Raw genomic sequence first — 144,179 nt, 5'->3', positions numbered from 1 at the left:
GTCCTCCTGTGCTACCAGAGACCTGAAGTTGACAGTGTCTTCCGACCTGTTAGATACATACTGTCATAATGGCATTGGCCTCACCTTTGAAACTTTTTTTAGAATTCATCTAAAATCAAAATAGGATGAACTGCAGTGGCAGTGACTGAAGCCAGCACAGCGGCAGCAGCCAGCCGCAGGACTCTTAACTCTGGCTGCAGCTTGCCAGGTGAGGGGGATGCTTCGGGAGTCATTTTGTATTGCAATGCAGTGTTGCTGTCTGTAAATTAGAACATTTCTGATACAATGTGAGTGGAATATTTTAGAAGCTTTTTCAAATTACTTGAATTTTTTAAAAAGTCAGCTTTATTCTGTTTACCCCTTCATTTTCGTATAGTAAGTTTTCTTTCTAATTAAATATGTATCTTGAAACTTTGTGAACTGACTCACTGTTATTTGCACTTTGAGCTATTGAAATAAATGGGATTTTTGTGCGACTTTTCTGGTTTCCGGTTTGGAATATTTGCCGTCACCTTTTCTTAGGAGGAATCCGAACTGGGTGTGGTGTCGTGCGCCTGTGATCCCAGCACTTGTTGAACTGCTGCTGCTGTCTGATGGCTTCCACTTGGTTTTTCTGTCGTGGGAAATCCCACTGGCTCAGTACAGTGGCTGATACGGAAGCAGTTTTTTGCTTTGAAATGTTTTCTCCACAGATGGAACAATATAGCTGAACTCTTTAGGGCTAATAGGATCTCCAATATCAAATCAAATACTGTAATTCTTACTAGTACTGGTATTTGTTGTTTTTAAAACTAACTGGGTGTGGCGGCACACACCTATAACCCCTGATACTTAGGAGGAAAGTTGAGGCAGAAAGATTGCAAGCTGGAGCCTAGCATGAGCAACATAGCAAGATCCTATTTCAATGGACTTTTTTTAAAAAGAAAAAATTCAAAACAGGTCAATACAATGCTCAATACATTGCATAATGTTATCTTCAAATCAGTGACTCGGAGTACAAGTTATCTGCCTTTAAATGTCTGAACAATACTAGCACAAAGCTTTCTCTTCAATGAATTCAGAGAAATCAGTAGTGTATGTTTAACTACCATATATATATACGCACACATGCATGTTATTTCAGCTTCTCATACTAGGGAGACAGACAATTTTAAACAGGGCTGGGGATGTAACTCAGTGCAAAGACCCTGGATTCGATTACCAGCTCTACCAAAAGTTTTTTTTTAAGTCATTAATTTCTGAGTACTTTGCTGTTTTTGAAAACTTATACAGTAAAAGCCCAAGTAAAGATTTGGGTACAACAAAATATTTTGGTACCCCATGTTTTGTAACTTACACATGGTTCATACCTGCTCCTCACAGTTCTGTGTGTGTGTGTATAAAAAATGTTAGCTGCCATTTCTCAAAACCACTTTGGTTGGGGTTGCTCTTTAAAAGGTGCTAATTATAAGATACTCTTAAGAGTGCTTTTCACCTTGCATGAGACTGAGGGCAGGATTGTGAGTGAGGCCACCATGGGCTGTGCAGTGAATTCATGGCATCCTGGACTACGCTGCAAGGCCCTCCAGGAAAAACATGTTTTCTTTTCCTAATGTGTATAAAACACACATATAATAAAATACGATTCCCCTTTCGGTATCTGGGGAGAGAGTGACCCCTTCTGATGCCTAACATTTTTAGACAATTTGGTATATTTCAATTTCACTCTTCCTTTCGTGCTAGAGATGGAATGCAGGATCTCGTGCATGCTAAGCACATGCCTAAACTGAGCTACATGTGCTGCTCACTCTTAGAGTACTGAGCGTACTCTATCAGCCCTGAGCTGGGTGGGCTTTTAATGCATGTTCATGCTGAGTCTCCGAGGTAGATGCCATTTCTCACAGTAGATGAGAGAACTGTCTGAGAGGTGGTGTCCCAGGACTGACTGCAGAAGCTGTGCTGTGATACTTCATTCCCTCTGCTGCAGAGCTGCATGGGAGAATTTCAGGGAATAGTTAGCAAGCTTCATCCCACCATCCCTGCCTCTCTTACTGAGGTCTTACTCCCCTTTCAGATGAGAGAAGTCCCACTGGTGCCCTCAGCTTGGGACAGTCACCACTCCCACATGCTCCGCTTTGGATGGCTGCCTATTTGGCCAGATATCTGTTCTGTACTTTGTACTTGCAGTCTTCTGTCTCTTTGCTCGTGTGTATCTTCCAGCAGTGACATTTGTTAACATGGTGAAAGGCACGGTGTGAGTGGCAAAGCTGACAGCAGAGCGCCCTATCCTGCATTTGTAAAAGTGATTGTGAAACCAGTTTAAGCGACCAGGCAGTGAGTCAGTCTTCTTGAGCTACATACGAGGTGTGGTAAACTGACTTCAAACGTTTTTATTAAAATAGAAGACACATTGCCGTTAATCCCCTTCAAAATACTCCCCCATGCTTCAAACATACAAACCATCAAAGCGGTTCTAGAGTTTCTCTGTGACCTTAGCTGTGCTGCCATGACTGCTTTGATATCGCAAAGCAATTCAAAGCATTTATCTCTCGTGGTCCTTTTGACTTTGAGGAAGAGCCGTGATAAGGGGGATGAGCCCACAGCATTGCTCACCAGGCTGCCAGGTGGGATGGCCTTTGCAAGCAGCATTCACTGTGTTTTTACACATCTCATAAAGGCATTTATGCAAGGACTTCAGGACTGCTTCCGAAGTGGCGAGAATGATGGGCTAAGTATTCAAATAAGGGGCAGCATTTGGAGGGGGATGAAGGGCCATGTGTCTTTTTTGGTAAATTTTCCAAATTGAAACATCATATATTTTGATCACATGTCATGTTTTCTCCCCCTCCTGTGGATTAGGTTCAGTTTTTTCAGAGAGGAATCTCCCAGTCTGGAACAGAAAATGCTCAGAAGCCATCATTGTGGGCATCAAACGTAAGAAGGAGGCCAAAGGCCGGTAACAGCCCCATGTGTGCCCGTCAGTATCTCTTGGGCCTCACGTGAGCTCTCCCTAGAGAGTCCAAAACTTCAGTTTCTCAAAGAATAAAGCTGTTTCCCTAAGGGTGGTGTCCACACAGAGTTGGAGATGTGATCTGTGGCCTAAATGCTTTGTGATGGGCGCATAGAATAGATGGAAAAGTTGGGTTTAGTACTTCATTGTACAGTGGTATTTACTTGTCAGTTGACATACACAGTGCTAACACCAGGAACACATAAGCCTGATGAGTGAGCACATGCATGCATCACTACTCTGATCAAGAGCTTGACTATATCTTGTATCAATTTTCTATGTTTGATCAGAAATATAATTAAGAGTCTTTACCTACCTGAAGAACTGAATCCTAATCATCTTAACCAACAAGAGTCACTATGTGATTTGAGGCTTTCCCTCAAATGAAAAAGCGTACCACGTTCATGGATCAGAAGACTTACCATTTCCCCACTACTTCCCCAGTCTAACCACAGGTTCCACACATTCCCTGTCAAAATCCCAGCTGCCTTTTTATAGAAATTGTCAAGCTGACATTAAAATGTTTACAGAAACTCAGGTGACCCAGAATAGCTATAATGATCTGGAAGATGGTTGAAGGATTCACATTTCTCAGTTTAAAAAAAATTTTTTTTAAATTTTAAAGAGGGTAAAATTAAACATAACAAAACAAATCATAAGAAAACAATTTAAGAAACACAGATTTCAAAGTAAGACCTCTGGAGATCTTCACTGTCTATCATTGTCTCTTGTTTTCTTCCAAATAGTTGTCCATATCTTCACACACAGTGAATACATACCAAACAATATAGTACTAAACTGATCAGAACAAGATGATGAAGGCATTTTAGGTCTTCAGGACCAGACAATAAGGGACAATAAGCCAACAATGGCTGCCATACTGCCTCTCGTTGTCTTCAAAACAGCTGTCCATATCTTTACGTATGTTGAAATTAAAAGAAAATAGACTAATATCACTCTGAACAGAGAATAATAGTATTGCTAGATTTTATATCATAACGCTACAGAATTAGCACTGGGTATCTTAGTGTCTCTTCTTCAGAGTATCTGTTCATCACATTGTGCATTATATAATCCATTCTTGTAAACTGTTTAGAAGTTCTACACATGCGTGAATCTCTACATGTATACCTATCCTTTCTGTATAATAGGGAAAAGCAGATCAAAACAAGACAACAAAACAAATTCCTAGAAAAACATGAAATGACGAAGATATATAAAACCACAATTCTAGGTGATCTACAGCAGTTTCTATGCTGTCTTGTTATTTTCAATAGAATTGTCTATATCAACAGGTATAATATAATTGAATATAGCACTACATAGCAATATTAATAAAAACGAAACATTGGAGACATTATGGGACTTCAAAAGCAGTTAATAATCAAACCAGAATGGGTATCCTATTACATCTTGTCATCTTCAGAGTAGTTGCCTCTGCTCTTAGACTTGATACTACCAAGCATACCAAATTTGAATAAAATCGGTCAAGACAAAACAGCAGTCTAACAAACCAGATTCAAATAAGATCAGTCATGGTAAGACAGTGTAAGTAATACAGGGCTTCACTTTAAGTTAATAGGAAATTAAGGATCATAGTATATCCTGCTATTTTTGGGATAGCTCTCTGTGCCCTCAAATCTAGTATGAGTAGACAGACTAGAACAGAATAAAATCAAACTAAACATCGATAAGACTAATGTGGCCTTTAAATCCTGATACACTATTAACAATGTCCTTTGCCTTCTTTTTAAAGACAATTCCTCCCTTTTCCCTTTCTTAGGGTGCTTTGTACATTTTAGGTCTCACTAACTCTTTTGGGTTTTAGATAAGGGGGCCACCCGTTATCTATCTAAGTGATGCTGAACCTTTTTACCCCTGAGATTGATCTTGAGCTGTATTCCTTTACCTACTAAAGCCTCAAGGTATTCCTTTCTAACAGCTGAGTAGTTCTCCACTGCACAAAAGTGTCGTGTCTTTCCAACATATCTGCAGCTGCTGGACGAGGTGTCCCTATTTCTCTCTGGTTTCTTGTCACATAAAAAATCGTTTTCTCATCTTTGACTTTTGGTTTATTAACCCTCTTTCAGGTTTAGTATATTTCCTATTCAGAATATCTCAGTGGACCCTATCTCGTGATCTACTCTGCCTGTGAGATGAGGCAGAGAAGGTTGGCTATAATCTCTAATATAGATGGCTTTTATACCCTAACAAAAAGAAACACAGTTGGTTTTTTTTTTTTTCCAGTACTGGGGATCAAGCGCACTTATGCAGCTGAGCTAAACCCCCAGCCCACATTTATCAGTTTTAAAACTTAACAAAATTAGTTTATCAAGACCATGTGCTACTGACATAAGGATCAATACATAAAGAAATGGAATAGGATTGAGATTCAAGCATAAATTGATGGTCAATTGATTTTGATAAGAGTATCAAAACAATTCAGTAGATACAGAATAGTCTTCTCAACAAATGATGTTAGGACACGCAAATATCCACATACATAAGGATAATATTATACCTCTTTTTATTCATATACAAAAATTAACTCAAGATAGGTTATAGCACTAAGTGTGAAAACAAAAATGACAAAACTGTTAGAAGAAAATTTAGGATTGAGCATTGGATTTGGCAATGATTCTTAGTAGTTACAGCTGTCAAACCCCCATGCAACAAAGTAAAATAATTGACAAATTAGGCCCCCTCAAAACTAAAAAGTTTCAAAATTTTTAAGGAAAATGAGATATTATAGTAGCCATTGTTTATTTTCTGATATTTGGTCTTAAATGCCCTGTAATACTTTCATTCTTTTGAATGGTTTTATACTATTTTTTATGTTTGATATTATTGTGTGTGAAGGTAAGCTCAAGTATTTCAAAGAAAACAGATGTTATGATAGCTACTGTACCGGTTGTCTTATGAAGTGCTGTGTTGCTTGCATTGTTCTGTTCTGTCCTCTTTTGTTTTATTCTCTTTAAAATAAAAAAAAAACTAAAAACTTTCATGTTGTAAATAATGGGGTATCAGGAAAATGAAGACTTGCAGGCATTTCTTGGCATCATTCCGGTTTCATTTTACACATGGTGGTGGTGGTGTGTGTGTGTTTATGTGTACGTGCATGTGTATGTGTTTCTTTGGTCTGTGTCCTGTTTATAAGAACATCAGTCAACAGGTATTGGATTGTGGTCCACCCTAATGACCTCATTTCCCTTAAAATATCTGCAAAGATACTCTCTCCACATAAGCTCATGTTCACAGGTAGAGAGGGTTAGGGCTCCAGCATCTTTTGGGGACGCACAATTCAACCTAAGGCAAACAATATGGTCGTTATTTCCTTAATGCTGAATACAAGATTACAGTTGTTAGAATAGTGCTCACGACAAACTCTGCACGTTCCCTCCTTAGACTGTAAAACAGAAGGGAGCTGTTTCTCTACCTCTTCTTTGTTTGAACACTTACCTGGAAGCAAGTGTGATTTTCTTAATGCTTTCCGACCCTCACTGATTTTAAATCACTTCCTTCAAATCTCTTTTCTAAAACAGAATGAGAAAAAGGCCAAAGGTTGAGACTACCACCTGGCATGGGGTTGCCTGAAGGTAAGGTGCAGGGCCCAAGGAATGGCACTGGAGCCTTGGTTTGGGGTCAGACTCTGCTCTACGGGGTTGACTGACTGTGTGGCCTTAGACAGGTTTTTTGATTGAGTCTCTGTTTCTTTATGTCTGATGGAAATAATGCTGCTTGTTCATGACTTAAAGGATTAAACACAGTCAACAATTTAAAAAATCTCCACAGAATTCTCAAGTCAAAATAGAAACAATAAAAGCAAAACAGCAAATTAAAGAAAGCAACTGAGGTTTAGGTTTACGAGTTACTTAACTAATATTTTTCACATGAGCCGCCACGCAAATTAGTTCCAAGGAATGGAAAATTTGAGAACCATGGGAGATCGTTTTCATCTGTGCTGTTATAGACATGTCACTGGATATGCAAACCTTTGCAGTCTGTCCATAACTGTAATGGGAAGATGTAGCCAATACATTCATTGTCAATGACTACCAAGTATACATTTCAGCAGTATTCACAGCACACAACTTAGTTTTATCAAGAACAAAAATGTGTTCATTCTATTTTCAACTTGATTGGAGAATTTACAATAAGGCAATACTCACGATCGTATTAGTCTTTCTTAGCCCAGTGAACCATGTCTTATAAGACTGCTCTCTTTTCTCTCCTATCACCACTGTCCTCTCCTTCTCTCCTTCCTTCCCTCCCTCTGTCTCTCTCTCCAGCTCCAAACTGGAAGTGATTTTGCTGCTGGGATGAGTGATACGCTGCAGTAAAATAACTGTAGCATTATATTAGTGCAGGTGGCTATTCCCCAGTAAATCTGTTTATCCACATGAATAACTGAAAACGTCTATTTCAGTTTATTTTTATACTTTAGTCAAGGGTTTTCTGGAGCCATCCCTTGATTACTGCTCAGAGTGCACAAGTAGAAAGAGTTATTTGGACAGGACAGTGAGGAGTGGGAGCGTTGCTCTCACAAGCCTGACCCCAGAGCAGAGGTAGAAAGACTTATTTGGACAGGACAGTGAGGAGTGGGAGCGTTGCTCTCACAAGCCTGACCCCAGAGCAGAGGACACACGCAGTGAAAATGTGGAGGTGCTGTAAGACCTCTCTTAAGCTGTGTCCCCTTACTGTGGCAGGATCAGCATCTCCTCCGGGCCAAGGATGTTAGGAGAAAGGAAAGGGCTTCTCTTCCAGAAGTGAGAAGTGAGCTAGAACTGAGTGGACAGCACTTCTTGGTCTTTGCTGAGTCACTGATTCTCTCCCCCTCCCTCCTTCCCTTCCTCTCCTTTCCCATCTCTTCTCTCCCTCCCTTCCTTCCTCCCCTCCTCTTTCCTTGCTTTCTCTTTTCCTTTCCTCTGTCCCCCCTCCCTTCCCCCCTCCTTTTTCCTTAACCCATATGAATTCAGTTTATTTTGGTGCCGCAAAGCCGGTCCCCACGCCGTCCCCCGCTGCCCGCCGTCCCCGGGGCGTGGCCGCCCGGCTCCCCCTGCCGGCCGGGCGGTGGCCGAGGCCGGGTTTGCGCGCGTCCCGAGCCCGGGGCTCGGGCGCAGGTGCCGCCGCACGCACGCGCTCTCCCTCTCCGGCGAGCTCGCTGGAACGGTGGAAGCTCAGCCTGAGGTTAGTGCTCCGGCTTCAGCGCGACCCCTGCGGGAGCGGAGGCCTCCTCTTGGTCCGCAAGCCGTGGCGGGCTTCCTGGTCCCTGCCCTAGTCCTTGCCGTCCTGCGTGCGGGAGACCTTGGTTCACAGCAGAGGCAGCGACCACAGATGCGCCCAGGCGTGTGAGCGGTGCTGGGAGGAGCCTGGGCGAGAGCCAAGACCAGGGAACCAAAGGGCTGATTCCAACAGTGGAGCTTTTGGAAACTGCCAGAACAAGAGACAGGTGAAAAACTAGTTCCTAGGAAGAGGCGGAACTACATTAAAGAAAGCTGGGTGCAAAGGTGCACACCTGTAATTCCAGCATTTGGTAGGCCGAGGCAGGAGGATTGCAGCAAGTTTGATGCCAGAAGGGGCTACATGGTTAGTTCAAGGCTGGCTTGGACTGTGCACTGAGATCCTGGCTCAGAAAACTAAAACCAAAACAGACAGAACAAAACAAAAATGATACTAAGGAAGGGTCAAGGATTGTTAGGGTTTCTACAAGTGTTAAGTAAAATAGACACAAAATCAAGGAGGCAAATATTCATTTATTGAGGCAAAGAACTAAAAATAAAAGAATAAGGCTTGAAAAGATTTTTATGCAATATTTATTTGTAATTCACACATGGTAATTATATATACATATATTCATGAGGTTTAAGGTGACATTTAATTTGTAATTCTTACACACACACACACACACACACACACACACACACATATTTGTCTTTTTTGAGACAGGGTCTCGCTATGCAGTTCAGGCTGGCCTTGAGCTTACTTTGTAGCCCAGGCTGGTCTCGAACTTGCAACGATCCTCCCACCTCAGCCTCCCGAGTGCTGGGATTACAGGCATGAGCCACCACGCCCGGCTCTATATTTGTATAGGTGACATTTTAATACATGCATATATTGTGTAATTGGGGTTGTCATATTTACCCTCTCAGATACATGTCCTTGTCTTGGGAATATTCAAAACCCTCTTGCTAGCTCTATTGAAATGCTCAATTCTTTGAGGTCAACCCTAATAATGCCACAGTGCTCCAGGCATTATGAGCAATTCTTCCTTACACACCCCTGCACCTATTTGTTACCCACTGTGCCTCTGTCCTTCAAGATCAACATTTTAGCTTCCCCATAGAAAAGAGAACATACAGTATCTGGATTTCTCTGTCTCACTTACTGTGCTTACGATAATGCCCTGCAGTTCCACCCGCGTTGCTGGAAATGATAGAATTTCATTACTTTATACAGGAATATGCACAACGGTGTACATGTACCACATTTCCTTTATCTAGCTGCCTTTCTGTGCTCACCTAGTTTGACTGCATCTCTTAACTCTTGTGAATGATGCTACAATAAACATACGAGTGCAAATATCTCTTCCACATATTGATTTTAATTCCTTTGGCTATATATCCAGTAGTGGGATTGGGTCTATTTTTTCATTTTATGGAAAAAATAAAAGTTTCATAACAAAATAATAGGAGAATAACAATAGTTATTACATTACATGTTGTCGTATTTAAAGTAGTTGCTCAGAGTACAAGATAGGGCATAAAAATTTCTGCAATCGATATCAGCACAAGCCTTCCTTTTTAATGCACTAAGAGACACTAATAGTATAATTGATTTGTGTTTTTTCCTTTTTCCCTATTGTCCCTCCCCCTCTTTTTTTGAGGCAAGGTCTCCATGTGTAGTTCAGGCTGACCTTGAACTTGTGTTGATCTTCTGTCTCATCCTGTGAGTGCTGGGATAATAGGTATGCACCATCACTCCCAGATCTCCTTCTAACTTTTTAAAGGACTTCCACAGTCTTTTCCATAATGGCTGTACTAATTTATATTCCCATTGAGGGTGTATAAAGACTCCCTTTTTGCCATATCCTCAGAATTACTTTGGTCTTTTTGACAACATCCATTCTAACTGGGTTGAAATCATATCTCTTGGTGGTTTTAGATTTCTGTCTTCCTCATGATAGTGAGGTTCAGCATTTTTCATACATTTATTGGACATTTGTGTTTTTTTGAGTCATATTTATTTGTTAATTTTAAATTGGATTATTTAGCTTTTGAGTTTCTTCCGGATATTAATCTGGAGTGATTCTGAATTACAATTCTGGATGTTAATCCCCTGTCAGAGAAGTACTCCGCAAATATTCTCTCTCATCCTTTAATGGACTCTTTGTGATATTTCCTTTGTTGTACAGAAACCTTTCAGTTTGATATAGTCTCACCTGTCTAATTTTTCTTTTGCCATTTGTAGTTTTGCTGTTATGCCCAATGAGTCAATGCCCAGTCTGATGCCGTGAATTTTTTTGTTTTCTTTTAGACAGTTTAGAGTTTTAGGTGTTACACATAAATCTTTAATCCATTTTGAAGTGATTTTCATATATGGTATGAATTGAGGGTCCAATTTCATTCTTCCACATGTAGATACCCAGTTTTGCGAACGTTGCTTGTTGAAGCATCTTCCTTTCTATGTTATATCTTTTTGACACCTTTGTTGTAGATGAGCCGATCATAGATACCTGGGTTTATTTCTGGGCTCCTTAGTCTGGTGCATTGTGTTAGTGCTTGTTTTTGTGCCAGTTCCATACTGCTTTACCTACTATAGTTTTGTAACATACTTTGAAATCAAGAGGAGGTGTGTTTCTGGCATTGTTGTTCTTAAGATTGTTTTGACTACTCAAAGTCTTTCATACTTCCTTATAAATCACAGGGTTTTTTCTATTTCTACAAAAATACTGTTGGGATTTCCATAGATACTACATTGAATCCTTTGGTTGTGTTGGGCAGTAAGGACATTTTAATAATATTAAGTCTCCTGACCCATGAACATGGATGTCTTTCCATTCATGTAGGTCATCTTTAATTCCTTTCATCAATGATTTATAATTACCACTGGACACATCTTTCTCCTCATGCATTGTTTACTCTTAAGTCTCTTACTCTTTTTAATGCTATTGTAAATGGAATTCTTTCATCATATCTCTTTGGAATAACTGGTTGTTAAGTGCACAGAAATACAATTGATTTTGCATCATACAACTTTACCATATTGATTTATTCTAATACTTTTCGTGTTGAATCTTTAATGTTGTATCATAGGCAGAGGTCCTTTTACTTCTTCCTTTCCTATTTTGGTGCCTTTTTTTTGAAGGTAGTAAAATACAATAAAACAAGGCAGAACGAAGCCAACTGAGACAATGCAGTGAAACTGGTCCAGAACTTCAGAGCAGGAAAGCGGAATTACTGTGATAGGTACTGTAGTATATCTTGTAATCTTCACAATAGTTGTCCATTCAATCAGATATAGTAAAATCAAACCAAAACCAGAACATTATAAAACCTTTCAAAACAGAATATTGAATAGAGCAAAATGATTAATCAGAACAAAGCAAAACAGTGAAAACAATATTTGTCTTCAAAGAGAAGATAGAAGGAAATCCCTCATATTTGCTATATTGCATACGGTCATTCTCCCTGTACATGCTCAGATCTCTGGCCCTAGGCCAGCATAATCAACCCAGCAATACAATGCTTTATGTGCTTTAGTTGCTAGCCATTCTGGCTGTCCTGGACACCATCCAGCTGCTCATGGCGGGGCGGTGGTTTAGACTCAGGATGCTGACTGGTTCTCTTCCTGGCTCACCCGTCCCTGGCTTTCTTGCTCATATCCCTAAGTTCCACCATGGATCTATTTTGACTCCTTTTATTTCTTTCTTTTGCCTAATTGTACTGGTTGGGTCTTCCAGTACTGTGTTGGCTAACAGTGCTAAGAGTGGACATTTTAGTGTTATTTCAGATCTTAGAGGAAAGACCTTATTTATAATGTCAACTATATTCTTTTCATTTCTTTTGCTTGTGTTGAGATATACCTAGTCTGTTATGAGTTTTCTTTTTAAATCATGAAAGTGTGTTTTGTCAAAACCTTTTTCTGCGTCTATTGAATTGATGCAATTTTTATCTTTCTGTTTATTTCCCCTTTGATTTGTTCTTTGATTCCGTGACTAAGAGTGCTATATAATTTCTACATGTGTGTGAAATTTTTGGTTTTCCTTTTGTTATTAGTTTCATTCTGCTGTACTTGGAAAAGATACTTAGCATGATTCCAGTCTTCTTAAATTTTTGAAATGATTTTTGTGACTCAACATGCGAGCTGTCCTTGGATATGTTTTATGTGTAATCAGCTACCGTTAGTGCTATTGAAGCTGGAAACTGAGCATATGTGCAGGGCTGGGGCATGGCTGTCTCAGGAACAGAGAGTGCCCTGGGGCAGCCTCGCGGGAAAGCTGCTTCAGTGCAGAGAACACCGAGCCCCAAGACAATCCGAATGGAGGGTTGCTAGGACGGTGGGTGTCAGGTGACATCAATGCTAAGAGGTGCTGTAAACATGCTGCAGCGGTTGAGCAGTGCTTTCCCCCCACCAGGAGGGTGAGGGCCCGGCCTGACCCCAGCTTTGCCTCTTCTTTATTTTCTCACCCTCTCAGGGTCCTTCTCCCCAGGAACCTCAAGAGCCTCATGGGTCGTGGCGTGTTAGGTCCGTTTAGACTTCAGCTCCTGCCTCTTTCTCCTTCTGGATACTCACAGGGCTTGTATTGGTCTATGTGGGGGTGTCATGTACTTTTCTTAGAGTTTCTCCAACTTTATCATTCTATTTTTCCCTTTGACTGGATAATTTCACATAATCTCTGTTGAGTTCATCAATTCTTTCTTCTGACTGATCAAGTCTACAGTATTATGCAAGGATGGTATTTTTATATTAATTTTATGCCTGTTTTACACATTCTTAGAAGTGAGATATTCAAATCTTTTACTATTAGTGTACCACTATTTATTTCTCTTTCAAATATGACAATGTTTGTTTTATTTATTTTGTTGCTCTGGATATATACATATATGTATATATATAATTTTTGATGAATTGCTCCTTATATTATTATTATTAATACTCTATCTCTTGTGACCGTTTCTAACTTAAAGCCTATTTTGTCTGATGTGATTACAGTCACCTTTTTTCCCTTGTAATTATTTACATAGGATTTTTTCTGTCCCTTCATTTCAGCCAGTGTGTGTCTTTAATTCTGAAGTGCTCCTTGAGGCCAGATACGGTGATGCACACATACAATCCCAGCTACTTGGGAGGCTGAGGAAGAAAGGTCCTGGGTTTGAGGCTAGCTTGGATCATAGTGAAAGTCCATTTCAAAAGAAAAAGCATGTCTCCGAGACAGCATGTAGTTAGTTGAATGTTTTTTAAATTTCATTTGGCCACTCTTCGTGATTTTATTGGCAAGTCTGATAAAAGCATAGCTTTAACTGTGTATAAAAACGCTACTCTTTACCACCACCTCTCTCATGTTATTTGCTTTCTTATACTTCAGCGTCACCCTTTGGCTTCTGTTAATGTCAACCTGAACAACTCCTTTGTTTATTCTTTATGGAAGATATAGTGGTGGTACATTTCCTTAATTTTAATTTGCAAAAGTCTTTTGCATTTCCTCCTATATTTATGAAGGAAAAGTTTGCCATGAATGTATTCTTGGTAGCTGTTTTTTCTTTTCAATATTTTGTGTCATTCACTTCCGTTTTGCCTGTCACATTTCTGCTGATAAATGCATTGACAGTGTTACAGAGGGTCTCTGGTATGTAACAAGTCACTTTTCTTTTGTTGCTTTAAAAAATTTCTTTATCATTGATTTTCAGATAATTTTATTATAATGTGTCTCAGTGAGGACTTTATAGGGTTTATCCTAGTTGGGATTCTTTCACATTCATGAATCCCTAAACTGCATTTGCACCCCAGATTTGGGAAGTTTTAAACCATTATTTCTTTTAAAAAGCACCTCTCCCTGAGGAATGGATGAAAAAGATGTATTTTTTTATACAATCGAGTACTATTCATCCATAAGGATAAACTTGAGACTTTTTTTTTTTGGTACCAAGGATCAAACTCATGAACTTATTCTTACCAGGCAAGTGCTTGAGCCACTGAGCTAAATCTCTAACCCCAAACTTGGGACTTTTATAGGTAAATGGATGCAGCTTGAGACCATACTCATTAGTGAAATAAATAAGACGCACATGTGTAAACATCGTATTGTCTCACTAGTGTGAGAAGCTGAAAAAGACAAGGTATTATATATATATATATATATATATATATATATATATATATATGTGTGTGTGTGTGTGTGTGTGTGTGTGTATAGGTATGTGTATATAAAAATAGTTAAGATAGTTATAATACAGATTGCTGTGAATTCGCTGAACAGAAGGATTTGTGCTGGTATTGTCTGTATAACTGCACACGGATGTCTTGTGGTCTGGGTGAATGATACAGGTATGACGATGAACAATGTGTATACCATTGTTGTCCCTTGATTGATGTGTTTTGAAATTTTTTTTTAGTATTTTTCTTTTTCTTCCTTGAAATAAAATGGCTTTGGACAATAAAAATAAAAACAGAAGCACCTCTCCCTTTCTACCTCTCTTCTCCTCCTGATACATGCACGCCTTCTATTGGTTTGCATTATGAGATCTCATCCACACTTTCCTTGCTTTTTCTTTCACTCCCACTGGATAATTTCAAATGATCTGTCTTTGAATTCAATAATTCATTCATTCTTTTTTTATTTTTTTGGTACCAATAATCAAACTCACGGCCTTGCCAGCTCAGAAGCCCTACTGCTGAGCTATATGCCTTCTCTGAATTCAGTAATTTTTTCTTCTGATTAAGTCATTGTTGAACTCCTATGGTAATTTTCTTGGTCAAGTTATTATATCTTTAACTTTAGAATTTGTTTGGTTTTTCTTTATTGTTTTTTTGGTTGCCACACATTTTCCTGATTTTGTTGTCTATCCATGTTTTCTTCCAACTTACTAAGCTTTATTTTAGATGATCACTTTAAATTCTTTGTGAGATATCTCCTGGATCTTCATTTATTTAGGGTCAGTTACTAGAGATTTATTTTACTCTTGATCATTGTTCTCCTCATTTTTCATGTAGTTCTTGCATCTTTGCATGGGTGTCTGCATGTTTAAACCAGCAGTCCCCTCTGCAGTCCGTAAGGACTGGTTTTGATGGGGAAAACCTTCACTAGTCAGTTAAGGTAAATTGTCTGAGCCTTAGTTCCCAAATACTGAGGCATTCCATCCTTGTTCTGTTTTTCCTTCAAATCCAGTAATCTCTTACTCCCTCTGGTGTCTGATTGTATAAATTTTGGCTATTGAGCAAGCAACTGCTTTTCTTTTTTTCTATTTCTCCTTCTCATCTTTCTTCTTTTTCTTCTCCTCCTTCTTCCCCTTATTCCTCTCCTTCTTCTCCTTTTTGTTTGCTTTTGCTTTTGTTTTGTTATGTTGAGACAAGGTGTCACTATGTAGTTCAGGCTGGTAATGAACTCACTATGCACCCCAGGCTAGCCTCAAGCTCACAGCAATCCTCCTGCCTCAATCTCTCAAGTGCTAAGATTATATGCGTGCACCACTGTGACCGTCTCTAGGAACTAGATTCTTAGAGAGTCAGCTGAAAGGCATTACAGCCTTGATCTGTTATTTCTCTTACTGGCGAGGAAAAGCCTCTGTTCATGCCTTCTCAGAGTCTCACAGCGCCTTGTCACCACTCCAAGTGAGATAAGACAGAATTATACCTCTTCAGGTATAATGGAATTAAGTTTGGTTGTCAACTTGACTGGATTAAGAAACCCCTAGACTTCTGGTTTGATTATAAGGGCACTGTGCTCACCAATGGATTAACCCATTAATAAGTTCATAGCTGAATGGACTTGTAGAAGGTGAGACCTAGTTGGAGGAAGTGGGTCATGGGAATGTAACCTTGGAGACGACAGTGGCACCTGGCTCCTTCCCCTGGGGCTCTTCTGCTTGCTGTCTGTTTCCTGGATGCTATAAGGTGAGCAGCTTTCCTATACCATGCTTTTCCCTATGATATTTCTGCCTCAGAGATGGATGACCATAGGCTTTAAACTTTTGAAACCATGAGCCCAAATAAAACAAATCCCTCTTTTTAAAATAGTATGTGCCAGGTGATTTGCCCTAGCAATAGGAAAGCTGACTAATATAGAAGTTTTGTACTAGAGAAGTGAATCATTAATGTGAACATGCCTGACCATATGATTCACGTTTAGAACTGAGATTTAGAAACTTAGAAAGGTTTGGGGAGGAATTTGGAAATGTTGGAGATATGAGCTAGAGCCAGCTTAGAGTACTGAGGGCAGTTCTAGTCAGAGCTCTGAAGACTGGTATGTAATAGGAATGTGAACAGTTAAAGCCAGGGTCATGAGGCATTTAGTGGGATTGGGGCTTTGTTGGGACTTGGACTAGAGATCATGTGTGATTCATTCTGGAAAGTAATTGTGTTTTGTACATAAGACATGTGAAGCTGAGTTTAAAGATGATGACCTAACTGATCCACAGAGAAAATTTCAAGACAGCCCAACATTTAGGCTGTGATATGAGTACTACTGGCCACTTTTAGCCAGATATATATTGCAAATCAGGCAGCAAAGAGCAGAATAGAAAGAGCCACATGTAAATCTGGGGCTAAAGGAGAGGTGGTTGCTGATGAGATAAGTGCCACTAAAGAGAAGCCAAGTACACTACTTTGAACTGGGACGAGAAGAAAAACTCAGGGCTGGAGATATATCTCAGCAGCACAACACCTGCCTGTCAGGCATCATTTGCTTCATGGTACAAGAAGAAGAAAAAGAAGGAGGAGGAGGAGGAGGAGAAGAATGAGGAGGATGAGAAGGATGAGGAAGAGGACAAGGAGGATGAGGAGGATGAGGATGAGGAGGATGAGGAGGATGAGGATGAGGAGGAGGAAAAGAAAGGGGAAGAAAAAGGGGAAGAGGAAGAAGGGGAAGAAGAGCAAAGATGCCTTGAGAGTATCACAGAAATATGCAAGACTCCAGTAAGTACAGGCTTAAAGGTGCAGAAAATGTAAATCTTTCATTTGAAGAGTCCTCTGCTCAAAAAGGGGATCTTAAAGAATTGATTCCCCCGAAAGAGCAAGAAAAAAATGGCGGCTTGCTAGGGGGCTGGATAGAGAGTCTCTGCAGAGAAATCAGATCAGATGGTAGACTATGATAACATGGAGAGGGCCAGATGAATGGATAATGATTCTTATTTACCAAGGTAGTAACTGAAGGGAAAAATAAAACTAGGAAGAGGAAGAAAAAGCACAGGTGGAGAGCTGAAACCCAATATGCTCACTGAGACCTGTTCTATGCTGTACTAGGTGCACCCAGATAATCCAAAGTCACACTGAGACTGCAGCTGCCAATAACAGGAGTCAGTGAATCCTGGCCCCTTAACGGGAGGACGCGGCTCAGTGAGCAGTGGATCCAAGGGAAAGACCTATATTGGCTCTTGGTGAGTGCTGGAAACTGGGACCCAGAGCCCCATGAAACAGCCAGAGCCACCTGGCTGTGCCAAAGGAGACTGCGAGAAGGTACTGAAGCTGGGCACCACACAGTCTTCTGACTGATCCACACTGTGCTGGGAGCACAGTGAAGATACTCAGTGCAGTGTGCAGTGGACCCAAGAGGAAGAACTGCATTGATTCCTGGTGAGTGCTAGGGATTGGGTCCTGTGGCTGCTGTCACTGACTGGAGGACATCTTGGAATTGGGCAAAGCCTGGCACCATGGTGACATCAGTCAGCTGCCCCTGGCATAGAGAGAACTGGTGGGGTCTGCTGTGGCTGAGCTACACCTCTGGTTGGGATCCAATAAGCAGTTACAAAATTGTCACGACTCTGTGACATCCACAAGGTACAGCCTAACCTCCAGATTGACTGGCTCAGGGGCTTGAGGCTAGCCTGCACCCTCCATCCTTATGTGTACCTCAGATAACAGCAAATTGGGAAGGGCAGCAAAACTCTAGCCAGCACGCTTCAGAAAGACCCTAAGCAATACAGAGAGGGCCAGAGACCTCCAGGACACACCAGTCTGAAAGAAACCAGAAACCTGACAAGAGATAGAAATAAAAAAAGATCTCCAGCTGCCAAACCTGGGAAAATAAGCCCAGGAGAAGGAAATACAGAAGAGAACCAGCACAGTAACCATCCAATACTAGACACAGCATCAGCAGACATAAAGAAATACCTTCATGACCTCATAGATGAATTTAAAACTGTACTTCTGATCCAAATGAGGCAAGATATAAAAAGATTGATTAAAGAAATGATAAGCCCCTCCCAAGGGAAAACAGTTGGAAGAATGGAGGAAATCAGAAAAGAAAGAGAAACCTCTGATGAAGAATTTAAACATAACCTAGAATACATAAAACAGATTCAAAGATCCAGGAAACTAAAAACTCCATTGAAAACTGGCAAAATGCCTTGGCAGAAACTAAAGTTAGCCTTTTGAAACTTGAAGAGAGATTTATGATATATGATCATGAAAGAAAAATCTTTTAAAAATAACGAGGAGCAAGAGAGAAACAATTCAAAGGCTAGAAGATGACAAAAGGATTCAAAATTTAAGAATAAAGCACGTGAGTGAAGAAGCAAGCGTAACCAAAAATGAACTACAAAGACTATTCACAGATATAATAAAGGAAAACTTCCCAAGCATAGGAAAAAGAAATGATATCCAGATAAATGAGGCATACAGAACTTCAGCCACCTACAACCAAAACAGATCTACACCCAGACATATAATAATCAAGATTTCAGAAATCCACCACAAGAACAGAATACTAAAAGCAGTCAGGGAAAAGAAGCAGATTACCTACAATGGAAAAATTATCAAAATAACAACAGACTTATCAACACAAACTCTCAAATTGAGAAGAGCCTGGGGGGAAGTAGTCCAAGTCCTGAAAGAAAACAATCTGCAACCAAGACTAATGTACCCAGAAAAACTCTCTCTCAAAATTAATGGAGAAATAAGATGTTTCCAAGACAAGGAGGAACTGTGGGAGTTCATGGCCACCAACCCAACCCTACAAAAAATACTGAAGGACATTCCAGAAAGAGAGGGAAAAATACCAAAATTCCAGCAACAGTGGCAGAGAGGCCTCAATGAATGGGGCAGACAGTGGAATGAAGGAGTAAAGTGGACAAATTATAGCAGTAAGAATAGCAGAATGAGGCAGAGATGGTAAGCTATAATCTTTAATATAGATAGCCTTGATACACTAAAATAAAAAAAAACAGGCAGAGTAGATTAGGAGGCAGGCTCCATCAAGATGCTCTGAATAGAAGATAAACTCAACCTGAAAGAGGGCTAATAAACTGAGAGTCAAAGATGAGAAAACAATACTATATGTGACAGGAAACCAGAGAGAAATAGCAACAACTCGTCCAGCAGCTGTAGATAGACTGGAAAGCTATGACACTTTTTGGCAGTGTAGAACTACACAGCTGGAAGGAAGGAAAACCCTATGACTTTAGAAAGTAAAGGAGTATAGCACAAGATCAAGCTCAGGGGTAAAAAGGTTCAGCAACACTCAGATACACAACAGGCTGGCCCCCTAATCTAAAAACTAAAGGGGCTAGTGAGACCCCAAACATACAAAGCATCCTGAGAAGGAAAAAGGTGAAAAATAGCCTAAAAAGGGAAGGCAGAGGTCATTGTTAATAGTGTATCAGGATTTAAAAGTCATATAGTCTTATTGCTCTGTTTAGTTTGATTTTATTTTGTTCCAGTCTGTCCACTCATATCAGATTTGAGGGCACAGACATCTAACCCCAAAATAGCAGGTTATACCATGGTAACTATCCTTAATTTCCTATTAACTTAAACTGAAACCATGTATTACTTACATTGTTTTGTTCCAGTCTGTCCACTCATATCAGATTTGAGGGCACAGACATCTAACCCCAAAATAGCAGGTCATACCATGGTAACTATCCTTAATTTCCTATTAACTTAAACTGAAACCATGTATTACTTACATTGTCTTACTATTACTGATCTTATTTGAATCTGGTTTGTTAGACCGCAGTTTTACCTTGACTGATTTTATTCGAATTTGGTATGCTTAATAGTATCAAGTCTAAGAGTAGAGGCAACTACTCTGAAGATGACAAGATGTAAAAGATATCCACACCAGTTTTGATTATTAACTGCTTTCAAGTCCTACAATATCTTCAAAGTTGTGTTTTTATAAAAATATCTATGTAATACTATGCTTAACTATATTAATCCTGATGTGGACAAGTCTATTGAAAATAACAAGAGAAAGAATAGTAACTATGGTAGATCACCTAATATTGTGGTCTTATGTGTCTTTTTCATTGCATGTTTTTCTAGGAATTTGTTTTGTTGTCTTGTTATGATCTGTTTTTCCCTATAATACAGAGAGGATAGATATACATATAGAAATTCACACATGGGAAGAATTTTTTAAACTGTTTACAGGAACAGATTATATAATGCAAGATGTAATGAACAGATACTCTGAAGAAGAAACACTAAGAAACCCAATGCTACTTCTGTAACATTATGATATAAAATCTAGCAATTATTCACTGTTCAGAGTGATATTAGTCTAGTCTTAAGTTCAATTTCAGCATATGTAAAGATAAGGACAGCTACTCCAAAGAGAATGAGAGACATTATGGTAGTCATTATTGAGTTTCCCAATGTCAGGTCTTAAAGACCTAAAAAGCCTTCATCATTCTGTAATGATTTGATTAGCTCTATAATATGCAGTATGTGTTCAATGTGTGTAAACATGGGAACAAGTATTTGGAAGAAAACTAGAGACAATAAGATGGACAGTGAAGATCTCCAGTGGACTTGCTTTGAAATCTGTATTTCAGAGAGCATGGCAGACAAATAACAGCAGCCATGGAGGCTCTCTGAGATTACCAGTTTAGAATCCAGGAGCGGTGCCGTGTGAGGAGTCCTACGTGAGGGGAGATGTACCCTGCCGACCCAGAAATGAACTAAGCTGAGAGAAACCAACTTGAAATGCAATCCTGAAGCTATAATAGGAACAGATAAAATCTCAGTGTGGAAGCTGGATCCCACGCCATTGGAAGCCCGATTTGAATTTCCTGCTGCCAATACTGCGTCCCAATCCACATGGCAGCGAGAGAGACGCGCGAAAGCTCTGAGAGCTGGAATCGGCAAACCAAACAGTGTTGACAGTGGGACTGGCAGGGATCCCTGCATCGACCTGCGGTGAATGAGAGAAATGAGGACCCTTTAATAGACTAGAAGGCTCCAACAGAGGACATTCTGGGAACGAGCAGACTAGCCGGAACAGGGCCCTGCAGTGACTTTAGTCGCATATTCCCTTCTCAAGTGGGAGTGGTGAGGAGTGCTTGGCCTGGTGACACCACGGACTAAGATACAGTAGGCTAGCCCAAATCAGGTCCCTGTGCCTGGCAGTGCACCCTAGCAGTGAAGCATTCAGTAGGTTGACCTGGAGGGGTGGGCCCAGCAGAGGCTGCCCAGGTCTGTGTCTCCCTAGTACATTGCAGTGGGCGGGAACACCTAGCTGGTGGATTCAAATAAACTGTAACAGACAAAGAGAAAAAAACCAAAAAAACAAAAACAAAAAACCAAAAAAACAACAAACTGGGCCTCCTACATATGCTTGTATGGAAGGAACAAAAAGTATGGGAAAAGGGAGCAACAAGAAAGGGTCCTCAGTCCCCAATCCTGAGAACACTGATCCAGGAAAGGTAAATGCAAAAGAGAATGAAGACAGAAAACATGCAATATCAAATACGGCACCTATAGACATAAAGCGGTATCTCCAGAGCCTCATAGACAAGCTCAAAAATGAAGTATTTAATGAAATAAAGCAAGAAATAAGTAGAATAGTTAGAGAAATGCTAAGCACTGCCCAAGAAAAAACAGATGGTGGAATGGAAGAACAGAAAAAAAGGGGAGAATTGTTTGACAAAGAAAATAGAGAAAACATAGAATACGTGAAGCAGGTTCAAAGAGATTACCAGGAAACTAAAAACTCTATTGAAAGCTGGCATAACAACTTGAAAGAAACTAAGGATAGATTATCAGAACTGGAGGGCAGATTTTTAGGTGGGAGCATGAAATGAAAAACTTCTTAAAAATAACAAGAAAACAAACATCAATAATACAAAGACTAGAAGATGATAAGAGGATCTATAACTTAAGAATTAAGAACATAAAAGAAGCAGCAGGGACTCAAACAAATGAATTACAAAAGCTATTCACAGAAATAATCCAGAATTTCCCTAATTTAGCAAAAGGTAAAGATACTCAGATGTATGAGGCATACAGGAACCCAGCCACCCACAACCCAAACAGAGCTACACCCAGGCATATAATAATCAAAATTCCAGAAATCCAACATAAGAACAGAATATTAAAAGCCATCAAAGACAAGAAACAGATCACTTACAAGGGAACACCCATCAGAATTACAGCAGACTTCTCAGCACAAACCATCAAATCACGAAGAGCATGGGGGGAAATAATTCAAGCTTTGAAAGATAATAACCTCCAGCCAAGATTGATATATCCTGCACAACTGTCCCTAGAAATTGATGGAAAAACAAGGTGCTTCCAGGATAAAGAGGAACTAGGGAAATTTGCAACCACCAATTCAACTCTACAGAGATTACTGCAGGATATTCTAAAAATGAAAAATACCAAGATTCCAGAAACAGTGGCAGAGCAGCCACAATGAATGGAGCAGAAAGCGAAATGAAGAGGACAAATTGACAACTAATGACAGAAAAAGAGCTCAACAGAAATGAGGCAGAGAAGGTTGGATGGTAGGAACAGCCATTTTGGAGAAAACAAGACATCATAATAGGTAGTGCTGATTTAATATCCTCTTGTTTTGAAGTCCCATCAAGCTTGTGTTCTTCTGTCTCCATCGGTTTTAACGTGTTGGATCTTATTGGATTTTATTATATGTGATAATATAAACAAAAACTTTTATAGACAAGGAGATTATACAGAAACCATTGTTCATTTTCTGTTAGTTGATTCTAAATACCCTGTAATACTGTCATTCTCTTGAATGGTTTTACATTGTCTTGATACGTTTGATGCTACAGTATATGAAGTTATACCCAAAGATTTTAAGGGAAGAGACACTATGGTAACTACTATTATGTTGAGATTATCTTGTGGTGAAACACTATTTTGCTTAAATGGCTATGTTTTGACCTGTGCTGATTTGTTGTTATGCCCTCTTTTTTTTTATCTCAATCTCCTTTTTGTTATTTACTTTTTCATTTTTATCCTTTTAATTAAGAGAAAAATAAAAAATAGCAGGATATATTATAGTAACTCACTTTGATTTCCTATTAACTTGATTTGAAACTCTATATTGCTCTCACCATCTTTTTTTGACTGATTTTCCTCTATGTTGTTATGCTTGATAGTACCAAGTTTGAAAGTATAGGCAACAACTATGAAGACAATAAGATTCATTGTGATGCCCATTCTGGTTGACTATTTTCTTCTTTTGAAGTCCTCTAATGTCTCCAATGTTTTGGTTTTATTGGTCTTATTCTTTACTGTTTTGTTCAATTTTATTATAACTGATGATTTAGGCAATTCTTCTTAAGACAGCAAGAGGCAGTATGGTAACCATTGTTGAACACCTTGTATTTTGTTTTTACATTATGTATTATGTCCATCCTTTTGATTTGACTGACTCTGTCCTGGTATGTCACATTTGGTTTTACTTTCTTAAAAAAAAAAGTAATAAGAACTGTGGGAGTAATAAAACCCAAAATGTGTAATTGTCATTGTACAAAAGAAAGGAAAAGAAAGTTCTCTAAAAGATATAACTGCATATATATTTAAGTGTATAAGATAGATAACCATATTACTGAGTTTTGTTGGATCATTGAGCAAAACTGTTTGCAGTCTCACTGTTTGAAAGTCCCCTCTATGTGATTTAATTTTGTAACTTCAACAACTATTTCTAAGATGACAATATGTAATTAACTAGTGATTTCCTAGTGTTTATTTTTTCTTAAAGTCTGTATAACTTGTACCCTTTTTCTGTTTTTCTCCTTAAATAAAATTAAAAAAAAGAAATCTGTATTTCATGATATTGTTTCTTTATGAACTGTTTTGTTCTGTTTTGATATGTTTAATCTAACCCTTTTTAAGATGAAAAACAAGTGTGTAGGACTGATAACCATATTACTAAGTTTTTGTTGGATCATTGAGCAGAACTGTTGGCAGTGTCACTATTTGAATGTCACTTTGTATGCTTTAATTTTGTAACCTGAATGACATATGACATATGACAATATGTAACTTATCAACTAGTGATTTCTTAGTGTTTATTTTTTTGTAATTCTGTATTATTTCTACCCTTTTTTGTTTCTTTCTCTTTAAATAATAAAAAAAGAATTGATTCCCCAGTATTTATTTCACTGTGCTCATCTATTCAGGCATTCAGAAGCTTCTGCAGTCATAGTCCAAAAGACCTTGGCTATTGCTCAAGCTAGCAGCAGAACTTGGCATCATCTAAATGTGATACTGTTTTTACAGGCATGCAAAATGCTAGAGTTATGGGGTCATGGAGGCTTCTACCCAGACTCCAAAGGAAGGTCTCGGAGGTCAGGCAAAAATGTGTGAGAGGGACAGAGTCTGTGCCAGAACAGTCTGTGAGGGTGATGTATGAAGCTGTAGCAATGCAGTTGAAGGTGCAATGGAGATCTGTGAAAGTTGGAGATGTCATAAATGTGCAAATCTGCTGAGAAAATCTGCAGAGTGCAAGTAGAACCAGCCCAAGGGAGAGGCCCTAAAAGTTGAAACCAGAAAGGTCACAGGGGCAAGACCACCCAACCCCTTTGGCGCTCCCATCTATGCCACTATATGCTTCAGTTGCTGGACACAGAGTTATGGGATTTAACGTTTGCCCTGCTGGGTATTGGCCTTACTTTTGTCTTATCCCTTTCTATTCCTCTACTTTTGTAGTGGAGATATTTATCTTGTGCCATTGTATGTTGGAAGTGTTTAACTTTTCCTCTCAATTTTTATAGGGTCTCACAGCTGAGGAGACTTTGAACTTAGACTCCTGGACCTGTTGAGACTTTGGGGGAGGATTTGTGAGATTTTGGTTGTATGCAGGATAGTTACATGTTAGATGATGTCATGATCTTGGGTATTAGTCAGTTTTCTCTTGCTGGGTAACAATACCTGATACACACAACTTAAGGGGAAGGGATTTAAGTTAGCTCACAATTTTGGAGGATTCTGTCTATGATTAGCTGGCTCCAAAACAGGAATGTTATGACAGAAGGACACATTCAAAAGATTGCTTTATTGGCCTGCTGGACAGCTCCCAGGTAAGTCAAGATGACAGCCCAGCCTAGCTGTTAGGGCTTGTTATTGTTTTTATTTGGACATTAAGTGGTGGTTTGAGGAGGTAGGATTAGATGTCAAATGAACAAGTGGTGGTCTCATGGTGGTTAATCTTTTTTTCTGGGGGTATACTGGGGATCTGTAAAGAGCAGTTGAAGCTAGAGATCAATCACACATGTGGGGTTAAGCAAGACTAGCCCTGAGAACACAGAGAGCCCAAAGCAAGTCATGTAAATAAGCTGCTCCATCTTGGAAAAGGCAAGGTGCCCAAGCCAGTCAAGCAATCAAGTAGCTAGGCAGAGGGGTTGAAACTGACCTCATCCTCTTGAGTGTATAAATAAACAGGCTATGTTGTTGAACATTTCCTTTATTCCCATCAGGAGATAAGGCTCCTCCTGACCTCAGATTTCCTCTGTTTATTTTCCCATCTTCCTGCCGCATTTCCTGGAGAACATCTAGAGATGCACTGGTACATGGCAGGGATTGAACTGAGGCACACTATACCAGTCAACTACATCACTAGTCTCTCCTTTTTAAAAATTTTGAGATAGGATCTCACTAAGTTGCCTAGGTGGAACAAGAACTTGCAGTCTTCTCACTTCAGCCTCCCTTGGTGTTGAAATTACAGGTGTGTCTTTCTGGGCCCAGCTCCAGTTAATCTTGATTGTTAACTTGACTAGATCAAGAGTCTCCTGGGAGGCTGATTGGATTGTGGGTTAAACATTGGTAAGTTCATAGCTGAATGGGAGGTCTCACCTACATGGATGTGGGGCCCATGGAGAGAATGGGTGATAGGGACACAACAAGATGATATTTGGTTCCTGCTCCTTCTTCCAAGTCTCTCTGATCTCTTCTTCCTAGATGCCATGCCATGAGCAGCTTTGGTCCATGCTTTCTTCCATTTTTGTGGCTTGGAGCTAGGCAACCATGGGCTGAAACCTGTGAAACCACTGGTGGTAGTGGGCTTTGCACTGAGCTGCATCCCCAAGCCTTTTAATTTTTTAATACTCTTGATGTTACTAAATTGCCTAGGCTGGACTCAAGCTTATGACCCTCCTGCCTTGTGTTCCAAGAGTGCCCGGATTACAGGCTTGAGCTACCACTCTGGCAAAACTTCTGAAACAGTGAGTCAAAACAAAGCTCTCTTCTTTTAAGGTATCAGGTAGTTCATCCTAACAATGAGAAAGCTCATGATACACAGGGTGTATTGAAAGTCTCTATCCTCCACCTTCCATTCTAGGGAGGAGATGCCAAGTGTGTGGTGCTGAGCTGTGCCAGACTGGGTAGGACCTGATGTGGGAAAGTGACATATTTCTTACCCTTTTCAGGGTGGTTGACTTTGGGTTTGAGTTTGCCTGTAGTACCTGCAACCTGCTAACTTGATTTGATCCTTCTTACAAAAGTGCTTAGTTACACTATCATTAGAGCTGTTTTTCCGTGGAAGGATCAGAGCTGAGACTTCCTCTTCTGCCCTCACACTGACAATACTCTGTCCTCTCTATGCTTTTGAGGTTCTTTATGTCTTTTGGACCTGAATGGGATAGACGCTTTATGTTTGAGTTATCTATTGCTACACAAAAGGTTACCCCAAACTCACAGCTTACACCGAATATATATTATCTTACATTTTGTGCATGTTAGAAAATTGGGAGCCGCATTGCTGAGTAGTTCTGCTTCAGAGTCTCTAAGGAGGTTGCATTAATGTTAGAGATGTTGATGTAGGAGACAGAGTCCTCTCCAGGCTCAGCTGAGGCTGAAGATCTACTTCCAAATCTGTTCACGTGGCTTTTTGTTGTCAGGGCTCAGCTCTGCACTACTGGGCTGAGGGTGACAGTTTCTCTTGGTTATCTTTCAGAGACTTTGGTTCCATGCTATGTGCGTCTCTCCACAGTGTGGAAGCCATGCCACCTTCCAAAGACAAGTGATGGCAGAGATAGGGGACAGGGATAAGAGGAAACATGAGAGAGCAATTAGCTGCAGTCTTTGTGTAACATGATTCTGGAAGCTACACCAACCCATCATTTCTGCTGCATTATGTTTATTAGAGTAATAAACTCACTCATATAGAAGTGAGTTAATCTCCACTGAGTGAGAGAATAAAGAATTGTGTCCATCACTACACCATACAATGGTATGCTACCACATGGCTCTTCCTAATGTGCACAGTGGTATTGTGCAATACTGCAAATCAAATTTTTTGCCAGCAGAGAGGTGAGTGGTAAACATTTACTGACACATGACTGGATGGATGTAGAGCTATGTGTTCCTTGAACTTTTGTGGAATAGACAAATTTCAAACGGGCTTAGAAAAACAGCATAAAAGGTTATAGATACAGGAAAAAATAGCCTCTAGATTTGTTAATAATAGAAGTGAAATAGAAAGTGGAGATTTGGGAGCTTAAATATGCTTATACTGTCCATAAATGGCATAAAAAAGAAGCGGTTTCTCTTCCTTTCTCATATATGTGGGCACATAATTTTGAATGGAGGCTGCATAATAGATCTAACTATGGGTACAGAAATACATTAAAGACTTATCATGCAAGAATTTTAAACCAACAATCAAGATGGATAACCATATAATTGTCCATGAAGCTAATTATACCTACTATAGCCCAGAAAGTCAAAGACCAAGTTTAGTTCATTTGAATGGGTGTATGTGGTATGTCCAGATTCCTTTGAACTTGGTATTTGTGGTATGCACAAAAACATCTAAGAAGTACTACTGTCCATTAGGTTTGCAGAGAATTATTTCAAAAAGAAACTTCCAGAATCACAGCATATTAGATTGGGAAGAGACCTCAGAAAACATATCAATCATTATTTCTCAAAATATACTAATTTTTTTTGTTGTTGTTGTTAAAATCTAGACTCTTATTAGTATTTGAAATTCACACCTTAGGGATTTGAGAATCTGTAGTTTCAGATTCCTTCAAGCGGGGCCACGTAGCCCGTACAATCCCACCTGTTAAAACAAAGTTAAAAAAAAACAAACCTAAACAACTACAACTACAACTACAGTTGCAAAGCAACCCCATGGACTAGAAAGCTGACATGGAGAAAATAGAAGTTCTTTCTTTCTTTCTTTCTTTCTTTCTTTCTTTCTTTCTTTCTTTCTTTCCTTCCTTCCTTCCTTCCTTCCTTCCTTCCTTCCTTCCTTCCTTCCTTCCTTCCTTCTTTCTGTAACAGCTGAGGAGCAGCACAGACGGCAGTGAAAACACACTGTTTATGTAGTTGCTGGTCAATAGGCCTCACCTAGCCACACACTAGTGTGGTCACTATAAATTGCTAACATGAAAATCTTAATCATCTACTTCTGAGGTTGCTGGTTTTAGCTATTTCAGTTTCTTTTTTCTAGATTCCAAGGTTGTTCTTTTGGGGATGATTTTAGAAATATAATTATAACTCTGGTTTTCAATTTTTAGACCGTGTAATCCAACACAGGCTGGTTGTAGTGGAAAATATAGTTTTTATTCTGCTTATACTGGTGAAGAAAATGACTGGATCCAAATCACTTCAACTAAGTGGCGTGTTTGTAGTACTCTGTGAACTGACAGCCCCTATTCCATCCACCAAAAAACACCAAAAACAAAAACAAAAACAAAAACAAAAAAATAAGGAAACCTTGTGTTGTCATGGAAATGAGGACAGTTAGGCAGGTTGAAGCACCCACGTCTGTGCTTTTATGTCTTTGATCCAATAAAATAATTTAAACACCTGGATCCTTTTTTGGGTATTTGTTTTTCAGTTCAATACATCAGTAGACAAGTGGAGAAGGAGGAAGTTCAAGAACAATGTCTAACATGGAAAAATATTCACCTGGTGCCCTGCTTTTCTTCTTGGTTGCCAAGTCCAGTGAATTATCGATGTATTTACACTTGTGCTATTCTCCAATCTAAGTGACAGCCTCTTTAATATCTGCTCCAAATGTGGTTTCAGGACTGTAAATGCTGGCTGATAGTTAAAGCTGTAAATTTTTATAATTTTACAACATTGGGAAAGGAATGGAGACACCATTTATCATAATGTTTCCTTTCTGCAGCACGATTTAATCTTAATGCCAAACTAAATCCTTTGTCTAAAACGCTGATCTGGTTGTATTTTTAAAACATTTTACAAGGTGTTACAGAAGAGGGTTGGGGCGCACTGCCAAATGACATTGGCTTATCTGCCCCACCCAATCCAGGGATGCTCCAAAATAAAATGAAAGACAGCATCTGCAAACCGGTAGAAAGCATTTTTTTCCCCTCCCAAATATCTGAAAGCACACAATGTCCTGATTTCTGGCCAGACCTAGCTATAAATGAAACCTCAACCCCTGGGTTTGTGTTCGGACTATTGGTCCAGGGATGCATGAAGGAGGGAGGTCAAGTGGCTGCTATTTCTTCCTTTTTTTTTCTTCCTGCAATGTTCTCTAACTCTTCAGGCATCAAGATGGAAAGCCTGGCCGCCTTGGAATAGATGTCACTTTTGGCTCCACTAGCAATCCAAGCATTTTTATTTTATGTATTTATTTATTTGCACACACGTTGTCGTGGGTCTCGGTCCTCACCGTGACAGCACCTTTCCGGAGCCCAGACCCTGGCTGTCGCCTCACCTGCGTCGTCGCCCCGGGCGCCATCTGGCTTCGGCGCGGCCTGAGCTCCCGCGCGGACCCGCCCGCTCCCCCCCCCCCCCCCGCGCGGGCCGGCCCCCGGCCCCCGGCGCAGTGGTTTCTCCCGCAGCTCCCCTGAGCGCGCCGGCCGGTAGTGCAGCCCGCAGCCCGCGGCGTCGCCGAGCTCCTCTGGGGGGCCCCCGCGCGCGGGCGCCGCGCTTTCGCTGCGATTCGCCGGGAAGGTGAGGGGAGTCGAGCGCGCTGCGGTCCTCGCCGCCCCTAGCGCAGCGCCCGCCGGCGGAACCCGGCCGGGAGACAAAAGCGGCGGCGGCGGCGAGAGCGGAGCGCGCGATGGCCGGGCGCGGAGGCCAGGCGCTGCTGGCGCTGTGCGCGGCGCTGGCCGCTAGCGGGTGGCTGCTGGGCGTCGGAGCACAGGAGCCCGGGGAGCCCGCGGCGGGCGTGCGGAGGCGCCGGCGGCTGCAGCAGGAGGACGGCATCTCCTTCGAGTACCACCGCTACCCCGAGCTGCGTGAGGCGCTGGTGTCCGTGTGGCTGCAGTGCACCGCCGTCAGCCGCATCTACACGGTGGGGCGCAGCTTCGAGGGCCGGGAGCTGCTGGTCATCGAGCTGTCCGACAACCCCGGCGTCCACGAACCCGGTAAGGGCACAGCCCCTGGCGGCTCTGGGGCATCCCTCAGGACGGCAGCGGAGGGCACTTCGGGGGCAGGAGGGAAGGATGACCCCGGGACCTAGTGGGGGAAGGTCTCCAGGATAGAAGGTGGCTGCTGCTAGGAGGACGGGAAATGGGGACGATCCGACCACATCGCTGCAGATTGCGGGGACCCAAGTCTCTGCCCCCCACCTTTACTCTGAGCCTTGTCCTCAACCTTCAAGCCACCACTGGGTGAGGTGAGTTGGGCAAGAGGGCTGGAGGAGAAGCGAGCACGCAAATCTCTGGGCGCTGAAGCCCCAGAAGCACCCTCACTGCGGTATGAGCCCCCAAGGAGGGGCTGACGGCCCGCAGCCCCTAGTGGAAAGATTAGGTGCAGAAGTGGGATGCTAGAGGAAAGCGGGCGGAGTGGTGTATCATTTGTTTCCTGATTTCCAAAAGATGAGCGTATCAGGCGCTGCAGGCTCTGCGCACCCATCACTGCCTGGGTGTGCCGATTCCGTACGCTGGCGGCTGGCGGCTGTCTGCTGGTTGCTGGCTGCTGCGCTTGCTTGGGGAATGTCCAGCCCGTTGCCCTTTGTGGGTACGGGGTGCAGGCGAGGTGCGGGTACGGGGTGCAGGGAGGTGGATCCTCCTCCCAAGGTGGACGCTCAGTCCCCGATGAGGATTCCCATTTGAAAACTGCATAGGGCCTTTCCAAGGAGAAAGGAATATTCCATTTTCTCTGCTTTGAGATGAATAGTTTGTGACCAGATTTTATGCCAAATAAAAAATACTCGTCTTATGCATCTTGCTTCTGAGCATGTGAAGGGATGTTTTAATTCATGTGCAATGTGGTACGTTTAGTATTAATAAAGAAGTGTTTAAAAAATGAGTTTGGGGCTTTTTTATTGTTAATGTTTCTGCTGTTTGGCAACTGTAGAGGCCTAATCTTTCTGACAGTACAGGTACTGCGGGACTAATCTGGACTAATAATGTCAGCATGGAATATTAAATTTTAAAAGCAAGAAATACAGGCAAACTCGCAGGGCTAGGATTTTATAAACATGTATGAGAACTAAGTAGAAGCATCTTTAAATGTAGACTGTATGGATTGATCAGTAATCTTCAGGAAATGTTTCTTTCCTTCAAATAATGTAAGCAAAATATTTGAATAAGTTTACTGTCAGAATCCTAAAAATCAATGCTAGAATGCATTTAATACGATATACACCAATTTCATACCTCTATCTAAAAAAGAGAAACAATTAAATAGGAAGACTTATTTTCAGCTAAGAAAAATAACCATAGCCAAGACATCCTAGGCAGTTAGAGCTAATCTAAATATTTGTGATTCTTCTGCAGCCTGCTTAATTAGAACTCTGTTATTCTACTTTTTGTAGATTGTACTCCAGAGTTTGTTTCACTGTTATTTCAAGGATATGAAAGCTGTGTTTAACTTTCTGTGGTCTTGTTTCAAGTTTAGAAATAAAATTATAAAGTAAACTTACTGTAAGAATGTGATATGCTTTTGGAAATGAAAACTAGGATTCTTTTGCTTGAGTTATCTGGGCATCTAGTAAATATCAAGATTTGCATATCCCTCTTGTAGAATGCAAACTCTATGAGGCCAAGACTGCCTCTAGCAAGTATGGCACACAGAAGGCCTGAAGGTCTGCAATGAAATAGTATACACTGTGGAAAAATACCCAGCAACACTATGAAAAAAAGGAATCACGTGTGTGTATACATACATTTAATATACCTTAAAAACTCAGAGTCCAGGGCTGGGGATTTAGCTCAGCAGCATAAGTGCCTGCCTGGCAAATGTGACGTTGTGAGTTCGACCCCCCCCCAATACCAAAAACAAAAAACCAAATCAAACAAACAAACAAACAACCCCTGGGAGTCCTTGTGTAGTATGTTCTGTACAGTTCTTTGCTGCATAGAAGAACTTTTAAGTCTTGGTATTACTAACAGAGTACAAAATATCTATTCCCCCACTTTTTCTTTCTTTTTGGCACTACTGGAGGCCAAACCCAGAGCCTTGAGTTAATAGTGATCTGCTACTGAGCTACATTCCAACCCTTTTGAATTTGTTTTGACATAGTGTCTCACTAAATCGCCTCCACTGGCTTTAAACTTTGGGTCCTTGGCTTGGAGTTGCTGTGCTTACAGATATCTATCATTACTTTTTTTTTCTTTTGAAGATAGGGTCTTGCTATGCAGTTCAGCCTGGCCTTGAGCTCACTTTGTAGCCCACGCTGGTCTTGAATTTGCAGTGGTCCTCTTGCCTCAGCCTCCTGAGTGCTGGGATTACAGGAATGTGCCACTGCGTATCATTACTTTCTAAAAGTCTGTTACCTTTTAAGAAGTAAAAATAAACTGTTCATGAACCAACTCTAGGAAAACCTCTTCACTACCTCTTATAAGGAGTAAATAAATTAGAAATCTTCTGCTAGTAAATGTCTGAGCAGTATATAAATTTCATAGTACTTGCATGACTTAGTAGGAAGTTTTGGATAAAACGAAACAATCATCATTTTAGTGGCCTTAAAATGCCTTCTAATTTTTTTTAAAGAGATGATAAAGGAACCTGCATGGCTCCTCTGAGACAGAAATGGCCTCGTTCAGTGTGTCTCTGTGTGTTAACGCCTGAACATTCCAGGTGAGCAGGTCACACGGATTGAGTTTGAGCTACTCCTTGCTCTCAAGGCATGGAGAAGTGGGAGTTAAGGAAGGCACCGAGTTGTGGGTGGCAGTGGAACGGTTGTGAGAGGCAGGGAGAAAGAATCAAGGGGCATTAGCGCCATGGGAATGGGTTAGGGAAGAATGTGTGACAAGAAGGCATAAAATGCATAGATTATTAAAAGTTATAAATTTCCATGCTGCTTCTGAAAGAGCACAAGGGCTCTAAAATTTTTTAGTATGTGTCACAGTACATCATGATGCATTCATTGTATGGAGTTGGTACATGTATATAACACATCATAATATTCTCATCTGTTACTCCTCCCTTTCCTACCTTCTCCCTCCTCTCTGGGTCCCTTTCCTTTTTGCAAAAATGCATCTTCCTGTTTCCTGTTACCTGCCTTTTATTTTGCTCTTTATTTATATTTTGAGAAGTCATGTGCTTTTTAAGCCTGTGTCTGATTTATTTCACTTAACGTTGTGGTCTCAAGGTGCACCCATTCTCCTATAAGTGACCCAAGTCTATCTTTCTGTATGGCACAGTAGTACTTCATTGTGTGTAAATACATTTTGTTCATTCATCTTGTTTTTGGACATATAGGCTGCCTCCAAAAAAGATGCCTTCTTGAGTTTGTTAGCGGTAGCATTTTTTTTTTCAGTATTGAGGACTGAGCACTGAGTCATATCCCCAGCCTTTTAAAATTTTTATTTTTGAAGCAGGGTCTGGCTAAGTTTTTAACGTTGGACTTGCACTTGTGATCCTTCTGCTTCAGCTTCCCAAAGTTCTGGGATTACAGGCGTATACCACTATGCTCAGCATGAAATAACATTTTTAATTCAACTTGAAAAACATTTAATAAATTCATTTACTTGACTAAAACTTTTGTGTGCATTTTATTTTCTAGCTGAAGAGAGGCATCAAATTTATAAGTTTTAAAATCTAGATTATTATTATTACTATTTTTTTTTTTTTTTTTGAGACAAGGTTTCACTATGCAGTGTAGGCTGGCCTTGAACTCACTTTGTAGCCCAGGTTGGCCTTGAACTCACAACGATCCTTCTGCCCCAGCCTCCCAAGTACTGGGATGATAGGTGTTTGCCACTACACCTTGCTAATTGGATTATTTTCTAAACTTTAAAACAAGTATACTTGTCTGGGTAGAGCGCTTGCCTAGTTAGTACATGCAGGACCTTGAGTTTTGTCCTCAGGATGTGTTCAGGTGGGCATGTGCCTGGGCACACACTCACACAAGCCAGAAAGCTAATTTCTAAGGACTTAGTATTCATAAGAGAAGAGCCCTAGCAAAACAAAACAAACACAACAGCACCCCTTCCTGCAGGAGAACTGGCAAGTGAGGATTTATTGGTTAGGTTAGCAGTTTATAGACAGATGTTTGTTGACACCACCAGTTCTTTTCCTGAGCAGAGAGAGTGATGTTTTTGCTTATTTAGTGCAGGCTGGAGGCTGAACTTGAACTTATGTCTTGAAAGTGATTCTCTTAGATACATAACATTTGCGTTCATAAAAAGAGAAAGGAAATTGCATTCCAAATTGGTGACTGAAGAATACTTATACCTATTCCGTCATGATACCATGGGAATCAGCTTGATTCTTGACTGGCTGAAATACTCATTAAAGCAGACTTGATTAATTTATGTATAAATAATGGGATCCATAGCCTCAGGCCATTTTTCCAAGAGTTAAATAGGAATTAAGAGTCATTTATACAAAGCTCTAATTCTTCTCCACGTAGTAGACTGCTTTTGGAAAGTAAATCTGATTTACTGCGCAAATGTTATCTTAAACATTTGCTTAAGAACTTTGCTTTTTCTTTCTGAAAGGCTGGGATGGTTATTTTGGACCCATTTCCCCCCGCACCCCCAAACTGTTAAAATTTAAAGTGTGTGAATGCCAATCTGCACTTGCCAATTTCTGCGATGAAACATTTAATGTTGGCGAAATTCCTACAACACTTGAAAAAGCAAGCAAGGATTTTTATTATTTGCATGGCTTCTTTTCATGACCGATTAGTGCGTCTTAATATGAAACCATGACAACTAAGTAACACCTACCAGTTGAGGAAGACAGATGCTAGATGGTGGAGAAGAATCGAGATCATACCACATACGGTCAAGAGTTATTCTTAGACCTGAGTAAGTCAGCAGAGTTTTTGGCAGATACCATATTCTTGGTGGATTTGTGATTTCCTAATGAAGAGGAGAAATTGGGTTGGCCTTTAGCATTCTGTTCTGTGCTTGGACAAAAAAGGTAGCTTTCTATGAAAACTGATTTGAGAGCCGATAAGTGAATCATCTGCCAGCAGCCGCCTTTATTTTATTGGCTTAGCATAAAGGATGAATCCACGCCTGTACATCTATTTCCTTCAGGAGAGAGATCGGGAAACCAAAAGAGAGCCCTGTAATGGGCGATGCATTAACCGACTCTTTCCAGAGTGTTTTCAGTGGAACATGGGTTGACCGGTGTTAGGTAAATAAGCATAAACAGGCTGGAATATTGCAAAACTTACTGATATGCTAATGTACATCTCAACTCTCCGTGTTAGATGTATATAATACAGATATTCCAGGCTTTCACAGTGGAATTCCTTTTTAAAAAAACTTAGAATTAGTGCTACCTTACCATCAGAAATAGGGCATTCGCTCATTGTCAGTGATTACCACATTATTACTGAGGATTCACTAGGCAGTTCTCTAGCAGACAGCCTTGTATAGGAAGCTCTTCAGGAGGGTGAAGCATGCTTTGCTTTGCTTTTCTGTCTCCCCCCACCCCTTTTTTTGGGCTATAAGCTGCTAGCACAGTGGTTTGTGTACGTGAAGATGTGCTTATTGATTTCAGATGATGCTAGGCATAGGACAAGTGATTTTGAATGGCAAGGTTCAAGTGAGACCGCTGTGTTCTGATTCTTTTTTATTTTTTTAAAGGAGCGTCGTGTTTTTACCTTCTGTTTACCTTTTTCCCTGTCTATAACATGGGAATACTCCATTTAAAAAACGATAGTGTCTGTGTTAGCAGTGGGCCCAGCCCGCGCTCCTCGCGGGGGTTGGGACCCCGTCCTCCCACCGCTCGGGTCTTTGAGCCTCCCCTCCCCCTCCCTTGGCTCCAACTCCTGTGCTGCCTCCAAACGGAAAACGTAGGAGCTCCTGCCTCCGGGACTGCTGCAAGGCCACAGCCGAGCACCGTGTGGACGACCGTGCCATGAGACGGCTTGCACCTAATTACTAAGAAGCCGAGCTGTTGTTAACAGCGTGCACAGGCTTCAGTTGCCTGGGAAAAGCTCCGTCGGGTGGGTTCCCATCGTTTTGAGTGGGGACCCTTGGCCTGCTGGGGAGGTGGGGTCCTCCTGGGAGAGGGGAGAGGGCTGCTGCCCTGAGACTCCCCTACTGCCCTGGCGGCTGTTTTGATTTTTACAGTGTGGGCCATCCCTGCTTTTCTTCAGTTTGACATCCTCCTTCACTCCCCACAGTAGAATAAAGTGCGCATCATCTGAGAATGTCTTTATGCTGGTTTCTTCAGGTGGCTGAATGAAGCTCGGATGTGTGCAGTGTTTTCATGGCCGAGTACCTGATTTTCCTAAAGAATTTATGATGAAACCCAGTAGGGTCTCACTTTTCCTTGCCTCTTAGACGTGAAAAGTTTTTGGAGCCTCCTTTCTCACCCTCTTTTAACTTTATGTCCTCGAGGATTCGCTCTCTGTGTTTCTAGTGTTTTGGAGAACTCTGAGGTAACAGTTTACAGTATAGACTGATGTTAGAGGGCTGGAGTACAAATTCAGGTTATCGTCCACTGAATGTTCCTGGGTATGTCAGTGAACTTTTCTGTAAGTCCTAAATATATCATCTAGAAAATGATAGTGATAATTAAGTGGGAAATAAATTATAAAATTCTTAATTCAACAATTGTGGTGACATTTGTTATCGCTTCTATTATAGCACTGTCCATTTTTTGTTTGTTTTTGGTATGGAGGATTGAACTCATGACCTTGAGTTCAACCAGGCAGGTGCTTATGCCTGTGAGCCAAATCCCCAGCCTGTAACTGTCTGTTGTTATTCTGTGTGTTCCTTCACAGATTACTCAGAGATTGTATTTTGCTAATTTCTTTTGCTTTAAACAGGATAAAACCAAGAAAAATAAAACAATAAAATCAATCAAAATAAACCAGAATAAGTGATACAGGACTTCTAAACCTTATGAAGTCAACAATAGTTACCACAAAGCCTTTGTTGTTTACAAAATAGCTGCAGATATCACCTTCAGACATTAAAATCGAACAGAACAGGATAGAATAGAAACAATAAAAACAAAACAATGAATGCAATAAAGGACATCAAAGCAAGCTAGTTGTAATTCCATAATGCTTCTATGACATATCTTGCTATCTTTCAAATATCTGCTCATTTTGCTAATTTCTTTATCCCAAATATCTAGTACTTTGCTTACGATGTAGTGGCCACTCAATGAACATTTTTTCAATAAGTACAATTTCTGAAACAGGCAAAAATGCACATCACAGAAAGCCATGGTTAAGGTCAATGTTGACATTGTTCACGTGTTAGCATGCCAGAAGTATAATAACAAAAGAGGGGGAAATGGGACTTTTTTCCCCATGTGTACACTTACACTTCACGGTGTTGAATCCAGTTTTGCATAATGGAAAACCCTAATACCTTCTGTCTTTTCCAGTTTCAGTGATGTGGTTGCTGTGTTTGTTGTGTTACAAGCAAACCAGTGTGAAGCCCTTTTCCCCTTGGCCTCCTTTATTCTTCTGACACTGTAGAAAGTTAAGCTGCTTTTAAAATGCAAAATAAAAGTTTTAAAGATAATTAGAAAAATTTAGTAAAAGTTTGATCTTTAAAAAACCTGCTCATGCCCTTAGTGCTGAATACTAACAATTACATGCTTGTTTTTCACACTTAAGTCATTCATGCCCAGGTTTTAATTTTCCCTTCCCTCGTGCAATGGTACACTTGAAAATTGCCGGAGGAGAATGTTTATATGCTAGTCGATGGGCCAGATGATCTTAAATTCAAAACATGTCAAGATGTGATCTTTCTTTCCTATTAAATACGGGAATTATTGTGAGTCCATGACTCTGTAAATGATATTTAATAAGAGATCTAACAGCTGGCTGTTTTTAATCAAATGTAGCCCCAAAAGAAGAATCTATTTGTGTTGTCAGTACTGTTTGGTGCCACAAATTTCCATTGGCTAATTTTGCATACTTCCCTAAGGGATAAATGGAGGCTTGGGAATTATCAGCATCATTCTTTGGAGATTTCCCATGAACTGTTTAGGCCATCCTCTCGCATCCACTAAGACTAAGATTTAAAAACCCTCAAGAGCAAGATCCTTCTTTGTATAAGATCATCTCTGCCCACTTGAGTCATTCTAAGATTTGCTGGCTAGGTCATCACCTGGAGTCTTCTGCTAATCCCTCCTGTCCTTGTGTACACTCAATAGATGGTGGCTGGCTTGGAGAGTCTTTGTCTCTGCCCATCCTGAGGCATTGACCTCCCAGCCCCCTTTCATTCATTACTAAATTTGTCTTTGTTTCTTATTTCATCCTTTCACCTACCTCTCTTATAGGCAGTTGAGGATCTTGGCCAGGTCCCCCATAAGTACTTCAATGTTTTCAAATGTTCTACCTACATCTGAAACTGTCCCTAATGAGCAATCTTTGAAGGATAGGCTGGCACATGTAGAGTATTACGGGGTTGACTCTTAAACAAATGAATTAATTATTATAATGTAACCTCAAAACTTTCCACTGCTGGAAAATATTTTGCTTTTTATAGAAGCATGTTTACTATAAAATCACCACTAAGTATCCTAATTCTTTAGCAGCGACAAGTAACCCTTTATTTTAATACAGTTCAAACATAGGCTGGTTGTTTGAAAATGAATGTAGATCATTTATTTTTTAAATGAAACTAAATAAAACTTTAATTTAAATTTAGGTTGCTAAAGAAAGCCCTCGCTGTGGTTGTGCATGCCAAGGTTATTGGAAGGAATAATAATTATCTCATTTATTTGCTCACTGCAGAGCCTCGTATTTTCAGGTCATGAAGTGGTGCTGTGCAATTGGACCTACCTAACTTCTCTTCCTACATTGCTTAGAGTACTTCAATCTGGAAAAGCCTGTCTTTCACTATGTAGCCGCTGTTCATTGCCATTCATATAATGTCTTCTATTGAGAGCCAAGTTCAACAACTCGCTCAAATCATAACCTTTGACCATGAGTTTTGGGGAGAAAAATTTCAGTAATCAAGATTAGATTGTCACGTTTGACCAATATTTTAATAATTGCTTCTTGGGGCTGGGGATTTAGCTCAGCGGCATAAGCGCCTGCCTTGCAAGCAGGCAGTCATCCGTTCGATCCCTGGTACCAATAAAAAGAAAAAAGACAAAAAAAAAATTGCTTCTTGTTTTCTGGCCAACAAATAATTATTTAAGCCACATTTTTAGCCAGGTGGTGGTGATGCGTGCCTGTAATCCCAACATTCTGGGAGGCTGAGGCCCCAGGGCTGCAGGTACAAGCCCAGCCCAGGCAATTTAGTGACTTAGTGAGACCTAGTCTCAAAATAAAAAGTTATAAAAAGAAATACTGGGAGAGTAACTGCATGTGAAGGCCTGAGGTTCAGCTGCTGGTACTGCAAGACAAAAAACCAGCTTTTATCATAACCATTATAAAATACTGCTACGTGGCATTCCACACTGAAGTCAACTTTGAAAGATGGGAAGAAAATGTAGGCTTTGTTAATATAAAAATATTTCCAAATTTAGAGGCTATTCAACGAATACCCGCTATATAGGTATCTTTTTATATCTATATTTGTATATATATTTGTCTATATTCCATTTCTTGCTCCACAGGGGGTAAAATTAATTTTTGGCACTGTGTAACTGGAGGGCACATTACTTAATTCTACAAAACATGTGATGAAGCCTCTCCTGTCCTATCCTTGATGGAGCAAACTTAAAGGCAGTGTATATGAGGGGATGCCTGGAGATGCTGAAGATATTTGTAAAATAAAAACTTTTTGTCTTTTTTTTTGTTTGTTTTACATGTAGTCTTGGATATCTGATTGTAAAATACAAAGGTCTTGAAGCCGTTTTGTTTATCTCAAATCCTGACATATTCTAGCACAGAATTTAAGTTTGCTAAAGGAAGGCAGCCTTACTTGTCGTGGGAACTTAGTACTTGTTAAGCCAAATTCTTAACATAATCAGCATCATGGGAATTAAGTTCATACATTTTTGGACATTGCATTAACTCAGAAAAATCAACAGAACCTTCAGAGCTTGCACCAAGAGAAATCAGCTTGTTAAGAATATTTTCTCAGGAGTCAGATAAACTTCTTGGGAAATGCCAAAAAGAAAAAAGACAGCTAACTAATCTCATGTGAATACTATACGGTTGTATGGTAAATGATATTATGTAGGTGTGTCTACTAAAATACTATTTAAACATGTGGATTTTTTCTCGGTTTGGATGATAGTAAAATAATTATGAAGGCATAAGTTGCCTTGAATTGTTCTAAATTTCAAATGGTTTATGTATTTATATTCATAGATTTCACTAGAATCCATAAGATGACCTTTATTTTTCTTGTTTTCATTATTCATAGCTATGATCAGGAATTGAAAGCTTTCTCTTTTATCCAAGATGTTTATTCCTTTTAATAAACTGTTTCTTTCAGAATTTTTCTTGGATCCTTATTGGCCTCTCCAGTGATCTACCAGGAGTTTTAAACAGTTGGGCTTAACTGCCTTTGCTCTTGTGAAGATGGTGTGTACTCTCTGTGATAGGGTTAGAGAGTCTACTGGATATTAATGTGGCCTCTCTCTTTTCTTCTTTTCCTCACCTTTAGCTTTCTTTCTCTTCTGTAGATATGAAAATAAGGACAAAAGTGATCTACTATTAATTTGGAGGCTTTCAATGGATATCATGGGTCATAAAACCCATGGATGTGTAGAGACCAGTGTGCCGTCCACCATTTCATCCCTATAAACATCCTTCAGTTTGGTTCTAACCTTAACCTCATCACTCTATCTGACACATAAAAGGAGTGAGATAATATTTATCTTTTGAAGAACTTAATGCATAGAAGTTTTTCTTCGGTTGAAGTGTTTAAAAGAAATGTGAGAGTCTGAGGTCGTAGCTTAGTGGTGGAGCGCTTACCTGGCATACGCAGGGCCCCAGGTTTAACACTCTGTGGTGGAGAAAAATCAAATGCATGTGTGGGGATAATTGGGTCAGTTTGGTTGGCTTGGGAGTCGTGTAGGGGAATTGGTAAACCACACTTCTGGGTGTTTGGGTGAGTTGTGGAGGTGTGACCTTGGATGATATATGTGGCCCCTTTCCCTTTTCTCTTTGGTGTTGTTATTTTGCTCTGGTTCCTGTCTGCCAAGAACAAAACAGCTTTTCTCTACCACATCCTTCCACCGCCATGAAGCCTTCTGACCATGAACTGAATAGTCTGGAGCCGCAAGCCAAATCAAACCTCTCTTCCTTTAAAATTGTGGGTGTTGGGTATTATGTCCCAACAATGTGAAAGCTAATTAATACAAATACCTTTCTTTTTAAAGATCTTTCTCTACAAAAGAGCATGTAAATTATTGCTGTTTGAGATGTATACTAGGAGTAGTTACATTCTAAGAATGACAGCTTGTGGAGCTTACTTTTTAAAGGGATTATTTTTATGTTGTTTTAGGGAGCTTTGGAAGGAACCCTCTGAATTCCTTCCAAAATAGACACGTTTAACCAGGCATGGTGGTGCATTCCTGTAATCCCAGCACTTGGGAGGCCAGGCAGGACGATTGTTGCGAATTCCAGACCAGCCTGGGTTACAGAGTGAGCTCAAGACTAGCCCAAACTGCATATTGAGATCCTGCCTATTTCAAAATGCTGAAAGAGACACATTTTGGTTAAGTTTGTATGCCTTTGTTTATCAAAGAGGGTCTCTCTAGTATCATCTACAAAAAAGCCTAATTTGTTCCCTTTGATGTCCTTAATATCCTCAATCATTTCTGACAGTAATCAGATTTACAAGATGAGCTCTGAAAAATATGACTGCAGAAAAGAGGGGACAACAGTATTCTGAAAAGTTGCTGCGGATTCCTTTGGCCACTGAATTTGTTAATTTCTTGCAATTTGAAAGTGTAAAGTGGGGTTTAAAGGAAAAAATTGGTTTTCATTCTTAAAAACGAATTTTAGTTGTAAACATCCTGTTAAGCCTTTAAAGTGCCTATGATTCTATGTAACTTGTCACAGACTGGTGTTGAGTATATTTAATAGTTAAAAAAAGTTGATATTTTATAAGCACAGCGAATTCTAACGGTAACTTTTGTAGTCTTATGAATAGATATAAATTATACTTTGGGAACATTAAAAACTGCTGAATAAATCATGTAGCCTAATTAAAAAAGTATGACTGTAAATTCAGGTACAAGTTCATGGCTTAAGTGTTGCTTATGTGGAATTTCTTCTCTTTCTAGAGGATCATGCTTCCCACTAATTTAATTCCAAACACAATAAAACTATTAGAAGATTTTGGTGACTTATAAGTATAAATAGAAATTTAAAAATTATAAGGTGAATGATCTTTATTAAAATGTCACTAAAATGATACATAAGCAAGTCCAAACTTCTCATGAAAATCTTTCTTTTGTTTAAGTTTAAGACACAATTTTATGCCAGTGCTTAATTTTCATAATTGCCAAATTTTAAAATGAAATATTTTCTCATTTCCTTTTTTTTTTGTACCAGGATTGAACTCACAACCTCATTCCTGCTAGGCAGGTGCTTGTGCCGCTGAGCTAAATCCCCAGCCCAAAGTACTTGGCGCTTATGCCACTGAATTTAATCCCCTGCCCGTTTTCCCATTTCTTAAAGGAGTTTTTTAATCTCGTGTGCTTTTCTGGGTCTGGGATAGTGAGTCTGTGCTCTGGTGTGGGCTGTCCAGTGTATCAGCTGAGTGTATGCTGGGTCTTCAGTGCACTAATGAATGAGTGAACCCTAGGAAATGGATGACACACATATTAGATGTATACATTTTGCAAAACCATTAGCTGTGGGCAGGAAAGTAACCTTTTATTTGCAGAGTAAGAAGTTGTATTACCATGGAGCTGTGCCTTCCATTTCCAGGAGCTTGAGGAGAGGCGAGCCATTTCCACTAGCTTTATTGCTGTGTCCATAGTACCTGGTGCATATATTTGATTACCAATATATGCTTGGTCCTGTCTTATGCTGTACCCTAGGCTACTCCTGCTTCTTATTCTGTTCTTTTCTACTAAAGCCCTTCAGATCTGCTCTTTGTTAAGATGTGGGTTTTCATTTAGTGCTCAGGAAGTGGCTAGGATTGCTTTTTTGTGTCAGAACCAAGATACTAAAGGGGTTTCATAATTAGAAAGATAACCCTGATGTTATGAACCATGCTCAGACAAAGCTGCAAGTGACAGTTAGCATTTGACCAAATATCATTTCAAATTTTGCAAGAATTGTGTGGTCCTATAAAACAAGATGGTGAGGAAAAGAAAGCAACTCTTTGGAACAAGATGGAAAATACTTATTTCAAGAGCCAAGAAAGTGCTAAGTGCAATTAGTGCTATAGTCACCTAAGAGGGACTTGCTAATTTTAATTCATTTTGAAAATTAGTGAGAGGACATAACCCTGAGGATGTAGACTGGGTCATCGCCATGTTCCTCTGTTGACTTTGGAGTGTATGATACAGAAACTATAAAGAAAGGATCAACATGGCAGTCAGATGGTAAGGGAAATAATCCTGAATTTCTTTAGCTTTGGATGTCATATTTGGAAGAATTTAAGCTACTTGAGAAAGTACCCTCCTTTCTTCCCCCTCTTGCCTTTCACATTCCACGGGGCAGTGGGCTCTGAAAGTGTGTGGCTCACCATATGGGTTTCTTTTTGTTAACTTAAAAATTTTTATTAGTACATGTTGACAGTACATAATGATTACATTCATCGTGAGGAGTTGGTACATGCAGTTAACACTTTTCTTCTTTCTTTCCTTTCCTTTCGTCTCTCCTCCCTCCCTCCACCACTTGGTCTCCTCTTTTGCGAAAAATCTCACTCATAGTTTCCTGTTATTTATCTTTTATTTTAATTTTTATTTTTTCTTTGGGTATCTCCATGTATGATACTACCTAAGATACTTAAGTTTGTGTGTCTGATTTATTTCACGTACCATTATGGTTTCAAGTGTGTCCATTTTCCTACAGACGACTCAAGTTTATCTTTCTCTATATAGCATTGTGTATAAACACCACATTTCCTTTGTCCATGCATCTGCTGATGGGCATATGGGTCACTTCCAAGATTTAGCAATTATGAGTTATGCTACTATAAATGTGGATATGTATGTGTTACTGTAACATGATGTCTTTCACTCTTGTGGGAAGATTAATAGAAGGGAGTAGCTGGGTCAAATGGAATTTCTAGCCTTAGTTTTTTGAGGATTCTCCGTACTGATTTCTGTAGTGATGGTACTAGCTTACAGGTCCACCAACAGTCTAGAAGGGTTTCTTCTCCCCATAGCCTTGGCAGTATTTGTTATGAATTCATTTCTTGATGGAATCCCAGTGTTGTTTGAATTTTCATTTCTGTAGTAGACAGAGATGTTGAAAATTTTAAAAAATATATTTATTGTTATTTGTACTTTAGAGAAATGTCTGTTTACTTCAGTTGGTTGTTTTTTGATTGGGTCTTTTAGTTTTTTGGGGAGTCTAGATAATAGTCCTTTTTGTGTATGAATCTTTAACTTGAAAACTTAGAGGGATAACCAGGAGAAGGCCTGCCTGTGCTTGCTGGGAGCTGCTGCTGGAAGGCCCTTTCCTCTGTGCGCCCAGTGCCGGCTGATGCAGACAGATCCACCTCTGCCTGCTGTGTGCTGCCACCAAAAGGCCACATCCTACAGGCAGCCAATGTGGGCAGAGAGAACCAGCAGATCTGCTTCACCTTCAGGGAGCTGCCAGCAGAAGGCTTCTTCCTGCAGGCAGCCAGCAGGAGCAGGGACACACGGCCAGGTAAGCCCTGTGCATCCGTAGGCCATCATTTGAGGCCCTTGATTCCCTCAGACAGCCATCACCCACTAGCAAAATCAGACAAACACAGCCCTGTGTGTCTGTTACCATCATAGGAGTCCCAGTGTAGATACACAGGCTGAGAGAAGCAGCCCCACCTCCATGTACCCTGATCATCAGCGAAGCCCCAGTGTAGCTGCATAGCTCTAGAGAAGCCCACTCTACAACCTGCTACGTCCCTGTAAATCTGGAATTAGAGGAACCCAGGTACCTGTCCCATCCACCTACACTGCCTGGGGGCAGCCAACGTGGGAAGTGCCTGGGACCCCACAACTGGTTTGTTGGGAGGAACCTAGGAGAATGTCAAGACGAGGGAGCAAAAGGCAAACTCAGACCTCTAGCCCCCACACAATAAGTGTGGGAGATATGGTTATGGAAGAGAATGGAAGTCACACACCTGAAATCTCTGAGAGAATAGCAACTGAAGTAAGAAAACAACTTCATGAGATTGTAAAAGCAGTCAAATCAGAAATAATGTCTCAGGTAAAAGAAGAAATCACAAACATACCGAAAGAATTGCTCAGCAGGTCTAAAGAAGACAGAGAATAAAGAGGAACATAGGAAAACTATGGAAACCTTGAATGAATGTAGAAAGGAATTACAATGCATGAAACATTCAAAGAGAGATGTAGGAAATTCAATCAAAAGCTGGCAAAATCACTTGAAAGAGACTGAAGATAGACTTTCAGATCTTGAAGACAGGATTGCAGCTAGTGATTGTGAAAGGAAAGATCTCTTAAAAATAACATGGAACTAGGGAATAACCACCCAACAGCTGCAAGATGATGCAAAGAAGCATAATTTAAGGGTGATAGGTATCAATGAAGAAGCAGAGGTCAACACAAATGAAATTAGAAGGATTTCACAGAAGTAATAAAACTTTTCAAACATGGGAAATGGATTTGGCATGCAGAGGTGAGGCATATAGAACTCCAACTAGCCATAACCAAAGTAAATCTATACCCAGACATATAATAATCAAGGTCCCAGAAATTCAGCACAAGAACAGAATATTAAAAGCTGTTAGAGAAAAGAGACAGATCACCTACAAAGAAAAACCAATCAGAATCACAGCAGACTTATTAACACAAACCATCAAGTCAAAAAGAGTTTGGAGTGAAGTGTTTCAAACCCTGTAAAAAAAAACACTTCCAACCCAGATTGATCTACCCAGCAAAACTATCTTTCAAAATTGATGGAAAAATAAGATACTTCCATGATAAAGAACAACTGAAGGAATCCATGACAACCAAACCAACCCTACAAAGAGTGCTAAAGAATATTATATATAGAGACATAAAGATGACCATGGTTCCAGGAACAGCAGCAAAAGAAGGTTGCCAAATAGGACAGGCAACTGAATGAAGGGGAAAAGTGGAGGGCCAGCAACAGGAGGATAGCATGGCAGAGACAAACCAATGTATGCTGGTTGTAGCCATTGATGTAGATGGCCTCAGGTCAGCAATAAAAAGAAACACAGCGAGGGTGGATCAAGAAACAAGATCCATCGATACACTATGTACAAGAAACACATCTAACTGGAAAGGAAATTCATAGATTAAAAATCAAAGGAGATAAAACAATTGTTCCATGTGACAGGAGACCAAAAAAAAGCAAGAGTAACTTGCCCATCACCTGCTGCATGGATATTATAGTAGCCATTTTCATTTCCTGTTGTTTTTGAAGTTCTGTAATGCTTTCATTATTTTGAATAGTTTTATAGTATTTTATTATGTTTGATATTATTGTGTGTGAAGGTATGCTCAACTACGTCGAAGAAAAGAGACTTTACAGTAGCTACTATTGATATCTGGTTGTCTTGTTGTGAAGTGCTGTGTTGATTGCATTGTTCTGTTCTGACTTGCTTTGTTCTGTTCTCTTTTGTTTTATTCTCTTTAAAATAAAAAAATTAAAAAAAGAAAATTTAGAAATAATACATATAAATTTTTTTTTGTTTTGTTTTTGGTACTGGGGATCAAAATCACAACCTTGCGCTTGCAAGGCAGGCGCTTACCGCTGAGCTTAAATCCTCAGCCCTAAAATTTTAAGTACTTTGGGCTGGGGATTTAGCTCAGTGGCACAAGTGCCTGCCTGGTGGGTGTGAGGTTGTGAGTTTGATCCCTGGTTCAAAAAAGAAAAAGAACTTTAAGTACTTTAAAACTTTAAAATGTTTAGTATAATTTGAAGGATTGCAGTATCTAAAGGTTAATTTTGTAATTTCAATAGAAAAATGTGTAATTGAATTACTATTTCTGTTTTGTGACTTTTTTTAAAGTTGAGATTTTAGTAAGATTTTTTAATAATATTGGAACATCTAAGAAAACACAAATATTAATACATTAGATTTATCGTATTATTTAAGAAGTTGAGAATATGTCAATCAGCCAAAAGAAAATTTAATGTATTAAGATTTATAGACATAATTTGAAACATTTAAGATAATTTGATTACATGGCAAATTCTTTTAATGTTGGCATAGAACCTGCTAGAATTTGAAATAGATTATTAAGATTTGAAAATGGAATCTAACTGCTTATAGAATAACTAGGATTTTGAATTTACATTTTGTAACCCCACATTTAATGTTGATGTAAAAAAATCCCTAATTTACAATTCTCTCCTAGTTGTATAAGTCACCATTCAGGGTTTCAAAAACTTGTTTTAAACATTAGTTTTTTTAGATTCAGTGGCTCAGGGCTCAATTCTTAAAGACTTTTTGCTGTTATTTTTTGATTCCAAATGCACGAGTTGCAGTAATAATAAAAGTCCTTCCTTCTTTCTGTTAATAAGCTTTCCTCAAATTTGTTTTCTTCTTGTTAGAATCGTGTCTGGGTCTTGTGTTGCTTGCTAGGGTCTTCCGAGAGCACGTAACAGGTCTTCGGTTGCTTCCAGTGTTCTGCGTCTGGTAGCATCTGTAATTAATAGAGTTACATTTTCATGAGTTATACTCAGTTTTACTGCACTTTTTAAACTTACTGCAGCTACCAGTTTGCTTTGCACTGATAACTACGGACTGAATTGTGAACCCTTCATTAAAAGAATATTAAATGTACTTGTGTGTAAATTGGTGATATGTATGTTAAGGACAGTTTTAGACTTTGCTTTAGCAGTGAAAACTGTAAGCTATGTACTAGTTATTTGTAACAGTTTTGAGGCTCCTATTCCATTATATCTAGACTTCTGGGTGTGCGTATTTATTTTTTTATTGTTTTTTTGAGACAGGATCTCACTGTGTAGTCCAAACTGGCCTTGAACTCATTGTGTAGCTCAGACTGGCCTGCAATTCATAAACCATCATCCTTCCTCAGCCTCCCAGGTGCTGGGATTACAGGTGTGCACCACCATGCCCGGCTGGGTATGCTTTTTATGGATAGGTGGGCGTGGGGGGCACCTTCATGTGCACTTAGAATATCTTTAAAAAAATTACATGTAGCCTTCAAGAGCATTCATTTTGAGTTTGGAGATATTTCCTGTAAGTATTTAAAAACTTTTCTTTTGTTAATATTACTACTTTAATGTTGGAAGCTCACCTTACTAGTTGTTATAATTCTGTGTCTACAGGAATAGGGAATGAATAAGAATGTGTTTCTTAAATGAGTGTACAGAAGAGATGTACTGCTAGTACTTTTCTTAGAAATCATTGGATTAAGCTGGTGTTTTTATGAATTCTGTAAAGATAGTAGCATAAGAAAAACATTTGTACTTCTGCCAACATTTCCAAAAGGCCAGGAAGGCTCTCATTTGTGCACTGTGTCACATTTTCTGTGATGTTCTCAGTTCTTCCTCTGATAGGTATAAATCACCCTAATTGGATAAATCATCAAGAAAAAAATTCATTCATTCATTCACTGGGCACTTGGAAATACTAGATAGAAATGCTTTTAAACCGATTGGAAATCAAACTGAGTCGTACAGGCCTGTAAATGAAGCACTGCATGAATATTTGTAGTTCTGCACTTACTGAACAAAATAACTAAATGCCTGTCACATGAGTGATGTCCTGAAAATTGAAGATGTGTTTAAAAAAGGAGAAACTTGCAGTCGTGTTTTTATTAAGTACTTGGTGTGAGTTTTTATTAAGTACACAGGGAGTTGAGAGGAGACACACATGGATCATTAAAGAGGGCAAGAAGATGTGAGGATTTAAGTTGAATCTAAAAGATGAATAAATGCCATGCCAGCACTTGGGAAGCTGGGGCAGGAGGCTTGCCGCAAGTTCCAGGCCAGCCTGAGCTACATAATGAGTTCACGACCATCCTAGACTACAGTGAGATCTTGTCTAAAAAAAAAAACAAAAAAAAGAAGAATAATAAAATGTATATTATATCAGAGTTCCCTAGGGGAACAGAATCAATAGGGAATATAGGTGCAGTTATACAAAAGGACTTAATAGGTAGCTTGCAGGGTTCCAGGCAGGAGAGGCCTGTGTGCTAGGTAACCACTCTGCCCAGGAAGAGAGAAGCTGCTGCCGCCTAACAGGCATCAAGGATGCTCCGAGGTGGGGTGGGAGCCCTGCAAGCTCCCTGTCCAGTTAGCCCTGAGTCTGCATCAGAAGGCTGAGGACACTGCAGATCAGCCTCCAAAGGTGATGCGAAGGCTGGAGTGCTTCCCAAATGGGAACGCTTCTTTCTTTTGTCTTCTTTATCCCATCCTGGCTACAAGCCTATCAGTTGGTGCCACCCCCATCAGAGTTGGGTCTTCCTCAGTGTGCTCGCCTACACATCAGTCAACTACCCAGACCTGTGCTTGACTGCTCTGCTAAGATTTCTCCATCGTGAAGTTGACATATGGTTCACGGTCGCAGGAAGACTTTGTTCTAAGCCAGTAAACGATCAGGCTTCTCCTGTGTTTTTCCTCATCATTCCCAAAAGTGTCGTCAATACATATTGTGTCCGGTAATTGCATTCCACTGACATGATTTTGACCTAGTTTGAAAATACAGGTTTTGGTCTGGTCATGCCACTCAGGTCCAGGGAGAGAAAAGTCAGCATCTCTGTGCCGCCCCCCCCCCCCAGCCCCCCAACAAGCAGCCTGCTGGTTCAGAGGACAGGATGACTTGATAGCAACTGAGGTACAACAAGCAACTGAATGCTCGTATTGTTTGGTTTGCAGGCCTGGGGCAGCGGTCTGAGCATCTAGGATAACAGCACAAAGTATAGGAAATATGGGGGATTTTCCTCTAACTCGTTTTGACATCCAATATAGTTCTCACTGTTTTGTTTTGTTCTGCTTTAGTTTATTCAATATTCTGTTTTGATTAGTTCTATTCTGTTTGGGTTTGATTTTGCTATATCTGATGGAATTGACAACTATTGTGAAGATAACAAAACGAATTATAGTAGCCATTGTTGTTTTCCTATTGTCCTGCTTTGAAGTTCTGTACCAGTTTCACTGCTTTGTTTTGATTGGATTTATTCTATATCGTTTTGTTGAATTTTATTATCTTTAAAATAAAATTTAAAAAAATTTTAAAAATACAGTTTTTGGGTTCCCATCCTTTGGGGTTGATTGCCCTTATCAATATAGTAAAACTACTTGGGGGGAGAGAGTATACTAATGTTTTATTTATATATGTATTAATTATGCATAATATAACATGGTTATATTATATATTATGTATATTAGATAATCATAAGCATATTAAGCATATAATAAGTAGAAATTGATTATCAATATTATTTCCTAGGTAACTATATTGAATACTCTCTAGTAAGTCATGCAGCAAAAAGCTGTTGGATAGTTTTGATTTTATTAGGTCAATTTCTGGCAGTTAAACATAGCTCAATTAGTGTTCTGTTTTGTCTTTATCATTAAAAATCTTCTTTATGAAATGCCAAACAAAATGGCCTGCACTGTAGTCCCAGGTAATTGGGAAGCTGAGGCAGGAGAATCCCTTGAGCCTGAACATTCAAGACCAGCCAGAGTAACGTAATGATACCACATTTCAAAACTCAAACTAAACCAAACCAAATCAAAAACTGTTTGAAATAAAATAGCAAAAACCAGAACAACAACAAAAGTGAAGGAGAATTCAGCCCATAGCTTGCTTTTCTTCTGGAATTGGCAGCTGTTTTCAAATATTTATCCAGCTTCATTTGTCTAATAGTTGAATAGTGATCATGTAGTTTGTCAGATTCTCGTGGGAGAAGAATTCCCTATGCAGAAATATTTAGTATTTAACTGATTTTTCCAATTTCAGGTTTTTGATTAAGGTAAATTTTATTTTGAATTACTCCTACTGTTGAACCCAGTCTTCGTTAGTGTTTGATAGAATTGCAAAACATTAGAATTACAGATTTTTTTCCTCTAGCAGGAAGACACAGTTTTTTTTAAACAATCTTATTTTATAGATGATTAAGGAGCTTCAGTGGAAAATTAACCTGTGTGAGATTATGAAGTCCAGGCTATCTGGGACTCTGATTCTGACATACAATTGGATTTTTTTTTAATATGATCTATAATACTCTTCTGGGGAATGAACATAGTTCTTATGTAGCTGTGAACTGTCCTTGTGGACTTGTCTGAGAGAGAGTTTACTGGAATAATGTATCATTGTGTTCTCAGTTCCACAGAGCAGAGTTTCCTGACCTGTACGCTGCAGAGGATTATGGGGGGCTGGAGGTGGGTGGATAAGGCCTGGGGTAGCAAAAACCCGGAAAGGAATGGAATAAATCACACCAGCATACTATGAGCACATACAGAAAAGGTTATTTTTCTTGGCAGTAAAATCCACTCTCTAGGAAGAAACAAGCTTTTGTTGGAAGACTGCTCTGATGAACTAACTCTTTGGAGGGCTGGGTCTCCAGGGCTAAGGAATGAGCAAAGTTGAATAAAAAGGAGAGGGACGTATTCAGAGGCCGTGTAGAGAGCCAGAGAAGGAGAGAAAGACCTAGGAGTCATGGTTTAAGAGACACTTTGGGGGTAACTGGAGCGTGGGATGGGAACACCAGCGGAATTACTGTGCTCCATTATGTGCTTTGCAGTAGACTGCTTTGGGAGATGAGGTTAAGTACTTAATCTTGCTTCAGGAGAGGTGCTGGCAGAGGCTGAGGTGTAGTTCAGTGGTAGAATGTGTATCTTTAACATGCATGAGGCCCTGGGTTCAATGCTGGGAATCCAAAGCCAAAATGAAACTGAAACAGATTGGCCCTGGCAAAATCAAAGCTTGTCCAAAGAAGGACAGTTACAATATAAGTTATAGTACAGTTATGAGAACTTATTAACAAACGTCTGAGACTGTCCTTTCTAGAATGAGTACAAAAATCTGTCGGGGTTGAGAAGTCCAGGAGTTCAGGCAGGCAGCTCCCGGATGGAATTTTTAGCGAAGGTTCCGGACTTCTGTATTCCAGACTGCAGTCCTGATACCAAGGGAGCGTAGCACTGGAGAGGGCCTGGGGGCGGCTGTCGTGGTTGGAGAGGGCAGCTTTGGGCTTGTTAGCGTGCGTAAGGAGTAGTGAATCGTGTATTGTATGTGAGAGGTTAGGATGGAGAACATAACCAAAATTGGGTGAGGTTTCCTTTTAAAAAACAGCCCCTGTGTTAACTTGTTCATATGTCTACATTAAATATTAATGTGCAAAAGTTATTCATGCTAAAAGGAATCCTATATTTGTTGGCAATATTTTCCAAACCAAGAAGCAGGAAAAAGTCTATGCACATGTTTCCCTGTTTATGATTGTTTTATGAAACATATTGAGATGCTTTAAGGATTATTGATATATTAATAAATAGATTTTATTCAAAAGAAATATGGGTAGGAAATATATCTAGAAACGATTCATTTAATTATTGTACAGAAAATATTAGTATGCATTATTGTAAAATTTAAGAACACATATGACACACATACGAGTGAGAATCTTTGTTTTGATTTTTGGCCAAGGAGAAGCTATCAAGATGATCATCAGATGGTCGTCCTGTTGGAATTTAAGGTCAGGCTATGAGTAAGCAAAATATTGCAGTATCTTCAGGCTGGTGTTTGTGTGAGACAGTGTGAGCTCACATGAGGAAAGGGCTAATGCAATGAAGGGTGTGAGCTAATTTTGCAGCTACTTTGGGGTAAAATAACTTTCCTTTTAATTGTCATGTTGTTTTGGTGAAACGCGTTTGGTCAGAATCACTCAGACAACTGCTTTAAATCTCCATTTGATCCATGTTGTTGCCCTCGGGTGTCAGTATGAATGAGATACTAGGGCCTGATCCTGTGGGTCAGAGTTCTGTGTGTGTCCAGGGTTAGTGAATACTGCTGGGAATGATTTCATTGGGCTGTTTTTTTCAGTAGGCATTTTTTTGTATAGACCAATATAAATGACTTTTTAGAGACTATTTCCAAATTCTCTTATATAAATTGAGGAGGATGTGAATTAAACTTTTCCTTGTTTCTTGTTTTTGTTAAATATATATTCAGTTTGGAAACTAAATATTCAGCACAGGATGAAACTTGTAATCATAAACCCTGGGCATTATGTGTACTTTGAAGTTATTATATGATAACTCACATATAGAGAAACATTTTTACCCCCTCAGAAAGCTCATCGAGGACATATGCAAGACCCATAGGTGCTCCAAATCCTTTGGAAGTAGAATTATTTAAAAATAAACATACAATGAAAGGTTTGTACCAATTCTAATTAGTAGAAGATCTTCCTCCCTTCTCTTAAGTAAATAGAAACTAGATTGACTTTTATCCTGATGGTTAAGATCTCTATGAATTTTTTTCTAACAAAAAGATGTGTTAGAACACGATGAAGGTGTTCCATTTGCTTTGTTTTCTTTTTTCTCCCCTATGGCGGGGAGGGGGGATTTTGACTATAATAGAGTTTTCATGAAAAAAATACAGGTTAGGCCTTCACATCGTTCTTTCCCTGGTGAAGCTTTTGGTCCCTGGCAAACATATTACATCACATCCCTGCATGAATCCTGAAAGCCACTGTCAGCTGGGCTGGAGGACCCAGTAGATGGAGAAGAGCTGCCGCTATCTCAACCACCGTGTTTCGTGGCCTGGGGTTGCTCTTTGTAACTCTTACAGTGCAGGTTTAAGATAACTCTTCAAAAGTGCACCATCAAATATGGTAGATATGTGATAAAAAGTTAAGATGATGATGATGATTGAAAGGCTAAGCCAGGTAGAAATATAACATTTGAAATTAAAAAAAAAACAATACATGGGCAACTGAAAACAAAGATAATTAAAACAGTTTAAGGCAGGAAATAAAGAAATTTAAAGACAAGAATGTTATGAATTTACATTTTTGCGTACACTTATAGAATGCTTAGTACTATTTAACAGGTTAACATCCTCATAATCACTGTTACTTTCTTTATCCTACTAGTTAAGAAACGGAGGCTCAGAGAAGTTAAGGATTTGTTTAAGCTTACAGGCTTGCAAGTGGCAACACCAAGACTGGACTCTGTCAGTGGTAGCAAATCCATGGCCCTGCTGTATGAAACATCTTTAGTTTTGTCTTCCTTCCTTTGGAGACTCGGTCACCTTACTCTTTTTTCTTCGCCTTTTAAGGAGGTTTCCCTTCTTTCTTTGTCCCTTGAGTGGGAGTCTGAGTTCTTGGACTCCTTCTTCCCACACTTTCCAATCCAGCTTGCTTTTATCCTTGTCTTCTCATTTTTTAAGTTAAAAATTGTTATCCGTACAAAAAACATAAAAATCATACATATTTGGATAAATGCATAAATTGTGAAGTGTTTAAGTCATATTAAACATAGCTGTCTGCTTAGATATTTATCACTTCATTATGGTAAAAACATTCAAAATCCTTTATTCTCGATGTTTGCGATGTATGATGTCTTCTGCAGCCATCTGGCTGTGGAATAGCGAACCTGAACTTAACCCCAACCGTAGCATGGCTCCCTTGATCAACTTTTCCCCGCTTTATCTTAGTACACTTGTGTACTTCCAAATCGTTTCTTAGGTTCTCTATGTATCCATCAGAGTCAAATGGTATCATCTCCCTTTCACAGGAAAAATTATCATTTCAATTTTGTATTAAAATAAGATTTGATTGTCATTTTGAATGTTCATATTAGCTGACTTACAGGATGGTTGCTGCAAAAGTATGATTTTGATTTTTTCCACATTATTTTATTGATTATTCATTAAAACCATATACAGTATTAGTAAATTGATAAGAGCATGTACCAGTGAAAATTTCTCAGATGGTAACATTTGGCTTTATACTTTGGATGATTAGCCTACAAATGTACGCACATATATATACATGCACACTTTAAAATAGAGTATGTGTATCTAGGAAATTAAGGAAGTTAAAAACTGAGTGTACATACTTAAGAATTGACATGGCAAGTGGCTTTTCAAGATAACCTCATATGGAAAAAAATCTCGGCAGCATCTGATCATCATAGCTTGAGTGACCTACATCTTACTATGTGTGGCTCACTTGTCTTGAAAAGCCAGTATTTTTCCTGAAGTAGATATTGCCATGGTGACAGAAAAGCTTAGCAACTGAAGACTGATTTTATTGGTTGAGTGCCTGCATATTTGCTTGTTGCATTAATATGTTGCCTCCTGTTTTTTTAAAATTGAGACCATCTGGTATTTACTCTATTTAAAGGTACAGTTAACTGAGTACCAGGTGATATTCACCATAAATTTTGCAGGTATTAGTTATTTAAGCACCCAGACTGTAAGAATTTCCATTTAAAAATCACTATTATAGCTAATTATTTCATGATTCTAGGCACTCACCCCAGGGTTAAAGGATTTTATTGTTGAACTTATTTATGATATAAAAATTTAATTTCCTAGACATATTCCACTATGCAATCACATTAATCTTGATGTGCCTAAAAATTAATCCACTTGATTAATTTTTCTTTTACATTATTATTCATAAACCAAATAATTATAAATATATTAAGTTAAATACATTTTAACTGATAAAGCAACACTTGTATTAATCGTGTAACATGACCTATTTTATGAATTGTGTAATGTTTAAATAGATATATATTTTAAAAGTAATGATTACTAAAATTATTTAATGTATCAGGGAGAATAGACTGGATTTTGTTTTTTGTATTTGAGAATTAGAAAAATTATGGATTTCAAGTAAAATGTGTAAATAATGTGAAATACATCTATTATAACTATTGATTTTAAACAATAAATAGCGTCTGTACGTCTAGTGACAGACATCATTTTTTAAATATAGTAGGGGATGTAAGACACATGCACCAGAATGATGTAAAGACAGAAAATGGCAAGTACCTTAAAAGTAATACAAAGTGAAGGCTGAGATTAAAGAACAAAGAAGGACACATTTAATAAGGACAGGAAGACATTGCTGTGGAAGAGATGGCACCTGATTGGCCTGAGTCTTGACCAGTGCAGGGACGCTGAAGGGTTTGTACCTCTAAAAGCAGCAGCACTGGTCGCCTCTAAGCATGGCTCCAAGGCAGTATTCAGAGAATAACCGCAGAGTGCTTTGTGTACAGAACTTGCTATGCAGGTAGAGGAGGCAAAATCTAAAAACATAACTTTGTCCACATCATGAATGTCCTAGAATGCTAACCTGAGGGTTTGGACTAGCTGCTGATTTGTGAAAAAGGTGACACAGGCTTTTGACAGGTTTAGGAAGCTGTTGTGCACTGGTCACCTGGAAGAAAATACATGGTCATTAGTTTGAGGTGAAAATTAGCCTTCCAGGCAGAGTTTGAGAATGGAGAGAAATATTTAGGGGTCATGTGCATGACTGGTGAAGGTGCAAATGAAGGCGCTTCTGAGCGGGGGAGACACACAGAGGAGAGGGTCTGTCTCTGGGCAGAACCACTGGCATACTTGAGAGTATGTGTTTAGTAGTGCCTATTAATTTTACAGAGTATTAGATGTCAGTGTGGTGTTTTCATCCATGCAGAAAACACATCCATCCCACTGTTCCTGTCCCTTACTCCTCCCTGTCTTCTGCCTTTCTTCCCTTCTTCTTGTGTAGTGATAGTGTCCCTGTTACTTTCATGTCATTTTAGTGTAGATGCCACACATTAGGGAAACACATCCAGCTCCATCCATTTTTCACCAAATAACATGACTTTCTCCTTCTTTATGGCTGAATTATACTCCATTGCACAAAATTCCAAGTTTGCTTTATGCACTTATCTGTTGAGGGGCACCAAGGCTGGTTCCATTGCTTGACTACTGTGAATTGTGCTGCAGTAAACATGGCTGTGCAGGTGTCCCTATAGAAGGCGACTTTTAATTCCTCAGGTATATGCCAGGGGATGCTGGGTTAGATTGTAGTTCTATTTTCATTTTCTTTGAAGTGCCTCCATACTGACTTCCACAGGAGCTAATTTACAATCCCGCCAGCAATTACACCAGCATTTTTAGGATTAGAGCTGAAGAAGTAATCAGAAGCAGTGGATTCAAGTCCATGCTGTAGAAATCATGGAAAGAGTCTCAAGACAGCCCTGGGGGTTAGTGACAGTGCCGAGTATTGAGGAGAAGCAGCACAGGAGTACAGTTCACTCCCAGGACTGGCTGGAAATTACTGGGGAGGCAGGTTCCGTGGAGCTGAGAGGAACGTGTCACAGAGGGATGAGGAGTTAGGTGGATGAGAGATGTCTCGGTCTGTCTGTCTCTCTCCCTCATCCAGGTTGGCCCATACTCACGATTCTCCCATGCACGCCTCTTGACCAGCTGGGACTAAGGTTGTGCACCTCCACGCCCTCCTCAGATTTCTTCAGAACTTAATGTCTGTGCTCGTCTCCCTCCTCACTGCACACCCGTGCCTGAGCTCACACCACTGTGGCTTTTCCTGCTGCGTTCATGAAGCCAGCCTCACAGTGCGCTCGAGACTTCCTCCTAGGGCAACCCTGCGTCTGGTCAGCGTGGCGGCCGGGTTCAGTGGTCTGAGGGTTTTGTTGATAGACGACTCTTTCCTGTCCTAGTGTGTGTAATAAGTTATAAGTCACCCTTGCCCCTAATTCCAGTGCTAATGAGCATTCTTTACTCCCTCTCTTCCTTCTCTTCCTCTTCCCCACTTCTGTCTCTATCTCCTTCTTGTTTTTATAGAGTTGGACACTGTTCTTTCCTGAGATTTGAAATTCCGCTTTGATTTGTGCTGGCTGACTCTGTTGATTCTCTTCAGACTTTTTTTTTCTTTTGAGACAGTGTCTCATGACACAGTTTAGCTGGCCTTGAACTCGTGAGGATCTTCCTGCCTCAGCCTCCTGAGTGCTGGTATTACAGGTGTGCACCACCGCACCTGGCCTTTGTCTTCTTCAAGATTTCCTTTCCACCTTATTTTTTACACAGGACTAGGCTTTTATATACTTTTAAATTCATTACTTTTATTAGTACATGTTTACAGTATGTAGTGATTACGTTCACTATGCAGAATTTGTACATGTACACAAGGGATCTCGATTCTTTTTCTCCCCTTTCACTCACGTTTTTGTCAACATCAGATTCATTTATTTATATGTCCATAGAAAATTATCATATATGTAAAACATATAAAACATGTAACACAAGCATACTAAATCAAAGCACATTTTTAGATACGTTGTCCATGTTGGATCACAACATGTTTTCTTTTCTCCCTCTTATCTGTCTTTTATTTTGCATTTTATTTATAAATGGTTGGAGCTCAGAGTTTGGTTCTTGGTTACTTCTCTTGTGATTCTCTTTGGATGAGCTCACTTGTATGAGCCTGTGGTGGAAAAACAGAGTCTGTTTCCTTTTCCTTGAGTTTCAGATTTATATATTCATCTGCCAGGCATTTTGCCTTTTCCAAGTCTGAGCCCCTGCAGGTTGTCAGTTCTGGTGTTTAGTAGCTTATTGACCTTGAAGATTTTTCACCTCTGTGTGGCTTAGTTTCGGTCCTATGAAATCATAAAACTTGTCAAATAAGGCTGATGTGTGGACAAAATGCAGTAGCACAGGTAGTACGCTTTGCCCTGTCATGGCACATAATGTGTACGTCATAGGTAACAGGGATTACTGTTATTATCCTTTATCATTATCTCCTGTTTTGATGAGATGTGGGGTGCCACCTGAGTGCAGGGACATCCTTGTTTAGGGGAATATAAAATATTTTTGAAAAGGCTTGGTGGAGCCATGATGGGACCTCGAAGGCTTGGCAGAGGAGTTCATATGCGGTGGGACTCAGTGGGCTGGAAGCACGGGTTGGCTCTAAGGCAAGTGTCATTATAGTAAAATTGTGCATTTTAATACTAAGCCAAACACTGAAGGTGGGGACAGGGAGTCTGGCAACTGGCTATGTAGTAACGGCGGAATAATAGGATGTGACTTGGTGGTGACAGAATGGAGAAGATAGAGAGACAAAGCCAATAAATGAATAGATTATTTTATTTTTCATATCTGTTACCTTTAGAAGGTTATACTGAATGCTTTATGGTATAGTTATAGGTAATAAAGACTTCAAGTGTCTTTACAGACTGAGGCACCACAACTGGTTTCAGTGAGTCTGTTTGTGGTAGAAAAAGGGAACGTGCCACTAATCACAGGTGCAAACACTTTCAGCCTGAGCTGCTCACTGTTTAGTTAGCTGTTCTGTTACCTCTTTGGATCTTCTGATGAATTTTGTTACTGATGGGCCCCATTTGTAATGCAGGATTTTCTTAGAGAATTCTTGAGATGCGTAATTCACTCTCAGAGAATGCTCATACTTCAGATGACACCAGCCTATTACATGATACCCTGTAAATTAAAATACACACTTAGTCGGGAACAGTGTTATACACCTTCGTTCCTGCTACTTGGGAGGCTAATGTAGGAGGCTCACAAGTTTAAAGTTAGCCTGGGCCATTTGTGAGATCTCATTCAAGACACACCCACATGCACCCACACACCTTCAAATATATCATTTATTTTCCCATAAAGTGTAGTCAATATAGAAACCTAAGATATTTGGCAAGTTAAAAAATGGAAAGAAAGAATTATTTTAGTTCTTAAAAATACTTTTAAGATGTTTTTCTTTGGAATAAAATTATTGTTTTGAAATCTGGACTGTGAAATACCAGATTCTTTTTTTCCCCCTGCAAATTCAACAAACAAACACTGGGAAATATTTAGTCCTGGACTACATGTGGGTACAGCAAATTTGAGCTCAGATTTGAAATGTCAACAGTGAGAATCAGTTGAAAGTTAATAATGAAGAATATTTTGATTGGTACTTGTTTTCTTGCATAGGTTTGTGTAGCAATCTAAGCAGGCTGTTAGTAAAAGCTGAGGGGTGGCTGGCTTATGATGTGTGTACAGCACAGATGTGTGTGCATTACAGCTCTCATTAAAATGAAGAAAGGTCCATGCTAAGTGTAAAAAGAAGGCAGTGTAAGAAATGTACCTTAAAAAGTCAAATTTTTGAGATTATGAAACATATTCAAGAAGATAGATCGTTAAAATTGTGTTAAATAAAAGTTGCTATCTATATACTCCTGAAGAAACAGTGCAGTGTGATATGAAAAATGTTAGAGAAATCTATTTTTGTAAAACCTTAAAGTCTGGATAATTATTACGGTTCAGCTAAAAATCCTGCTAATGCTATTAATGTGACAGTGATTTAATTGTTCAGCAAAATTTAAATTGCAACATTTAAATTGCCATGGGGAATGTGTTTTCTGGCCTGCTAGCAACATAAAAAGAGGAAGTTGGAAGCCTCTTGTTTTTCATGTTTTTAATTTCATTCTCATCTTTTGCTCAGTCTGTTTTAATTAATTGTAATCCAGGAGAATATAATTGAGCTGACATCAGAGTTTTTTTTTCCTGAGATCTCAGAGTTGTACTGTTTTCTTCATCCATCCTAAAACTTGTGGAGAAAATTTCGCTGTTATTTTTATATTTAACAGCTTTGGTGATGTAGAATTCTTCTACCAAACAGCTCACACAGTCAAAAGCCACAATTCAGTGGCTTTCGTGATTCACAGACTTGTGTGGCCATCACAATTTTCGAACATTTTTATCTTCACAGTGGGAAGCCCCACACCCATTAGCAGTTGTTTCTCATTTCTCCATTTCCTCCCTTCCCTCCTCCACCAGCTTGTGGAAAAACAACTAATGTAATTTAGGTTTTTATAGATTTTTAAATTCCAGGCATTTAAAAAATTGAATCTCATAATATATGGTCTTAAGTACAGTGGTACCTCAGTTCACAAACTTAGTCTGTTCCACGATTCTGGAAAAGGTGACCACCTTTGTGTTCATATGGGAAGGATGACCACAGTTGTGTTTGTCACTGAATGCAGAGCTCACAAACAAAAATAAAGTTTTGTCAAATTTTTCTGTTTGCAAGTCAAATTGTTTGTAAAGAAAAGCATTTATGAACTAGGGTTCTTCTCTGTCTTCTTTAATTTAGAACAGTGTTTTCAAGGTTCATCTATGTTGTAGCATGCACTAGCACTTTTTTATTGCTAAATAATATCCCATTATACAAGATACTATTTCTTTTATTCATTCTTCAATTGATAGGTGTCTGGTTGGTTTTTACTTTCTACTATTATGAACAATGGTGCTATAAGCATTTATATGCAAGTTTTTATGTGGCTATATATTTTTATTTCTTCTAGATATTGTTTTAATCATTTCCCTTCTCACTGAGACAAAACACTTGACATACACAATTTAAAGGAGGAGAGATTATTTGAGTCACAGTCTCGAAGATTTATTCTATGGTTGGCAGACTCAAGGGCAAAGACAGCATGACAGAAAGCTGTTCGTCATAGTATCTGGGAACAGAGAGTAAAGAAACCAGGAAGGAAGATGTACCCTTCCAGGTCACACTCCCCTATGACCCACCTCCAACCAGAACCCACCTCCTAATAGCAAGCAAAGTATAACACTGTCATGTTCCAATTAGTTTCCAAAGCCTAACTTCTGAATACATAAGGGTCTTGGGGGAACATTCTGGATTAAAACCACAATATTCTACTCCTGGCCTCCAAAAGATTCTTGTCTATCTCATTGCGCAAAATGTATTTAGTCCATGTCTAAGAGTTGCCAAAACTTTCAACAATTCTAGTATTGCTGAGATGTCCAAGTCCAAAATCTCCTCTGAGACTCAAGGCAAACTCCTAGGTGTAAGCCCATGGAAAAATTAAAAAGAGGGGCTGGGGATGTAGCTCAACAACATAAGGGCCTGCCTGGCAAGTGTAAGGTTGTGAGTTCGATCCCCAGTACAAAAAAAATTAAAAAGAAAGTTAAACACTTCCAACCTAGGCAAAAGATAAGCATTGCCATTCCAAAAGGGAGGAATAGGGTGATGGAAAGGAATGGGACTAAATCAAGACCAAAACCCATCATGGAAAATGTTAATTCTCATAGTTCCATGTCCAGCACTCTAATAGATTGTGGTAAGATGTGAGCTCTAGTAGGCTTGGATGACCCCAGCCCCAGAGCACTGCCAGTTGCAGCCCTTAGGCCCTCTGTCTTGGGATGGGTTTCATGACTACCTATAGCCTTCTTTAGCAGATGTTCCACATTGCTGGCTTCTCTGACTTCCTGGACTCTGCACTGAACTTTCAGCTTCATTTTCATGGCTTCATACCCTGCTTCATGCACTCTCAGGGACACATAGCTGGCTTCCCAAGTCTTCCTTTGAAATCTGGATGGGAGCCTCCGTGACCCCACAACACTTGCATTTAGCATACTTGTGAACCAGCACCACGTAAATGATGCCAATGTTTGCCACTAGCTAAAGCCGTAGCCAAGCTCCCTGGAGGATGGCTGCAGAGACCTGTAAATGCTTGGATGACTGCCTACTATGAACTGAATTCCAGGAAACCAGTTACCTATGTGACTTTTCTCAAGCAGGGTGATTTTTGAGAATCCTGAATTCCAGGAAACCAGTTACCTATGTGACCTTTCTCAAGCAGGGTGATTTTTGAGAATCACCCTGCTAAAAAAGGTCACATAGGTAACTGGTTTTTCTCAAAATTTTCAAAGGAGTTTACCTTTACTCTTTTATACCCTTGAGCTACTGAAGAGTGAGGTCTTGCTGATTCCTGAGATGCCCTCAAAGCATTTTTGCTATTGTTCTGATGCAAAGTCCTTGACTTCTTTTTAATTCTAATATTTTCATCAACCATTGTCTCTTGCTCTAGTTTTGCAGGTGCTTCCTTTCTGCACAACTGAAAACTTTCAAAATGGGCTTTTTGCTGTTCATTCTTATGGCAGGTTTAGCCAAAAACTGTCTCAACCTAAATGTTGGGGGGTGCCTTGACATTTCCTTTCTCAGATTAATTAGTCTGACACTCTTAATCTCAGAGTTCTGAGACTTATAAGGTCTCAGAACATTGACAAAGTGTAGATTAAAAATTTTTTCTTTTGCTGGAGTGTAATATACATGGTCTCAAGTCCAACTGCCAATAGAGTCCTTATTCCCAGCTGAACCTGATCTTTACTGTGCACATTCGATTCTTCTTCTGAGCTCTGACCAGTCTCCCATCAAACTTAGCTCACAGCATTCTATAGTTTCTCTAGCTGGCATCATTAGACTTTCCAGGCTCCTCCCACAAGCTAGTTCCAAAAACTTCTTAATCACATGATCAGGTTTGCTCATGGCATGTTTTCCTAACTGGTACCAAAATCTGTTGTAGGATTCTTTAGAAGGACAGACTCAATGTAAAATATATATATCATTATACAAGAGATTTATTAGGTAAGCTGATGGCATCAGAATCATAAAGAGTCCCAGTGGCCACTTGTGGGGTCAGACACAGAAGAATACAGATGGCTTTTTGTGCCCTGAACAACTGGAGGATCCAGTAGCAGTCAGGAGTTCAGAGTCCGAAAGCTCACTGTGGAGTCACTGAAGTTGTTGGAAGTGGAATGTGTTGGAAGGTAAAAGATTTTGTTTTGGAAGGCTAAAGCCTGCACTGGAAGGCTGAACAAAGTGGAGACCTATGTCTGCAGGCAGTGGCAAAGACTGGAGCTCCTCCAAAGAAGAAAAACACTTTCTTCTTCTTTCCTTTTTTCTTCTGTCAAACTGCAAGCCTATTGGTTGATGCCACCCACATCCCCTCAGTTTGCTGGCTCACATGTCAGTCATCTACCAAAACACCTAGAATTTAGTAATCTGCTAGATAGTTCTTACTCAGTCTAACTGGCCCATAATATTTAATAACTACAAGAATATTAAAGAGAATGTGGGAGAGGATGGTAAAATCTTCAAGTCACCCTTGTACCCTTGAGTCAGGTTAGGTGAATGATGCCATTTATATGTGAGATTGAACTTAAATAATGTGATGATTTTTTTTACTCTTGAGTATTTCAGTTTACAAGTGAAATCTTGATAAAGTACCAATAGCTGTAGTATATCAATACTTTTCTTAAAAAGATAGAAGTACCCCGATCTTACCCTGCAGCAAACGTGGATGGGTTGGTCTTTATTAAACTTTCTTGTACTATAGCTTATTGGTACTTTGTGTTCACCTAGGATTTCATATTGTTGAATTTCTATACAGTTTCACTGCAGGCTTCATATTAATGGGATTTCCTCAATCTCAGGGTTGTTTACCAATTGCCTCTCTTTTTGAAGACGTTTTATCTGTCAGCCACATTATGCTTTTGTTTTTTTCTTCCAATCAGAGATTTTTTTAAAATTTGATTTTAAAGAGGGTAAAACAAAACAGAACCAAACAGAACAAAGCAGATCAGAAGAAAACAATGTAAGTGATACAGGATTTCAAACAAAGACAACAGGAGATCAACAGTGGCTACCATGTCTCTTGTTTTCTTCTAAATAGTTGTCTCCAATCAGAGATCTTAATGGGTCAGTCTTGAACTTCATGAGCAGCTCACTCAAAAGAACAACTTCAGTTTATGAAGGTCAAAAAAATCATTGAACCCCAGAGCTGTCCTCTGGCTGCTTTTTGTGCAGTCTGATTGGTAATGGTCTTATTTACAGCTGTGCCCAAAGGAGGAAATCACACTGCTCTGGGTGAGTAAGCCAAAGAGACCAGAGCTGTCTCAGCCACCAAAGCCTCAGCTATTAGTGTCAATTTATTTTTATTACACATTTGGAACCTTGTCATCCCAGAAGCTACTGAAATAGAAACTTATTAATAGTTGACTTAAGAGGCTGATGTCTTAAGTTTGAAGTTATTAAAAGAAAAGAATAAAAGTGAGGGAATCATTTTTGTCTTTGCATTTGTTCCTTTCTCAAAGTGGAAGATAGTTGAAAGACATAATGGCAAGTCTGAGTTTGGCTTAGAGAATGATATTGTCTAGTTTAAAATTTATTTTCTTTTCATCTATGATGCTAATAAACTCTAAGGTTTAAGAAAGTAGGAGTACAGTTGAGTGTGTGTGTGTTTTGGGGTTTTCTTTCTGTGGATATTTCAGGTTCTGAATCTAAAACAGTAAGCCACAGAAAGCCGCGTTTCAGAGAATGTAAAGACAATTTCCTGGTTGCACTGGTAGACAAAGTCAGGGCCAGAGGAAGTGGCCAGTGAAGGATGCTGCATAGTCTTTCCAACCTTCAAGGAAATAGAGAAGTGATTATTTCAAATATTACCTGGGGGAACTTGACTATGACATTATTTAAGATAAAAACCTGGCTCACTCTTTCTGAAAGTTGGCCTCTCCTCTCCTCTCCTCTCCTCTCCTCTCCTCTCCTCTCCTCTCCTCTCCTCTCCTCTCCTCTCCTCTCCTCTCCTCTCTTCTTTTTCCCTTTCTTCTTCATTCTCTTCTCTTCTCTTCTCCTCTTCTATTTCTGCTGTTGAAAGAAATCATTAAAACAAGGCATTGTTGGAAAAGGGGTTTTAGTGGCATGAGAGGTGCTGTCGTCCTTATCAACTTTTCCCCCTTCATCTTTACTTGTCCACCTTGCCTTCTCCCTCCCTCCCCACTCTCTACCTGCTCTTTCCTCTCCCTCCTTCCCTGGTCCCTTGCTATATTTAGTTTATCTCATTCTTCAGAGCTCACACTCCACCATCTGGCAGGTACACTTGACACTGTATAGAGTTGGTAAATCGGTACCATATAAAGGATTGAGTGGTGACCAAGAGCAACTTGGACCAATGAATACTTCTTCCTCTTCTCAGTGCCCCTTGAATGAGGATGGAAACCAGCTTCCACCTCTCTGTTGGGTATGGCCACTTCAATTCTAATTCTTTAGAGAAATGGAAAGCTTGTACTGTGCTTGAGGGGTTTTCTCATGGGTCTCTAGATACCTGTAAGGGTGTAGGGTCCATGGAAAACAGATTTTATGTATCTAATCAAATAATTAAAGCTTATAAGATACAACATGAAAAGTGTGCCTTACTACTTTTAGGGTAAATGGTTCGATGGATTCTGATTCTGCTCAATATACTGTATTGGTGAGTGATTTGGAGAATACTTTTCTATATTGGAAAGAGCTGATAGAAGAGTAGCTTTGGGAAGAGAGTGGGGGCTGCAGTCTCGTTCCTCAGAAGAATGAAGCTGTCTCTTCGCCGTGAAAGCACCTGTCTACAAGGACACGTTTTTTTTCAATCATGGGTAACGTTTTGGCCACAGTAAATGTCCACCGGGCAGCTGCATTGGCTGACCTTGTGTGTCTTTCAGAAGTGTCTGGCTTACACCCCAGATATAAGTTTGATAGTAGAGCAGCCTTTGTCTGCAAGGAGAGCAGGATTAGGTATTTTAGAGGGTATTTAGACCCTAACTATCCTGAAATTTAGGGCTTACAGTTGCATGAACAGAGGCTTTGTTAGAAACAAGGAAAGACATGGGAAAGATGTGGAAACCCCCACCCCCAGAAATATGCAAGCTTGTCTTCAGGTTTTTAAGAACAGATACTTGATACAATTAGGAAGTATAGATTTTTTAAAAAACTATGGTCTGGGGCCAGAGATATAGCTCAGTGGTACAATGCCTGCCTGGCAAGCCTGAGGTCCTGAGTTCAATTCCTCGACCCCCACCCCCATACATTCTGTTTGGAGGTACAAAACTGGTAGGAATTAAATACCTTTATAGTTATATCAAATTATATAGTCCTTTATATATAAATTATATAGTTATTTGTACTTTCCAAATAACTACTAACATAAATGAGTATTTACATACAAGGCACTGTGCTAGACACTGGGCAGAATAAAAAATACAACAGACATTATGCCACTGAACCTTCTCTATAAGCCCTATGAATTGGGTATTGGCATCATCTAGTATTTCTTTTACAGATTAGGAAACTGAATCACAGAAAAGCTATATAACTTGCCTGTAGATTCATATAAATTCTGGTGATGGGGAGTCAGAATTGAAACTCTGATGTCTTCTTTCTGTCACCACTTGAACCTAGGACCTTCACTCTTTATTTTTTACTTTGACATAGAGTCTTGCTAAGTTTCTGAATTGCCCAGGCTGAGCTTGAACTTGCAGTTCTCCTTCCTTAGTCTCCCTGAATGCTGGGATTACAGACATGCACCACCACATTAGTGCACTCACGTGTAGTAACTCACCAGACAGCTTTTGAACACCAGCTATTTCAGGAGTGATGCTGGGCAGAAGTACAGTACAGGTGGTCTCCTCCGTCTGCAGGTTCCACAGCCTTAGGGTCAACTAACTGCAAATTGAAAATAGGCACAAAATTTGTTTCTATACAGAATACAGACATTTTTCTTGTCATTATTCCCTAAACACTTAGCATAACAAAGATTTACTAGCATTTACTTTGTATTACTATCATAAGTAATCTACAGATGATTTAAAGCACATGGGAATTGTCCAGATTCTGTGCAAATATGTCATTTTGTTAAAGGGATTTGTGTCCCAGTGGGGAGGAGGTCCTGGAACAGCTCCCACGGGATGCTGTGTCATGGAGAATCCAAAGGACTTGGGGATAAGACAGCTCTTCTTTGAATTCTAGCTTTCTCATTTCCTAACTTTGAGCCTTATTACTTAATTTTACTGAACTTTTTTTTTCAAACAAAAAGCAAGATCACTAAAATGTATTGGAGTTGGGCATGGTGGTGCATGCCTCTAATCCCAATACTTGGGATGCTGAGGCAGGAGAGCTGTTGCAAATTTGACACCAGCCTAGGCTACAAAGTGAGCTCAAGGCCATCCTGAACTTAACAGTAAGAATCTGTTTCAAAAAGACAAAAAAATGCAGTGGAAGCTTGTGTAGGAGATGGGTGGTGAACAGTAATTAAGGTACATGTTAAATGTGATGCCCTTGGCAGGGTCAGAGGGCTGTGGGCACAGAGAATGCAGCTGACACAGCTCAGGGAGTGCAGAAGATGCCATGAACATCCTTCTTCTCACTGTCTACATAGACATTCCTGGAGATAAGAGAATTGGGTTGCTGTCTGTCTTTCGGAAAATGCTTAGTCTAAAGTCTTTCCAAACATAGGAGTAGTGCAAGTGATCTTCCATTCATGCACATTTATGATACTTATAAATCAGATTATTAGTAGTTCTTGAGAAGTCTTCTATTGTAATATGGCAAGAGAAATGCTCACTGTGAAGCATTCTCCAAGGTTTTGTATACCACAATGGGAAAAATGCCTTGGTTTTGCTATTTTCTCAAAAGATTTGTTTTGCTCTGCAATATAATAGCACAAATAAAATCCATGACTGATGTAGAACTTTTAAAGCTATGCTATTCACATTTTTAAGGTTTTGCTGTTTCATAAATTACTAAAATAACATGAGGAATTTGAAGTAATGTCTCAAGTTAATCAAGTTAAATTTATCTCAAAAATAGTTCTGCATCTTTAGATAAGCTCCATTTTATTCCAGGAAAAGCGTTTCTATACTTTTTCATCATAACCTATTTTATTTCTTTTAAAAATCCTTTAAAATGTATTTGTATTAGACATGTTTTTAGCCCATAGTCATTACATTCATCCTGGGGAGTTGCTCAATGGACTTAACACATCTTAGGCCTTTTTAGTCCCTTTCCTTTTTTCTCCTTCCCCCTTGAAAGTTTTTTAAAATGGCAAATAAAAACAAAGGAGTAAAAATTTTAAGCATCTAATAATGCATAGGATGACCTTATGTGAAAAAGCTGAGTTTAAATAATCTGAGTGTATTTGTACCTCTGTTAAATTCATTCATTTTTATTTGAAATACAAAATTGTCATACTTCTAAGGTTAGTTTTTTAGGTAAGAAAAAAATAAAACCTGACATAATCAAGAAGCTGAAAATATTTTCTTGTGTCAATTGTATGTGTGTCTATGTGTGCATGCATGGATGAACAATATTCCTGTGGACTACTTCATTCCATTGTTAAGGTAGTTTGGTGCAGTTAACTGTTAACTAGTTTATACAATTTGAGCAAATATAACCTAAATGATCTTGTAAAATATGCACACATACTCACATGGGTCCTGTGTTATTTTTTCAGTATCTGTTTGCATTTTGAAGTGAGAATCACAGTGACTTTGCGAAGTGCCAGATCAGAAGGAGCAAGACATCACATTTAAAAAAAATCCATAATTAACACTAGAGGAATGAATTTTCTCATAATTACCTCTTTTTTTTTTTTTTTTTTTTTTTGTGCCGGGGATTGAACTCATGACCTTGTGCTTGCCAGGTGCTTATACTGCTGAGCTAAATCTCTGGCCCCAATTAGCTCATTGTTGTACATTAATTCCAAATGAGTGTGTTTGGACAAGACAGTACTTTTGAATCTTTATTTTATCCTTAGGCTTGCTGCTCATAAATCATAAATAGGAAAAATTAGTGAAAATGCTGAGTGTCAGTTCTGAAAATATCTCCATCATTGACTTTTGGATTGGTGCAGAAAAGTTCAGAGCAGCAGTGAGATTATGTGTTTCTTTTCTCTGAGGACAGTAAATTGGTGCGTTCCTGCCTGTTGCTTTGTAGGTCTATTGTTTTTCTCAAGGGAGCCATCTTGTAAGAACCGACTTGGATTATCTTCTAAGCCTACTGCTGCAATGAGATAATTTTAATAAATTCTTTTTTCATTTGGATTGATTGCAGCAAAATGAAAGCAGATCTGTCAGCACAATCTTTATTACCGAGTGTGATTTTCCCTTAAACATAGTGATGTTCTGGGACAACTAATAATAGCTAATGTTTTTGTAACCAGGAGTAGAAACTTTTTGGTAAACGTCTATATTCCACATCTTTCTGTTATTCCCTATCACTGCCTAATTATTTCATAAGTCAAATGCATATAATTTATGTAGAAATGTGTAGATCAAAAGTAATACAAACGTGTTGAGATGGTGACATTACCTGTTATGTTTGTCACTATTGTCCTTTATCTTTTTTTGAGTAATATGGGGTAATGAACTAAACCTCATTTTATTGTTGCAGCCAGTCCTTAAATGAGACTGATATTTTTGTGCATTTGTGTAGGTTAGCTTATTTTAGGCTGCAGATTTACCAGTGGTAAACACTAAGTGTACAGCAGGGAATTAGAATCTGCCTTTGACAGGTTCTAATGCAGCAGACAGCTTAGGCTCCCCAGCACAACTTGCTTGGTCTCTAGAACCGCCCAAACTTGCTTCGTTCCAGGCTTTGCACAGGCAACATTTTCTGTCTTTTGCACTATTTTCTCGCTAGATTTTAGTGTAGGTTTTTATGACATCCTGATTCTCCAGGCCTGGATGAAGTTTGTCCCCACATTACCAGTAGTCTCTGATATGGCTGCTCACCACTCCCTTTCACAGTGGTTTATCCTGCTAGGCTTTGCTCACTGCTGGTGGAGCTTTTTCTCTTGCAGTGCTCACGGTGTTCTCAGTACCTTGGACAGTGCCCAGTACACAGTAGGCACTTAGCAAGTGTTTTCCGATGACCAAATGAGTCTGGAATCCCAGAACAGTCAGAATTCTGACGTTCACCAAATGGGATGCTTCCTTCACTGTCATCTGGTGGGGCTGGTTTTTGTTGTTGCTGTTTTTTTGGCCCTAGCATTGAGGATTGAACTCAACCTCAAACATGTAAGACAACACTCTAGTACCAAGCCAGAGCCCAGCCCATCTCTCCCTCGTCTCCCTTTCCCTCCTCGCCCCTGCCCTCCCCCCATCTCCTTTCCCCTCCTCTTCCTTCTCCTTCTCTCCTTCCTCTTTCCCTTTTTCTTCCTTTTGCTATGTTGTCCATGCTGGTCTGAAACTCTTGTGCTCAAGTGATTCTCCTGCTTCAGCTTCCCAAAGTAGCTTGTGTCACTATTTCTGCCTTCAGGTTGAGTTCTGTGTTGAAATCTGGGGGGTTTAGTCACAAAAGGTGCAGATCAACCACTGGGCTCAGGAAGCAGAGAGAAAGGGCCATTTTCTTGGTTTAGAAAATACTATAGAATTGATTAGAGTATGCAGGGGAACTGAATGAGGGGCCGGGGCATCCACAGGTAGGTATGTGGTGTTGATGGTATCAAAACTGGGAAATGGTCCAATTTTCCTTTGCATGAGTTTTTTTTAATGAGCATTTTCTGGAAGTCAGATGTAGCCATATAGTCCAAAAATTTTTGTTCTTTTTCTTGTTTTGTACCAGGGATCAAACTCACGTCTTTGAGCTTCCCAGGCAGGGGCTGTACCACTGAGTTACATCCCTTGCACCAATCCAAAAATTTTGAACCAAGTTATTTTGTAGCCCAAAACATTTAGACTAAATTAAATATGTCTCCTTTAATATTTTTGAATGATACTTGCTTTAGAGACAGAGCTACTTGTCAAGCAATTTCTGTGGGCCAGACCTTCATAGAAATTCTTTTTTTTAATGCACCTGTATAGTGGAAGAGAAATTATACATCTGTTACGAATAAGGAAACTTTCAGAGGGTCTGATTATCTTTAGTGTTGTAAAACTAACCACCAGCTGAGCTGAGAGATAGGCATTCATTTACGCCTTCTCTCTGTATTTATTGGCCATAGATAGTTTTCATGGTTGACTTTGCCTTTTTTTGTATAACAATGGTTGCTTTTCACTCTATGATTTTAACTCAGACAATACATGAAGAAAAGGGCACTAACCTAGGTAGATCATATCAGTATATGTACATTTGAAGCCTCTCCATTTTACTCATCCAAAAGTTTCTGGAACCTTGTGTTCAGTTCTTTAATATCTTGTCTTTGTTTTAAACCACTGAACTTCCAACCTTGAACATTTCAGGTACTTAATAAATCATTTATAATAGATGAGAGAATTGAAGACCATAAATCAATTTCTGTTCACTGTTAACACAAGCAGGCTTTGTTCTTCTGCAGAAGGTGCTATTCACTAGATATAAACTATATAGGACTTCCAGGGTCAAACTCACACGCTGCCTCTCCACTCGCTGTTGGAATGGAATTCGAGAGATCTGGAAGATTCTCGTCCTCTGTACCTTTACCCTAGCATAGCTGACACCACTGCAGGTAGTAGTAATTTAGAATCTTGGATTCAGAAATTTAGCAAGTATATTGTTTTAGAATACACGCCAATCAACCAGCAGTGAGGCAAACACATTTTATGTGAATGAGAACTTAGCTCATTGATTGACATTCAGGACCCATTGGAAAAATCAGGATACGTATGAGTAGGAAAGGCTCAGAATCAGTCAGCTCGGAGCAGCTCTCCAAAATTACAGAAGGCCAGAAGGTGGTGAGAAAAATGTCAGGCAACATACTGGGGAGAAAAATAAGCCAAGAAAAGTTGGCCTTAAAAGAGGCAGATGGTGACAGGAAGTGTTTAGTATGGGGTGATTGTGCTAAAAATCACAAAGACTGTGAAATTATCCATTTGTACTTGGAAGCACTGGGGAAAAATTAAAACTCTTTGCTAGGATGCAAGGAAGGGTGCTCGCACAGCAGCAGAATATTAAGTAAGTGTGTGTTTGTTTGAGAAAATAGAAATGTGAGGTGCATCAATCCGTTAGAATGGAAAGTTTGCTCAGAAATTGTGACCAGAGTTATAAGAAGAGTTTTGTTTTGCCTAAGGCAGTTGAGTTTATAAGAAATCTGATTCTTTCACAGTTTTGGTGTAGGAACGCGTTCTCCTGGAATGTTAATAAATGCTAAGGTAGCAATGATCGTTTTCTAACTGAAAAAGATGGACTAGATATTCCCTCTTCTCTCTCTCTTCAGAAAAGATTGCTGGATTAGGATATAGAAAATGTGAAATAACATTGCTGAACTTTAAGGTGAAGAATTTGAAAGTTGAGAAAAAAATTATAGCAGAGAAAACTAATAATTTCCAATGATCTGATGAAAATTTGAAAAAATATCAATTTTAAGGTAGATTTGGTTGAATATTTAGAATTGTAAATAGTCTGTAAATGAAAACACCTAGTTTTCAGTGCTGAGATTTTGGTCCAGAACTATGTATTATTCCATTTACAAGCAGCAGTGTCCAACTTGAGGAATCAAATAAGCTTGGGATTTTATAACTCTCGTAGGGCACTAAAGCCTTCCTGCTTTGTATGTGCAGAAAAAATACTCAGCAATTAATATAAATATGATTTTGTGCAATATTATTATCACAATATTATTAAAAATACAATGATCCAAAATCTATAAGAAAAAATGTAAAAACTAAAATACAGAATCTAAAGCTGGCACATTGATACATGCCTGTAATTCCATGCTTGAATATATTTTTGACTTCATGCATCAGAAATATTAAATACACCATTCTTTGGTAGAAATAGTAATTTGTTATGTTCTTATTTTTTGTTGCTTTTCTTTTATTTTTAACTACACTTGAAGCGTACATTTTGCATTTTAAGCATAGATGAATAATGTAAGGGGTTTTGAGGTGGCTTTTGTGGTTTCTTTGAGAAAACCTTTAAAATATTATAAAACATTTTGTTTTCAAAGACCTAGTTATCCGATGGAGAAACAATATGTGTCAATATATTTTTGAATGAAATAGCAGTCATGACATTGAGGTACTTTACATGTTTTAATTCTGAACACAACTGTTTGAAATAGTTATTATCATCATTCTTGAAATGGAAAATTGCATAATCAAGCTGATTTCCTAACGTCGCACATACAGTAAATAAGAGTCAGGATTTGAACTCAGTTCCGCATGTCTTCCAGTTCTAGCACTGTTTCCCTACTGGCCAAAGGGGTTTTTCTACCATCCATTTCAGCTATTTTAAAAACTAATCCAGGACTTGGTACACAGGCATAAGTATATTGAAAAACTTCCAGGGGAGATTCTAATTTGAATCTCTTGCTGTGAAATGCTTTTCAAAAACCAACCAAGCAACCAGTCAGCTAAATAATTTTTGTTACATGGTGTAGGTGAAGATCTAAACACTATTTTTGTGGGCTGCTAACCAATGAAACCAACCAACTTCACTGAGTAAGGTTTTTTTTTATACCCACAGGTTTGGGATATCTTTGCATTAGTTTTTAAAAAATAGAATTACTCAGATTTACCTAACTGAAACCATCTCCACCACACACACACACACACACACAGACACACAGACACACAGACATACAGACACACACTCACACACACACAGACACACACACACACACACACACACACACACACACACACGCACGTTGTTTCTCTTTGCTTCTTTTCTATCTCATCCCTTTGCTTTTCACTTCTGGGGCATTGTATGTGTGTCTGTGGCTTAGTTACTTTTCTGTCATCGGAACAAAATACCTGACACCACCAAGTTAAAGGAGGAGAGGTTTATTTCAACTCACAGTTTCAGTCTACAATTGGCTGGCTCTGAGGGGGTAGTGGCATGGTGAAGGGGCACAGAGGAGGAAAGCTGTTTAACTCATGGCTGGCAGGAATCAGGGGAAGCAGGGAGGAGGGGACAGGAATGCACCCTGGCAGGTCATACCCACTCCACTGATGAGTCTGGTGCTCTAGTGATTCAGTCACCTCCCCAAAGCCCCACCTCTGGACACATGAGATGTTGGGGGATATTTTAGACTAAACAACCTTTAAAATTCACATCTCACTTCATGATCTGCATTGGAGCTACAGGGTTTGTTTACCCTGCTGGGCTTTGGTCTTGCTTTGGTCCTATTCTTTTCTGTCCCCCTAATCCTTCCTTTTGAAACAAGAGTCTTTACCTTCTTCCATTGTATATTGGGAATACATAACTTACTTTTTACATTTTTGCACTTTTATAGCTAAAAACTTGCCTTGAGTCTCCGAGAAGGATTTGGACTTGGGCTTTTGAACAATGCTGAAACTTTGAGGGTTTGTGGAGGACATTAGTGTGTTTTTGCTTGTATCCAGGAAAGTTTCATCACATTAGGCAGAATTATGACCTTGTGTTTATTTGGTGATTAAATATGGTTTAAGGAGATGTGTTTGGCTGTCAGGTTGACAAGGGATGGAATGTGGCATTAAGCTGGATCACCAACTTGACTGACTTCATAGTTACTTAGAGATGAGTAAAGTTTACTTTTGGGTGTGTCTGGGGGGTCATGGAGGCATGACCTTGGGTACTGTGTATGGTTTTGGTCCTTTCCTGTCTGTGTTGTTTCCCTTCTCAGCTTCCTGGCTGCTGTGAGTGGACAGTTTTGCTCTGCTTTGCCTTTCCATCATGATGCTCCTGCCTTGGAGTCTGCTGACCATGGACTGAGTCCTTGGAAACCATGAGCCAAATAAATGTTTCCTCTTTTTTCTTTTTTGAGTACTGGTATTGCCAGGCAGATGCTTATGCCTCTGAGCTAACTCCCCAGCAATGTCTCCTCTTTCAAATTGTTGATGTCAGATAGTTTTTCCAACATCAGGAAAGCTGACTGATAGAGTTACTGAACAAGTAACTTCTGTCTCTCAGACTTCTGTTCTCAGAAGATGACAGAGATGGTGCTGAATTCCTTGTTCTTCTCCAAGTTTGCCCAGGGAATCCCTTATACCTATTAATAAATCTGTATATTTTCCTGCTTTGTATATCTGTATATTTCATCTGCAAGTTTCTTTGCTGTCCTTTTCTTGGTATGCGTTTTTGCCAGAAGAATACAGTTTTAAGTGTCAGAATGCTTACTTGTAACTTGACTTAGGCTAAGTATTTTATGCTTTCCTTTTTATTCATCTTGTACTTCTGCTTTAGCACCGTATCCTGAGGTAGGATGCAAACTGCATCAACAGGAAGGCATATGCAGGGAGTGCTTTCTCAAATTCGCATTCTGTTTTAAACAGTGTATGATTGTGCATGGATTCCACTTTAATATATTTTCCTCTATCACTATTTGCATTTTATTGTTTCTAACCCAATTAATTATTTGTGTTTTTCTTTAATAGTTTTGCAAGAGGTTTTTCTAGTCTATTAGCATTTTGCAAGCTGTATTCCTCAGAATAGTGAAAGAAAAAGAAGGGCAAATAAGCTTGGGAAATTGTACAAAGTACCTTTTTTGAGGATCCAAAGTACATATTAACATAAGAAAAGACTTGAGAAGTTTTCAAGTAAAAGGAGGAAGTTGTGAAGTCTGTTTAATGATTAAAAGAACTTGCTTGTGTGAGACTTTTTCTTGGCACACTTATTAATATCCCCTGGGATGGGTTTTTATTTTTTCCTTCACACCAGTTGGAGAAGTGAATGTCTGTTTCATTATCTTATCGTAACTTTATGGTGATTTAGGACTTATTTACACAAATCATTGTTTTATTTTTGTCTGACTTATGATTTTAAAATTATGATTTATTTTTAAAGGAATGCTTCTACCTTTTACAATTTGAAAGTCGTTTAACTTATGATTTTTTTCAAACAAAAAAAATGAAGCTATGACAGTCACCTTAATATATTGTTGACCACTGAGTTACATCCTAGCCCTTTTTAAATTTTTGATTTTGAGCCATGGCCTGACTGAGTCACTGAGTTGTCCATGCTGGTCTTGAATTTGCGGTCTGCCTGTCTCAGCTTTCTAGAATGCTAAGAGTACAACCATGCCTGGCTGAATGTTTTAGTTTTAATTTATTTTTTAAATTCCATTTTTAAAATAAAAATTTCAATTCTGTGCCTCCTTTCAAATTTTATACTTTCCCAATTTCAGGATATGGTTATAAAAGATTGTGATTTATGTTTTATCTTGTTAAATTTTATCTTTTAAAATTTATCATAATGTGTCACAACCTGTATAACGAGCTGGTGACATTTCATGTGTATGTTATAAGGTAAATTTCCTGTATGTAGATCATTAAGATGGGTCGGTTTTCATTAATTATTTTCTTTTTAAAATGTTCCTTATCCTTATTTTTGCCTGTTTGACCTACGGTAAACAGGTGGAAGTGAGTTGCTGTCTTATGGAAATGTGTGTTTGTTTTCTACTTACGGTTAGGAAGGTTTCTGCTGTGTATAGTTTCTTGCTGCTTATTCAGAGTTATTGACTTACAGCATATTGCGTTTTTCCAAAATATGAAATGATCCCTTTAGCCATCTCACCCCTTTATGTGCAGGTGGGCGGGAGGGCGGGACTGGGGATTGAAGTGAGGACCTTGCTTGTGCTAGGCAAGCGCTGTACCACTGAGTTACACTCGTGCTTATTTACTTTATATTTACTTATTTATTTTTACTTTCATGTTAAGACAGGGAGTGTTTCTTAAGTAGCCCCCGAAGAGCCTCCAGGTTGCAATCATCCTGCTTCACTTTACCTTTCTTATTTTTGCATTTTCTTAATATGCATATACATATTATATGTGTGTTTCTATTGATATTTTTATACTATTTTATTTTAGGTACATTTATTAGAAATGGCAGAATTACTTTCTTTTTGGGCTTGAGGCTTTTTTTTTCTTTTGACAAGAGAATATAAATATAGATGATATATATTGATTTATGTTTGGTGTTATTATTATTATTTTTTGTCTTTTTCTTTCTTATTGGTACTGGGGATTGAACTCACGACTGCCTGCTTTCAAGGCAGGCGCTTATGCCACTGAGCTAAATCCCCAGCCCCGGTCTTATTATTTTTGTGGTTTTAGTTTTTATAACTTTTCTATTGTACATCTTATAATAAAGATCATGTTTCTTACTTTTGGTTTCTGTAACTATTTGAAAGAAATCTCTTTTCAGTTCTGCTGTTGCTTAAAGATAATATAGATTTATAACCTCTTTATTATGAAAATATAAATACTTTTTCAATATTTGAAATTTTTTTTGTATTTCCTTAGTTTTTAATTTGGTTTTTAGGCTTCTGTTATCTTTATTGTTTTAAAAAAAAAACCTACTCATCAGTCTTTCTTTAGTGAATCTTCTAGTTCTTGAACTAATTTTTAAATTTTCTTTTAGTTTTAGTTTTGGAGGCAGGGTCTCGCGGGCAGGTCAGGCTGCCCTTGAATGCACACGGAATCCAGGCAGGCCTCAAACTGGTAGAGAGCTTCCTGCCTCAGCCTTCCACATACTAGAATTACAGGCGTGCTCCACCATGCCTGCAGTAATCTTTTGTGGCTAAGGAATTTATATAGCTTCGAGCAAACAGTATTTGTAGTCAGTGTGCTCCCTACATGTATGGATCAAGAAAGAGTGTCACCAGCTCTGCCTGTGTCCTGTTTGGAAAACACAGAATTTGAACTGCCTACTTCTTGGATGGATAAATGGGACTAAGAAGTAAAAGTCTGTCAGAATATTAGATACTGGCAAAACAAACAAACAAGCCAAACACAATTCATCCAAAAACTGATTAAAGTCAGATCTATTTAAAAACAAATTATTTCTTGGAAAAAAAAACCCAATTTCCAGACCAAGAAGAAGTTTTATATTAATGGTTCTGGGTGATGGGAGTTTCTCAATGGAGGGGACACTTGGCAATGTCTGGAGAGGATTGTGGGTGTCCCAGGAATGGCGGGGTGCAGGGAACCATAAATGGAGCTGACGCCCCTGGCCTCTCATAGGGAGAGGCTGTACGGAGAGGCCCTCAGCCGTCCCAGGCAGCAATGAACCATCTTGCTCCCAAAGTCCACAGCGCCCTGTTGCACCTGCTTCAGCCCAGCGGGTGCCTAGTGGTGGCTGAACAGGCCTTGTGAGGGCTCTGGCTTTTCTGTGTTGTTCTCTGCAGCTTGGAGCTCAGCGCTTCACAAGCTATGACCCAGAGTCTGAGCCAAAGGACAAGAACCGATCATTTTCCCACACTGAAAATTCTCTGGGGGAATTGCTTTTAACCCTAGAACTTCATGGTTGTATTCTTAGTAGCTCAGCCAAACCTTACATAAATCTATAAAAACTGTTCTTCGGGAAGGATTTGAGCAAACTTCATTTGTGTATTTCTAAAGAGTAAAATCGAAGGTTGGGTACAGAGGCAGTTCTTTTCACTGAGTTACAGTTTAAGGTTAGCCTTTCTCATGTGTAGTGATTTATTCTGTTTAAATAGGAAAACACTGAACCCAGGGGCTGGTTGGGGGTAATTAAGCCATTGCAAGGGCTCCATTACACCTGTTTCCTGTTTCTCCTCAGTGTGATGCCAACCCACTCACCTGCAGCACCCCAAGAGACACCTCAACCTGTTAGAAATCCAGGCTCTTGGACCCCACCATTTTCTTACCAAGTCTAGGTGTTAAACGAGTCCCAGGTGATTCCTGCATATTTAATATACCTAGAATATACCTTTTTTTGTTTTATTTTCAGTTTCAGTGCTCCATTTTTACGTTATTTTATTTTATTTTTGGTGCCAGGGATTGAACTCAGGACATTGCACTTGCCAGGCAGGTGCTGTACACTGAGCTATATCCCCTGCCCCATGTAATGTAACATTATATAAGCTGCTGCACATTCTTTTAGAAGAGGGATGAGGTAAAGATCTTTTGTGTCTGTCTAAAGTCCATTCCTAACTTATAAAAGAAATACACAGGCACACACATTTCAGAAAGTTCAGAAAATATATGTAATTTAAACACAGTTAACATCTGGTGACTAGGTTTTTTCCCTTTTTCTATGCATATGTGTGTGCATATATTATAGTTTTGTGTTTTTAGAAAAGTTTTATACCATAAACATTTTCTCAGCTCTGTTTTATAGTTGTTTGAAAGGCTTATCAGCAGTTCTACAATGTTCCATTTTACAGATGTAGCATAGTTAATCACTTAGTGAAGTTCTGTTTTTAAATTAAGAAGAAATAATGAATTTCAGCATTAGATAAGAACCTTCAAAAATTTTAATGTTTTCCTCTTTAAAGGGATATCCAGTCTTCCCCAGTATGAACAGATTCCCTGACTAAGATGCTTTATTCTGTCCTGACCCATGAGAAGTATTTCATTGTAGCAGTCAAACAAAATAGAATTAACCACCATACTTACTGTTTTCTGCAAGATTTCACAAGTAATAGGAGACAGTGACTAAAAATCTCCATCAGTCTGAGTACAGTCCAGCTGAGGTACCACAACTGGCACATTTGATTCTGACTTTAGGTACAATTTTCTTCTTTAAAGATGCCATGTAAATTTGCATTTCATTCTATAATATAAAATTAATATTACTCATCACTTGCTATTCAAATGGATAGTTTTCTTAAGTTTCCTTTATTATGCCATATTGTCAGAAACTCTGTCAAAGTTTGCCCAAAGAATTGACCTGATGCTCAAAGAACAGATAGTCTTAACATAAAAACCACCTTGGCTCACAGATATATGTATTACCAAATGTATTAGTACAGACAGAAAACCTGGTCTCCCATAAACATGCATTTCCATGTTTCCTGTGGATTCTCTAACAAATTATCACAAAGCAGGAAAGTGGAGGGCACATGTGAGGCAGAAGGCATGTGAAGATGAGCAAGGCCTTGAGAAGTTAGAACAAAGACATTGTAGGCTGTAAATCTTGCTAATGGAGACAACTGTCTTGTCTCTAAAGTTGGCAGTGAGGCCCTTTGGATTCTGAGTTAGTAGTGTCTTCAGCTGTGATCTTGCCTTGCTGTACAATGTGAGCTTTCCCAACATGAGCACAGAGCACTGAGCACAGCACCATGGTCAGCAACTCAACTCTCACACAGCTTGGTCCCCAACACCGGCTTAGAGTACATTTACCATTTTTTAAAAACCATTCTTGTCAGACGCCTGACCTGCTTGAAAACAATGCTCCTAATTCGATCAGCAGCTTAGCCTGGGCTCTGCAAGATGGTTCTTTTGCTAGTCTCATTTGTGTTTGCTTGAACCTGGAATGGTTTAAAGACTTGCTTTAGTCTGATGGTTGGTGCCAGTTCTCAGCCAGGCCATGTATTACAAGAGTTTGAGGGAGGTGCACAAGGTGGGGACTCAAGAAGGTGTGATTTAGTAACAATTTCTTGCATCTCCTATTTTATTTTATTATTGTTTTTGAGACAAGGTCTCACTATGCAGTTAGAGTGGCCTTGAGCTCACCTTGTAGCCCAGAATGGCCTCTAACTTGCAATGATCCTCCTGCCTCAGCCTCCCACATGCTGGGATTACAGTCGTGCACCACTATGCTTGGAACATATCCTATTTTAATACTTTTGGCAATCTAAGTTAATACAGAAGTATCCAGTAATAATTGTACTTGGGAGATTCTTTTTTTCTTTTAAACATACTTTAAATTTATTATGCTTCATGGCTGGGTGTGGTGGTGCACACTTATACTCCTAGCACTTGGGAAACTGAGGCAGAAGGATTGCTTTGAATTCAAGGCCATCCTGAGCCACAAAGTGAGTTCAAGGCCAACCTTAACTGTGTAGCAAAACTCTGTCTCAAAGACAAAATAAAAAAAGTTTAATTTTATTATGCTTCTGTCACATAACAGGCATGTGAAATTTACAGGAAAGAGTGAACACATAATATAAAAACAACAAGCAAACAAGACTAACACAAGAAATGTTAAGTTCTCATTTATGCTGTGCTTGTGTTTTGGGATTATTTTTCCACATATCACTAACAGGTTGTAAGCATTTTATATTTAGTCTCTAATTCCTAAGAAAGGCAGGAAGCCAACTATGCCTACATTGGGGAGTTGTTCTGCAGGTAATTTTCATGCACCAAGAGATTTCTGATTATGCAAAAGCTGAGTGGAAATACACACACACACACCCACACACACCCATCCACCCACTGGTACATCATTCTTTTTTTTTTTTTTTTTATCTTTTTCATTTTTATCAGTACCAGGATCAAACTCATGACTGCCTGCTTGCAAGGCAGGCACTTATGCCGCTGCTAAATCCCCAGCCCTGAGGTACTTCATTCTTTAAAATGGATTGATTGTAGTCTTATTTTTCAAGCCACTTTTTTAATAGCTACAGAAATCAGCCTCATAGAGGCATTTAAAAATCTTACTGCTTGTATGTAATCATATGTGGCCAAATTGATTGCATATGGTGATGTGGGTTTTAGAAGAAACTATCTTAGTCATTCGTACTACAAGAACTTTTTGTTCTCTGAAGAAAATGTCACTTTGGGAAATTAAAAAAATTTCTTTCAAACTAGCGCAAAAGAACACGTGATAAAATAACAAAAAAATTTTTTGGCTTGATTTTCCAAATTCATGTGTGGGATTTTAGAATGCTTATAGTTACATTTTTCAGGATCAGATTTCAGTGATATTTTGAAGGTAACCGACTAAAGTATTGTCAATTATTAAGCTTAAATTATAATTAAGCTTTTTATCATTTTTGGTGCAAATAGCAAAGGAAGATGATAAGGACTTTCTGAAATTGATACTATGATGGGTAGTTGGAAACCATGGAATATTAATATATTATTATATAAATATATTAACATATTTGTATAGTTAGCAGTTTGAAAAAATATCAATCCATATAAGTGATTTTTATACTTAATGTATGCCTCACAAAAGGTACATAAAAAGAAATCTATTTAAGAACCTATACCTTTAACACTTGTTGAGAAAGTGAATTTTGAATGAGGTCATCGTGTTTTAAGAAAAGCAAAGAGAACAGTAACAAAATGATTTTTTTTAAAATCTTATTTTGAAAGTATACAACAGAACAAGACAGAATAAAGCCAACTAAGATCGTACAGTGAAATTGGTACAGAACTTCACAGCAGGTTACCGGGATAACAGTAATAGGTATCACAGTATATTTTGTTATCTTTATAATAGTTGTTCTTTCAATCACATATGTCAAAATGAGCTGAAATATAGAACACTATAGAACTTATCAAAACAGAATATTGATTAGAGCAGTACCATTAATCAGAATAGAGCAAAACAGTAATAAAAATATTTGCCTTCAAAGAGATGGTAGAAGGAAGTCCCCCTTATTTGCTATGGTCAACCTTCCAGGAGACACTCAGATTTCTGGTTCCCATTTGATAATGGGGCGGGGGGACAGAAGAAGGCGGGTAGGGGAAGTGGGATATTTGACTCTAGGCCATGCATCAGTAGGTTCACTATCACTTAGTAGGGAGGCAGGCTGATTGTTTGGTTTCACAGTGTCCTAAGTTCCAACATGGTGTGGATCTCAGGAGCTGCTGCTGATTCTACCCCCGGAAGGGCCGCAGTCTGCCACACTGCCATCCATTACCAGGGAGGGGAGGTGCTTGCTTGGCTTGCCAGTGTCCTAGGTTCCAACATGGCGTGGATCTCAGGAGCTGCTGCTGGGTCTCAGTAACAAAATGATTTTAAGTTGAGCGTTCAGACTTAGCATGATAGCCCTGAGGCTCAGGCACTGTCCAGAGGAGCTCACAAGACCCGAGCCCCATCCTACCTAGCCTTCTTGATCCAGTGTCTTGTCTCTCAGAAGAAGCTGCCCTCCTCGCCTCTCAAGCCCAGCCCTAGGCTCCTGCTTTTTCTAATAATTCACCTGATCTGGATGGAGCCTTGATGATCACGATGAAGACAGTCCAGCTTCCGGGGCAGCTGCTCCTCTGGGGTGGAGCCCAGGCCCCACAGGTGCAGTCTGCACTGCGCCCCTGTCCATGGTCAGCCTCTTGGCTCTCCTGTGCGATCTTCCACTGACCTCTAAGCTGCACTTTACCAAGCTTCCGGAATTGTGCTCTTGATGAAAGTCCTCACTCACTGGCTCCTGCCCTGGGAGGGCTCCCCCACCCCAGCATCGTGCCTTGCCTCCCCCTGGCCACACCTGTGTTCAGCCACCCAGGTTAGGTGCAGCCTCTGCTTCTGTGTCTGCCCCCCACCATTCTAGCGATGGCCTACGTGTGTTAGTGCTGCAAGCTTACCCTTCCCAAAAGGGTGAGCGGAACCCACTGTCTTTCTGGGGAAGGAGGCGGAAGACGAGAGAGGGGAAAGAAAACTTGTGTAGGGCATTCAGCTGGGTGCTTTCCTAGCAACCTCACCCTGGTGCCCATGTCTCTGTGGAGTGGGTGTTAGGGTCCCCACTGAGGAAGGGGACCTGACTAGTAATGGGGCGCATTTCTGACAAAGACCACACTTTTCTTCACATAGTGTGCTGCTTCATCATGAGCTTGGAACATGTGGAATGGAAAGGTTCTGGTTTACTTTTTGTATATACTTTATGGGACTGCAATTGTGGTAATTGAAAGTAAGAACTGAAGTAACTTAGACTTTGACAGTAATGTGGGAAAGCTGGTTAGATTTTTGTTTGAATCTGAGGATGCTAAAATATAGTAAAGAGTAGAAAAGATGGAAATATATATATTGTAAATGGGCCTAAAGGAAGGAAGAATATTGAAGGCTTTACAGAATAAAAGTAAACATTCCTGTCTCTTGCCCCGGTGGCAGGGAACATAGATTCCAGAGGTGAGTATAACAGACAGCAAATAAAAATGCTTCCCATTCTTTTTTCCCTAAACCATCCCCTGAAGAAAAGCAAAAGCAATCAAGATAAGACAAATAACGTAAGACAAGTCAGGATGACGCCAAAGAAGAAAGAGGTTGGTGAAGACAAAAGCACTTCCAAGACATACTTTAAGTATTAAAGCCAAAATGTTAGCTGGGTGTGGTAGCACACACCTGTAAGCCCAGCTACTCCGGAGGCTGATACAGGAGAATTCCAAATTGGAGGCCAATTTGGGCAACATAGGGAGATTTTCATCTGAAAATAAATTTTGTTTTTAAGAGAGCTGGGGATGTAACTCGGTGGTACAGCACTTGCCTAGGATGCACAAGGCCCTGGGTTCAATCTCTAGCACCACACACCTACAAACAAATCCCTCCCCCTCAAAAAAAAAGTCCAAACAAAATGCCAGTTGGTGGACAATACTTGTTTGTTGTTGTCTGGGCTCTTGTAGTGCTTTATTTATTTATCTATTGGTATCAGGATCGAACTCATGACCTCCCCCTTGCCAGGCAGGTGTTTGTGCTGCTGATCTAAATCCCCAGCTCCTCTGAGTGTTTTATGAATGCAGCTGTGCTATAGTCATTGTATTGGGTGAGAAAAAGGAGCCAAAAAGAGTATCTGAAGAATTTCAAGTCAAATTCTTTTCCATAGAGTAATTGCAGAGGCTGGGATAGAATGTGTTGCCCCTGGCCCCAGGATTAATACGTTTCAGATGTGTTATTTTTCTTTATCTCAGCACTCAGAACCAGTGCCTGACTGTCCCCCTAAGTCGTTTATTCTTTGTTTGCATAATGTATAAGTGTCACCCACCACCCCCAGCTGCCCCTGGGAGTTGTTTCCCGCCACCTCCTCCCCCTCCTGCACAGAAGCCATCTGTGAGACCTGTCAGTGCTGCTTCGTAGTTTTGCCTCACATCCGCCTGCCTGCTGCACTCCGCGCCCTCCAGCCTGACTGAGGCGAGTGGTGCACCTTGCCTGGACTGTCACAAGATGCCCTTCCCTCTCTTCCTCCATTTTATTGTCAGTACCAGAAGGCAGCAGACCTTTTCTGCACAGGCTGGTGTTTGCGGCTTTGCTGACCCTCCTGGCAGTCTTGGCTTCTTACTTCTTTTTGCCATTGGCAGGAGAAAGCAGCCATAGCTGCTGCATAAATAACAGGTGAGGCTGTGTTCACAAGACAGACTGCGGTGAGGTGTGGTGCTCTGAACATACTGTGCCGAGTGTCCCCTTAAATGCAAGTGGATTTCGTGAGGCCGCTGCGTAAAGCTGATTAATTGCTTCTCAGGAATAAACTGGCAATGACTTGCTTCTTTATCCTGCTTGTCTTGAGCCTTCCTTCTCGTTCCCTTTGTGACTGTCCTCTTGGCCTTATTTTGTTCAGATCCTTGAAAGTTCCTGCCTGGCTTAGAACCTTTACACAAGCTGTCTGCTTCTTCCTGGAAAACGTACTTTCCCATCTCCCACTCAACCTTCTGTTCTCAGCCGAAATGCCACTTCCCTCCCTGTCCTTCCAGATACATGTCGGAGCTTTCTGCTGTATCCATACTTTTTCCAAAACTTTTATCTCCATTTTAATTAAATATTTGCATGATTGTTTGGCTAGCATTCTGTTCCATGCTAGATGGTAAACTCTTAGGGTCAAGGAACATGCTTGAATTTCCAACTCTGAAATTCAGCATCGAGTCCAATGCCTTATATAGTCAGCATTCAGCAAATATTTACTAAGTAAATAAATTTAACTCTACATGGTTTTTATTAGGTGAAAACTGGTAAGAGAGACAGTTGCAAGTTGGAGAATCAAGGTGAGATAGGCAGTACTGGACTAGAAGCCACTCAGATTTTACAAGAGAAACTTGTAGGCTGAACCATATGAAATTGCCTAAAGTTGAGTATTCTTGACAGATAAAGAAGCCTCTTTGTGTATCTGAGTGTTAACATATTATGTATTCTCTCTTACGCTCTTACTTTGACACTTGAAAGAACCAAGTGGGGTGATGACACTATAGTGGGGCCACTGTGCCCACCTGGTCTGTGCTGCATTGAGCACTGTGTTTGCTAATCTCTTGCTGGCCACAAGGTGCTGGAATAAGAGGCAACCCATTGTGGTACAGGTGTCAGGAGGAAGAGGAGCTGCAGTCATTCCTGGTGACTAAATGCATGATGAGCGAAGGCCTTTGGACCTAGTTGGGCAAAAGACGGGAAAAAAGGTGGAAAAGCTGTAGCATCAAATGTACACCGCTTCAGTGAAATGAAAAGGGACCATGGTCTTGCACACTGGCTTTCTGAGAGAGCAGAAATGCTGGTGCTTTGAGGACTATAGACGAAAATATACTTTGAAGAAGAAAAAAATGAAGAGATGAAAATTTTGCTTTCAAGGGTAAATATGTAATTAACTTATTAAATGATAATGTTATGAATTATTTAATCATGGAACATGCTTATAAACATGATTGAAAATATTAACAATCTTGAAGGGTTTGGAAAATAAAATGGAATTTTTTTCAGTAATAACTTAGAATAGGTCTTAGCTTGGATTTAATAACCACAGCCTCCCACAAGACTTTTTAGTTCTGTAACTCTATGAAAGGTGCAGAAGGAAAGCAAAACGATATTATATACAAATTTGAACGCATTTCTGGTACTTTATATAATAGAATGTGTACTGACATTTATTTGCTTTCTCATTTTTTTAGGCATTTTAAATGGCAGTCTGTTATTTTAATGTTGTGTCTTTGACTCTTCATTTTCTTCTTAATTTGAATCAACTTCAATGATTTTGTCTCTACTACTCCACTAAAGATGAACAAATTCTCTGATGACTGTACAACTAAATATATATCATTGAATTAGCAATTGATCCTATTGATCTTCTTTCCATTTTAAAACAGTTTTTTCTTAGTTTCTAGGACTTTGTTTTTTGCTTCTCTACTAGTAAACTTTCTCATTGCTGGACAGAAGTCTTGGCATCTGCAACTTAAAGGAGGAGAGTTTATTTGACTTATAGTTTCAGAGGGTTCAGTCCATGATATGCTGGCTCCAAAGCTGAAGCATGGTGGAAAGCTTTGGTGAACAAAAGCTACTTAGTTCATGGTGGCCAGGAAGCAGAGCAGGTTGGAAGGGGTGCCAGGGAGGAAAGGGCTGGGGACCAGGAGTAGACCCCATGACTAACCCAGATTCATTTAGAGGTGTGCCTTACTAATCCCCAAAGTGGCTCTTGAGCAGTTAGGTTGACAATTCAGTTTAACTGTCACATTTTTCTTCTCTTGGCTAATTCTTTTTTGCCTTTCTAATAGTTTTCTCTCAGCTTTACAAACTTAAATATTTAGAGATCCTAGGTCCATATCTTTAAAACTTCTTGTTTCTCTGATTGCACACCATTTTTAGGTAAGCGACTTTCAAACTTATTTTTTATCCCTATGCATGAAAATATTTTTGCAGCATTCTCCCCATCCTCTGAAGCAAGTCCTCCCATTATAATGCACCTTGATCCCATCTTTCCATGTCTTCCCTTTCCCTTTCTTCTTATCTTGTTTTCTTCCCTTCCCTTTTTGTTTTATTAAAATAATCCTACTCACATCCATTATTTTGATTTCACTTCTCACTTGTGGGTCATAATTTGTAGTTAAAAAAATATTTTTCTTGGTGGCCTCATACAGCTTCATGGCTGTAGATGCCACTTTCATGCTGATGATCTCCAAAATGTGCAGTCAGTCTTTGCTTTTCATGACAGTGTGGACCATAAAAATGACTGTGCGTAGCAAATAAATCATGCAGAGTAGTCTTCATAATCAAAGGAAAAGTTATGACTATTTCATGATCTTTAAAACTTTTTTGTTAAAATATTAAAAATGCATACCATAGTCTAACTGTATTCTAAAAAGCCATTATTTATGAAAAACAAGTGGCCAGCTTGTGGACTGAAGTTTGCTAAACACTGATCTATATTTTTTCCAAAGAGGTTTTTTTTAAGATTCAATTTTAAATCATCACAGACATAGAAAATCCATCTTTAAATAAGTCTCAGACCATAGAAAGAGCTTTCATAGTCCTTCCCACCCTACTCCCTGGAGTTGGCAGCCCGGTTGGTGTCTGCATTGCTAGCACATACCCTAAAATGCAGCATACACCCATCTCCTTTTCTTCTTTTTAGTGGTTCTCAGCCTCTCTTTAATGTTTTTTTCACATTGTATTGAGTATTTTTAGGCCATTAACTTGGCTTTTGTCCTTGAAAGAAAACAGTTGTGTTTATTATAAGATTTTTTCCCCAACTAAAATAAACTCGTTCTGAATCCATTCTCAATCCTCATGGTGTATTTTGGATTTGTAGTCCTGATTGTGTAGCAAAGGAAATGGTAGTGATCAGTACAGTATTTGCACATCACAAATAAAAGAGAAACTTTGGTATAAAGCTGGAATAAATGCTTTTTAGTGTGTGGATACAGCATTTTTCAGAGCAATAACCTGTGATAGCAAGAACATCTGCTTTTGGGGTGTGAGGATCAAAATCTGGATTCTAGTGTTGCAACTTATTTGTCACTTGCTTTATTTTCATGTCAGGTGAGACCACTAATATCAGGTCTGCACAGTCAGAGACTACAATGAAGTAAGACGATGATCAAATATGATAATAAGATATTTTAAAAACCCCATAAATTGAGGAACACAACATGGATATATCTTTTTTCTATTTTCTTCTTTTTATCTGTTCTATAGTCTTGATTTAAAGTAATTCCTTTATTTTTCAATGGTGTTGTATCCTAAGGATTACCAAATTGCATTCTGAGCAAAACCACCTCAACTACTTTGCTCAACATGAACAGCATTTTGGGAGGTACAGGGTTGTCTTGGGTCCCCAAGCTGGATGACATGGTCCCCAGTGCAGCTGATCTGACTCCACCCTGCAGTCATGGTCCATCTTGTGTCCGTTTATCCCTGCCTTGAATCCCTGCTTCTTGGTTCTCCACTGGGAGATGGGGGACCTTAGAACAGTCCCAGTTTCCTCACAGAGAATGAGAGGTCCTACTCTGCTGGGAGCCCAGACCACTGTTCATCTGCAAGTGGAGGTCACTGAGGAAGGCTGCTAAGCCAGAGCTCCTACATATTCTGCCCCGTAAGAGCCACATTATTCCAGGCATCATGAAGACCCCATCTTGTATTTTGGAGCTTTATATCAATGTGTAACTTCATCTTTAAAGCTCTTCCATCAAGCAGGTTTCTGTGGTTGTATGAGGCTATCATTCTGCTCACATGCTTCTAGACATTTGATCTGTTTCCAATCAAAACACATGTAGAGACTAACACACATTATTGGACTCATTTTCCAAAGCCCAGCCAATTTCTCATTTAATTTATTTTAGAGACAGTCCAATGTAAAAGAGATTTAATAATTTACATAACATTCTTTCTTTTTACTTCCGCTGAAGTAATATTACAGAAGAATTCAGGAATATAAAGAAAGCGTTATTTCTACTTATGGAGAAATTATAACAGTCACTGGTTACTATTTTATGTTACTACTTAAATTCAATTGGACTGGGTAGGGAGCTTGATATATCAAGTTATTGTTTAAGTTAGATGCCATCTTGCAATTCCTGTGGCAGGCATCCCAACTCCAGAGAAATAGTTCATAGAAATGACAAGTTCTGGGGTAGCGCTAGCGTCAGGCCTGGCTGGGTCTGGAATGTAAGTGAGACCCTGAGGGCTTGCTGTTCTCCATGTTGTCTCTCTTTTCCCAGACAAGTGCTTCTAGGAGGATAAAGACCCACAAAAGAAGTTAATTGAGTTTTAGCTACCTTGCTTGGGACGCTTGTGTGTGTCAAGAAGAGCAGATGTGGTCAGAGAAACAGACAACGTTGATCAGTGAGGCCTGAGCCATAGGGATGCAAAGTGTGGGCCATTAATTCTGGTGTAGAGAAGCTTTAGATTGCTCCATGAGATACTGTCAGGAATGTATCCAGGGGCAAGATTTTCCATGAGTCAGCTTAATGCCACCAGCTCTCAGCACCTGCATGTTCTAAGGGACTGGAAGTGAGGGAACGTGTTAGTTACTTTTCTCATTGCTGAGACAAAATACCTGATACCTCAAAAATTAAGGGAGGAGAGATTTATTTAACTCACTGTTTGTGGAAGTTTCAGTTCCTAATCAGCTGGCTCCAAGGCAGGGTGACGTGGCAGAGGGACAACAGCTCATAGTGGCTGGGGTGGTGGGAGACAACAAAGCAGCAAAGGCAAAAGGGGAGGAGCCTCTTTTTTCCCTTGTATGTAGGCCACCAGCCCTGGGGGAGCACTCATACCCCCAATTCTACTAGACCCAGAACCAATCGTAAACTCTAAATTCAGCTGCCTCCAAAAGCCCCACCCCCATGACCTCATGAGGCTTTGAGCAGGGAGGAGGGAGAACATCTAGATACAAACCATAATAGAAGATGAGAGTGACACCCTTTGGGTCAAGCAGTCATTGCTGAGGCAAAACACCCAGCACCCAAAATTAAAGGAGGAAAGTTTTATTGAGCTCACAGTTTGGAGAAGTTTCAGACCACAATTGCCTGGCCCTAGACAGGGTGGCTTGGCAGACTGGCATCCTAGAGGAGAAACAGTTCATGGCAGGCAGAAGGCAGGAAGGCAGCAAAGCAGCAAAGTAGCAGGGAAAGCAAGTGAAAACAGCAGCCTTCTTTCTGTCCCTTGTATTCCATCCAGGTACCCACACTTGAGGGCGGGTAGCACTCACACCCAGGGTGGGGCACCCTTAATCCTAGCATTGCATCATGAATCGAGCCCAGCCTCACACACTTGATCCTAGCATCACACGCTTCAGATGCAGCCACCTCTGAAGAGCCCCACTTATGACTACTGGAGGCTTTCGGGGGACATCAGGATACCCGCCATAACAACAGTAATCCAGGTGGTCTGCCAGACTCTGGAGATACAAAGTTGCAAAAGAAAGGCCTAGTTCTGGGTCCTGAAGTCATCATGTCCGACAATGCACATGTAAACATACAAACTCCAGAAATACAGTATTTGCTGTGTTATCTTCATGTACTGGGTAGTGTGGGAGGAAAGACATACAGAGTGTGGGATCTGAAGAGAATGTAGAGAACGTTTGCTGGAGGAGCTAAGGCTGAGGAGACTCTGGAAGTATAAGCCTGGGTTCTGGTTGAAGCGGGAGTGAAGTATCTGGGCAGAAGCAGTGTGAGAGCTACTCACACCCAGGTGAAGCAGAGCTGTGAATCATGTAGCATTGCTTGAGCAAGCAGACTGAATCAGGAGAGGCTAGAGGGTTGGCGGGGGCTGAATGTTGGAAGTCAGTAATGCTGCCTAGCATTTAGAGTAAGTTCAAAGACAAGGATTCAGACTTCGTCTGAGGGGTGATAAGGAGATTCTGGAGAGCTTACTCAGGGGAAGGACATAGTCTGATATGTACTGCAGAAGGATGACCCTGGTGGCTGAGAGGAGCTGGGTGGCTCAGTTCTGCAGGTGGGAAGACAGACACATTGGGAAACGGTTTTAGAAGAGGTGACATGGAAGAAAGTGCAGAACTGAATGGCTGTGAGAAACAAGGGCCAGGTTTGTTCCCTGACCTCTGCGTGGGAAGACGTTCTGCAGGACAGGCTCTCCTGGCCATAAATCCGTGGGTTGGGAGGCTGTTTGGGTCTGAACAGAGCAACAGGTAATACCTGGAAGGGCCAAAAAGCCTCTGAGGAAGGAATAGGGGAAGTAATAGAGCATTTTGCCTACTTTGAGGCATAGCTATCCTGAATTGTTTCCCCGCTCGATGTGTTTCATCACCATTTACTAATTGAATGTCGCCTTCTGATCTTCACTGTGCTGAGATCCTAACTATAAACAAAGCAGCCACACCCCTGCTCTCACGAAGCCTGCAGGCTAAGAGGAGAGAAATAGTTTAGAGAATGGGTAGTTTCGAGCATCATGGCTATGATACAGCATTAAAGTAAAAACAGTTTTAAAAAGTTAAAATTTTTAATGCAACAGAAGGATCTACCCTGGCTCCAAGGCTAACACGTAGTGAGGATTGTAAAGTTAATGCTAGTAGCTGTGACAGGCGCAGTATATGGAACAAGTTTTGGATTATTTGGAACCTATGGATGGTGGAATTTGTAATAAAGTTTCAAGAAGTATTTGCTCAAATAACAGTGACCCAAATCAAAGCAAGGATCCTTAGCTTGTGTCTAGTAGGAAGACTGGCCCTTTATTGCTGGGCAGCCTGGTAGAAATGCAGACTTGCAAAATGCTCCTAATATGTGCCCTGGCATTTCAAGAGGGTTGTTTTCAGACATGTCTGATTTGCAGTCGGAAACAGGCTCAAGCCTCCTGAGAACCTGGCTCTTACCATTCTGAGTTAGGAAAGAAATCATGACACATACTTTGCTTGCCAAGCACACTAAAGATGTTTTTGAATCAGTAATCTGGTGTCATATCTGAAAAAACGCAACCAACCCAATACAACAGCAACAAAGCCAAAGAAAACAAAAACAACGGCCGTTAAAAACCAGTTGTGTTTTAATTCCTAAAAGTTGGCCTGGGGTTGAGCCAACTTTATAATTTGTTAAGGCAAAGAGAAGATCGTGTGAATGGGAAATAGACAAATTACAAGAGGCAGTGAAATAAGGATTAACTGAAGGGAAGAGAGCAGACCGTGACTTTGTTGTTTATTATTCTGATGTATAAGTCAACAGAAATTCATTTCCCACTTAAATTGTTAGAAATAAATTATTCATGGAAGAGCCATCTGTGGTTCTCTGTTGCCAATTTATCCACATAAAAGAAGCAATGTGTCAAGGCAGAATCTGCTGCAGGATTTTTGTTGAATGTGATTCATATCACTTTAAAGATTTACTTCATTTTCAGATATGTGTTATATCTCGGTGTGACAGTGCTTCTTCTGAAATATTTTCTCGTGACAAAGTCAGGGACTAATAATAGGACAAGGATAAGGTTACTGATGAGAAAGAATGCAGACGTACAGTTGCTGCTGTAAATCTTTCTATGCAACAGATTGGGCCGTGATCGGATTAGAGAAGAGGAGTAGCTTACATCAAAATGAGAAAATCTGAGATGCAGGACTGCTGATGTGATGGGGGAACGCCAGCCAAAGTGCCTCCCACGTCAGCTCAGTAATCTGATGAATGAACAAAATGCGGTTCACTTGTTTGTGAAGTTGACTTCACTTTCTAGAATTTTTAAAGGTTTTAACGCCTTAACTCAAAGACTATCATTTGCAGAATTCAGTTTTTCTGTTATGTAGCTTCACATAAGACTCCCGCATTAGTCTTTCTCACCTTCTTTAATTTTTCCTGCAGAAAGCTGTGTGAGCATGTTTATTTGTTTTTCTCTTTTTGCTGAGTGCATCCTCTCCAGGGTTCAGCAGGCCTCTCTCCAGTGATGAATCACAGGGAGGCTGGAGGACTAGCGGTTTCTTAAAGTTAGCCTTCCTCCTTCCAGAAAATAGCTCTGCCTCTTTGCTTATCTAGAAGTTGGGTTTGTTTCAGCTTTGTTCCTCTTAAAATACTAACATTGGCAAGACAGAAGTGCGTCAGAGGTGTGTGTTTGCTGCAGAAATTAACCAAACATGAGTTTCAGTATCTTTCCTGTCTGCCAAACTCTCTTCCTGTTTTGGTTCCTGGAGTAGTGGTCTTGTTTTTCAGGATTTGGGGAAACCACCGATTGATTTTATGATTCAAATGCACAAGGGAGTAAAGGGGTAAACTTCTGTGACAATTCATGTGCTTTAATCTTTATCTAGTCTATTTGATTTCTTCATATCCTCCTCCAGCTGTGTTCTCATAGCCCTCAATAAACATTTGCAGGGAGAATTCCAAAGAGCATCCTGGAAAATAGTGCTTTTGTCCCTGTTTCTCTGATCTGGAAATGTTTTCCCTGAGGAGCTTTCATCGGTGACATGTGAGTCCTTCAGGCACCAGCTCTTTCGCACTTGAAAATTTCCTCCAAGTCTTGGAGTTTCTTGGGTTCTAGAAAGGTGGCAGAAATTCTTTTCTCATGTTCGACATCTACAAATGTCAGGATGGCATAAATCTTAAAAATGCAGCTGTGGTATCCTAGTCTCAATAATAAAAGTACAAAATTCTGTTGCATGAGAGGAAATGCAGGAGGTCACTGGATGCAAAAGCATCAGTACCAAGTTATAAAGAGAAACGAGGAGTGGAGAGCATGGGGCTGGAACTTCTGTTGACCTTGACCCTGGACCTTAATGCCGATACCCAGTATTACTGGGGTAACTATGCATCCCTTTGCACAGGAAAGCCTGGCTTGTGAACATTTCCCAGTCTTGAACATGCGTGATACACACTCAAGAGTCCTGATTTGGTTGGTAATCTGATGCATAATGACAATTTTTAATAGCTCAAGTAGCATAAGGAAACTTGGAGTTTGTATCTGGAGATTGGGACCCTTAGCCGAAGTGGCCTGAACTCCAGAAGAGGTCAGGATAGCGGCACTGGGCGGAGATTGACTTTCTTGCGACACAGGGCCTCACAGTGACCTGACTGCGTTCTGCTGCAACATGAAGCTGTCATTTGAATGTCCTTTTTGTAGCTTGTCTTTGGGTGGATCACTATGGTTCTTGAGCTTTTGGGGCTCTAGAAACCTGGCTGTGAGCCTTATAATCTTATTCCAAATAGCATTCTAGAATGAATAATTACAACTTGGAGAGTGGTCATTGCCTGAAACCCTGTTTAAGTTGTTTATTGTATCATGTTTAGGTTTTGCTTTAAAGATATGTATTTTTGAAATTTTATTTTGATTCTGAGGCTACTGCAAAATTTGAGTCTGATTTTCATCTCTAGCTAGATGGCATTAGTTACAGTTGAGGACCAGTAGACATCTTGACCAAATCCAAATGGCCACTTGTTCTTATTCTGTGACTGCTGCCCTAGATAGTGAGTGTGGATACATCAAAAGTGACTGGGAAGGGGAGTAAGAATGCATTCCACATTTTGTATAAAAGCATTTGTTTTGTAAATTCTTATTATTTAAATCCCATGTTTTGGTAGAACATTTTCCCCATTTTCCCTTTCCTTGTCCAGCACAGTAATAAGGTTCGATATCTAAATATAACACTACTTTTACCATTGGGTCCATGGTACTATTCCAGATTTCCTTCTGAAATCCCCAGACTTGCTTCTTGGGATATAAATAAACTCAAGATCCAGGGAAATCAGACAGAAGTGCTCAGTTCAGCCTCTGGATTATAACAGCAACAGCAATAAACATAAGGTGTTACAATCATGCTATTCAATATGGTAGCAACACATAGCTTTTTACATTTTAGTTAACTAAAATTATGTTTAATTAAAAATCCATGTCCTCCGTTGCATTACCTATAATTCAAGTGCTTGAGTGGCATTGTCCTGGATAGCACAGGCAGAATCCAGGCAGCATTGCAGAAAGTCCTAGCAGTGGAGACCATGCTGAGAATAGATGGACGGAGTATAAAACATTTTTCCTTCCCCAGTGAAAAGTGATTGAGTCAACATTTACTCTCCTTTCAGTTCTGATTTTGTGCTGATCCTCAGAGGTCCTGGAGGAGTCCTGTGTTACTTGAAAAAGAACAGTGAGACTTTAGCAGTGGTAGCTGTCCAGTGCTGAGAGCCCAAGAAGTAGGGGACCTTTTGTGTCAGTGAGGTCTAAGTCTTTGTTGATTTTTTCAGCCCATTGTAACCCTGTGGCCTAGGAGGTCGTAGACACTCAATAAGCACTTCAGAGAATACATTCATGAAAGAGCTGTGGGAAGGACAGGTAAAGAGCCTGAGTATGAAAGCATGAGAGCCTCTCTTGTGGCTTAGACAACCTTTGATGGCTCCCTGGGACTCATGAGAAGGAGCAAGCAGTAGACACTGGAGACATCCTCTATGCCTAGAAGTCAGAAGAAAGAATGGAGCAATGCCTTTTTGTTTTCTTTTTGTCCTCCTTTGTCTCTCTCTGTCTTCCTGTTGCATCATATCGAACACTTCACTTTATTGGGCATTTATTAATTGCTACTCAGTCTCATAAGTTCTTTTAGTACGTTATTTCATTTAATCCAGTGATCCTGCTGTATTTGTTAGTGTTATCATGACAGTGTGTCGTAGACTGTGTGGCTTAAACTACAGAAATTTGTTTGCTCTAAATTCTGGGAGCTGGTGGCCCATGACCAGTGTGTCAGTGGGTGGGGCTTCTCCTGAGGCCTCTCCTTGATGTGCGTGTGGTGCCTTCTTCCTGTGAGCTGTGTGGCTTTTTCTCTGCACACTGCTTTTTGGCCACTCTTTTAATGCTCCATTTCCTCTTACAAGGACTGGATTAGGGCCAACTCTCTTGGTGTCTTTTTAAGACCTTATCTCCAGATGTTCTTCTATTCTGAGGTATTGAGGGTTAGGGCTTTGTTACAGGATGAGTGTTGTGTTCTTCTAAAATTGAAATGTTGAAGGCCTAACCACCAGTGGATGGTGTTAGGAGCTGGGGGCCTTTGGAAAGTGCCTGGATCATGGGGGTGGAGTCCTCATGAGTGGGGTTAGCACCCTGATGAAAGGGACTCCAGAGACTTGCTTTGCCATTTACGCCATGGGAAGCTGCATGAGAAGGCACCACTTATTAACCAGAAAAGAGGCTCTTATCAAACCCTGCATCTGCCAGCATCTTGATCTTGGATAGGTCAGCCTTCAGGCCTTCAAAAAGAAATTTCTGTTATCTGTGCAGGTCATGGTATTTTGTTATAGCAGATGGAGTAGACAAATTCAGTATTCATCATATGAGTTTTAGGAGGACGCAAGCCCATAACATTTATAAAGCAGGTGTTATTAGTCCTTACTGGTGTTCAGAAAACTGAAGCCTACAGGATAAATAAGCTGCCCAAGGCCTCACAGCTGGTAAATGATGGAGCATAGACTGCATGCTGTCTGCCTGTAGGTTAGAGCACTAGAGGAGGTCCTGGATCTTCTTAAATTGGCAACACATTTAGGATTGAAACCAATTAGGTAAAGAAGCAGCCATGCGGAGGTGGAACATCGGAGATGATGATGGCTGAGCGGGGAGACTGGGGACAGTCATCGCTGCCTCTGGCCTCTCCAGGTTTTCGGGTGCGTGTCAACTCCAATACCCCCAAGTTGTCTCCTTTCATTCGCTGCCTTCATTGCACTGGGGAAAGGAAACCTGGTGAACAAAGGGATCCATCCTGGGCCCTGGTGATGCCCAGCTGTCACAGCCATGTGAGTTACAGGGTGATGGCAGCCACCGAAAACGAAATTCCTCATTTTCTAAAGTTGAACAGCTTTCTCTAGGTGCATTGGTTTTCAACAACAACAACAACAAAATTATTTTAATTTCTTCACCATGTGTGGTCCAATTTTCTTTCTTCTGATTGTATATAGATATCTTTTCTGTTTTTCTTCTAAGTCATGATAGTTCTACTTTATTGTTGTTTTACTGTTTTTATTTATCCTCTGTACTATATTTTATTGTATTTTAAAATACATCAATTTTCCACCTTTAAGTTAAAAAAAAATCTCTATTTCTACCTTCTTTTGGCTGATTTTGGTATTTGCCTTTGATCTAAAGAGATGAAAGAGATGACAAAAAGTTAGCAGCTTTTAAAAATAGTAGCAGTAACAAGTTAGACATAGAAGTGGAAAATCATGTTCCTTTCACAATTATATACCAGGAATAGATTTAGTGTGACTGCCGCGTGAAGAAAGACACACTGTACTAACAAGACTTGAATAAATGGAAATTGAATTCACAGGAATACTTAAGATTATTAAATATAGTTCTTTCCAGGTTATTATATTCAGTTAACGAAATTCCAATAAGAGTCTTAAGTTTTTTGAAATACAAACACTGATTATTATGCTGCTGTGAAGTAGTAAATGTACTTTAGAGTTTTAGAGAAAATCTTAGGAAAGATACTTGTAATGGAGAAGCAGTCCTATCAGTTACTAACGTATACTTTTGAGATTTTAAAAATCAAAACATCAGAGTACGAAGCCTAGAAAGAAGCAATGATTAGAATAGTGTCTAGAAATAAGTTAAAGTATGGAAGGAAATCTAATTGGTGATAAAAGTAGAATTTAATTTAGAGAAAACTTATGTTAGTGTCCATCACTGGTTTCTAATTGGAGTAAGATAAAGTGAAACTACTATTTCACAGTATACATACAATGTATAAAAAGGTGGAATAAAAATGTGAATGTAAAAATTAATTTATAAAACAATAGGAAAATTTGGATTACATTTATTTCTTTAGTTAAAAAACAAGAACACTCCAAATGCCTCTTAAGAAAATAGTCAAATGGTTTTGATTAACACAATTATAAATTTATATTTGAAATATGCATAACAAAAAGTAAAAGAAATGTTTAGAGTGGGAAAATATTTGCAAGATTGCATGACAAATGAAAGTGTAATGTAGTTAACATAGGACAAGATTTTATAAAACATTAAGAAAAGCAGCGAGAACGTAATAGGAAAAGTTTAAGATTTGGCCAGATGCTGAGATGGGATGCAGATGTGTGCTAGCACTCTCCCCAGTGGATTACTGTATGTCTGCAAGCTGGAATTTGGAGAGGCAGAGAAAGCCAGAGTGCAGGAGGCAAGCACTTTGCACTCAGTGAGGCAAAATAAGAAAGTGGTTAAGATCTTTGAGTGTGGGGCAGATCATGGGTTGTTGAATCCCCACTGTTACTCATAGTAAACTCTATGATGTACAAAAAGTTAAACTCTTAAGTATCATCTGTAAAATGTAGATAAAAATAGCTCCTAGCCATAGAAAGCCTGTGGAATAGTCACTGCCACAGCATAAACTCCAAGTATACAGACCATTATTAATGTGATACCCCCAGATTCTAGGTCCAGGGAGGTGGTTGACTTTTGATATGATTTGTCTGTATTTATCATGGCCTTAATGAAAATGACTACATATATACCAGGCATTTAAAGGACAAGATAGACATTGGCAAACATTTGAATACTTTTCTGTATGTAATCATGTTCAAATGTGGAGCCAGTACTGTTATTTCTCTTTTAAGAATACCATTTATTGTAGGGTTTCTTTTATGACTCCTCGTGGTATCACAATCATCTCTGATGAGATCGGGCGCGTTCAGTTCTATTGGTCTGCTGAATACATGTTTTCCTATCTTGGTTGTTATGGAGGTGAGAGATGTTTGGTGGGTGATGTGAAGAGGAAGATGACGTGCAAAGGAAGACCTAGTATTTCTGTCTTACTTTTGTCTTGTTGCTGAGACAAAATATCTGACACCTAAAGTTAAAGGAGGAGAAGTTGATTTAGCTCATAGTTTGTAGAGGTTTCAGTGCACAAGCAGCTGGCTTCAGGATGGGGTTGCATGGCAGAAGGGCAGCCATTCATGAAGGGTAAAAAGTAGCAAAGCAGTAAGGGAAAAGACAAGCTGCTTCCTGTCCCTTATATTGCATGCAATTATCAGGATTATGGCAGCGTCAAGCCAATCAGTGGCCCAATTTAGTAAGCACTCACCCTTAATCCTAGCACAATAAATCAGTCACACACTTTAGATTCAGCCACCTTTGAAAAAGCCCCATCTATGACTGCATGAGGCTTTGGGGGGGGGGGCATCTAGACAGAAGCCATAACATTCTGCCCCTGACCCCTCAAAGAGTTATGCATATTCTTTTATGCAAAAGGCATTCAGTCCATCTTTTAAGAGTTGCCAAGTACTAACAGTTTCAGCATTGCTGAACAATCCAAGTCCAAAGTCTTCTCTAAGATTTAAGGCAAACTCTTAGCATTGAGTTCCTGTACAAGAAAAGAAAGTTAAATACTTCCAGCATCCAATGGCACAAGATAAATATTTCTATTTGAAAAAAGTACAAATAGGAGGATAGAAAGGAACAAAACCAAAGCGAGTCTAAAGTCCGTCAAGGCGAACATTAAGTCCTATAGGCATTCCAGGCAATCTGTGGCAAACTGTGAACTCCAAAGGGCTAGGGTGGCTCTGCCCCTGCAGCACTTTCAGTGGCGGTAGCTCCCACAGCTTCTCTCTTGGGCCTGCTTTGCTCCTTCCTTGCAGTTTTCCTCAGATGACCCACGTTCCTGGCTTCTCCAAATTTCTGGGGTCTTTACTACATCTTTGACTTGATACTAACAGCTTCTTCATACTAACAGGCCTTCTACAGCTGGGTGGAAGTTTTCCTGCCTGACAACTCTTGAATTCTGCATGTACCTAAAACCAGCACCACATGGATGATGCCACGGCTTGCTGCCAGCTGGAGCAGTAGTCAGTCTTCCTTGTCTCTTAGCTGTAGGGGTTGAGCGCCCTCTGAACCAAAGCCCAAGGAACAGCTTCCCTAGGATGCTGCCATTCTGGATCATGGTGCTCTGGGGCTGTCTTCTCAAAGTCTTTCACCTTTGCAGCGGTGAGGAAAGCTCGAGTCCTTCTGGTTCTTGTCATGTCCTCAGGCCATCTTTTTCATCATCTTCTTCTGAAATACTTGGCTTTTTCTTCCAGTCTTTTCAATAACTAATTTTCTTTTCTTCTATATTTTCAGGTCATAACTTTACTGGAGCTTTCTTTCTGACCAAACTCACAATGTTTTGAATCATCGTGCTGGACTCTTTGCTCCTGATTCTCAACATAAATCTGGCCAAAAGCTCCCAAGAGCAGCCATGGTAGCACCTCAACATTAACTGATTTGAAATTTCTTCTGTAAGATTAGTTCACCCAGCATCCTTAATCTTCGTCTCAGGCAAAGTCTCTGTACACAGCAAAATGCAGACAAACTTTCTGCCACACAATGTAAAGAGTCCAACAGCCAGGGCAGTCTTTCTTCCCACAAAAACCTCCTAAGCCTGGTCTTTACAGGCAGAATTTTCATCTGCCTTTTGGTCTTCTGAGGTCTGCCCAGAGTCTCCCATTAAGGATAGCTTAAGGCATTCCAGCTCTGCTTTTTTCACTGGCAGCTCCAAATCTTTCCAAAGGCCTCTGAATCACATGGTCAGGTATAGGCACAGCAACAACCCTGCTTCTCTGGCACCACATTCTATTTTAGTTATTTTTCTGTTGACCACTTCTCAGAAGTAACCTCGTGTAGTTATTTTTCTGTTGTGGCTGAGACAAAATACCTGACACAAAAGTTAAAGTGGGAAAGGCTTATTTAGCTCATAGTTTGTAGAGGTTTCAGTCCATAATCAGCTGGCTCCAAGACTGGGGTGGTGTGCCAGACAGGCGTTACAGAAGAGAAACAGTTCATATAGGCAGAAAGTGGCAAAGCAACAAGAGAAAAGACAAGCTGCTTCCTACCCCTCATATTGTATATAGGCTTCTGGGATTAAGATAGTGCCAAGCCAATCAGGGGCCTGATTTATAACCATTCACCCTTAATCTCGGCAGCCTTAATCCTAGCATTGCAGAATGAACCAATCACACATTTCTGATTCAGCCTCCTCAGAAAAAGGCCCATGTACGACTGTGTGAGGCTTTGGGGGAGACATGTAGACACAAGCTATAACAGTTTCCTACCTTTGAAGTTGAAAATGTGATGAATATATCTATTTAGATAGATATGTATAGGCTTTTGTTTATTTTGATTTTTGAAATTTCGTGTAGAATTTTCCTGATGTTTTTTCTTGTCTTATCTCCTGCTGGGCTTGAGTTGCAACTATTTATCTTTTTCTGAATTGTTAAGCAGGTATAAATTGGAAACTTTTAATTGGAAACTTTTGATACATCTGATGATCTTTAGCAATAGTCTTAAAAACAGACAGCTGTTTATTTTGTTCATAAGGAAATACTTCCAGTAAGAATATTTTTGATACAATATCACAAACCACGTATAGACTTTTAAGTACCTCTAAAAGAATCATGAAATTATTAGCCAAAAATGATGAATTTAAGTATAAAATTTTATATTAACATTTTGGGACTAAAGTACATGCCAAAGTAAAGGTAGGTAATTAATATTCAGCAATTGCATTTCTTTCTTGAAGCTCGATGGTTTATATTTTATTTAGCAAAACATTTCAATATTCTTTTTTACTTTTCAATGTTTGTAGAATAGATAAATTAACATGATAGATAACATCTCTAAAGGAAGAGGAAGGTGAAATAATAATATGGAGTAATAAAATTATTGTAACATCATAAATCTCAAGTCTTTATTGGCAACAGTGTTAATCTGTTTAGTTATTTACTTGGCCTTGTGTGAGATTTTGTCCTCTCTGTTTATTCTTCTTGATTGGAAACAAAATTCCCTAGTGGTCTTCTCTTAGTCCCTAAATTAATAAATAAAAGTATAGCAGAAAATGGATGAGACTGAGTAGTAGGTAAAATTAGAAGAGTTGCAATCAGTAAAAATCTTGAAGTGCTTTGGAGAGGGAACTATAAACAACATATGGCAGTACATCTCCTCTATGGTTATTCATAATTTATTCACAAAGGCATTAAAATATAAAATCATGTATAATTATTTAATGTATATTTAAAATTTAAATATTGTATTTTAAACTGAGAAAAGCAGTACAGTTTGTGTAATCTGGGTAGATCTAGAGCAGAGTAAATTTATTTCTGTAAATTTTCAGTGAGCTCTATAATCTACAGTCTTCTGCATTTAACATCCGATTTCATATACATTCGCAGATATGTTTTGGTCACGAAGCTTAGTGCCTATTGTCGGTTTTAGACCGGAGTCCATGTAGCAGCCTTGAACATTATGCTGTGTCCCTTTGAGTGGAATGGGTGCTCAAATGTTTTACTGTTGGAGTAACTAACAATAGAAAACAAAAGTTTTTAAGTTTTATGTTAATTTTTTTTCTGTTTAATAATCAGTCTCTTTTCCCCTACACTTTTTAATTGAGAAATTTTAAGTAGCCTTTCTCCTCTCAAAATCTGCAGCAGGGCTTGGCCCACAGAGCAGCAGCTGGCTTTCCCTGGAGACTCACATGCATTGCATTTGGGAAACCCTGCCAGGAGGGATGGGTGCAGACTGGGCTGATCATGTCCACGTTCCTGCAAGCAATAATTAATTTACACCCACATAGGTTGCATAGCTTTTTTGACAGATTCCAGAGACTCCTGATATTCCATTTGGAAGTTTCTGTGTCCCCAATACAGAAGATCATCCATACTATTGGAGTATGAGTCACAGGGAGTATTATTTCCATTTATTGGTTACCTACTAGTTGTTTGGCATGGTTCAGAATGTCCCATCTGGGGATTCTCTTAACCCCCTCACCAACTCAACCACCTCAACTCAACTCAACTCATTGTCTTTTAATGAGACAATGTATTTGAGGGTAGTGGAAGAAGGGTTCCTTGTTGAAGGTTAGATATACAATGTTAGAGCTGAAATTCAAACCCAAATCTGTGTCACCCAGATCCTTGCTTCCCTGCCTCCAACTTTGTTTCCCAAGGAAATGTGTGCAAAAGTCTCCTATTTGTCTTAGATCAGAAAACAAGCCTGTATAACAGCTGTTTGTTGATATTTATGGTGGCTGTAATGTCCCTCTTGCTTCATTCTACCTTATAAATGCCTACTGTAAGATACCTTAAATTTATAAAAAATCTTTGTAGAATTCTGGGATTTTTTTGTAAATGTGGAGGAAAAGAATTCATAGTTTTATTTGAATCCACAAATAATAACTATCACCCTCCTTACCCCATATCCTGATAGCACTCAGCCACTGGATTCCCACTGGTCTGCTGCCATCTCTCCTCCCTATTACTAGAATTTCTCAGTGCTGCCCCCCAAATCATTCCTCTTCAATCCTGCCAGGGAGTGGTGATCACCCCCAGACCTTCTATAGAACACATATTCTCAGGTCCCTCCCCAGACCGTCTGCAGTATGATCTTTGGGCAGGAAGTTCAGAAATGTATTTATATAAGAAGCTCCACAAATGATTCTAACCAAGAATGCTCTGTCAATGCGGTTTTATTTAGTTTTGAACTTTGAAAGAGGATGCTTTGTGCTTGCCTTGGTTTGAAATGACTCTAGACCTAGAGTAGAGCCTCCCACTGGGACTCATCCCAGCCAGAGGCAGCTGTTCTGCAGGACTCAGGCATGCAGAAAGACCCAGAGAATTCCTTGGCCTTTTACCTCTTTAAAAAATGATTCTGTTGTATTTCCATCTTCTTCCGAAATGGGTGTATATTCAACACGGCAAGTCTTTTGTTGTGATGCTAAAAAAAAATCCTTAAAATGTTTTGACAAATTAGTTTGGCTTTTGAAATTACCTTCTTCCTGAGACAATAGAGGGAAAACAAAGTTCCAAGAATCTTTTGAGACCAGATTGTTCAGAGAAACTTTCCCATTGTTCACCTTTGCTTTAGGTAGTTAATCCTGCGTCCCTCTTTATCTGCTTACTAATAAATGGAAGTTTTCCTTTCTTTATCTGTGTCTGTTGGAACTGTGACATGTTTCACCCACACATGTCCTGATGACATCACTTTTGCTTATCCTCTTGTTTACCTTTGAATGGGTGAGCTGTTCGTTCATGGGCTAATGAGAAGTGCTTAGTGGAAACAGACTGGTGTTTTTCCATTACACTCACAATCATGTCTTAGTTCAGTAACATATGGTGACCTATGGCTTTGTTTAGGGTCTAGAGAACAACCAAAATTGTCAATCCACATTTATTAAAAGCCATCATTTGTATAAGACAGTGATGAAAGCTTGAATACCAATAGTTTGTCCAAAAAAATGTGGCTCAGTTTTGTAAAATCATAGGATTTAAGAGCTCATTCATTCCAACCTCTGTAGTGTTTCCCAGGTAATTTTCTGCTTCTGTAGGGATTGACAGTTTCACGGCAACCACCCTGCCTTTCAGTGGCTCGGGCTGAAAGGGCGGTTGTTCTTCAGCTGTGCTCAGAACTTTCTCTCTGAACCTAATTTAGTTACTGATTTTCGTTTTGTTCTTCTGGTGTTTTGCAGAATGAACCAAATCGTTCCCCACGTAACAACCTTCAAAAACTTGAAGAATTTTTAACCTTTGGAAAACTGATGCCACCACTTCTCTTCCCAAGCTTTCAAATGAACTTACAGCAATTACTTTCCGAGATAGACAAGTCACAACAAAACGTATTAATGAGGAAATCAGCAAATACCAGAATCATAATCATTCCCTGTAAATCAGGCCCATTCATGTTTTCATGTCCACGTACTTTCTTCTACCAGTCCGGGTAGCTCTTTCATTCCTAACCTCTTAAGGAAATTTATCTTTATATTTTATCTTAATGTAGTTTATATTTGCATTTTATTTTAATTAGTTTGATAAGAATACTAGTGAAAGAGAACAATAGTGTAGCTAGGAGGTATAACACTTGCTTAATATGTGGGAGGCCCTGGCTTTCATCTGTAGAACAGCAAAAAAAAAAAAAAGTTAGTGAAAGACAGAAGAACCTTCCTAGAGATATCTAAAATAACTAGAAACTGCTATTTCTAAAAGACACATTAAGGGCCCAAAAGCCTATTCAATATCTAAATTCACAATGGCATTCTGATAGGCTCCTGTAGTTAGTAATTATTATAGTACTTAAAACTAATTCTTGGTCATTCTTGGTGATTAATATCTACAGAAAGTTTTCATCTCTTGAAGCTGTGTCATTAGAACTATCTTTGCCTTATTTGATTTGCATATTAAAACTTCTCTGCTCACTTAAAATGTTCATGGATAAATCCAAGGTTTTTAGGCGCCTCTAAACATGCTCAGAGGCAGTTTCTCATTGGACAGTAATAAAGTGTTTCACATTATAATTTTGGATAAATTATTTCTGTAAGTGATAAATTATGATTTCTGGGAATGGGCACAGAAATTATCATTGCCTTTCTCATAGGTCAAAGGTGTAGGGTCAGCACAAGGAGTTTTGGATACCTGATGTTATTACTAATAAGTCTTTTAGAAAAAAATTTTAATAGACAAGGGTAAAAGTTAGTTGATTTGTTACAGATACTATTAGAGCAAAAGGTGAGAAAATCTGGTAAGATCAGAAACTTCTAAGGTTCTAGTTTTAATTTTCAGTCCCAAAGCTTCCCTTAGTCCTCCTTACGTTTCTTCCCTTCAAGTTGAATTAATAATGGTGTAGTCCTCCGGAAAGCAACTGTACATAACACATAGACAGAACAACAACACTGAAAACAAAACCAAACAAGCCTCTGTTAATTCTTCCAGGATGAAGTGAAGCATAAAGCAAGCAGTAAGGCCTAACCTACTCAGTGTGTGTTTGAAAACTTTCAGATTTCTTAGATCTCAGTTTCCCCTTGTTTGGAGAACCTGGGGAAAAACTGAGCACTATTCATTGCAAATAAGTGCTCTGTGCAGTGGTGTGTTGAACTAGGGTGGGCACTGGCTTGTGAGAATCTATTTTTAATTTTGAGGAGCTGTGTGAGCTGACAGAGCTGGTAGATTCATCCGGTCAGGATGGAAGGATTTGCACCATGAAAGGGGCAATGCTGCAATGCAGACCTGCACACAGCACATGTATATTTGAATGGGTATTTGTAAAAAAGCTCCTAGCACACTTTTGGGAAAGCATCAGATACTTTAATTTAAGTAGCTGTAGGCAATTCGCTTTGTTTTGTTTCTGGTCCTGGGAGTCAAACTCAAGACTTTGTGCTTGCCAGGCAGGGACTGTGCCAGTGAGCCATATCTCTAGCCTGGCATTCCGGTTACTATTGGAACTTAGACATTGTTTTATAAACTCACGAGGCTGGAAGTCTCTTATTTTGTTCATTCTTTTTTCAATTAAGATCTTACCAGAAACATTCTAGATATTATACTTACAGTGGCTTTAAGCATGTCTAGTAGCAATTAATATTTTCAAAAATAATTCTGAAAAAAACTCTGTAATATATTTCTGCTGAATAGTTGTGCAATATATTCTGACAACCCATTAAGTGATCAGACGAGATAAAGACTTCACTTTTAAGGTGTTATGCTAATTTAGTTGTCTTTAAAATATGATTCTGAAGGAAATAAGCAAGAGGATAGCATATCATGCTAAAAGAAATTCTATGATTTATTTTTCAGTCACTTTTAATTATTTTCCTGGTTTCTTTTCTCTCTTTATTTTCCTAATTTTTTTTTCTATAGAAGAAGAATCTATTTTTATAACCACACTCTTCCACTGTTTATTTGACCCCAGGAGAGCTGCATTTCCTTTAGGAATATGCTCAGCATTTAAAGCTGCTAAAGTGTGCTAAAATATGAACCAGGTAATGATGCTTTTATTGACAGGCACTAGGAAACTTGCAGGGTTTAGTTTCTGCAAGAATGATTTACAGGCTCTCACAGGCTAGAATGTCAAACAAGTGGGAACAATTAGTAGCACTAATGTCTTTTCCCCTTGATTAAAGGGCCCATCTGTTCCAAAGATGTTTCACCTGCTTGTGTAGCTGTGTACAACAGGAATAGTTCAGTGATTGTGTTGGCTTTAGTAATGTTTGGTTGTCTATTTCTCAGAATCATTGGTTATGTGCACATTTTATCATGATGTCTCTGAGAAATAGAATTTTATTCATGGATTCCGCTGTCATTAGCAATGCAGTTAGTATAATACATGTGATGGGAACATTAATTTTGAAAGCATCACCAATGCTAAAAACTACATAACCAGTGAGTTACATATATATAGTCCGCTCTCCATGTTTATGAGTTTCGTACCTGCAGATATAATCAATTGTGGATTGATTGCATGGATTTGTATTCATATGCATGGATGTGTATAGATTTTTTGGTCATGATTACCTAAACAATACGATGTAACAGTTGTTTATATACTATTTGCATTTATTAGATATTATAAGTAATTGAGATGATTTAAGGTGTATGAGAGGAAGTGGTTAGGTTATATGTAAATATTGCACATTTTTATATGAAGAAATTGGCACCCTCATATTTTGGTGTCATTTGCAGATCCTGAAATGTCCCTCTCTGCTGAGATACAGAGGGATAACTGTACTTGCCAAATAAATTAGTGGGCATATTATAGCAAAAATTTGGTGATGGAGGAAGAAGAGATTAATCTCAGTGTGAGTTCCATCTCTATTTTGAGGTTGAAAAGCAGGGGAATTTTGTTACAATCAAGTTTCTGTTAAAATACTTTTAATCTACTTATTTTTTCTAAATAATGATGTTATACTTGTGTAGGATTTCACAATTTGCAACCCACTTTCCTATTTATCTCATCTTCTGCTAGCTGTTTTCTAGTTGCTTTCTTCCTATACAGAGGTTGTTGGATAACTGTGGTGAGTGGTGAGTCTATCTGCCATTTCCCAGAGGTGACAATATTAGATGGGGAGACAGATTGACCACTGGGCCAAATAAAAGAGTGAAAAATAAAATTTAGGAAATGAAGACAGTGCTGTTCTTTACTTTTGCCATTTTATTTGTTCATTTCAGGTTCAGCCTACTGGCCTCTGAATTTCTAGATCAGTTTAAGGTCTAAAATTCCTTCCATGTTTGAACATTCAGAACCTGCCTTCACTTCAAATGTTACTGCCTAATGGATGTGAATTTCCACATTCACAGTAATTTATTTTACTTTTTGTTACATAAATAATTGTACATTTATTTGCTATTTCTAAGCCTCAGGATCAATTTTACATAATTTTGCTAAATTTATGTGGTTGCTCAGAAGCAGTTTACAGTACTAACACCAACCAGCTAAAGAACAGTTTTAACAGAACGTTATATCCAAAGCAGAAGAGGGAAAGAAAAAAAATGATAAGAAAATGCTATCTAAGGTAAAAAGACTGATAATGTGGAGTGGGCAGTCACAGAAGTTCACAGAAAATATTTCAGTTAGTAAGTTCTCCTGTAAAAAGCCTACACACTTCAGTGAAGCACATCAGTAGGACAATTTGGGGGTGCAGTTGTTTTCCTGTCCACTGTGGCTCCCTCTGCATGAAAGGAAGCTGCAGGCTAACAGGCTCATCCTCATGAGCCCGCTGGTTCATATGCACACTTCATGCGAGGTGCAGGGTGCAGTGCGTACTGTTTGAGGACCATTATTTTCTGTGGAACTTGAAACTGTCTTTATCAGTGAGTTCCAAGCAGGCTCTGCAGCATGAGGGCCTTTGAATCTGGGTCCTCCAGGACCATGAGGCATAGGTGCCACTGGAGGGGACTGGAGGGGTCATTGTATTCCCTTACACAGAGAAAGGCATACCCCCAACTTTAGGAAAGTCCAGACATCCTGTAGGAACATGCTGATGAAAGTACCAGAAGGAGTTATGATTCCTGTACTATCTCCATGGCTTGATGCAGTGAAAACACTCCTGGATCAGACGCTTAGGGTTTCCCCTCCAGGGTTACACAAGTCTGCTTTGTTCTGACTACCACTGATCCCTTGTAAGGACCAGATGCCACTGTGCCCTACAGATGTGGACAGATTGCTGCCAATCATACACAGGGGCTGAAATTCCCATTTGCCTGATTCATGCAGAACATTCAGTCCTAATCAGAACCAGAACTTTCCTATCCAGAGAAGTGTTGCTGGGCTTCTCTGACCCTAAAAGTACTGATGACAGCGCAGGAGACAAGCAGGAGCCCCAGAGGACTGCGTGGGAGAATTACTGGATGCTGATGAACATGGAGTCAGCAAGCTGAACGGAGAAAGTTGTCCATTCAAGTTAGCAGGTTCCTCCAAGGGGTGCTGAAGTTACATACATCTGACCTCCTGAAAGGTTCAAGGGAAAGTTTCCCAAATGTGTAGCAGGTGTTACAGAACTGTATGGTGGTCCACAGTGACAATACCTGGGGGACTGGGAATGGATCTTTGTAGTGCTGGTCTAAAACCAGGAGCTTTACTGATGTAAAAGATCTGAACTTGGCAAGTAGGATTTTCCTGAGAGTGTAGATTCTAGTTGACTGAGATGACTCCCCAAAAGCAGAAGTAGGGTTGTTTTCAAACAGTGTGCTAAAGGCCCCAGACGATAAAGGGACACTGAGACAGGAGCAGTATGCTTATTTGCTGGATGTACTGAATTTGGACAAGCACTTTGTGTACCTGAGGTCAGAGGTAGCTGGGCAGAGATGGGAACACTGTGAGGCCTTTTAATGGGATCGGCCCTGAGGACTTCAACAGATGCAGTCCTGCCCTGGAGCTGGATTCTGGAGAGGGGCAGCTGTGCCATGAGAGGGTGGTCTGCTAGCAGGGATTTCCATTTTAGGAGGCTGGGAGTGTCCTATCTGTGTGAGGCACAGGGTAGGACACTGGGGCAGTAGAGAGCACCGCAGGTGGAGCAGAGCTTGCTGTTGCTAGAGGAGAAACAGCCATTATAGCCTCCAGGGGAGGACCCTGAGGCTTCGGGAGAGGTGGTCTTGGCTCCTGGGAAATGGGTCCTGGAAGCTTCGGATGAACTGAGGGTCTCCTGGAAGACCTGCTGCGGTTTGGAGGTTGACTGTACTCTTTGCACTGTTGGTGGTCCGCCTGCTTCCTGTTGGGAGAAAGATGCCCCTTCATTTGGACACACGGACCAGGACTTCAAAGGCTGTTTCTGGAAGGCCTCCTGGCTGGGCTGGTGAGATGGGGAGGATGGGATGACACTAGGTAGTGTCATTGGCAGCAAGCATGGGGCATGTGGAATTTGTGATACAGTGCTGTTGTTGCTTTCTGTGGCTGTGCCTGGTGTGGTGGCATTAGATGTCTTCACAACTGTAGCCTTTTATTTTTGAGGCAATAGACATTTAAGTTTTTTTTTCCTCCCTGATTGAGCCGTTCCAGGTCTTATTAGTGTATAATTTGGACAATTTAGGAGTTACAAAAAGGCCTGTACAAGGTAGCCCACGCCTATGATCCCAGCACCTTACGTGGGAGGCTGAGACAGAAAGGCTGCAAAATTGCAGAACAGCCCTGGCAATTTAGCAAGACTCTGCCTCAAAAAGAGTTAAAAAGTTGTGAGTATGGACTTAAAATAACTTGTCTGCTTAGATTTAGAATTTATGCAGTTATTTCTGACGTCACTGGAATTATGGATCTTCTACAATGCAGAAATGCCTTTCGCGCTGTTGAGAGTGCACATTCAGCATCCAGGCAGGTACATTGTTCAGAGCCACCAACAACCAAGAGACAGACACTGGTCCCACAGAAGTGAGGCTGGCTTGCAAGGCGACTCTGAGGCCTCCCTGGAGGCTGGGCTGCGCGCTGCAGGAAGTCAGGGGATGCAGCGGGGACGCGGTGCTTCCGACTGTGAGCAGCTGGCCCTGAGCACCTGTGTGAGCCCTCAAAGGAAAATGAATTTGACAGCGAGTGTGGGAAGCGAGACGAACGTATAGCCGACACCCCGAAGGGTGCGAGACGAGTGCTCCCTGCTGCCTTCCCCTTCCCGTTGCTGGGAGAAACAGCTGCGCCCCAGCGCCAGCCGGATCCGCAGAGCCTGACGCACCTGGCAGCTGCGGGATTTGCTCTTCCCTGCAAACAGCGTAAACAGGAAGGCACAGGACGTCATCCAGGCACCGGCCCGGGCGCGCCTCCTTTCTAGCTGCAGAAAAGACGATTAAGTGATGATGAAAGGCTGTCGTTTTTAAAAAAAATCATAATAAAATGAAGGTAAATGGACCCAGAGAGATAGTCGTTCAAAGTCCAAAGGCTTCAGGCTTTATCTCTGTTTCCGGATTAAGGATTCTGAAGGTAAAAGTCCTTTCAGACTCCACTGTTCAGACGGTTTAGCAAAAATAGCCGAGAGAGCTGCTTGCCTGGGGAGCTTTAGCGGTGACCACGGAGATTAATCTTTTTCCCGGGAGGTCAGCTGATGGCAGTGCTGCTGCCTTCCTCCCGAGAATTCCCTTTCCTGCCTGGGGATCCCGACAGCAGGACAGCCGGGCGGCCTCTAGGCAGTCCCACCTGGATGTGGGCTCCTTGTTGCGGCCCAGGTCCTCCTCAGCCGGTCACTCCTTTCCTTTGCTATTGCAGAAAGGTCTTCAGGCAACCTGGGTTTCAGGAGGACATGAAGGTGGGATTTAAAAGCAAGACCAAGCTGGGCACGGCGGGGCACACATGGAATCCCCGCACTTTCGAGGCTGAAGTAGGATTGCAAGTTTGAGTGCATTCCAGGCAACTTAGTGAAACCCTGTCTGAAAATAAAAAAATAAAAAGAGCCACAGATGTAGCTCAGTTGTGGAGCAACCCTGGGTTTGGTTCCAGCTGGGATGGGTAGGGGGCAGACCGTTCATTTCTCATTTACTCATGAATTCACTGAATCAAGATTTTTGTGTCTGCTTCTGCAGGCAGATCTTTTGGCTAACAGTGTGCTTGTCTGCTGTTATGGTTTGTGGCTCAAGCTTGCTTTTTCCATCAGGTCAAAACTTAGCATCGCGCTGGGACAAGAACTAGAATTTGTGATCAGCTCGCACAGTTTTGGGAAGCAGGCTGCGAACCGCTCTAGTTGCTTTGTTCTGTCTGCTTCTGTCTCAATGGGATGCTGCAGTTCCCTGTCTCAGTCAAACATCCTCAATAAGGAAAGGGGTGAAGTACCTGCATTTAACGGAAAGAGAAAGGAAGAAAGGAATTATTACTTTGAAAACCAGGAGCAAAGAGAACATTTTTTGTACCTTCTCATTCTCCTACCTTCTGGGCAAGCCCCCAGGAGTGGGTTTATTGGAGACTTTCCCCTAAAGTAAACAAAAACAAAACCGAGATGCTATAAATAGTGCTGATCCTGCCCCCACCTGACCCTTCGATGATTAAGATAAGCAGGAGGAGAGGTCGAGCAAGGGCATGGTTTCCTGTGATGAGCAGTCACTTAAACCGCACAGTCAGGAATCTCATGTGAGGAATATTTAAGAGAAAAAGAATTCCAGCTTCTCCTCTAATACCGAGAGGAGCAGCCCTGTGATTTCAGTATGGGGGAATTGGACCCTTGGAATGGATGAAGCGGAAGGGAGTGGAAAACAGGATTAACAATGAATTTGTTGGTGGGCTCTGCAATCTTGTGACTCTTCCCAGGATGCAGCGGGGCAGGCGTGATTTGTGTCTGAGTTCCAAGCCCAGCAGTACAATTTAACCTCTCTGGGCTGCATTGGTATCACCATGATAATAAAAATATCTGTCTTCCTCACTTGAGTGGGTCCTTATAAAAATAAAATTACAAGTATATATGGCAAAGCACTTCATAACAAGATAATGTAATCTAATTGTTATTCTAGAAATCATTACAGGAAACACACAGCGCGTGTTACGAATGTTCCAGACATTCACATTCATGATTTCACTTAGTTCTTAACATCACAGCCTTCCTTATGAGGCAGAATCTATTGTTAGCTCTCTTTTAGATGGGGCGAAAGAGCCACAGAGAGCTGAAATGATGTGCTGAAGCCAGCCAGTAAAAAGTGGTGCCAGGGTTTGAACCCAGGCAGCCTGCCTCCTGTTACTCCTCAGGGTTCAGGAAATTAAAATGTATAAAATTTTAACTAACTCAGGAGACCAACATCTGAATCCTGGCTTTATGGGCAGTGTAACTGCGGTCAGGCCTCTTAAACAGTGTGAGCTGCAGTTTTTCATGGATAATAATGCTTACTTTTAGATGTTTGGTGAGAATTAAATAAAAACACATGCAGTATTTATGCAGTAGGAGGCACTTTGTGAGACAGGGATATCAATTATGGGGTGGGGTGGTGTAGTAACCTATGGGACTAACATAATAAAATATCACACACAAGGTGGGTTAAAGTACAGAAATTTATTTTCTCATAGTTCTGGAGGCCAGGAAGTCCAAAATCAAGGTTCTGGCAGAGTTGGCTTCAGGTGAAGCCTCTCTTTCTGGCTGGCAGAGTCTCGTCTTCAGGGCTGTCCTAGGTGTCCCTGCCTGACCTTTCTTCAGATCCAGTGGGAAAGAGATCCTATTGTCTTACCTTACAAGGGCAGCAATCCTCATGGACTAGGGCTCCACCTGTATGACCTCTTTTTGAGCCTTAATCACCTCCTTCATGGCCCTATTTCTGAATACAGTCATACTGGATGTTAGGTCTTTACCACATGAATTTTGTGGGAACACAGTTTAGTGGATAACAGAGAGAGAGAGGAACAGAAGGAGGGAAGGAGTGTTTGAGCATTCTCCAAGGGACATGTAAGGTAGATTTCTTAGGAAATCATCAGTTCTAGAGGGAAAAGAAATTGTTGACTATTTGTAATAAATTAGTAGAGACACACTAAAAGGGCACTGCATGGCATTAGCCTTCTCTTTGGGGTTATAGAAAATGTCTCTATAACATGTATTTTTGTTTTAGGTGAGCCTGAATTTAAATATGTTGGGAATATGCATGGTAATGAGGCAGTCGGACGAGAGCTGCTCATTTTCTTGGCCCAGTATCTATGCAACGAGTACCAGAAGGGGAACGAGACGATCGTGAACCTGATCCACAGTACTCGAATTCACATCATGCCTTCCCTGAACCCTGACGGCTTTGAGAAGGCGGCATCTCAGGTGAGTGGGAGGCAGTAGGGTGAGTGGAAAGGCACTGGGTGTGCCTACTCCACTGTTTTCTTTTAGCATGTTTATACATATGCGCTTCTTCATACATAATGTCTCCACAGAAAGCTTGCAGATGGTGCAGTGGAGAGTACAGGGGACCCATTGTGCAACTTGCTGTTAAGAAAAAAGATTAGTATGTGTTGTGTACGTGTACCAACTACCCATGAGGAATGTAATCGTTATGTATTGCAAACATATGGTGTTAAAAAATAAGAATCAGAAGTAAAGTAAAAAAAGATGTCTGGATTTCACATAATGCCTACTGAAAAGGAAAAAGGTATAAAGGATGAGGTAGTTTCTTCAGCAGAGATTAGGAATGGGAACATTTGCTAAGAAGTTAGCATTTTAATAATGTTTTGTTTGTATTGTTAAAAAATAACATTTGCTCACATTTGTGATCAGGTAAATTGCCTTCTAAAAATGCAGTTTTTAGAATGCTGCCAATGTCCTCAAGAGAAATACCATGGATGAGTCGGTGTTAGAGCGCCCTCTACTGAAATCAAGCAAGAATTACTTTTGGCCAGATCAATAATTTGCTGGTTTAATACTTGGTTTTAGAAGTGAAGAAGAAAATTAAAAAATAAAAGGCAAAAAGGTGACCCTTTATCTAACCTAAAATACTTTTATACATTTTGATTGCTATGATGAAAATCAATGGCTTTTAAGAGATGATAATAGGGCACTTGTTTCCATTTTTATTAGATAAGGATGGAGTATTATATTTGCTGTTGTCTACAGTTTGTGATAATTTTCTTATTTTATAGGAACAGATTAAAGTAAATATTATGCTTGTCTAAAGTTAAGACGAGCCAATGACCATATAAGCCCAGACAGTGAATTTTTGTAAATAAGTATAACATTGAAAAAATTTCTAAAATTATGAGAGAATAACCTAGTAACCTATAAAAGTAAAATGATTAACATTTTACAGTTTCATTCATAACTGTAAGTGGGTAGAGATTATCTTACTATTTTCTGTCTTATAGATATTTTATTCCTCATAGTCTAAGATATACATGTATAACTTTAAAAATATAGTAGTTTTGTCTGTATAATAAATTTGATGTAATTCAATACTAAACAAGAAATTAATTTTATAAAATAAAACTAAATGTCTTGAAAATATATGAATTTTTTAGATTGTAACATTAGTGATGAGTTTAAACTCGATAGAAGACCCTCCAACTTTTTAAAGCCTTGGAACTTCTGGAGCTTGTATTTTTAAAAAAAAAATTTATAAAATTTAAATTTATTTAAAATATAACTATGTATGGAATTATACATTTTTACTAGGAACAATGTGATATTTCAATGCAAGCATACATTGTGTAATATCTAATTAGAATAAAAATATCTGTCTCTTCAAATCTTATTTCTATATGGTGAAAATATTCAAAATCCTTTCTTCAAGATTTTGAAATAAATTCAGTTTTTGGATAAAGACTGTAAGAGGGGCATATGTTATTAACATAAAATATTTAAGCCTTTAATCTTATTTTGAAAATTTAAAAAATAGGAGGAAGTGCACATTTCAGTTTAGTGAAATTATAGAGTGATGTGTACTTGTTTGATAAATATCTCTTAAATATTATTATTGATATTTAAAATATTATTCATTGGAAATGCCCAAATATTTATAATACATTAAACCTTACACTTCCTTACGTATATCAGTGAAGTGAAAATGCCACTAAGAGAGAATATTCTTGAAATAATCAGTTATGTTTAAAAGCAGTAATGGAGACCTTACGTACACAGTGAAGTAATAATAAATGGGTGATAATTTTTCTCTGGTTGTTTTTTAGCCTGGGGGGCTCAAGGACTGGTTCGTGGGTCGAAGCAATGCCCAGGGCATAGATCTGAACCGGAACTTCCCAGACCTGGATAGAATAGTTTATGTTAACGAGAAAGAAGGTGGTCCAAATAATCATCTGTTGAAAAATCTGAAGAAAATTGTGGATCAAAACACGAAGGTAGGAGCATGCGTGGTGTGCTTGGGGGTCTGTCCCCTGGCGGAAGGGAGTATGTTTGAGGGTTGGTATCACAGTGAAGGACATGAACGTCACGTCTGCACCTATGGGGCAGTTCCACGACTGAAGACCGGGGCTGGAAGTTAGCCCTGCACCCCAGGATTGGGCGAGGGGGTGAGGGCAGGAGCTGGGCACGTGGCAGGAGGGGGGAGCTGGACTCTGGCCTTAGGAAGTCACTGCAGCCTTCTCAGAGGGGTCACCAGCCCCTCTGGTCAGCAGCTCCTACAGGTCTACCACATCACTGGGCTTCGCCTGCTTTTCAGGTTTCCTCCCTTGCTTTACAAAACTCCACTAATTCCTACCTTTTTTGCCCTTCAAATCACTACTTGATTTCTTTCCCTCTTCATCTGCCACAGCTCCGATTCTGGCCTTCCTCAGGGTCCCCCCTGAGGCCTTTACCACTTCGTCCCTCAGTCCCCACCCTCTCCTGAGCTTCAGTGTGAGAGTGGCCGCAGGGTCTCCTGTCCGCACCTCCAGCCCCTCCAGCACCGCTTTTCTGATGTTCTTGCTCACTGGGTTCCTTTTTCTGGTAACGCCCAGAGCTCAAGCTCGGCTTGTCCAGAAAGAAGTCTGGCTGGTCCGCAGACAGACAGCCCTAAACATTTCACTCTACCGGGTCTCAAAGAGATGTCATTTATTACTTCCTTTTTTCCTAGGAGGGGTGGGCTTCCAGACTGGGTAGGGTGGAGTAGCTGGCTGGGTGGGTGAGTTTGGATTGGGGGTCAGCTCTTGTGCGTTGCCATCTTTGTTGGCACCGACAGCCCCCTCTTATTCGTCCCCTCTTTGCACTCTGATCTGCACCAGCCTGTCCCTTTTGCCTCAGACTGCTGATTCAAAGTCCCACCTGTTGCTTCCTATCTCACTTTCCTCAAAGGAGAGCCTGGAAAGTACAGTCTCTCCCTATATTACAGCCCCGAGATTATTCAGATGTCCCTGGGCTCCAGCCGCCCACGTCCTCTGGTTGGACCACTCCGATTTGTTCCCCAGCGTACCATTTTCTGGTCAGTCTGTGCCTTTGCGTGAGCTGTCTGGAATGGTCTTCCATGTCCCCTGCCCTGAGAGAGTGTCCTGTGTGCCTCGGCACAGATCCTGTTGATTAAGCCTCCTCATGGTCCTCATGTGTACTCCCAGTGGAATGCTTATTGTCACATACATCATATATATAATACCATAGTTATTTGCTTGTATTGTTGTTTGTCTTTTTCCCCCAGATTTCAATTCCTTGCTTGCAGGAGTTAAAACTCTGAGACACCTAGCAGGCTGAGGGCCTGTTATCCAGCCTCACAGATAAATCACAGAATCTGACAAGTGTAGCCCTGGAGAATCACCAGCTGGGTTGGTTCCAGTGTGACTGGGGCACCACTGGAGGGAGGACCCAGGGATGGGGAGCTCGCTGCTGGGCCTGCAGTGCTGTTAGGGCTCCACACTCAGGGTTCATTCTAGAAACCAGGGCTGAGCCTACCTGTGGCTGTCTGCATGGGACAGGAGCTGCCAAGGGCCGAGGCTTCTAGGAAAACCCTATAAATCAAGGGGCCCATGTTCCTGGTTCCTGCAGCCTGCAACCACTTTCCTGGGAGAGGGGGAGCCAGTAGTCAGTGGGCTGGGAACACAGGGCAGGCCTGTGAGGTAAGTCACGAACAGGACAGAAAGGAAGCCCTGTCCTGGAAGCCGAGTCCCAGTGTTAGTCTACAAACTCCCCACTGCTTGTGCTAACCCGCTAATGCTCTGTTAAATCTGAGAAGTGGGGAAATAATGCCCATCGCCTGCCAGAGGAGAGCTGTGCGTAAACTCTGGTTGACAGAATATTTAGTTGGCACCCCTTCCTGCAGGTACCATTATTTCTAGACAGCATCGCCTTCTCCCATCTCACATGAATCTATTATATTTGTGTAATATCTGTAGAACATTTTCATGTTTCTGGCTCAGGCGATACTTCTTATATGATGCTTATGGTACTCTTTTATTTTTTTTTAGTAAGAGCTTTTATTTTAAAATTCTTAGTGCCACAACTTTTCTTAGATAAAGAGAACTGTACCAAAATTATAGTATCTTTTCTGGAACAAAGCAAGATTTGTTTATTTTATGTTCAGTCATTTCCTATGTTTTATACATCTCTTTCATTTTTGTTATTAATGGTGGGACCCAACTTGGTAGGAGACATAGAGGAGGTATTTCATTAATGTCATCATATAATCTTCTTTTTCCCCAATCCCTCCCAGCATAGTATCTGTATCCCTCATAAAGAGTTGTAAATTTCAAGGCTTGCTCAGTCTGGTGCACTGTGAACCCCAGGTCAGGAGTGCAGATTCTGGTGAGGTTCCCAAGACTTCCCCCAGGCCCAGCGTGCTCTCTGCTCTTTGGAGCCTCTAGCAGTAAAGATCTCGCCATTCTCAGACTTCTGCAAAGTCATTTCTCACCTGCCCGGAGCTCACAGCCTAGACACCCTGTGTTAGCATGTGAGCCTTGGCCTGGATTGCTTGACAACATTGTGGATTAAAATGCACCCAATAATTTATTAGAGTTATACTTCTGTTTAATGCCTAAGTTAAGAAGAAAATAAGTAAATATAGCTTCAATGTATTTTAAGAGCCAAAGCCACCTAATTCTAGAGCATCCCATTTGATTTACACTCAGTCTTTAAACAGATATTTGGTGAAATGGGTGACAAATGGTGTTCAAGTGTATCAGGCCCTTGTTGTTCATGGTGCTTCAGAGTGGGTCACTCTGTGGATCATTTATATATGTGCTTATGGTACCTGAGGGGTCTTGGCATTCAGTTAGCCTACCAGGCTCTGTTCAGAGGGAGAGAGAGGGTCCGGGATAGAGCTTGGTGGCACAGCACCTGCCGGGCAAGCAGGAGGTTCTGAGTTTGATTCCCAGTGCACACCCCTACTCCCAAAAAGCAAAGAGAGAGTCACTTTAACTTATCAAACTGTGGAATTTACTTTCTTCTTTTGAACATAATAGTAAAAGCATTTTAGCTTTTACTAAGTGTATGATATAAAAACTAACATTGGGCTAAACCTATTAGTTTTATGCCACTTTTTTTGTTTGGGACTGGGTTTTTCAGCTTGTTTCAAAACATATTTCAAAAAATATTTTAAGTTATGAAATTCTCTTATTAAAGAGATAAAGCAAATAAGAAGAAAAAAAAACCTATTACAGTCTTCAGTGACTTCACATTTTTGTGTGCATCCTCCAAAATAATTTTCCATGCACACATCAGTCTGCAAATGTACAGCAGCATAGTGTGCATCCCATTTTGAATATTTTCAAATGAGTAATAAATACAGAGTCTGCTACCTCCAGGACTAAAACTAACCCTTGACCCCGGAAGTACTCTGCTTACTTCCCTCAAGTGGCCAGGGGTTCTTTTCCTCTTATTTTAATTTCTTTCTTATCTCTTCTACTGTCCAAATACTTACTTTTTTTCCAAGACATGATGAAGTTTTGCCTCCTTCCTGAAATCCTCCAATGATTCTTCAAACTGCAGTGACTTCTGTCCTTTCTGAACTTACTGAGCCAGGGCGCTTGTCAATTTCAGACACTGGCTTTGAGTGAACAGAGAAAGTGATGGGTGTGCAGGGAAGAGGACTGAGAATAAATTCTGCAGTAAATGAAAACATTTGAACAAAGTGTTCTATGGAAAGATGCATGTTAAGCTTGGCATGTGGCATTAATGCCACTTTGGCATCAGGCTTAGAAAAATACATTCATTATAAAAATGTGCATTAATGAATTTTTTGATTTAATTTCCTATATTAATTACTTTTAGGTTGTTTTAACCAAAATTTAAACTAGGGTTCAATTATTAAATTAATTTGAACTCTAGAAACATACTTAAGTGTGTATAAGGATTTAATATATAAAGAAGATCTGTTTCAGATCTATGTGGAAAGAATGCATTATTCACGTAATGGAATTGAAACATCTGTCTTATAAATATCACAGAGGAAAGTGAATTCCGTGTGTTTTCAGTTACTTAAAAATAAAAGGCATGGAACGAGTAAAAGAAAACTTTTGTGAAGTATACATTTTGGAAAGGGAGAGAACTCAGTAAATTCCCTATATATAAACTGGTATGTGATGGACACTTATGTAAGCCAGTGACTGATACACAAAAGCAAAGGAAGGGACCACAGGGAACAAGAATCTGACAGTGTTGTGTTCTTACCATAAATACCTAATTAATGGTCCTTATTTTAGTTTGAAGAATTTGAAAGACACATGGCAAACTTTAAAAATACTTATAATATGGTAATGCTTGAAGGTTAATGCCTTTCCTAAATGGACAATGCACATCAATAAGAAAAAATATACATCTCAATAGAAAAATCAGCTAAAACACACGTAAATGTATCACAAAGTAATAAATAGAAATGATCACGAAACATATAAAACTGCCTTAGTTTTTTACTCAAAGAATACAAATTTAATTAATTATATTATTAATTGAAGTGGCCCACTTCAAAAACATAAATGTTGATAGGAAGTGATTACAGAGGCAGGGTTTATTATGATGTGCTGGGTATATACTGTTATCTTATGGGGAGATATTTTAGAATACAACTTTAAAATTTAAGTGTTTTGGTTAAAAATATAGCTGCCAGATTTATTTATTTATTTATTTTTTCGAGACAGGGTTTCACTATGGAGTTCAGGCTGGCCTGGAATTCACTTTGTAGCCCAGACTGGCCTTGAACTTGCAGTGATCCTCCTGCCTCAGTCTTCTGAGTGCTGGGATTACAGGTGTGTGCTACCACACACAGCTACATTCCAGCTTTAAAAATCCTTTTTTATGTTTTTTTTGTCAACTGGTCAAACAATGTTGATCAAATTTATTGATACCATAATGTTAAGTGAAAGGAATCAGACACACAAGCTTATAGGTTTTCTTACATAGAAACCCAAAGTATAAATAAAGAGCAAAAAGAAAGCTATTAGGAGACAGCAACATTGATCTTTTACCAAAGAGAAGGAAACCAAGAGATGGGAGAGGAGAGGGGAAGAAGACATAAAAAGAGTTGAGATGGGTTATGTACTTGTACCAACTCACCACAATGAACGTAATCACTGTATACTGCAAACATGCTAGTAAAAGTAAAAAGTGAAAAATCATAATCCCTTAAATTTCTAATCTGTGCTACAGCTTGCTCCTGAGACGAAGGCTGTCATTCACTGGATTATGGATATTCCCTTCGTGCTTTCTGCCAACCTGCACGGAGGGGACCTGGTGGCCAACTACCCATACGACGAGACGCGGAGTGGTAGGCATGCTTCCTGCTTCTCTATGTGGTTCAAAGCTCATGATTTCTATAGAAAAGTTTGCCGGATGATTTCTGTGTTATTCTTCTAAGCAGCAGCTATTAAGGGAATTTGCCTGTAGAAATACATTTATTTGAAGACATCTATTTCATTTATTTGGCAGGAAGAAATTGTAACTTTTTTCCAAATTTAGGTGAAAAGAGACATAACATTAATAGAATCCTTAGATCAGCTTGGGTTTTGGGTCAGTCCTGGGCCCTGGGATATGAGGACACTACAGAAGCTATGCAGTGTTGTATCCAAGGTGGTTTAAGAGTGGATGTAGCCTTGGATGAGGGGTCATCAGGATCCACGTGTGTCTCAGGATGCTCTCACATTCGTGCAGTAGGATCACGTGTGTGTGTGTGTGTGTGTGTGTGTGTGTGCGCGTGTGTAAGTGGTGCTTCGGTTTTTTTTTTTACTTTTAGTTATGTGTTTGGCAAAGCCAGGTGTAGCTCATTTTCATTGCTTCAGGAAATTTCCTGCTTTGGATCCATTCTCAGGAACCATGGAAGTTTAAGCTTTCTGTAAACACAGGATGACAATTTTAGAGACAGGAAACTCTGAGATTTCAAAGCAGTCTGGTTAAACAATATTGTAATTAAGTGTAGAGGTTTTGTGGCTTAGCAATAGCTGGGAAACTTATTGGGCAGATGTATTTTATAATACATCAATAAGGATGTGGTATCAGACAGACATTCTTCTATTATACACATAGGAGATACAAAAAGACAAAATGCTGCATAATATACATGGGTGTTGCAAGGTTGCAAGGTTGATAATGGTTCAGTTTTTTAAATAAAATTTTTCACAATGGAAATCTTGCTGTCCTCCCAGGTCTAGTCTTCTATGACCCCATCACCTCTCCTTGTGAAGCTTTCAATTCACAAGTAGAGTGTGTTTTCTGCCCAACTGCTGCTTTTTAATATTAGGAATGGAAGTTATATAACTCTAAGTCTTCAGTGTAATTTTTTAGTATTTAAACTTTCACCCCTGAAAAATAGATCAGCTGAAAAATAGATCAGCTGGAGCTCAATACTAAATCACTCTTCAGCGATCGAGTGTCTGTTTTTTTCATGCTGTGGCTTTGTTTTCTAGGTAGTGCTCATGAATATAGCTCCTGCCCAGACGACGCCATTTTCCAAAGCTTGGCTCGGTCATACTCCTCCTACAATCCGGCCATGTCGGATCCCCATAGGCCACCTTGCCGCAAGAACGATGACGACAGTAGCTTTGTAGATGGAACGACCAATGGCGGGGCTTGGTACAGTGTCCCTGGTGGTGAGTCTCCGTTTGGCATTCTGACATTGGCTTCTGTGTAATAACCATTTAGATTTACAGAGTGACTTATGTTTGGAGGATCTTCACTGTCCCTCAGCCATTCAGAAGAAGACTGAATCTTTAGTTCTAACCTTAGTTTTATGCATGAATAATAGATAATGTAGTTTTTTAAATTAAAAAAATCAGGTTGGTAAATAAAACATACAGGAAACAAACTGAAGATGTTCATTGGGAAAATAGAAATCAAGTATTTATTAATTATCCTTTTTTAAAGTTCAGGCCTTAGGCAAGAAGATCACATCCTTATTATTGATTAGTCATATTTTGCTATAGAAAAATGCATATTTTATCAGGTGTGCTGTGACACAGACTATATAGTTTGTAAGCACTCTGGTAATAAGCACAATTAGGTCAGGAAGGTTTTTACCTGTTACAGAGGAGGCAAAGGATGTGCAGGGCCACAGCTGGGGGGCCCACTTTCCTCAGTCCTTAGGACAGTCTTTTCTTCCTCTTTGTCCTTACGTGGACTCTGTAGAGCTCTTATTGTAACTGTGCTGACCACTAGCCTGTGTGGCACAATGCTTGTCTCAACCAAGAATGAAAAGTGAAATGTAATGATTTGACACACTTTTAAAAATTCTTTGCCTAACAAAGATTTTTTGTGGCAACAAGAAGGACAATTAGGCCAGTGGCAGCACCGGGTAATTGTAGGAATTTGATAGATAAGCTTAATTTTGTTGCCTTTTGCTGTGAGAAAAATATTCTTCCTGTTTTTTTTTTTTCTGGTAGATGTTTATTTTGCTTTAATTTGTAGTTTACATTTAGCCAGATTAGATTTAGTGCATTTTTGTTCCTTATAACTTGAGAAATAAGACCTATGATAGATTTAGGATGTAGAGTAAATCAAATGTATTAGATGGGGAGTAAGTTTATAACTTTGCTCATGTAAAAACTTTAGTAATTCCATTGGAATTAACTTTTGGAACAAGTAGTGTATTACTTACGTAGTATCAAGTAATCTATATTAGTCAGAAACTTATGACAATAATATTAGCAGTAACAATAATATTAGTGATTATTTTCCAATGTGATCAGCCAGTGTCATCTTGGATGGCTTTTTAGCTCTCTAGAGTGAATAAAATCACTATCTTGAGCCAAGTTTTCTGGAAGTAGAGCCTAGATGCTTGTAACTTCTGCAGGGGCCTCTTTAGGAGAGCCCTGTAGGGAGATAAGGAAAGCAGGAAGGAAAAATCTAGAGCTGGGGAAGTCATGTCCTCAGGTGATGTCCAGCCTTGGCCAGAGCTGGTGGGAAAGGGCCTGAAGCATAATTCAGGGCAGGGCAGCATAAAGCAGGGCAGGTCTTCTCTCCTTCAGGAAGGGAAACCAACTTTTGGTGGCTGCCTATCAGTTGGCCACTGCTTTATGCCTCTGGTAAGGAATGGGAGATGAAATCTCTTACCTAGGTGACTTCTGTCAGAAAGTCTCCAGGAAAGAAGGGGCAGATGTGAACCCTTAGCAGCCAACACTGACAAGCAGCTTAGTGATGGGTACCTGGGCTCCATGAAAGTGATGGGTACCAGCAACACCCACTACTCATCTGGATCAGATTCAACTTAAAATTGGTCTGGGTGCAGAAATTCAATCTGTTCAAGCTTGAAGTGCTATTAACATGTCCTAGGAGTAATAGGAACTCAGATTATTGCGTTAGTTTTTTTTTTTTTTTTTTTTTTGTGAGGCTGGAGATCAAACCTAGGGCCTTGTGCATGCAAGGAAAGAGCTCTATCAGTCAGTGAGCCATATTCCTAGCCCCAGAAATTATTGAATTAAAATGTGGTGTGTTATCAGGACCCCTGACCTCTCAGGATTGCCTATGACACTGGTCAGAGTGAAGGAAAGCCAGATCATCTTGCATGACTCTCCCAGCTCTTCCCTGATAGAAAAGTGCCCTCAGAGGGGTGCACTTTTCTTTAATAGGTCTGCAGGGATTGGAACTGTCACCTTGTTGTCCCTTTTGAAGCTCACTGCAGCAATGTGCAGTGTGGATGGCTTCTGCTTTCACACTCTGTAAGAGCAATTCATCAAGCTAAATACTTAAGAACCTGAGAGAGATGGTACTTTTAGGTACTACTCACCCAAGTGTGTTTTCAGATCCCCCGTGGTAGATGTCTTCTCTGTGGTTTCCCAAAGGCCCCATCAAAGGTACCATTGTTGTGTCTCTTACTTAGCTCTGAATGGAATGTAGAAATATTTATATATTGCATGCATGCATATATTGATTTTCCATTTGGTGCTTTGGCAGGAATGCAAGACTTCAATTACCTGAGCAGCAATTGTTTTGAGATCACGGTGGAGCTTAGCTGTGAAAAGTTCCCACCAGAAGAGACTCTGAAGAGCTACTGGGAGAATAACAAAAACTCCCTCATTAACTACCTTGAGCAGGTAAACATGGTGTCTAGCATCAAATGAAAGATTTAAGAGCATTTAAATTGTGCACAGTAGTCCCTGAAGAGGGGTCCTGTGCAAGGAAATCCATCTAAGCCTGAGTGAGGATGCCATTCTTAGAAAACAGGCATCAGCAATGGTTCAGATGGCTTTCATTTGTCATAGCTTTTCTGGTTTATGACTATTCACTGAGAACTGACTACCCTGGGGTGTTTGAAGTGAGGCACAATCTTACTTACATTTGTGTATATGTCTTAGTTACTTTTTTTGTTGCTGAGACAAAATATCTGACCCAAAAGTTAAAGGAGGGAAGGTTTACTTGGCTCACAGTTTGTGGAAGTTTCAGTCCACTAGAGTGGCATGGCAGATAGGCATTGCAGAAGAGAAACAGTTTATAGGGGGCAGAAGTCAGCAAAACAAGAAAGGTCACATAGAGGCCTTGTGCTCCTGACTGTAGATCCTGAAACTCTGCCCTGAGTGCCTCACCGCCTTGCCCTAGACTCAGGGTTACAATGATAGTTGGCACTGACTGGGTACTTAGCCTTTCCCAGGAACTATTCTAACTGCATTGCATGTAATAATTGTATGTTTAATCCTCATAACAATAACCCTATGAGAGAAGTTATGCCACTGTCATCATCTATGAATTAAAGATGAAGAATTGGGACTTACGCAGAGAGGTTCAACCACTTGCCTGAAGCTATGCAGTTATGGTTTAATGCAGGTAGGAGTCACTGTGCTTGAATGCCTCTCAAGCCGATGCTGAATCTTGACCAGAGTCACTTATATAGTCACTCCAGTGCAGTCTCTGTAGAATTTTGTGTGTGTCTTAGAATGTACTAAAACAAAATACCCCAGCCACTGAGACTGACCTACCTGTTGCTAACCTCATTCCCTTCAGTATGTAGACACTGGGCCTGGACTGTGGTGGTGGAAAGACCTCAAGGTGCCACTCTTGTATGCAGTGCTTCTATCAACTCCAAATTCCATTCTGGATATAGTCATTTACCCCTAAAGTCAAGGAGGGTGATGTTGATTTCATGTGCTAGTAGATAGTCCAGGCTCATTTGTTAAACTACTTTGGCATGAACAAATGCTGCTAAATCAAGTTGGCTGTTTACAGACACACATGCATACACAACAAATTTATTTTCCACAAAAAATAGTTAGCTTAGGAATTCTTACCTTATGAAAGGGATTACCATCATCTGCTGCTGCGGAGTCCTGATTAATGAGCACTTCTGCAAGATTTTTTCAGTCGGTGAATTCCTACTGCATGTTAGCAGGAAAATACCTTTCAGGAATAAAAACTAAGACTGATTTGGAATATTGGTGAGAACCCTACAGAACATTTCTTTTTACGGAGAATTGCATTTAAGGAGAGCTGTATTTGTTCCAAGAATAAAGTTAATTGAAAAATGTATTTTTGGGTAGAGGAAGCGATAGGGTTTATTTGAATGTTAAGGAATGCCTCCTTATTATAGTGGTTTAGTCTCTTCACATTTATTGCAGCAAATCCATTGAGCTACTTTCATATTGCAGGTCCTCTTTGAAAGACTGGGAGTAGTAACCTTTTCCCAGGTTTCATGTTAGTGGGTCAGAAGTGTAGCTACCTAGTTACAAATGCTAAAACATGGTAACCACATGAAGCCATGAGCTGACACAGAAAGTTCCCTAACCCCAGAGGTTCAGAAAAAGCTTCTTACAGCTTTATCTATCATAGTTACTGTCAATAAGGTCATCATCCCAATCAGAAATTAAAAAACAGGGTCAGCTGCTGCATAAGTTGTCTCAGTTCTTGAGAAAATTACAATGCAAAACAAAATTTGTCACACTCATGGTGCTGGGTGGGCGTGCATCAGTGCATCTGGCCATAAAAACGGACTGAAAACGAGGATGAAATTCTGCAATCCTGTTTCGAGCCACTTGGCATGAGAATTTTCCCTGCCCACTGATCCACATGGTCACCCTTGACTCGGCATGGGTGTTAGAGGTGTTAGGGCATGTGCTGTGCGGAGGCAGGAAGAGTGGTATTTGTACGGAGAGCCCGTGCAACTTATATCACAGAATATTCCAATTTAGAGAATCAAAAGCTGATGAAAGATTCCTGAAGACTGCCAGAAGTTCTGTGCTGGAATTGTTTTCTCAGCAGCAGTGCTTAGTGATTAGTAATTGAACAGCTGTGCCTACAGTCTAAGCGCCACTAGTTGACAACTCATGGAAAACAGGTGATTAGACGATCTAATTTTGTAATTGGTTGAGAGGAAATCTCTTGCAGAGTTTTAAAGAGATGTTTTCAGGAACTAGAATTGTAAAGCTAATTAGAGTAAGTAGTTTGCTCAGAGGAGTTTCCCACTCAACAGCGTTGAGACAAACTAGTCTCAAATTCTCAAAGAATTTTTCGAAGAATGGGTTCATGGGCAGCTGTGTCAGAATCATCTCTGGGTCTTGTTTTGCCATTGAGTCACACTCACTTCAGAAAATCTGCGATTTTGAAGACTCTAAGGAAACTCGCTGGGTGATACTTAAGAACACAAGAGTTTAAAGACCCACTGATGTAAATAGAGCTGAACAACCATGAAGGATCTGAATCCTTCTTACCCTTGGTTCAAATTGAAATATCCTGAGGCCTGGAGAGAGATTACTACAGGAGGGACAGATTGTAGTCAAACAGCTTCTCCAAGTCATGAGTGAAATTTGAACTGTGATTTTCTTTGCAAAAGCCATAAAGTGACAGTGATTTCCAATCTGAATTCCTGGTTATTTATGACAACTCATAACACTTCTGTTGGAATTTATTACTGCAGTGGAGTTTTCCCACAAATTGACTTCTCAGAAAAAAAGTATAAAGAGAAGAATAAAATTTAAAGAATAACAAAAAGACTTTGGAAAAAAGTTGCCTTAATCAACAATTGCAAATAAACGTTTACTTCTTTGGCTATTAAATTGCATCCTGTGGCTGGTTACAAAGGCAGAGAAGTCATGATTTCTTACAGGGTGTGTTTGTGCATGACACAGATGAACTATGTGTCTTTGAGGTATTGACTTACTTTTCAATGTTCAAGAAACATTTTTTGAAGATTTATAATATTGATAACACCAGGGTTACTGTGACTCAGGATGAATAAAGTACTTACAGTTGAATAACTCCTTCTGCAAGCTAAGATCATTCTGGATTTTGTTGAGTAGTTCTCAACCAAAAATCTCAGTCCCAGTTAAAAAATTTGAAATCTGTATTTTATTTGATTTTCTACCCCAGGCCCTCTCTCTGTATCTTTTTTCCTTCCTCGCTATAATTTCTTTTTCTTTCTGATTAGGAATGAATCCTCTTTTTGTTTAAAAAGCTAACTTGTCAAGTTGTCCTGTAAACAAATTTCATTCTTTCAATGTTGGTTGGTTAGTTCATAAATAAATTTTGGAAAAAATTTAGAGATCTCCTAGTTTCTATGTTTTTTAAAAATGTGTTGACTCTTGCCACACTATACTGGTTGTGATTAAAATTATCATTCTTATTTTTTCTTTCTTTGTGGTACTGGCTGTGGAACCTTGTGCCTTCATACTGAGTTACATCTGCAGGCCGCTGGTGCCCCCTTTGTCATTTTGAGATGAGCTCTTGCTAGGTTGCTAAGTTGTCCAAGCTGGGCTGGAAACTTGTAAGTCTCTGCCTCAGCCTTCTAGAGTGCTGGGATCACAGGCATGAGCCACCACGGCTGGCCGTTATTTCCAACAATGATATTTTAAGTATTTATAGTAAAGTTTAGGTTTTTACCATTTTTAAATTATATTTTAAACTGCTATTTTATAGGATTTTAGAAGTTTTCTTTTAAAATTAAAAAAAGCAATGCAAAAATTATTGCTGATAACCAGGGGCATCTCTTTGATAAAACATTATCTCACTGCTAAGTTTATTCTCTGATGATAAAGGGATACTTGATAGTCTAGTTTCTATAAGGAGACAGTCAAGTACCATCAATATCAAAACATTTTCACCTTCTAGGGCGAGGTTGGGTTAGGAGCAAAGTGAGTATTTGGGAGACTGGGGCATATTGTATTAAGTAACTGAGTTTAATGAATTCTATTTGATATTGAAGAAGGTGTAATTAAAAGACTTGGGGTTACTCCTTGTTACTTCAAACATATATGGATGAATTATCCATATATATTAGATAAATTATCTTTTAAGAGTAAAGAGTAAAGAAAAAGCTGCTTTTGTAGTTTGTCCTGCAGTAGTCAAAGCAGGGGATTATTCCCTACAGCAACCCTTCCACCTGCCTTCTAATTCAGCAAGCGATTTTCACACTTGAAGTTCACTAATCTTTTATGCCACTTCTGTTCAGTCAAAATATTTCATTAATGGGTTTAGTACAAAAGTAGGCACAGTATATACCTTTTCATACAGAATGAGCTAATATTATTAAGCTTTAATATTCCAGTTTATTATGGCTATGAAATGTATGTCTTTCATGAAAGCTATATATCTACATAGATGCCTGAATTTACAAGCAAGAGATAGGACTGAAATGCGTGGAAAGTAAAACTTTATAAATATGTCAGTCTTTTTTGTGATTTAGTGTGCTTCAAAGTCTTCCTTTGACCTAGAACAAGGTATTAATTTTCAGATTACTTCTCATTTTTCTGAGAAAAAACTAAGAGTACACACACACACACAAATGCTAGCCACGTGAGTGTGTTTTGATTGTGCAACAGTGGGCACCTGTTGTTTTGCTGTTAGAAAACAAAGAGCTGCTTGATATGAAATATATACTTAGTTTCTAACACGAAGACTTGGTTGTTCTTGGGCAGATACACCGAGGAGTCAAAGGATTCGTCCGAGACCTGCAAGGTAACCCAATTGCCAACGCGACCATCTCCGTGGAAGGAATAGACCATGATGTGACGTCCGGTGGGTCTTTTTTGCTGCTGTCTGGGGGCTGTAGCATGGTGTCCATAGCATATTTAATAGTAATCATAGTTATAATTCTTATGCTACCCTAAGCTAAGCAATCGAGCGCTTCCCTTCTTCCTAGATCTGCCCTGCCTGCGATCTAGGTAAGAGGCTCTTGCAGAAGAGCAGCTTGAGGTCGCTGTCTGTTGCAGCCGGGGTGCAGCAGGGGGCGCCCTTTCCCCAGCTGCTTGCAGGGCAGCTCGGGGATGCGCTCCCTGCGCTCCGGGTTTGGGCAAAGGAAGAGTGAAGCCGCGCAGGACAGCGACTTGGGTCTTTATGGAGCAGCGCGGAGGAGCCGTGAATTGCAGGACAGTAGGAGGGAGCGGAAAAAGTAGGAAAGAAAGTAACTCCCTGCACATTGTGTGCTTCGGAATTCTGACACATTTCTTCCTATAATCCTGAAAAGAAACCCACAGTGACTCAAGGTGAGACAGGCGTTGCAGGGCTGAGGTGTGACATCGTCGTGCCCTTCTGTCCCGGTTTAAAGTCTCATTTGTATTTCCTCAGTTTGAGGAATGTGAGGTTTTTTCCTGTAAACTGCTGATTCCTGTTAAACCTCTATCCAGCTCATTTTAGTTAAACTGTCACTGGCATCTTTACGACAACAGTAGTAACAGTTTTTCTAGCCGTAAACTTACAATACTTTTGGCTTTGTGAGGAATTAACCTTTAGCTTATATTCCAAAGCAGTCTATATCCTTATCTTTCCTAACCTCTATTTTTCTAGTTTGGACTTATTGTTTGTTTTTGCCTTTAACATTTTTCCTCAGAAACTTCACTTATGCATGCATTTAACACAATTCATGAATATCCCACGAAGTGCCAGCATGTCCTCCTAAGCCACACTCCAGAATCTGTGTCGACATAGTGCTCCCCTTAACCCTTGGGGACACCGGAGCTCAGGTGTCGGTGCCCCTGGCCTCAGGAAACCTGTTTTCTGTTCCCTGTTAGTCCTGCTGTGCTGTCTAAATCCTGTTTTCTCTGCCTCCATACTGTGAGAAGCAGGGAGAAACCTAACCCAGGGACTAAGTGGGTAGCAAGAAATGCTTTCTGAAAAGTGGATGCTGAGACACTCCCGCTTATTGAGGGAAGGATATTAGGAAGGAACTAGCAACAGGAGAGAAGTCCAAGGGAGGAAGCAAATGAATTGTGCTGTCCTGGAAATCTAGAAGAGTTTCAGGAGGAAGAATGATGAAAAGTGTCGAAATGACCCTCGTGAACGAATCACTGGATTAGCAATCTGGAATCCCACCAAAATCCATTTCAGTGGAGTGAGGAGTGATGGCCACTTGGAGTAGGCCCAGAGACAATAGGAAGAGAGCCATTGGTGATGGAATATTGACAGATCTTTCCAAAAATATTGCTGTCAAGCACAGATCAGTGTGACGCTAGCAGAAATGAGATGCGTGGGCTAGAGGTAGACTGGAAAATGTGGGCACTGGGGTTTTGTTTTGTTTTTCTGATTGTATCTTTTTTCTCAGTGAAATAAGATGCAAAATACTGATGGAGGAGATAATGAGGATGTATTAGAGATGTTCGTAAAAAGGAGAAAGCACAGATTGTCTCCTGGAACCTTTAAAGTGTGACGTCTCCTAACCGGCTTAGCTGGAGGATTGGATATGCAGGCCCTCCGGTCTCATCCCAGAGCAGGGGAATCAGATTTTGCATTTTACCAAGTTTCTTAGTTATTGCTATGTACCTAAGCTTGAAAAGCCTTGATTTAGGAAAACCGGAGATTGAATGGAACAGAAAGGTATAGAAGAAAGGTATCATGACCTGTGTAAGGCTAGTGTTTAGGAATTAGAGACCAACCATCCCGGGTGTGTATTTTTTCAAGCTCCTTGTAGCCACATGGAAATAGGCATAGAAAGTTGGAAACTATCCAAGGTTGGTGGCTTCTCTGGATGTGTCTGAACAAGGGAGCAAAGCAAATGAGTAGAGATACATACATGAGCCTGGTTAGTGGTGGGCTGTGGGATCCCCTCTAAGTTAGGAAGGAAGCTAGGAAAATGAGAGAGATGAAACTACAGCTCTTAAGAATTCTCTGAGAATTGTTGAAATGCACTTGCTAGAAGGCACTCCTGGCTGCATCTTTGGGACTCTAAATTGAGATCAGGCTACCTCAAACATTGATGTAGATTCTTAGACCATCATGTTGTCTTTTAGAAAGAATCACGGCATGGAGTCAGGTGTTCTCATCCCTTTGTTTAGGGACTTTATGTGTCTTTTTACCTGTGTTACTGCTGACATGAGTGGAAGATCCATGTATAAGAAGTCTTATTGGACAATTCAACATCAGTATCTGTAAAATAGCTCTCAGAATTTCACCAAGTTTCCTATGTATGTATTTTGAAAGTAAGGGCTCCTAGAAGGTGAACTGAGCCATGGTGGGTATTCTGCAGATCACATAGTTAAGTGTTTTGCATCTGCCAGTGTAGCTTGATGCTCTGTTTTCCTCCAGCAAAGGACGGTGACTATTGGAGGCTCCTTGTACCTGGAAACTATAAACTCACAGCCTCAGCTCCAGGCTATCTGGCAATAACAAAAAAAGTGGCAGTGCCCTATAGTCCTGCTGTTGGGGTAAGTAATCATAATAACTAAGACTATAATAATAATTAAGCTAATAATTATTCATCACTACCATTATCTAGTATATTGAAGTGACATATTAAATCTTCATAGTAACCCCCTGAATAGTTTTTGTCATTATTACCACTCAACAGATGGGTAAACTGAGGCCTAACAAAGTTAAACAATTTGCCCAAGGTCTCATCAGTGACTTAATAACATGCAACCTTTCCTCAATTTTTGAAGGAATTCACATAAAACTTAAAGATAGTAAGTTTTTATTTGCTTACTTTGGCTTCAGTATAAATAGAATTCTGGTGCTATTGTCTTTTCATCTCTAGCACCTGGCATAGTACCTTATACACTAAATATTTTTTTAAAAAATCAGTGATGCCTCAGGATAATTTTGAGCATTAGCCAAACATTTATTTCAAGCATATGATGAGCTGAATACTAACAAAATCTATATCTTATTTAAGTGGATGCAATTAATTTTATTGAGAAGGTAGAGGCAATGATAACACATTTTACTTAGGGCAGAATTTTGCTTTGTATTACATTATTGGGATTATACACAGGGTAGCCTGCAGGATTTACAATCAAGAGACTTAGTTGAGAAATTTTTTACTTATTTATTTTTTATGTACCAGAAGTTTGGAGTACAAGTGTTTGGTTTTACAAATGAAAATTTCTGAAGTTTTAAATCAGATATTTTGATTTTGACCGCATGTGATGTATATGGACTGTATATGCATGAAAATCAGGAAGTACATTTGGTCAAATGAAAGCTAGAAAAAAGTATCTCGAGGAACAGGATGGAAAAGGTTCAGTTGTCTGGCTCGTGAGTCTGTCTCCCATCCTGTAGTCCAGTGAGGTAGTGAGTGTAACCGCAGTTCAGGTAACAGGGCTTCTGGTGGCCCTATGGAGGGACTCTTAGCTTCATCTCAGTGGGGCCTTGGGAAGGACTGGGGTTGGGGGCTGCACATCTGGTCTCACCTTACGCAGTGTGTGTAGCCTTGACCCTCCTAATGAAAAGGGGAGTGGGGTGTACTTCTGCCACTTTCTTTAACAAACTTACAATTTTGGAAAGTGGAGCCTGTGGACTGGGATACCAGAAAAACAAACTCTGTTTTGTATTCTTTAATTTTATAGCATAAATTCAAGCCTGAAGCAGGAGCTCATGCAATAGTCCAAGGGAGAACAACATTATAGGTTACATTTTTTAGTAAGGCAGTAGGCAGGGGCAGGGAGTTTTATTGTGCTGTATCTGTCTTTATAGCTGTTAGATGGAAGCACAGTTTAGACATAATGGCTTTTAATTTTTCAGCATGAATGTATATTTTGTTTATCATGAGAAATGTTTTTCCAGATCTACTTTAATTCAAATGGTCAGATTGATTTTATTCTTTAAGCTCTACAACTGCTTTCATTTTGAAGATTGGTATTTTTAAAAATACACAGTTTGGTAATAGTACTCTTGGTTGTTTCTTCCCCATCAGGTCAATTTTGAACTGGAGTCTTTTTCTGAAAGGAAAGAAGAAGAGAAGGAAGAGTTGATGGAATGGTGGAAGATGATGTCTGAAACTTTAAATTTTTAAACAGCTCCCAATTAGCTGCTTTTAATCTATCTATATGATGTAGTACGATGTAATAATGCCACTTTATTTTAGGTTTTGTGCAGTTACTATATAACGTTGATTTATTTTTAATCATTTAAATATTACTCAATATTACTTAAAATACATAGATTCTTAGGTAAAAAATAAGAACTCGACCCATTTCATTCTCGTACATAGCATTCATTTCCCTACACATATTAGACAGAGGAAAGGATCTAAGTAAGTGATCTTGCCTACTTAGGCTCAAATCCAGTATTCCAGGTGTTATTTGCAATATAAAACCTTTTGGGTAATTCTAGCTTTTAAAAATTAGTGAAGTTCTTTTAATGTCATTGGTGATAGTGTCACAATGAATGCCATTGAAAAAAGCCAGCATACCTTGGCATTGTGAGCTGTCTGTTGCAAGAGTTAAGTTCTTCAGCATAAATTGTCACTTGTCCCTTGTGTTGATTATCTATGTAAGCATGATCCTGATAATGCATTTCTGATGGGAAGAAAATGTACGTGTCTGCCAAGAGATTGTATGAACGGAATGGAAATTGACTTTCTTATAATTATGGGGTCAATGATGTTATATTAATCAGTCTGTTAACACTACTTCAGAATTTGGGGTTTTCTCATGGCTATAGGTTGGCCCAGGATTGCATTCTGAATAAATAAAGATTAAAGAAAACCTCACTGCATAGTGTGCATTTTAATGCTCTATGACGTTTGGGCTCATGTTGAAAAAGTATTTCCTTAATAGGGGTGTTCATTTGTCTGTCGTCTGTGTTTTAATATTTATGGACTGCTGTGTGCCGTCAGTGTACAAACCATGTATATTATGCGATGGATGAAAGATTCTAAGTTCATGAACCTTATGGGTCAGTTGTGGATACAGAATTTAAATAAATATACACACAAGTTAATATGTAATTATGCACTGTGATGAGTAGAATGAAAGAATAAAGCATGGAAAGAACAACAAGCAACTGCAGTTAGATTGGATGAGGGGAGTCAAGGATGGTGTCTTAACCCATAGATCTCAGAAGGAAGCCCCATCTCCCCTACCCCTAGGAAGTTACCTGTGATGCCATCTTCCCGCCCCTGGAAATTTACATATGGTGCCAAACCTAGGACCAATGGGCTACCTGTGTATCCCTAATGCCCACCTTAGGTTCCACCCCAAACCGAGGCTATTTACAGGCCCCACGCCATGTGTCCGCCAGAGAGATTGCGGGACGCCAGCGGTGGGGGTGCCGGTCATCTCTCTCCGTGTTCTCAGAATAAAGGCCGCTTTTTATTTTATATTTCTCATCTTTTGTTTATATTTTTCATCTTTTGGAAATAACCCTAGCATTTGGTGCCGTGACTCGGATTCGAACCGAGGTTGCGACTCTTAATTGTACAATGGCATAAATACAACAGCAGTGTATTTCTTTTTTTAAAATTTTATTCGAAGAAAGACTAGACAAAACAAACAGAAAATGGGTAGAAATAATACATATGTTCAAAGAAAAACAATAAGAAATCAGTTGTATGATGTATAAATACTGTCCTCTTACAAATAGTTGTTCAAGATACAAAAGTGGAACACATAAAGTGAGAATGCAAACAGCGAGACTGCAGTTTGGTTCAACTGTCCAACAAAAACTTAGAAATATGGTCATCAATCCTATATACTTAAACATACATACAGTTATCCATGTCTTCATTTATGTTGAGATTAAACAAACTAAAGCAGGCTCAAATCATTCTGAACAAAGAATAATAGTATTGCTGGATTTCACATCATGGCACTCTGGGCTCAGCACTGGGTACTGTAGTGTCTTTTTAAAAAAAATTTTATTTAAAGACAAAACAAGACAGAAAACAGGTAGAAATAATACATTCTTTCAAAGAAAAAAATAAACAAATCACTAGTTGATGATTACAGATTGTCTTTTTACAAATAGTTATTCAAGATACTAAAGTGGAGCATATAAAGTGGGGATTCAAACAGAGAGACTGCAACCAGTTCTGTTCAACTATCCAACAAAAACTTAGAAATATGGTTGTCAATCCTATACACTTAAACATACATGCAGTTATCCATATCTTCAATTATGTTGAGATTGAATAAACCCAAGCAGACTAATATCACTCTGAACAAAGAATAATACTATTGCTGGGTTTCACATTATGACACTCCAGGATCAGCACTGGGTATTTTAGTGTCTCTTTTTCTTCAAAGTATTTGTTCATTTCATCATGTGTCATAAGATCAGTTCTCATAAACTGTTTATAAATTCTACACATGCATGAGTCTTCACATGTATTTCTATCTTTTCTATATTGGAGAAACAAACCAAAGCAAGACAAAACAAAACATATTCTTATAAACACATGAAACGAAAAAGACATAAGACCATTGTACAAGGAGTTCTACCATAGTTCCTGTGTTATCTTCAATGGAATTGGCTATATCATCAGACATAGTATAATTCAATATATCAGTATATAGGAGTATTAATAAAAACAACTTTGCAGATAGTATAAAACTTCAAAAACAAGAAGTAATCAAACCAGAATGTGTATCGTAGTCTTGTCATCTTCAGTGTATAATCTCAGACTTGATACTATCAACCATATCAGTTTTGAATAAAATCTGTCAATACCAAACAGCAATCAAACAAATCAGATTTAACTAAGATCAGTCACAATAAAACAGTGTAAGTCTTACAGGGCCCAGATTAAGATAATAGGAAATTAATGATAATTACTGTGCTATATCCTGATGTTTTGGGGATAGCTGTCTGTGCCCTCAAATCTAATGCAGGTAGACAAACTGGGACAGAATAAAATCTATCTAAGCAGAGTGGTGTGAGTAATGTGGATTTTAAATCCTGATACACTATTAACACTATCTTCTGCCATCTTTTTTAAGACTCTCCCTCCCCTTTCACTTCCCCAGGGTACACTGTGCATTTCTGGATCTGACCAAGACCCTTGGTTTTAAATTGGGCGGGGGAGCAGGCAACCTTCTATTTACCTAAGTGTTTCCGAACCTTCTCTCTTCTGGGCTTGATCTCTAATTATATTCCTTTACCTATTAAAGTCTGTCTTTCCAACCTATCCACAAATAATGGTCTAGTTGCCCCTATCACTCTCTGGTTCTCTGTCACATAGAGCATTGTTTTGTCATCTTTGATTTTCAGTCCATGTACTCTTTTTCATGTTAATTATATTTCCTATAAGTAGCATCTCTGTGGACCCTACCTCCTGATCTACTCTACATGTGGTTCTTTTTTTTTAATTTAGTGTATTAAGGCCATCTGTATTAGAGATTATAACCAATCTTCTCTGCCTCATTTCTGTTATGCTCTTTTTTGCCATCCATTGTCTGCTTGTCTTCTTCATTCTGTTTTCTGTTCCATTCATTGAGGCCTCTCTGCCACTGTTCCTGGAATCCTAGTATTTTTCTCTCTCTCTAGAATGTCTTGCAGTATTCTCTGTAGAGCTGGATTGGTGGTCACGAATTTCCCATGTTCCTCTTTGTCTTGGAAGCATCTTGTTTCTTCATTAATTTCTAGAGACAGTTTAGCAGGGTATATAAATCTGGGTTGGAGGTTATTTTCTCTCAGGGCTTGGAATATTTTGCTCCAGACTCTTCTTGACTTGATGGTTTATTTTGAGAAGTCTGCCTTTATTCTGATGGGCCTTCCTCTATAGGTGATCTGTTTCTTGTCTCTAACAGCTTTTAATATTCTGTTCTTATATGGAATTTCTGGGATCTTAATTATTATGTGCCTGGGTGTAGCTCTGTTTTGGTTGTAGGTGGCTGGAGTTCTTTATGCCTCATATCTTTGAATATCATTTCCTTTTCCTATGCTTGGGAAGTTTTCCTTAATTATTTCTGTGAATAGCCTTTGTAGTTCCTTTGTTTGTACCCCTGCTTCTTCATTCACATTCTTTATTCTCAAGTTATAGATCCTCTTGTGGTCTTTTAGCCTTTGTATTGTTACTGCTTGTTTCCTTGTTATTTTTAAAAAGTTTTTCCTTTCACAATCCCACATTGCAAACCTGTCCTCCAGTTTGGATAATCTGTCCTTAGTTTCTTTCAAGCAGTTTTGCCATCTTTCCATAGAGTTTTTAATTTCCTGGTGATCTCTTTGAATCTGCTTCATGTATTCTATATTTTCTTTATATTCTTCATCAAATGGTTCTCTCCTGTGTTTGAGTTCCTCCATTCTTCCATCTGTGTCTTCTTGAGAGGTGCTTAGCCTCTCTTTTATTAATCTTATATCTTGCTTTACTTGGCTAAATATTTCCCTTTTGAACTCATCTATGAGGTCCTGAAGATATCTCTTTATGTCCACTGGTGCTGTGTCTGATATTGCATGTTTGCTGTCCTCATTCTCCTTTGTATTTACCTGTCCTGGATCAATATTCTCAGGGTTGGGACCTGGGGACTTTTTGTTGTTGCTTCCTCTTTCCATCTTTTTTGTTTCTTCCAGGAGGCCCCCGTTTCTTTCTTTGTTGGTTACAATTCTTCTGAAGCACGCTGGCTAGATGACCTTTCCCACTGCAGTGTGCTAGTGAGTTGCAAACAGGGGCAGTGTATGCTGGCCCCTCCCCTCTGGGTCAGTCAACCTGCTGAGGCCTTCACTACATTAGTGTGTGCTGCTGGCATAGGGAATTGATTTTGGATAACTTATTGGGTCTCAGCCAGATCACGTGTCCCAGGCCAAGCTCACTCCACCAATCCTGTTCAGGAAGGGAGCAACTGACTGAAGTCACTGCTGCCCCTTGTTCTTGCCAGTCCTTCCCAGTCCCAGAATGTCATCTGTTGGAGCCCCCTTCTGTGTGGAATAGTTTTATTCCACAGGTCAATGCAGGTTTGCCGCTAGCTCAGCTCTCTGTTTGGTTCGCCAACCCCCAACCTCGGTGTGACTGTATTTCCAGTGATTCAAAGCAGCAGGATTTCGGACGGCTTGGTAAGTGGCCGCGGCACAAGTTTGGGTGTTGCAGCAGAAGCACTGAACCTTGAGCTGTTCCAGTAGTAGCACATGGACTGTATGTTTGATTGGTTCTTCTCACCTTAGTTTCTTCTTGGGAGAGAGAATTCATCTCCTTCTGTTCTGGACTCCCCATGCTGTATTATGTTGAATTCTAAGTTGACTATCTCAGGGAGTTTCTGTAGCCTGCTGTTATGGATCTGCCATCTTTGCTGGACTCCAGCAGTGTATTTCTTGCTCAGGTGCCTCTATTGGGCAGAAGAAAGAAAGAAGTGGATTTTTTTTCATAGTCTGATCACATTCTGGGACCCATTCTGACAAAAAATCCGCCATCTTCTACTTGTGTATACCATATTTGCATTGGTGGCCAATGTTGTAGCTAATGGGAGAGGGGAACATACATGGAGCATCATGTGGAGGCACTTTTATCAGGAGGCTTGGGAATGGTATACATCATTCTGCTCATATTCTCTGACTAGATTTGTATTTCCTGGCTGTGGTGACTGCAAGGGCTTCTGGGAAATTCAGTCCTTCAGTGTGCATCAGGGTATATGAGGAGAATGTGGACATTGGTGAACCTCTAACCATCTTTTCCAGAAGAAAAAACAAAAGGTACAAAAGTATTGGGGCAGAAAAGAACATACCTTGTTGGAGGACTTAAAAAAAAAGATTACTTGGAGAAGAGAGATGTAAGAGATAGAAAGTAAAGCCCAGAAAGTACACAAGGACAAAATCCTAAAAGACATTACAAACTGGAATTGAGGATTTAGGATTTTGCTCTTAGAATCACTGGGTGTCCTTAAGCTAAGAAGTTTCATGATCTAATTTATATTTTAAAGATCGTTGTTGCAGCTATGCAGAAAATAGAGACCAGGTAGAAATAAATCTCTTGCAGGGTCCAAAAGAGAGGTGACTTGGGAGTATGAGGAATATTGGAGCCAGAACTGAGCTCTGAGAACCTAAAAAGTTTGCTCTGCTGGACATATTGGCACACGCCTGAATCCTAGTGTTCTAGGAGGGCGAGGTTAATGGATTACAAGTTAGAGCCCAACCAAGTTGATGACTTGGTGTGACCTTGTCACAAAATATAAAATATAACATGCTAAGGATATAGGTCAGCACAAAGGCCTTGGGACAAAAAGTTTCTTTTTGGAGGTTTACATGTCAGGATACAGTAGACTTCATTGCTATAAGACGTTATCCCAAATCTCAGGTTTAACATAACGGTAATTTACTTTACAAGAAGTCTGTAGGTCCACACAACTCTTCTGAAAGTGCATCCCATCTGCAGTCACTCAGACAGTGGATCCCTCCACGTGCACTATTATCTCAAGGCAAAGATCCCTCCCTCCCCTGCATCCTCAGAGGAATAAGTAACTGAAGTCACTTCTGTGTACCTCCTTGGTCAGAACTAGTTGCACAGCTTTGCTTAACTGACCTTACTGCTGCTGTCCTCTTCCTGGTTGCCAACAGAATCGTGCTCCTTTTTCTAAATAGAAGACACAATCTACAAGGTGTTGGGGGTGAAGCTGTTTGTACCTGGGGTGTCTGGGACAAGGTCCCTGCTCTCGGGAGTTCATCAGGGCCCCATGAGAAGTGTATGCATCTCAGGGCACAGATGTATAGAGTGACTCAGCCTTTCCTGTGTAACCACCAAGGCATGATGTTTGTCAGAGATTCTTCCTGTTACAGATCTTGCCCTCCCCTTGGATTCTCCGTAAACATCCTCTCACCTTGGTCATGTTCATAAACGCGCTGCGGTCTTGCACAGTCCTCTCTCCCAGCAGAGAGAGGCTTCCACCCTAGCCTTCTACTGATTGTTTAAATAAATGCACGGCAGTTGTTGGGCAGTCCTTCCTCTCATCAAGAGAGGGAAGGCCCTCTGCCTGACCTCGGCTTTATGCATTCTGACGCTAGTCTTCATTTCTTCATCCTCCACCATCCTCCTTCGGGGGTTTCCAGAGCTGTGCCTCATGGAGCAATGATGGAGTCCCATCCATCACGGCTTTCAACTTCAGGTTTGGGACCTGCAAGGGGCGCTGCGGGAGTCTGTATCCGGCCTGTGTGCAGCCACTGCTGCTCCGGAAGGCACTGGCTTACACAGATGGGCTCTCTGTCCCCCTCACGCCCAGCACACAGGCCCAGGACAGGGTCACCTGCGCGCTCCTGTCTGCCTCAGTGGAGCCGGGCGGCGTCACTTGCTGATCTGCCTGTGGTCCTGCTCCGGGGGTTTCCTAGGACCGCTGTGCTGGGGGTAGAAAACACATTTTTACTTTTCTTGGAATTGATTTTCCCCTTTCTCATCTTTGTTTTCCAGGGCTCTGACCGCTTTCTTGAACTCTTTTATTCCCCTTTGTCACGGAGACCCCGGAGCCCGCCCCCCATCCCAGTCACCGTGGCAGGGAGGGAGACTGGAGCGGAGTGGGTGGCCTGGAGGCGACCCCTGGCGGCTGTGGCTGTGCCCCCTTTTCCCAGCAGGCCCAGTCCCACGGCTTTGGGGGACAGAATGCAGGCCGTGTGGGGAGACAAGTGGACCCCCGCCCCCACGGGTCCACACAGAGCGAGCCATGCCCACTTGTGTGTAGTCTGCCTGGCCGTTTGTCCTGCCCTCCCATTCTACCTGCCGCGGGGTCCAGCACCCTCAAGAAGGAAACTCCGTTTCCCTGGTTGCATGTGTTGGGGGAGCCCCAGGAGAACAAGGTCCTGTGCACATCCGACGCCCGGCCCACTTCTTCCCGCGGGAAACGCGATTCACTAACTCTCAGGTGATGACCTGTGAGCTGTTCAGGTGGATTAGACCCATCCGGGGACCAGACAGGTCTCCTTGTCCTCCCCAGGCAGTGGCACACCCTCGGGCAGAGGCAGGCTTTGGGTGTGTGTGTGTCGGGATGGAGGAGGAAGTTGGCAGGTACATGGTACTAAGGGAATCTTTGGTCCACAGACCATTAGTAAAGGTAATGTGTGCTGATCTCCGTCCAGTAACCTTTCAAATGGTTCTGAACATAGGCAAGAAAGCAATGAGCTTTTCATAATGAGCACTCCATACTCTATTTCTAAATTCTCTGTCTCTCTCTGTCTCTGTCTCTGTCTCTCTCTGCTGCAGGGTCTCTATGCAGTTCAGGCTGAACTTGTAATGATCCTGCCTCAGCCTCCTGAGTGCTGGGATGCACCTTCATGCTTGGCTCCTAAATTCTTTAAAAGTTGTAACACTTTTAATATTTTAGTTCCAAAACTAAGGGAACACTATATGCTTCTACATACAGTCTAAGGTAATACTGAGGTTTTGGGGAAGGAATGTCATATTGTTATTTCATATAAACTTAATAGAAAGTTCAGAATTAAGATTTTTGTAACTTAAGGTGGGGCATGCAAGTACACGGAGGCTATGTGAGCTGAGGGTTAAGCAGATCTGGGTTATGAAGAGCAGAGTCAATTTGTTTTAGGTACCAAAAATCAGAAAGAGAG

General features: G+C 39.9%; 2 protein-coding genes across 2 annotated transcripts in view; both read left to right on the top strand.

The window, feature by feature from the left end:
* Msmo1 (methylsterol monooxygenase 1) overlaps positions 1-476 on the top strand; it is a 13,652-nt gene extending 13,176 nt beyond the window's left edge. Inside the window, exon 6 of the mRNA XM_003479327.5 lies at positions 1-476. This exon is cut by the window's left edge and continues 473 nt beyond it. The gene's annotated coding sequence lies outside the window, so the exon portion shown is untranslated.
* A 29,811-nt stretch (positions 477-30,287) lies between these two features.
* On the top strand, positions 30,288-136,416 carry Cpe (carboxypeptidase E). Its single transcript, XM_003479326.5, has 9 exons — positions 30,288-30,741; positions 115,306-115,502; positions 117,356-117,523; positions 122,730-122,847; positions 123,983-124,165; positions 126,465-126,604; positions 131,411-131,510; positions 134,013-134,131; positions 135,619-136,416. Exons 1-9 carry the CDS (start codon positions 30,435-30,437, stop codon positions 135,715-135,717), a joined length of 1,431 nt encoding a protein of 476 aa, XP_003479374.1. The 5' UTR covers positions 30,288-30,434; the 3' UTR covers positions 135,718-136,416.
* Positions 136,417-144,179: the final 7,763 nt, after the last annotated feature.

This window comes from Cavia porcellus, unplaced genomic scaffold (assembly GCF_034190915.1).
Source record: "Cavia porcellus strain 051 isolate PalLab524CR breed Dunkin Hartley unplaced genomic scaffold, mCavPor4.1 scaffold_24, whole genome shotgun sequence".
Taxonomy (NCBI): Eukaryota; Metazoa; Chordata; class Mammalia; order Rodentia; family Caviidae; genus Cavia; species Cavia porcellus.
Note: the sequence above shows the minus strand (reverse complement) of the source record. Positions and strands in the feature narration are given on the sequence as shown.

Bases quoted from the DNA above. Each gene is read 5' to 3' on its own strand.
- Cpe (XM_003479326.5), top strand. From the start codon at position 30,435: ATGGCCGGGCGCGGAGGCCAGGCGCTGCTGGCGCTGTGCGCGGCGCTG. The intron at 115,503-117,355 runs GTGAGTGGGAGG...GTTGTTTTTTAG, and splicing joins TTGAGAAGGCGGCATCTCAG to CCTGGGGGGCTCAAGGACTG. The intron at 126,605-131,410 runs GTAAACATGGTG...GTTCTTGGGCAG, and splicing joins TCATTAACTACCTTGAGCAG to ATACACCGAGGAGTCAAAGG.